The sequence below is a fragment of the Ascaphus truei genome, chromosome 4 (assembly GCF_040206685.1).
Source record: "Ascaphus truei isolate aAscTru1 chromosome 4, aAscTru1.hap1, whole genome shotgun sequence".
Taxonomy (NCBI): domain Eukaryota; kingdom Metazoa; phylum Chordata; class Amphibia; order Anura; family Ascaphidae; genus Ascaphus; species Ascaphus truei.
The window spans coordinates 80,973,356-81,117,534 of record NC_134486.1 but is presented as its reverse complement, the minus strand read 5'-3'; the positions used below and the strand labels follow the sequence as shown (position 1 = coordinate 81,117,534).

The following is a 144,179-nucleotide window of genomic DNA, read 5'->3' as shown; positions in this document are numbered from 1 at the left end:
TGCTTTGATCCCGCCTAGTCAGAGTGAGCATGCTTACCACAACCGTAAGCACTACCATTCCCTGAATGTACAGGTGGTATGCGATGCCACGATGAAGATTATGCATGTGGTAGCCAAATTCCCTGGTTCCAGTCACGATTCCTCTATCCTGAGAAACTCATCAGTCTTCCATGCTTTTAAAGAAGGCTATTTTGGACCTGGTTGGCTGGTGGGTAAGTACATATTATGATGTGTTAAGAAACAACTCTAGTTTTTCTATGAAATGTTGTATGTAATAATGTTAACACAAATTGTATCATACTTGTGCACGATGGATTATAGGTGACTCAGGATACGGAATTAGGCCGTGGCTGTTGACCCCGGTGGCAAACCCTCAATGTGAAGCAGAGGAGAGGTATAATGTGGCACATATATCTACACGATCCGTCATAAAGAGGACATTTGGGCTTCTGAAAACACGATTCAGGTGTTTAGATAGAACTGGTGGGGCACTTCAATATAAGCCTGCTAAAGGGTCAGATATTATATTTGCATGTTGCATTTTGCACAATCTGGCACTCCGCAATAATTTAGAAACCGAAATACGTCAGGGCTTGGAGGAGGAGCATCCCGTAAATTTACCAGCTGACACTGAGCAAACAGCCTGTGGTGTGGAGACACGTCGGAATGTCATAAACACATATTTTTCATGTAAGCAAATACATATATGTTCATAGTACTACATAGATGTATTAATTCATTGTAATGATAAATACATGTGTCCAAATACCATTCACTAAGGAAACAGATGAATATGGTTCTCACTATTATACTTCTTACCACTAAAAGGTGTTGTGTGTACTTGAGGAAATAATGTGTACTAGATCTATATTTTCTGTACATGATATTTTTGGTTATGCATACACAATAAACCTACTATGTCGATAGCCAATAGTTAGTGCAGTATGGTTACATACAATATTTCTATTGCAGTGTGACATGTGTGTCACAATTATGTGTAGACTATTGTGTATTTAAGATCATATTTGACGTATATTCTAGATTTTGTTTCATATCACATACAAAATTGTCACTTCTGTGTGTTGCGTACCTTAATGAACATGTCATGACAATGATTTATATTCATTCATTTTTTCTTTTTCAAGGTATATCACTCCAAGGACTGCTCATGGTATGTATTTGAATTCACATCTGTAATAAGATGTGCAAACCTCGATACAGGTATAGTTACAGGATGTATAAAGAGAACGTAATGAAAAAGATGTGACAATTGAAATATGTCGTTTCTGTATTGTGTCCGTGCATTTATCTACACTTGTGGTTATTGTGCAGTGTGTTTTCAAATCATTACATACATAACATAACATTTAATTTTGGCAACGTAACAACATCCATTCATGCACATGAGCGATGTTAACACTCAATGCATGTTTGTATGAAAAGACCCGAATGTGGTAAACATCATTAACATTGCAAGGTATGTGATTATTTATTCTCTCACTTCATCTTCATGTTGATTACTACATTGTCACATGTGTATGTATAAGTGAAAGATGTGTGTTGATTTGACGTACATCTAACATTTGTCAAAATGTTAACACCATTCCAAAGTATAGTTCTTTGGATTCTCAACTTTTCCTAAATCATTCAACACAATGACAATGTAGTTAATAAAATTTTTATTTCATTCACGTTAGTTATTCATAATGATCATGATCCTTTATAACTACTGTCAACATATGAACATGAATGAAATAGACATTTGCATACGCACACATTTCAGCAACATAGTGTGTGTGTGTTCTAGTTTTTGTGTGATGCATGTATTTCTAGCAGAAATAATATAAACCAACATAATAATGTTGCTTTTATCATCGGCGTCACTTAGCTATGTATGTGTTGAACGTTTACTAATAATATTAAACTATAGTTACTCATGTGAATTAAATGTACACACAAATGTTCATGATTTAATGATCTGTACCTAACATTCATTAGCTCATGCATGTTAGGTTACTACTACAACCTAGGTGATAATATAACATTCACACGACTAAAAAGTTTCTATCACCTTCCTATTGTTATTGTGTACGTTCAGATACAATGTCTACGAGTTGTTATGTAGCATTTACATTCTTTGACAAGTCACACGTGAGATTATAATATATAGTAGATTAATGTGTTTGCTGAGTGATAATGTTGGTTGCATATATCACATGGCAATACATATAACGTTAGTAGAAAATAAAAAAAAAACAATATAATTTCTAACTTCAGTGCTTAGCAACATCATTATGATAATTAAGTGCATAGTAAATATTTGCACAATAGGATAACATTATGTAGTGATGGTTAATCTGCGCACCAATCATTGAAAGCATTGTTACATATTTATTATAATAGTTGTTCGCTAGTCGTCACAATCATCTAATATAACGATTGGCCATTCTGAAATCATACATTGGTCCCATGTATTCATCCTCGACACCTGTGAAATACAGCAAACACATGATGTTCAAAGATGCCACATTGATCTATGTTTCAGCATGACAACGCTTAACACATCTCTATATGATTGTGGATATTCACGCATAAGTTACGTATATGTTTAAACTGCAAGGATAAAACTACAGATACAGAACTATCTCATTTTTCAAATGGCGTTGCTGGCATTACTACTGATATGTTTGTTCCGGTGCCTGTATACATAATAATGTGCGCGCACAACGTCTGTTGCGCGCGCATGTCACAAATGTGTGGACTAAGTCTTAGCGCAATCGCAAAACGATGTGTACGCTGTGCGCTCAATACATGTCCCTCCATGGTGCTGCTAGCAGTACGCATATCATGGCTGAAAGTTATGATATGGAAGCGAAACAAATTCACTTCTACACACTTACATATCTAAACTTTTTAAACGGACGTGTGCCCACGGCCAAAACGGACGATCAGCCATTGAATGAACAAAATACGTGTGACGTCATGTTAAGGCACCGTGAAATGCATGTAAACACCCTTCCCACTGAATGAACATTGGCCTCCAGCGCTGTGCACGCACCGCCCCACCGACACGTGCGCATGACACACTGCACTGACCGTAACAATAAGCTATGGGCACAGCCAATACTGTTTCACGTGTGCACGTCGGTTGGGGGTGGGGCTTGCATCGGTTACCTTTTTAAGGACGCCTTGGGACATGACCACGTTCCCACGTCATATGTGGGCGACACTTTGTTTTTATATGTTGAATGCTAAACAATGAGGTGTGTGAGTGTGTTACAGTTAATGTAACATGTTGAAATGATACTTTAAAAGCGATAATAATCTATGATTTAGAACTCCGTCACCAATGTGTAGTAATGGTTCGTCATGTAGTATATTGTTATAGGAAATAATGTCTTTGTGCATGCTACATGTAAGGCTGTCTGCAATGTTAAGCTGTATCCACTCATTTGGCTAACAAATTGTGTATATTAATAATGTACACATATACAGCTAAACCCCGTTATAACGCGGTCCTTGGGGTCCACAACCCAAAGACCGCGTTACAACCGGGGTCGCGTTAAAATTTCACCGGCATCAGCTCTGGAGCTTCCTCATTACAGATTTTAATCTCCTCCATTTTGCCGCCTTACCAGTGCTCTCCTCTTCCTGCTGTCCACGTGCTCATATCTCTCTGCTCTGCTCATCTCTCTGCTCTCTTGCCGTCGTATGCCATTGTTTTTTTCAAACATTCAATTCAATGCTTTATTGACTACCAGACACAGACACAATTAAACATTAATACATTAATACATTAATACATTAATACATTAATACATTAATACATTTTGTACAAAACATTGTACAAAACATTGAACTCGGGACCTTCTGATACCAATGCCTTGCTTCTTACCTCTACACCATAGGCTTGGTGTGACAAGACAGAACCTATAAATATATTTATCCTCTACATCACAAGGTACATGTCAATGTGAAATCTTAAGTCTATTTCTAGCTGTCTATGACATCACACAGTTCTGTGGTCTAGTGGAAAAACTATTACGTATGAAATGGTATAATTAACTTTTTTAATAAATTATTATTTTAATTATGTTGTATAATTTATAAATATATAATTCTTTATTATTCTTTATTAAGTAATAATTATTCATTAATCAATAATGATGTATTAATAATAATTCATTATTAATCATTCTTTATGATTAATTATGTATTATTAATAAGTATGATGATTAATTATTATTAGCAGTTAATTAACTAATTAATAATTAATTAATAGTTATGTATTAAGTGTTATTAATAATTATTTTTTAATAATGATTAATTAATAATACTATTATTATTAATTATATTATGATTAATAAGTATGATTATTAATTATCATTAACAATTAATAATTTTGACTAATTAATAAGTATTACTAATACCTAATAATTATTAATACCCAATTAGTAATAATAATTATTAATACTTAATTATTAATAAAAATTATTAATACTTAATAACTATTAATAATTAGTAAGTATTAATAATTGTTGTTAATAATTAAGTATTAATAATTATTATTACTAATTGGGTGCTAATAATTATTAAGTAATTATTAATACTTAATTATTAATAACAATTATTAATACTTACTAATTATTAATAATTAGTATGTATTAATACGTTTCATTAATAAGTAAGTATTAATAATTATTATTAAGTATTTAGTAATAATTATTAATTAGTTAATTAACTGTTAATAATAATTAATAATCATACTTATTAATAATACATAATTAATCATAAAGAATGATTAATAATGAATTATTATTAATACATCATTATTGATTAATGAATAATTATTACTTAATAAAGAATAATAAAGAATTATATATTTATAAATTATACAACATAATTAAAATAATAATTTATTAAAAAAGTTAATTATATCATTTCATACAGTAATTGAACCCAGGACCCTTGCATATGTTGGTAAGAGTTCTTCCACTAGACCACAGAACTGTGTGATGTCATAGACAGCTAAAAATAGACTTAAGATTTCAAATTGACATGTACCTTGTGTTGTAGAGGATAAATATATTTATAGGTTCTGTCTTGTCACACCAAGCCTATGGTGTAGAGGTAAGAGGCAAGGCATTGGTATCAGAAGGTCCCGAGTTCAATCCCTGCATGTGTTTTGAACAAAATGTATTAATGTTTATTTGTGTCTGTGTCTGGTAGTCAATAAAGCATTGAATTGAACGTTTGAAATAAAAAAAAACCCCGATGGGGGCAGAGAGATGAGCACGTGGACAGCAGGAAGAGGAGAGAGATATGGGCAGAGAGATGATGCAGGAAGCAGGAAGAGGAGAGAGATGAGCACGTGGACAGGACAGCTGTAAGAGGAGAGTGTAAGGCGGCAAAATGGAAAATTTGAGATGCAGGTAAGCCGGCAAAATGAAGGCTTTCAATTCGGGAGCCATGCTCAGACCGCGTTATAACCGATTCGCGGTATAGCGAGGCGTGTTATAACGGGGTTTAGATGTATAATTTGAGTAAAGGCATAATGAAATTTGGATTTACCATACTTGTAGAAGTCAAAACTGATTTGGCTGCAACAACTCGCTCCAGGAAGGCACAACAGTATCATCCATGGTTGAGGCAACCGTTGAATCCTGAATCAGACACATCTCCGTGAGGCCGTCATATGGATCTGCGGCTTCCTCAAACAAGACGTCCGGAGGTACGTACAGTTGTTCGTTGTTTTCACATCCACATTGTTATTGGCCATATAAGTTTGGATACATATCATAGTAGTTATGTCCATCTTGCACCTGGTCTTGATGAATGGAGGGTGCAGGTATATCAGCAGACGCGACAGTCTGTGCGGCTTCAATGTAACTGGTATTAGGCAAAAATATGCTATTTAACAGAAGATATGTTCCATGTTCCATGGTAAGTTTAAATGATGGCGCAACATGCCAGCATCCATATCGTTGATTTTGCCGATCATGGACACGCTCAAAACAATAATTTGCGGATAAAGTGAATCGAACAGAAGTTTTAAAATTTCGTTGGTTGGCTGGTTCTTGGTAGTATGGATATTTATTTTGGATCAAGTCATAGATTTCCTCCACGGTTGCCTTTTTCTCTGGCATTGACTCGATTGCTTCATAAATCAAAAATTTGTATGATTTACGTGGATGGCTGTGCAATGTGGAAGCTCCTGCCATTTCTTCTCTCTTCAAGTGTACAGTGTCTAAGTTGAACGCATACGGATGTCTGCTGAATGTGTGAATAGTTACATGTTATCTTCGCGGTTTGTTCCAAGGTTATAATACAACCTAACAGTTATACGCTTAGGTTTTCTCCCACAAGAAATTTATTACAATAATTGGCTGAAATTCTTTGTCTAAGATACCCTCTTTTCACAGGAATCGAAACTTTACTTTTGGCTTAGGCAATCAAAATGTGCAAAACAAGTTTACTCTTTTAATTACAAAAACAATGTGTGTGAAATCATCTACAGTGCTATGATGAACAGATTTCTGCTTACACTTAGCTAAAATTAACCATACTCACACATCTCTCTCTTTGTCTCTTTTTCTGTTTTTCTCTCTCTCTCTGCTTCTCTCACTGTTTCTCTCTCTGTTTCTCTCTCTCTCTCTTTGACTCTCTCTGTTTGTCTCTCTTGATATACATACATATATATATATATAAATAAATATATATATAATTATATATATATATTTAGATATATATTTATATATATTGTGATAGGGTCATTGACTCCGTGTATGTGAATAGGAGATGGCAATATGCATGCTATCCAGTAAACGAGGGGTTAACTCAGCTTGTCAAGCAGACCACAGGTGATTTGAATAAAGCTCCTTTACCTGCTTTAAAAACAGGAAGAGGAAATGCCTCTGGGGCGGCATTCTCTCTCTCTGAGGCATAGAGGGAAGACAGAGAAGTGTTAAGACAGACACAAGCTGCCCAAAGCGATCCTGTCCCAAAAGGGAAGAATAAAGCTCCCAGGTAAGGAGCCAACTGCGTTTGCTGTACTTTATTGGGCTGGAATAGGTTAGCTAGCCAGCCAGATAGTTAGCCTGCACTTTTGTTTAGCTAGTACCCCGACCGGGGTTAGATTTTGGTTTCATTTCAATTTTAAAGGGACAGTGTACCAATTGTTTAGTTACCGTTTTTGGACAAATAAACCCAACAGCATTATTTCACCGGAAAAGACGTGTTGTCTCCTCACTTACCACGGCCATCCTGACACAATATCTATATATATTTAACTATATATTGTGTGTGTATATATATAGTATGTATATACTGCACCGACACACTTTATTCGAGCAAATACCCAGTATGTACCTGGCAGATACATGGAATGCGCCGCTCCTCACCTCTGACAAGCCCCGTTGCGTTTGCCTTCCCAGCCTGGGTTCATGCCTGGCTGACGGGGGGCTGATCTGTTAAATGATAATGATTAGGATTTAATAGGCTGCAATGCTTCACGTGTCTACCAGATGGCATAAATTCATGAATTGTAATGCAGTATATATATATATATATATATATATATATATATACTGTGCAGTATTGCAGCCAGCGGGAATAAAATGCTTCAATCCATGCCTGGAAAATACCTCAATGCACTCGGGCAGAAAACAGTCACAAACCTCAATACACCCGGGTATACCCGAATTCGTGGGACTAGCCGAGCTCAAATAAAGTGTGTCGCCAGTGTATATATGTGTGTGTGTATATATAAGACATGCAAATGAACATACAGTAATATTTACAGTTGCTATATATATAGATATATATATAGATATATATAGATCTTGCTACATTGAAGGCCTTGTTGTGTGCAAACAGGCCCTGTTGTAATTATCTTAACAGTTCATTACAGTTTATAACATTACTGGGTGAGTATGTTTGAGGGCCTAATTGAGTCAGCTGTGTAGAAGTTGTATTTAACAGCAAACAAGGCCTCTTTGCAGCCATGAAGGCCTGTACTGTTCATTCTGATTATATATATATATTATATATAGAGTGCTAAACTAAAGGCATTGATGTGTGTAAGCAGGCCTTGTTGTAATCATATTCAAAGTTAAATGCAGCTGAGTGAATTAGGGGCTCACTCATACTGATACCATAATTGTAGCAAGTGTCCTAACATTTATATCTCATTAACACAAGGCCTGTTTGCTGACAACAGTGGCAGAGATGTGTGTGTGTGTGTGTGTGTGTGTGTATATACATATACAGATAGAGATACAGAGAGACTACAGATATATTCATACAGGCTTACAGATCTGTTATTGTAACCAAATATCATACAAGCTTGTCACGGTAGCTTGTGACAAGTTGTAATTTACTGTGAAAAAGAATGAGTGCGGGTGTGCTTTGTGGTTATGCATGTTAACCCATTGTTTGTTCAAAGATTCACACATACATTCAGCTTTCAACTATAGGGCAAAGATGTTGAATGCTTTGTAAGGTAGAAGGTTGCAGTGTGTGTTATTTGGAGAGGATCATTACACATAATCCCTTCATGCAGGTTTACTCATAATGATGTCATCCACGATAGCTGAGCCAATACATGTTTCCAAACACACATAGATATATATATATATATATATATATATATATATATATATATATATATATATATAATATTTTTATTTTTTTAGGACAACTATATATAAATATAAATATATAGATATATATAGAGAGCTATATATATATATATATATATATATATATATAGAGAGAGAGAGAGAGAGAGAGAGAGAGAGAGAGAGAGAGACATATATACAGATATATATGTAGGTATGCTTATATTGGGAAAAACTATAAGTTTCAGCGGAAATATAGGTAAGAACTGTAACATACGACACGTGTAGTACAGTAACATTTGTCACCTGGTGGAAATTGAGCCGAAAAAAATTACGATATCTCTGTCTCCTGGCAAACCCTCCACAACGACAGGAAGAATTTTTTCCCGCATCTGCTCCTCCAATGGAGTTAACATTAGAGCTTGTACTGGCGGCCCACCTCCAGTGGCAGAAGCATGCATCCGTTGTGCTTGGATTTTTTTCTTTAAGTTTGCTCTGATATCATCGAATCTCTTCCGACAATTCGCCCGGTCCCTGACATGATTCCCACACGCAGACACAGCCAATGTTATTTGATCCCACATTTCTTTTTTTGATGCTGAACTTGTCCGCCCTTGAAATACATACAAAATATATGACGTTAATTATTATTAGAAAAACGAGCAGTTTCCTAAACTGAAACCTGTTCCAAGAGATACCAAACATGCTAGTTTAGGTTGAATATGTGTACCACATGAGCATTTACGTGGAAACATACCAATCTAAGGAAGCTTGCATGAATATTGTATGAACTTTGGCAAACTTTTTAGACTGATTGTTATGGTCGTTATAAAGCATGAAGGATTATGTGTGTAACAATTAACTTTAATTGATAGATATTATAGAATAATAGCTTGATATTAAGACATCTCACATGACATAGGATAACATGTCTTTGAACAATCAATGCAAAGATAGGCTTACCTAGTAAATGCCCATACAGAGAGTCATAGTGCTCCAAAATCCCTGTGACAAGAACTCTGTTTTCCTCTTCATTGAAACGAGGATTACGTGGCCGCTCCACACGTTTCCTCCGACCACGTGCAGCCCCAGAGCTTGGCTGCTGCTGACTGGACTCTCCTTCTTCCAATGGAAGAGACTCCAAAAGCGGCCCACCACCAACCACCCCACCACCAGACACCCCAGCAGCACCACCACCAGACACCCCAGCAGCAACACCACCACCAGACACCCCAGCAGCACCAGCAACAGACACCCCATCAGCACCAGCAACAGACACCCCATCAGCACCAGCAACAGACACCACAGCAGCACCAGCAACAGAGCCACAGCAGCACTCGCATTCACAGCAACACCACTCGCACTCCCAGCAATACCATTCGCACTCGCAGCAACAGCACTCCCCTGAATCCTACGTTCACTCAGACGCGTACTCACATGACTACCAGTACCACTCACACCAGCATCGCTCCTCCCACGCCTTTCGGCCATACCTATAGCACTCACAAAGAACAGAAAAGAAATTTAAAGACAATCGCACTGAACACTTACAAAGTGAAAACAGGACAAAGATGTTAACAAAACAACACAGGACAAACCTCTCACAATACACAACTCTCTCAGTCAATATGAAATATGTAAATCGCCCAGCTCTGTGTGTCTCTCTCTCCCAATAACACAGAGAATGAATAAAAATACACGCTGCCTTTAAATGGGCCGCTCAATCAAAAACATGCTTGCTTCGGCAGATTCAGCAAGCAGTTTCATGTGCGAAACTAACACCACCTCGCCATGCACGCCGATACACATGTGTGTGATCGGCAAATCATCGGCAGAGTGGGAACAAATGTTTTCAGCTTGATTCGGAAGGGATTCGGCACTTATTGCATACGGCAAAGGAAAATCGGCAGGATCATGCCTATAAGGAACACTTGGCGAGAGGACTTTTTCGGCGCTTACTGCATAGAGCCCTATGTGTTTTTATGTATTTTCTGTCTTTTGTTGTCTGTTGCCCTAGCAACCAGACGTCATTGGGCATTTACGTCGTTACGTCACGTGCGTCGTGACGTCCCGCCACGTGACGCCGTCAGTCATTGTGGGCAAACATCTTTTGACAGTTTACAGGACACAGCTTTTCTTTCATTCCTCCTGTGGGCCGTCGCTGGGCCAAATGACGTCATCACGTTGTGACGTCACGTGCGTCATGACGCGGCACCGCGTGGTGACGTCAGACGTCGGGGGCATGCACAATCAGATTATAGATTGGCTGCAGCCCTGCACTTTAGGTGTTGCCTGGGGAAGGTAATTATTTTGACCTTTGGGGGTATATATAGATGTTCTACTGTTTGTCACTTTTGAAGTGTTCGGTCTGAGGAAGGGACTTTGGGCCTTATTCAGAGAGGGTTGATAAAAAAAATCGCCAGGGAATGTAAAATGCCGTTTTTTGGGGTGTTGCTATCACGGTATTCAGAAAGGCTCGATTATCAGTGATAGCAAAATGCCCAAAACGGGCGAGTTGCTGCCAGCGATAGCATCAACCCTCTGAAAAGGCCTGAACTGGCAATTCAGTTCTGCTGCAGAGAGAGCTGCTCTGAGAGAGCCGCCTCTCCAAGCTGAAATGTCGCCCGAAAATTATTTATTTAAATATACATTTCTTTACTAGTTTAGAGGTGCAGGGGGTCTCCGGAGCTGAACCACCTTGGTTTTATGTCCGGGGACCCCCTGCTTCCCGAGATACAGGCCTCTTTATGGGGTGCCGGTATCTCCTATGCAAGGAAATGTCCAGGTCACGTGGCGCGGGACATTTCAGTGCATAGGGATACCGGCACCCCATAAAGGGGCCTGTATCTCGGGAAGCAGGGGGTCCCCGGACATAAAACCAATGTGGTTCAGCTCCGGAGACCCCCTGCACCTCTACACTATTAAAGAAATGTATATTAATAAATATTTTAAAAAACATCAATACACGCCCCCCCCCCCTCTGCCCAAACCCATACAGTACAGTAATGGGCAAAATAACTATTATCCAGATATGGATAATAGATTATTTTCCCATTATTAAACACTGCATTAGCATACATAATTAAAATAAATACATAAAGTTATACTTACCACAACAGCAGGTCCCTCTGTCCTCCGTTGCCAGAAAGCATATATACAAAATAAATACATTCTAATGGCCCCTAACCCTTTAATCACCTTAGCGGTTACTAACCGCTATAGTCATTAAGGGGTTAACCCACCCTGACCCGGGAGGCCTAAGCACCCACCCCAGACTGACTATACCCACCCTATACCCATTGAGTAGTATAGTGGTACATCATACCCATATAATAATAATGTGGGCATGATAAGCCTCTATAGCACTCAATGGGCACCCTAATCACAATACAGTAATACACAAGACACACAGTAATAAAACATAACTAAACTCCAAAAAATCACACGTCACTAAATAAAATCAGCCAGCTAATCCAATCAATTGAAGCAATTACATCAACAATAAATTAATTAAACCATTACCCAATCAAACCAATTAATTCCTAAACCAACTCAAAATGAATAGTAGCACTAACCAATCCAAACAATGAATTACTCCAACATTCATGAATGTAACCATTAAAAGACAAAGAAATAAATTAAAACAATCTCTGAAGTAACCATAAAACACATTAGCTAACATAATATAACATTAAGTACAAGCGAACACCAATCGCAAACCTTTTATTACTTTAAGCATGAACAAACAAACAATCACATCCACATAATAAACTGCAATGAAAAATAGCAACAGCAATAACAAGTGAGAAATGCCCCCCAAATATTGGCATAATAATGTATTAATCTGTACCCTAAAGTTGTACAGATTAATATATTATCAGTCAATGTGCCTACCCCAAAAAATCAAAAAACACATCCAAAGATTAAACCTGTAAAAAGAGACATTTACAAACATTCAATATATTACTTACCATTAGAAGCGGTGGCCCTCCGACTCCCGGAGTAACAGGAAGCTCACGTACCTTGAAGGCCACCAACAGCATCCGATGCCATCCACCATGAAGATCCGGCTCAGGTACCCCAATCTTCTTTTTTCTTTCTTTACTCACCTTCTTCTATCTTCATCTGTAACCATTTCTTTATCTTCTATCTTCTTTCTTCATCTGTCAATCCAAAAAAAACACATGTTAAATCCCAACGGATGTTGTCCCATCGTCTTCTTGGGCTCAAATGAGGCGTCATGGCCTTAAATATGGCTTGTGGATGTCACATTTAGCCTCAAAATGGTTAACAGAAGCTCAGTTGGCGAATTTCGGATGGTGATAAAATTTTGCGTCGATACAGGCCGTTATCGAGCACTTATCGAGGCTATCTGAATACGAGTAGCCATTTTGGTCGATAAGTGCTCGATAAGGGCCTTATCGAGGCTTTCTGAATAAGGCCCTTTGTGTCCTGAAACGTTACTACATAACGCTCTGATGCATTAATACATTTGGTAATCTTTTGATACCACTATATTTTGTGTGCTCCTTCTTTTTTCTCCCACCTTGCCAATAATAGAAGCACAAAATATATAAGTAGGAACAATGCAACAATGCAAGTAGCACAAATATTTTTATATGTACATACAAAAGAATGCATTGAGTTGGCAACTCCAGTGCCCAATTGCCTGGAAATAGCGCGATAAGTGTTCAAACGCGGGCCAGAATATATATCTTGTTTTATCTGGAACATTAATGTCTGGTATGTATAGCGATTGTGTCTAGTCTGAATATCGCTACTAATTGCATTCAAATAAAATGTTGCGTGATTTCCAGTGCAATTGAGCACTGGAGTTGCCAACTCAATTAATTATTTTGCATGTTACATCTATATTTAAAAATATTCGTATCACACAACAGTAACCAAGCATTGGCCATCTTAGTGGCTAGTAACACATTTCCATGCAATGCTTAAATAACCACTAAGGTAACCAAGGGGTTACCCCCCCCGGGAGGCCTAACTACCCTCACAACTACTTCCATCACCCATTCCCCTACCCTGCCCCCCCCCCAAATAAACATCAGCCTTTCTCTAGACTAATGACCAATAGCCCAATTAGCAAAATGTGGCTAACAGTGCTTTTGATCATTTAGAGAATAAACACATTAAAAAAAAATACAACACTACATTCAAAATACATTTAAAATCAAACTTAACCATAAAAAATTGATTGCTTAGCAATGCGTTACTAGCTACTAAGTTAGTCAAGAGGAGGTAAGTCATACATTTTAATATTGTTAAAAAAAAGGTTTTTAATACAGTTTACAATTGATTGCCATGTGTCTTATTTAGGCCCCCAATGAGTGGGCATAGGTAGCCACAGTGATAATCAAGGGTTCTATGGTTAACATATTGGCCATTTGTCTAGAGGGGGGGAGTTTGTTTGGGGGAGCAATTTCCCGGGGAGGGTGGTTAGGCCTCCTGGGGGGGTTGAAGGGGTTAATCACTTGGTTACCTTAGCTGTTAGTTACTAGCAACTAAGGTGGCCAAGGGGGGTATGTAATGTATGTTTATGTTAATGTATGTTTATATGAATCCCTTTGAAGGCTTTTGCAGTAAGCTAGTCCCGAAAGCCCATGACTAGATACTAAGGGGTTAACATTTTCTGTAATGTATTTTAAGTTATATTTTATACCCTGTTTCATGTTGGTTTAGCTTGTCTTTGGCAATATATTGGTCAATATGCACATAGGAAAGATAGGGCTAATGCCAACATGGAGAAGGTGATACCATTTATGTGGTATTTCTGCTGTTAATCCCATTCTGATAAATATTGGAACATGATAAATGGCTGTTCATATTTTAAAAAAATGCAGTATTAGGCTTTTTAAAATTGGATCCAATATTTTTAACGGATCCGGGGACGATTGGCTGCACAATGTTGATGTATTGCATGCAAAAAATATGGAATTTTTGGGGGGCGATAATACCGCATTTTTAGATTACTGTACCGCAGCTTGATGTATCTGGCCCAAAATGCACTAAATTGACACAAAGCTCTTTCCTGTGAAACTGATTCAGATTGATATAAACAGACTTATAATAGAACCACATAACCAGAAGGAATAGGAACTGATCTGAAAAAACAATCTGTGTATATTTTAACTTTAAAGCAGAAATCCCAACCAAAATATTTCTTGCTGAAACCAAGATATTTGTAGTTTTTTGTCGTGTTTGACACAAAACAACTACAAATATGGCCGCAGGCTCCCACATATCAAATTATGATGTAATCTCCCGATGATGTTGCAGCTTTCTTTTACCTACTGGAACAAACATGACCCTGTAGCAATTTGTGTACCTGTAGGTCTGGGGACCATCGATCAGCTCCAATGTTCAGGTAAGAAAAAAATATAACACACACATATAGCTCGAACCCTAACACCCAGCACATATTTTATATATATATATATATATATATATATATATATATATATATATATATATATATATATATATATATATATATATATATATATATATATATATATATATATATATATATATATATATATATATATATATATATATATATATATATATATATATATATATATATATATATATATATATATATATATATATATATATATATATATATATACAGTGTTCGACAATTAATGATAACCACTCGCCCGTGGCGAGTGGATTTAGGCCGCTAGCGAGCCGTGCTGCGGCTCTATGAATTCCCCTGCTCAGCCCAAATTTTTTTTTTAAATAAATAATCCCCCTCCCTGATTGGGTTAACGTGGGGAAGAGGGCCAGCAGGCAGCTCTGGGTTAGCCCCTTCCCCGATCTCCTCCCCCTCCTGATCTCCTCCCCCCCCCTGCCCCCGATCCCCGCTTGCTGCCCGGGGTGTCCGCCTCTGAAGGGGGTCCGCTTCGGGGTTGGGGGGATGGGGGGAGGGAGGGGGGGCACGCGGCGTCGGTGTGCCGCCTCTGCGGACAGTCTGCCGATCTGTCACACAAGCACTCAGCTGTTAAGCAAACCCCGAGCCGTACTCTTCTCCTGCTCTGATGGCCAGCTCAGCTGTTAGCAGGGGAAATCCCCTAACCAGTGCTTCTCCCTGCTCGCTCTAAGCAGAGGAAATCCCCTAACCGGTGCTTCTCCCTGCTCGCTCTAAGCAGGGGAAATCCCCTAACTGTGCTTCTCCCTGCTCGCTCTAAGCAGGGGAAATCCCCTAACCGGTGTTTCTCCCTGCTTGCTCTAAGCAGGGGAAATCCCCTAACCGTGCTTCTCCCTGCTCGCTCTAAGCAGGGGAAATCCCCTAACCGGTGCTTCTCGCTGCTCGCTCTAAGCCGGGGAAATCCCCTAACCGGTGCCTCTCCCTGCTCGCTCTAAGCAGGGGAAATCCCCTAACCGTGCTTCTCCCTGCTCGCTCTAAGCAGGGGAAATCCCCTAACCGGTGCTTCTCCCTGCCTGCTCTAAGCAGGGGAAATCCCTTACCCGGTGCTTCTCCCTGCTCGCTCTAAGCAGGGGAAATCCCTTACCCGGTGCTTCTCCCTGCTCGCTCTAAGCAGGGGAAATCCCCTAACCGGTGCTTCTCCATTGCCCGCACTAAGCAGGGGAAATCCCCTACCCGGTGCTTCTCCCTGCCCGCTCTAAGCAGGGGAAATCCCTTACCCGGTGCTTCTCCCTGCCCGCACTAAGCAGGGGAAATCCCCTAACCGGTGCTTCTCCCTGCCCGCACTAAGCAGGGGAAATCCCCTACCCGGTGCTTCTCCCTGCCCGCTCTAAGCAGGGGAAATCCCTTACCCGGTGCTTCTCCCTGCCTGCACTAAGCAGGGGAAATCCCCTACCCGGTGCTTCTCCCTGCCCGCTCTAAGCAGGGGAAATCCCTTACCCGGTGCTTCTCACTGCTTTCCCTCAGCTGTTGGCAGGGGAAATCCCCTACCGGCCCATCTCCATTCTATCAGGGAATACTGAGGCGTCGGTGTCCGTCTCTGGAGGGGGCGCAACCACTTGCAGAGGCCCTCCTGCCGTGCGGAGGCCCCCGCTGCCATGTGCAACCCCCCTGCCTTGCAGAGGCCCTCCTGCATGCGGAGGAATCCGCTGCCATGTGCGATCCCCCCTGCTTTGCAGAGGCCCTCCAGCCATGCGGAGGCCCCCGCTGCCATGTGCGACCCCCTGCCTTGCGGGTGAGTGTTTGTGTGTGTGAGTGACAGACTGTGTGTGTGTGTATGTGTGTCTGTGAGTGTCTGTGAGTGTGAGTGTGTCTGAGTGAGTGTGTCTGAGTTAGAGTGTCTGAGTGAGAGTGAGTGTCTGAGTGTGTGTGTATGAGTGTGTGTGTCTGAGTGAGAGTGTCTGAGTGAGAGTGAGTGTGTGTGTCTGTGAGTGTGTCACCCTCTCTCCCTCTCCTTGTGTCACCCTCTCCCTCTCCCTGTGTCACCCTCTCCCTGTGTCACCCTCCTTCTCCCTGTGTCACCATCTCCCTGTGTATCCCACCCTCTCCCTCTCCCTGTGTCATCCACCCTCTCCCTGTGTCACCCTCTCCCTGTGTCACCCTCCTTCTCCCTGTGTCACCCTCTCCCTGTGTATCCCACCCTCTCCCTCTCCCTGTGTCATCCACCCTCTCCCTGTGTCACTCTCTCCCTCTCCCTGTGTCACCCTCCCTCACCCTGTGTCACCCTCCCTCTCCCTGTGTCACCCTCTCCCTCTCCCTGTGTCACCCTCCCTCTCCCTGTGTCACCCTCCCTCTCCCTGTGTCACCCACTCTCTCCCTGTGTCACCCACCCTCTCCCTGTGTCACCCACCCTCTCCCTTTCCCTGTGTCACCCTCTCCCTGTGTCACCCTCTCCCTGTGTCTCCCTCTCCCTGTGTCACCCTCTCCCTGTCACCCTCTCCCTCTCTCTGTCGCCCTCTCTCTGTCGCCCTCTCCCTCTCTCTGTCGCCCTCTCCCTCTCTCTGTCGCCCTCTCCCTCTCTCTGTCGCCCTCTCCCTCTGTCTGTCGCCCTCTCGCTCTCTCTGTTGCCCTCTCACTCTCTCTGTCGCCCTCTCGCTCTCTCTGTCGCACTCTCTTCTTCGCTCTCTCTGTCGGACTCTCTTCTTCGCTCTCTCTGTCGCACTCTCTTCTTCGCTCTCCGCAACCTCTCCCTTTCCCTGTGTCACCCTCTCCCTGTGTCACCCTCTCCCTGTGTCACCCTCTCCCTGTGTCACCCTCTCCCTGTGTCTCCCTCTCCCTGTGTCACCCTCTCCCTCTCCCTGTCGCCCTCTCCCTCTCTCTGTTGCCCTCTCCCTCTCTCTGTCACCCTCTCCCTCTCTCTGTCGCCCTCTCCCTCTCTCTGTCGCCCTCTCCCTCTCTCTGTCGCCCTCTCCCTCTCTCTGTCGCCCTCTCCCTCTGTCTGTCGCCCTCTCGCTCTCTCTGTCGCCCTCTCGCTCTCTCTGTCGCACTCTCTTCTTCGCTCTCTCTGTCGCACTCTCTTCTTCGCTCTCTCTGTCACACTCTCTTCTTCGCTCTCTCTGTCGCACTCTCTCTGTCGCTCTCTCTTTGTCTCTCATTCTCTCAGTGGATGTGTTCTCTCTCATTCTCTCTCTCTTTCTCTCTCTTTCTCTGTGTCTCTCTTTCTCTCTGTGTCTCTCTTTCTGTGTGTGTGTTTCTCTCTCTTTTTGTGTGTGTGTCTCTCTTTCTCTCTCTCTGTGTGTGTGGGTGTGCCGCTCTCTCTTTGTGTGTGTGTGTGTGTGTGTATCTGTCTGTCTCTCTGTCTGTCTCTCTGTCTCTCTGTCTGTCTGTCTCTCTCTCTCTGTGTCTGTCTCTCTCTCTGTCTGTCTCTCTCTCTGTCATTCTCTCTCTATGTCTGTCTCTCTCTGTCTGTCTCTCTCTCTGTCTGTCTCTCTCTCTGTCTCTCTCTCTCTGTCTGTCTCTCTCTCTCTGTCTCTCTCTGTCTCTCTCTCTCTCGCTCTCTCTGTCTCTGTCTCTCTGTCTGTCTCTCTCTGTCTGTCTCTCTCTGTCTCTCTCTGTCTCTCTCTGTCTCTCTCTGTCTCTCTCTCTCTCTCACCCACACTCTCTCTCCCTCTCGCACTCTGGATCTCTTATTTACCCTATATATCTTAACTGCCCTATACTACACCGAAATAACCTATACTGCTTTCTTCCAGATCTAACTCTCGAGCTTCACACGGAAGACATCGGAATCCCCCCTAACCCAGAAGACAGGTAGAAAACACCTCCCCTTCAACTTATAACATTGTGGGAATGAGGTACCTGGATATTGAGGGACTGCGGGTCAGGTAAGATCCGAGGCGGGATTGCTGCTTTAGATATTGTGAAGCGGGGACAGTCAGACACTGGTTAAGGGGCTCAGGAAACTAGTAATTCACACCTGGCTTTTATTTCTAGATCCGACATTTACACACACACACACACACACACACACACACACACACACACACACACACACACACACACACACACACACACACACACACACACACACACACACACAGACACACACACACACACACACACACACACACACACACACACGTAACAAGGACTAATTGTAGTATAATGTAATACAATAAATACATTTATGTCAAAAACAAATGTTGTTCTGACTAGGAATTTATTAAATGTATTTTATTTATATATTTTATTTTAAAGCGGGGTTGGGGGCAGGACTAGGGGTGGGACTAGGGGCGGGGTTGGGGGTGGGACTAGGGGCGGGGTTAAGGGCAGGACTAGGTGGCGAGTAGATTTTTTGGTTGGGTGAGTAGATTTTTAGGTGATTTGTCGAACACTGTATATATATATACAGTGTTCGACAAATCACCCAAAAATCTACTCGCCCAACAAAAAAATCTACTCGCCACCTTGTCCCGCCCCCTAGTCCCGCCCCCAACCCCGCCCCCTTAAAAAAAAAAGAATAAATTCATAGTAAGAACAACATTCGTTTTTGACATTAGTTTATTTATTGTATTACATTATACTACAATTAGTCCTTGTAACGTGTGTGTGTGTGTGTGTAAATGTTCCTGAATCCCATAACTAGTGCCTGGATGCCCCCGCGTCACAATATTTAAAGCAGCAATCCCGCCTAGGATCTTACCTGATCCGCAGTCCTCAATGTCCAGGTACCTCATTCCCGCAATGTTATACATTGGAGGGGAGGTGTTCCCTACCTGTCTTCTGGGTTAGGGGGGGTTCCGATGTCTTCCGTGTGAAGCTTGAGTCAGATCTGGAATAAAGCAGTGTAGGTTATTTCAGTGTAGGTATAGGGCAGTTAAGATATATAGGGTAAATAAGAGATCCAGAGTGTGAGAGAGAGACAGAGAGAGACACACACACACAGAGAGAGAGACACAGAGAGAGAGACACAGAGAGAGAGACACAGAGAGAGAGAGAGACACAGAGAGAGAGACACAGAGAGAGAGAGAGACGCACAGAGAGAGAGAGACGCACACAGAGAGAGAGACGCACAGAGAGAGAGAGAAACGCACAGAGAAAGAGAGAGACGCACAGAGAAAGAGAGAGACACACAGAGAAAGAGAGACACAGAGAAAGAGAGAGACACACAGAGAAAGAGAGAGACACACAGAGAATGAGAGAGACACACAGAGAATGAGAGAGACACACAGAGAATGAGAGAGACACACAGAGAATGAGAGAGACACACAGAGAATGAGAGAGACACACAGAGAATGAAAGAGACACACAGAGAATGAGAGAGTGCGACAGAGAGAGTGCGACAGAGAGAGTGCGACAGAGAGAGTGCGACAGAGAGAGTGCGACAGAGAGAGTGCGACACGGAGAGGACAACAGGGAAAGGGTGAGGGTGACACAGGGTGAGGGTGACACAGGGTGAGGGTGACACAGAGTGAGGGTGACACAGGGTGAGAGTGAAACAGGGTGACACAGGGAGAGGGAGAGGGTGACACAGGGAGAGGGTGACCGGGTGAGGGTGACACAGGGTGAGGGTGACACAGGGAGAGGGTGACACAGGGAGAGGGTGACACAGGGAGAGGGTGACACAGGGAGAGGGAGAGGGTGACACAGGGAAAGGGTGACACAGGGAGAGGGTGACAGGGTGAGGGTGACAGGGTGAGGGTGACACAGGGAGAGGGTGACACAGGGAGAGGGTGACACAGGGAGAGGGTGACACAGGGAGAGGGTGACACAGGGAGAGGGTGACACAGGGTGAGGGTGACACAGAGTGAGGGTGACACAGGGTGAGAGTGAAACAGGGTGACACAGGGAGAGGGAGAGGGTGACACAGGGAGAGGGTGACAGGGTGAGGGTGACACAGGGTGAGGGTGACACAGGGAGAGGGTGACACAGGGAGAGGGTGACACAGGGAGAGGGTGACACAGGGAGAGGGAGAGGGTGACACAGGGAAAGGGTGACACAGGGAGAGGGTGACAGGGTGAGGGTGACAGGGTGAGGGTGACACAGGGAGAGGGTGACACAGGGAGAGGGTGACACAGGGAGAGGGTGACACAGGGAGAGGGTGACACAGGGAGAGGGAGAGGGTGACACACGGTGACAGGGAGAGGGTGACACAGGGAGAGGGTGACACAGGGAGAGAGTGACACAGGGAGAGGGTGACACAGGGAGAGGGTGACACAGGGAGAGGGTGACACAGGGAGAGGGTGACACAGGGAGAGGGTGACACAGGGAGAGGGTGACACAGGGAGAGGGTGACACAGGGAGAGGGTGACACAGGGAGAGGGTGACACAGGGAGAGGGTGACACAGGGAGAGGGAGATACATGGAGAGGGAGACACAGGGAGAGGGTGACACAGGGAGAGGGAGAGGGTGACACAGGGTGAGGGTGACAGGGTGAGGGTGACACAGGGAGAAGGAGAGGGTGACACAGGGAGAGGGAGAGGGTGACACAGGGAGAGGGAGAGGGAGAGGGTGACACAGCGAGAGGGAGAGGGTGACATGGTGAGGGTGACACAGGGAGAGAGTGACACAGGGAGAGGGTGACACAGGGAGAGAGTGACACAGGGAGAGGGTAACACAGGGAGATGGTGACACAGGGAGAGGGTGACACAGGGAGAGGGTGACACAGGGAGAGGGAGAGGGTGACACAGGGAGAGGGAGAGGGTGACACAGGGTGAGGGTGACACAGAGTGAGGGTGACACAGGGTGAGGGTGACACAGGGAGAGGGAGAGGGTGACACAGGGAGAGGGTGACACAGGGTGAGGGTGACACAGGGTGAGGGTGAAACAGGGTGAGGGTGACACAGGGAGAGGGTGACACCGGGAGAGGGTGACACAGGGAGAGGGTGACACAGGGAGAGGGTGAGAGGGTGACACACTCACAGACACACACACTCACGGACTCTCTCACACACACTTACAGACACACACTCACAGACAGACACAAACACTCAGACACAAACACTCACAGACTCAAACACACACACACACACACACACACATGACACTCACACACACGACACTCACACACAGGACACTCACACACATGACACTCACACACATGACACTCACACACATGACACTCACACACACGACACTCACACACATGACACTCACAGACAGACACTCACAGACAGACACTCACAGACAGACACTCACAGACAGACACTCACAGACAGACACACACAGACAGACATACACACACACACACACACACACACACAGACACTCACACACACAGACACTCACACACACGACACTCACACACATGACACTAACACACATGACACTCACACACATGACACTCACACACATGACACTCACACACATGACACTCACACACATGACACTCACACACACGACACTCACACACATGACACTCACAGACAGACACTCACAGACAGACACCCACACACAAACACTCACAGACAAACACACACTCACAGTCACTCAGACACTCACAGACACCCACCCACTCATACACACAAACACCCACACCCACCCACACTCACAGACACACACATCCACACACAGACACACACTCAAACTCACACACCCAAACTCACACATCCAAACTCACACACCCAAACTCTCAGACACACACACACACTCAGACACACACACACTCAGACACACACACACACACTCAGACACACACACTCACACACAGACACTCACAGACAGACACTCACATCCACCCACACCCACAGACACACACAGATACACACATACACACACAAACACAGACACTCACAGACAAACACACACAAACACACACTCACAGTCACTCAGACACTCACAGATACACACCCACTCATACTCACAAACACACCCACCCACCCACACTCACAGACACCCACACCCACCCACACTCAGACACACACATCCACACACAGACACACACACCCAAACTCACACACCCACACTCTCACACCCACACACTCACAGACACACACACACACACAGACACACACACACACACACACACACACACACACACACACACACACACACACACACACACACACACACACACACACACACACACACACACACACACACACACAGGGCCTGCTTGTCCACCACATGCTGCTCCACATGCCAGGGGATCGGGAGAGGGAGAGGGTGACATGGTGAGGGTGACACAGGGAGAGAGTGACACAGGGAGAGGGTGACACAGGGAGAGAGTGACACAGGGAGAGGGTAACACAGGGAGATGGTGACACAGGGAGAGGGTGACACAGGGAGAGGGTGACACAGGGAGAGGGAGAGGGTGACACAGGGAGAGGGAGAGGGTGACACAGGGTGAGGGTGACACAGGGTGAGGGTGACACAGGGTGAGGGTGACACAGGGTGAGGGTGACACAGGGAGAGGGAGAGGGTGACACAGGGAGAGGGTGACACAGGGTGAGGGTGACACAGGGTGAGGGTGAAACAGGGTGAGGGTGACACAGGGAGAGGGTGACACCGGGAGAGGGTGACACAGGGAGAGGGTGACACAGGGAGAGGGTGAGAGGGTGACACACTCACAGACACACACACTCACGGACTCTCTCACACACACTTACAGACACACACTCACAGACAGACACAAACACTCAGACACAAACACTCACAGACTCAAACACACACACACACACGACACTCACACACACGACACTCACACACAGGACACTCACACACATGACACTCACACACATGACACTCACACACATGACACTCACACACACGACACTCACACACATGACACTCACAGACAGACACTCACAGACAGACACTCACAGACAGACACTCACAGACAGACACTCACAGACAGACACACACAGACAGACACACACACACAGACACTCACACACACAGACACTCACACACACAACACTCACACACATGACACTAACACACATGACACTCACACACATGACACTCACACACATGACACTCACACACATGACACTCACACACATGACACTCACACACACGACACTCACACACATGACACTCACAGACAGACACTCACAGACAGACACCCACACACAAACACTCACAGACAAACACACACTCACAGTCACTCAGACACTCACAGACACCCACCCACTCATACACACAAACACCCACACCCACCCACACTCACAGACACACACATCCACACACAGACACACACACCCAAACTCACACACCCAAACTCACACATCCAAACTCACACACCCAAACTCTCAGACACACACACACTCAGACACACAAACTCAGACACACACACTCAGACACACACACACTCAGACACAACACTCACACACAGACACTCACAGACAGACACTCACATCCACCCACACCCACAGACACACACAGATACACACATACACACACAAACACAGACACTCACAGACAAACACACACAGACAAACACACACTCACAGTCACTCAGACACTCACAGATACACACCCACTCATACTAACAAACACACCCACCCACACTCACAGACACCCACACCCACCCACACTCAGACACACACATCCACACACAGACACACACACCCAAACTCACACACCCACACTCTCACACCCACACACTCACACACACACACACACACACACACACACACACACACACACACACACACACACACACACACACACACACACACACACACACACACACACACACACACACACACACACACACACACACACACACACACACATCCAAACTCACACACCCAAACTCTCAGACACACACACACTCAGACACACACACACTCAGACACACACACACACACACACACACACACTCAGACACACACACTCACACACAGACACTCACAGACAGACACTCACATCCACCCACACCCACAGACACACACAGATACACACATACACACACAAACACAGACACTCACAGACAAACACACACAAACACACACTCACAGTCACTCAGACACTCACAGACACCCACCCACTCATACACACAAACACCCACACCCACCCACACTCACAGACACACACATCCACACACAGACACACACACCCAAACTCACACACCCAAACTCACACACCCAAACTCTCAGACACACACACACTCAGACACACACACACTCAGACACACACACACACACACACACACACACACTCAGACACACACACTCACACACAGACACTCACAGACAGACACTCACATCCACCCACACCCACAGACACACACAGATACACACATACACACACAAACACAGACACTCACAGACAAACACACACAAACACACACTCACAGTCACTCAGACACTCACAGATACACACCCACTCATACTCACAAACACACCCACCCACCCACACTCACAGACACCCACACCCACCCACACTCAGACACACACATCCACACACAGACACACACACCCAAACTCACACACCCACACTCTCACACTCACAGACACACAGACACACACACACACACACACACACACACACACACACACACACACACACACACACACACACACACACACACACACACACACACACACACACACACACACACACAGGGCCTGCTTGTCCACCACATGCTGCTCCACATGCCAGGGGATCGGGAGAGGGAGAGGGTGACATGGTGAGGGTGACACAGGGAGAGAGTGACACAGGGAGAGGGTGACACAGGGAGAGAGTGACACAGGGAGAGGGTAACACAGGGAGATGGTGACACAGGGAGAGGGTGACACAGGGAGAGGGTGACACAGGGAGAGGGAGAGGGTGACACAGGGAGAGGGAGAGGGTGACACAGGGTGAGGGTGACACAGGGTGAGGGTGACACAGGGTGAGGGTGACACAGGGTGAGGGTGACACAGGGAGAGGGAGAGGGTGACACAGGGAGAGGGTGACACAGGGTGAGGGTGACACAGGGTGAGGGTGAAACAGGGTGAGGGTGACACAGGGAGAGGGTGACACCGGGAGAGGGTGACACAGGGAGAGGGTGACACAGGGAGAGGGTGAGAGGGTGACACACTCACAGACACACACACTCACGGACTCTCTCACACACACTTACAGACACACACTCACAGACAGACACAAACACTCAGACACAAACACTCACAGACTCAAACACACACACACACACACACGACACTCACACACACGACACTCACACACAGGACACTCACACACATGACACTCACACACATGACACTCACACACATGACACTCACACACACGACACTCACACACATGACACTCACAGACAGACACTCACAGACAGACACTCACAGACAGACACTCACAGACAGACACTCACAGACAGACACACACAGACAGACACACACACACACACACACACACAGACACTCACACACAGACACTCACACACACGACACTCACACACATGACACTAACACACATGACACTCACACACATGACACTCACACACATGACACTCACACACATGACACTCACACACATGACACTCACACACACGACACTCACACACATGACACTCACAGACAGACACTCACAGACAGACACCCACACACAAACACTCACAGACAAACACACACTCACAGTCACTCAGACACTCACAGACACCCACCCACTCATACACACAAACACCCACACCCACCCAGACTCACAGACACACACATCCACACACAGACACACACACCCAAACTCACACACCCAAACTCACACATCCAAACTCACACACCCAAACTCTCAGACACACACACACTCAGACACACAAACTCAGACACACACACTCAGACACACACACACTCAGACACACACAGACACTCACAGACACTCACAGACAGACACTCACATCCACCCACACCCACAGACACACACAGATACACACATACACACACAAACACAGACACTCACAGACAAACACACACAGACAAACACACACTCACAGTCACTCAGACACTCACAGATACACACCCACTCATACTAACAAACACACCCACCCACCCACACTCACAGACACCCACACCCACCCACACTCAGACACACACATCCACACACAGACACACACACCCAAACTCACACACCCACACTCTCACACCCACACACTCACAGACACACACACACACACACACACACACACACACACACACACACACACACACACACACACACACACACACACACACACACACACACACACACACACACACACACACACACACACACACACATCCAAACTCACACACCCAAACTCTCAGACACACACACACTCAGACACACACACACTCAGACACACACACACACACACACACACACACACTCAGACACACACACTCACACACAGACACTCACAGACAGACACTCACATCCACCCACACCCACAGACACACACAGATACACACATACACACACAAACACAGACACTCACAGACAAACACACACAAACACACACTCACAGTCACTCAGACACTCACAGACACCCACCCACTCATACACACAAACACCCACACCCACCCACACTCACAGACACACACATCCACACACAGACACACACACCCAAACTCACACACCCAAACTAACACACCCAAACTCTCAGACACACACACACTCAGACACACACACACTCAGACACACACACACACACACACACACACACACACACACACACTCACACACAGACACTCACAGACAGACACTCACATCCACCCACACCCACAGACACACACAGATACACACATACACACACAAACACAGACACTCACAGACAAACACACACAAACACACACTCACAGTCACTCAGACACTCACAGATACACACCCACTCATACTCACAAACACACCCACCCACCCACACTCACAGACACCCACACCCACCCACACTCAGACACACACATCCACACACAGACACACACACCCAAACTCACACACCCACACTCTCACACTCACAGACACACAGACACACACACACACACACACACACACACACACACACACACACACACACACACACACACACACACACACACACACACACACACACACACACACACACACACACACAGGGCCTGCTTGTCCACCACATGCTGCTCCACATGCCAGGGGATCGGGAGAGGGAGAGGGTGACATGGTGAGGGTGACACAGGGAGAGAGTGACACAGGGAGAGGGTGACACAGGGAGAGAGTGACACAGGGAGAGGGTAACACAGGGAGATGGTGACACAGGGAGAGGGTGACACAGGGAGAGGGTGACACAGGGAGAGGGAGAGGGTGACACAGGGAGAGGGAGAGGGTGACACAGGGTGAGGGTGACACAGGGTGAGGGTGACACAGGGTGAGGGTGACACAGGGTGAGGGTGACACAGGGAGAGGGAGAGGGTGACACAGGGAGAGGGTGACACAGGGTGAGGGTGACACAGGGTGAGGGTGAAACAGGGTGAGGGTGACACAGGGAGAGGGTGACACCGGGAGAGGGTGACACAGGGAGAGGGTGACACAGGGAGAGGGTGAGAGGGTGACACACTCACAGACACACACACTCACGGACTCTCTCACACAAACTTACAGACACACACTCACAGACAGACACAAACACTCAGACACAAACACTCACAGACTCAAACACACACACACACACACACACACATGACACTCACACACACGACACTCACACACAGGACACTCACACACATGACACTCACACACATGACACTCACACACATGACACTCACACACACGACACTCACACACATGACACTCACAGACAGACACTCACAGACAGACACTCACAGACAGACACTCACAGACAGACACTCACAGACAGACACACACAGACAGACATACACACACACACACACACACACAGACACTCACACACACAGACACTCACACACACGACACTCACACACATGACACTAACACATGACACTCACACACATGACACTCACACACATGACACTCACACACATGACACTCACACACATGACACTCACACACACGACACTCACACACATGACACTCACAGACAGACACTCACAGACAGACACCCACACACAAACACTCACAGACAAACACACACTCACAGTCACTCAGACACTCACAGACACCCACCCACTCATACACACAAACACCCACACCCACCCACACTCACAGACACACACATCCACACACAGACACACACTCAAACTCACACACCCAAACTCACACATCCAAACTCACACACCCAAACTCTCAGACACACACACACACTCAGACACACACACACTCAGACACACACACACACACTCAGACACACACACTCACACACAGACACTCACAGACAGACACTCACATCCACCCACACCCACAGACACACACAGATACACACATACACACACAAACACAGACACTCACAGACAAACACACACAAACACACACTCACAGTCACTCAGACACTCACAGATACACACCCACTCATACTCACAAACACACCCACCCACCCACACTCACAGACACCCACACCCACCCACACTCAGACACACACATCCACACACAGACACACACACCCAAACTCACACACCCACACTCTCACACCCACACACTCACAGACACACACACACACACAGACACACACACACACACACACACACACACACACACACACACACACACACACACACACACACACACACACACACACACACACACACACACACACACAGGGCCTGCTTGTCCACCACATGCTGCTCCACATGCCAGGGGATCGGGAGAGGGAGAGGGTGACATGGTGAGGGTGACACAGGGAGAGAGTGACACAGGGAGAGGGTGACACAGGGAGAGAGTGACACAGGGAGAGGGTAACACAGGGAGATGGTGACACAGGGAGAGGGTGACACAGGGAGAGGGTGACACAGGGAGAGGGAGAGGGTGACACAGGGAGAGGGAGAGGGTGACACAGGGTGAGGGTGACACAGGGTGAGGGTGACACAGGGTGAGGGTGACACAGGGTGAGGGTGACACAGGGAGAGGGAGAGGGTGACACAGGGAGAGGGTGACACAGGGTGAGGGTGACACAGGGTGAGGGTGAAACAGGGTGAGGGTGACACAGGGAGAGGGTGACACCGGGAGAGGGTGACACAGGGAGAGGGTGACACAGGGAGAGGGTGAGAGGGTGACACATTCACAGACACACACACTCACGGACTCTCTCACACACACTTACAGACACACACTCACAGACAGACACAAACACTCAGACACAAACACTCACAGACTCAAACACACACACACACACGACACTCACACACACGACACTCACACACAGGACACTCACACACATGACACTCACACACATGACACTCACACACATGACACTCACACACACGACACTCACACACATGACACTCACAGACAGACACTCACAGACAGACACTCACAGACAGACACTCACAGACAGACACTCACAGACAGACACACACACACAGACACACACACACACACACACACACACACACAGACACTCACACACACAGACACTCACACACACAACACTCACACACATGACACTAACACACATGACACTCACACACATGACACTCACACACATGACACTCACACACATGACACTCACACACATGACACTCACACACACGACACTCACACACATGACACTCACAGACAGACACTCACAGACAGACACCCACACACAAACACTCACAGACAAACACACACTCACAGTCACTCAGACACTCACAGACACCCACCCACTCATACACACAAACACCCACACCCACCCACACTCACAGACACACACATCCACACACAGACACACACACCCAAACTCACACACCCAAACTCACACATCCAAACTCACACACCCAAACTCTCAGACACACACACACTCAGACACACAAACACAGACACACACACTCAGACACACACACACTCAGACACACACACTCACACACAGACACTCACAGACAGACACTCACATCCACCCACACCCACAGACACACACAGATACACACATACACACACAAACACAGACACTCACAGACAAACACACACAGACAAACACACACTCACAGTCACTCAGACACTCACAGATACACACCCACTCATACTAACAAACACACCCACCCACACTCACAGACACCCACACCCACCCACACTCAGACACACACATCCACACACAGACACACACACCCAAACTCACACACCCACACTCTCACACCCACACACTCACAGACACACAGACACACACACACACACACACACACACACACACACACACACACACACACACACACACACACACACACACACACACACACACACACACACACACACACATCCAAACTCACACACCCAAACTCACACACCCAAACTCTCAGACACACACACACTCAGACACACACACACTCAGACACACACACACACACACACACACTCAGACACACACACTCACACACAGACACTCACAGACAGACACTCACATCCACCCACACCCACAGACACACACAGATACACACATACACACACAAACACAGACACTCACAGACAAACACACACAAACACACACTCACAGTCACTCAGACACTCACAGACACCCACCCACTCATACACACAAACACCCACACCCACCCACACTCACAGACACACACATCCACACACAGACACACACACCCAAACTCACACACCCAAACTCACACACCCAAACTCTCAGACACACACACACTCAGACACACACACACTCAGACACACACACACACACACACACTCAGACACACACACTCACACACAGACACTCACAGACAGACACTCACATCCACCCACACCCACAGACACACACAGATACACACATACACACACAAACACAGACACTCACAGACAAACACACACAAACACACACTCACAGTCACTCAGACACTCACAGATACACACCCACTCATACTCACAAACACACCCACCCACCCACACTCACAGACACCCACACCCACCCACACTCAGACACACACATCCACACACAGACACACACACCCAAACTCACACACCCACACTCTCACACTCACAGACACACAGACACACACACACACACACACACACACACACACACACACACACACACACACACACACACACACACACACACACACACACACACACACACACACACACACACAGGGCCTGCTTGTCCACCACATGCTGCTCCACATGCCAGGGGATCGGGAGAGGGAGAGGGTGACATGGTGAGGGTGACACAGGGAGAGAGTGACACAGGGAGAGGGTGACACAGGGAGAGAGTGACACAGGGAGAGGGTAACACAGGGAGATGGTGACACAGGGAGAGGGTGACACAGGGAGAGGGTGACACAGGGAGAGGGAGAGGGTGACACAGGGAGAGGGAGAGGGTGACACAGGGTGAGGGTGACACAGGGTGAGGGTGACACAGGGTGAGGGTGACACAGGGTGAGGGTGACACAGGGAGAGGGAGAGGGTGACACAGGGAGAGGGTGACACAGGGTGAGGGTGACACAGGGTGAGGGTGAAACAGGGTGAGGGTGACACAGGGAGAGGGTGACACCGGGAGAGGGTGACACAGGGAGAGGGTGACACAGGGAGAGGGTGAGAGGGTGACACACTCACAGACACACACACTCACGGACTCTCTCACACACACTTACAGACACACACTCACAGACAGACACAAACACTCAGACACAAACACTCACAGACTCAAACACACACACACACACACACACGACACTCACACACACGACACTCACACACAGGACACTCACACACATGACACTCACACACATGACACTCACACACATGACACTCACACACACGACACTCACACACATGACACTCACAGACAGACACTCACAGACAGACACTCACAGACAGACACTCACAGACAGACACTCACAGACAGACACACACAGACAGACACACACACACACACACACACAGACACTCACACACAGACACTCACACACACGACACTCACACACATGACACTAACACACATGACACTCACACACATGACACTCACACACATGACACTCACACACATGACACTCACACACATGACACTCACACACACGACACTCACACACATGACACTCACAGACAGACACTCACAGACAGACACCCACACACAAACACTCACAGACAAACACACACTCACAGTCACTCAGACACTCACAGACACCCACCCACTCATACACACAAACACCCACACCCACCCAGACTCACAGACACACACATCCACACACAGACACACACACCCAAACTCACACACCCAAACTCACACATCCAAACTCACACACCCAAACTCTCAGACACACACACACTCAGACACACAAACTCAGACACACACACTCAGACACACACACACTCAGACACACACAGACACTCACAGACACTCACAGACAGACACTCACATCCACCCACACCCACAGACACACACAGATACACACATACACACACAAACACAGACACTCACAGACAAACACACACAGACAAACACACACTCACAGTCACTCAGACACTCACACACACACACCCACTCATACTAACAAACACACCCACCCACCCACACTCACAGACACCCACACCCACCCACACTCAGACACACACATCCACACACAGACACACACACCCAAACTCACACACCCACACTCTCACACCCACACACTCACAGACACACACACACACACACACACACACACACACACACACACACACACACACACACACACACACACACACACACACACACACACAGGGCCTGCTTGTCCACCACATGCTGCTCCACATGCCAGGGGATCGGGCAGGAGTTGCAGGAGGATCGGGGGGATGGAGGGGCCAGCGGGAGGATGGGGGGGCCAGCAGGAGGGTGGGGTGACTAGCGGGAGGGTGGGGTGACCAGCGGGAGGATCGAGGGGCCAGCGGGAGGATCGGGGGGCCAGCGGTGGGGTCAAGGAGCCAGCGGGAGGATCGGGGGGCCAGCGGTGGGGTCAAGGAGCCAGCGGGAGGATCGGGGGGCCAGCGGGAGGATCGAGAGGACAGCGGGAGGATTGGGGGGCCAGCGAGGGGGTCGAGGGGCCAGCGGGAGGATCGGGGGGCAGCGGGTCGATCTGGGGGCCAGTGGGAGGATTGGGGGGGGGCAGCAGGTCGATCTGGGGGCCAGAGGGAGGATCGGGGGGGCCAGTGGGAAGATCGGGGGGCCAGCGGGAGGATCGGGGGGCAGCAGGAGGATCAGGGGCCAGCGGGAAGATCGGGGGGGCCAGCGGGAGGATCGGGGGGCAGCAGGAGGATCGGGGGCCAGCGGAGGGGACGGGGGGTAAGCGGGAGGATCGGGGTGGCCAGCCGGACAGACGCACGGCCGCCAACCTCCCCGATGGGAAACGTGGCAAGCCGCGCGTGCGCCCAGGCTGCAGCCAGGAGGGGTGTCAGGGGGAGGTCGGGCATTAGTTGCGACGGTGGGATCGGTGGTGAGCAGGGAACAGCCGCACGGCCACACCAACCTCCCTGATGGGAAACGTGGCCGGGAACTCCACGTGCCACCCCCCCCCCTCCAGCACGTGAGCACGCACCCCCCCAGATGCCCTGCAGGGACCTGAGGCAGACCGGCGTGGAAAGGGCTGGCTGCCGGAAGGGGGAGGAGTAGAAGCGCTGAGGAGGGAAAGTTGCTGAGAGGCGGGGGAGTAGCGAAGGCACTGCTCAGAGAGCCGGATGCGGGGTAATTTCCCCCAACAACATGAACCCGCCTCCGGCTTTTTTTTTTTTCTCCAGCGCGAGCGCGGGAAAAACAGCAGCGCGAGTGGGGGAAAAACAGCAGCGCGAGCGTGGGAAATTTAAAAAACACACGTGTGCTGCTTGGGCCAATATTTACTCACCCGGGGGTTAAATCCACACGCCCCGGGCGTGTAAATGTATATAATTGTCGAACACTATATAGTTGATGGGCACTGCGATGGGGTCCAACATGGCCCCATCGTATGCTAATTTATTCATGGATACATATGAGCAGAAGCATATCATGAATAATAACACATTCAAAAATAATATTACCAAATATTTGCGTTATATAGATGACCTGTTCTTTATCTGGGATGGCACAGAAAGAGATCTATTATTGTTTGTAGACCAACTTAACACAATACCCTCTACCATCCGCTTCACTGTTAATTTCAGCAAAGAAGAGGTGTCTTTCCTCGACACAATTGTCTATAAATCCAATGGATCGCTAGCCACTAAACTTTATAAAAAACCAACAGATAAAAATACCCTCTTATCAGCAACCAGCCATCATCCAGGCGCATTGAAGAGAGGCTTGCCATATTCGCAATTTCTGCGTGCAATACGGATCACAAGTGACCAATCACAGCTGGACGAGGCGCTAATAGAGATGAAAGAAAAGTTCCTGATGCGGGGATATGCATATAATGATGTCTCTCTTGCCTTGGAACAGGCCAAAACTGTGGACAGAAGCAGGTTGCTGACACCCAAAGACCAAAAGACTGACGATAACCGGTTCAACATTAGAAGCACCTTCAGTACGGCATCTGGCTTCATCAAGAGGTGCATACGTAAGCATAGCCACATCTTGAACAATGACAAAGTGATTGGCAACAACTTTATCAAACCACCCAGATTCTGCTATCAAAGGGGCCGAAACCTGGGCGACTACCTTACAAAAGCAGATCCTATCGCCAAGTATGCTGCAAAACCAACGTGGCTATCCAGACCAGCAGGCGTGTATAAATGTCACGGTTGCATCAACTGCCAGTACTTGATATTGGGGAATTCCTATCCACACCCTCACACTGGCATCCGCCAGAAGATCAAGGATACAATGAATTGTGAATCCAAATACGTTGTATATTTTATACAATGCCCATGTGGCCTTTATTACGTGGGAAAGACAATGAGGATGCTTAAAGAGAGATTAGCCCTACATCGTTCTGCCATACGGAAGGCACTGGCTGATACTGAAAACAAGGATGATTTGTCACATCAACCAGTAGCAAGACATTACAAAGAGAAGAGGCATGGGCTCGCCACCTTGCGTTGTATGCCAATTGTCCAGGCACGGACTTCGGGGAGAGGAGGGAATCGCAACAGGACACTACTACAGCTTGAAGCCAGACTCATCTACAGTTTGGGCACATTGAGCCCACGGGGTCTAAATGAGGACTTCAGATTAAGCTGTTTCCTGTAATCTACGCACCTGGCCCATTGAGCTGCCTGCTGATACTAGGATTCATCTTTAACAGCAAAACCAGCGCATACTGCCTTGGGGTGTCAGCCAGTTAGCCACTTTTCCTCCATCATGTCAGGCACCTTAGGTCCCTTGCAGTCAAGATCCACCTGTGGCAATGTTTGCTGAAAGCGAGACACACACAATTTATCACTAGTTTCTCCATGTGACAGTGTCTGCATTATGTGTTTATGTTGGTATTTAAGGTGTCGCTCCCTGAAAGGATACATAGTCATGAATGCATTATCATTTCTTACACTACGCATTATGCGTTCTATGGCTGAGTGCTTTCAGCATTTATATACTGTCTTTTTTGTTTGTGCAAATTATTATGCTTTGATGCACTATTTCACTTTTTATGCATGCTGGTGCATTACAGTGTGTCAGATACCTCAGGTCCCTTTTAGTCAAGAGCCACCTGTAGCAATGTTTGCTGAGAGTGTGACACAGCATGTATTCTAATTATTACCAGTTTCTCTATTTGACATTGTCTGCATTATGTATTTTTGTTGGTTTTTAAGGTGTCGCTTCCTGACATGATGCATAGAGTGATCATTGCATTATCATTTCTTACACTATGCATTAGGCGTTATGTGGCTGAGTGCTTTCAGCATTTATATATTGTCCTAGATTCTAGTCAGCCACGTCATCCACACGTGTGTATATATGTTTTAATCCCTCACATTTTTTTGCACATTTACGGTGAGCACATCAGGTGTTTCACATGTTTCGCTTAACTTGCAGTTACAATGTGTATTTTGCACGTCCCTGAAATAGTTAATCTATCCAGGTATCAGCTCCAGATCAGTTTAGCCCATGCGCACCCTCTCCGGTTATCCAAGATATCGCTGGGTCTGGCAGACTTATGTAGTCTCGCAGCAGTAACATTATGCAATTCCTGAGCCTTTTTGCGCATGCCTAAACACATATCAGGTAAACAAATATAGAGTTAATATATTCAAAATGGACGCTCTTTACCTGCTGATACTGTGGATGCATGTCACATAGGCAGGTGAGGCTAATTAACTGTGATTGGTTTTGTTGAATTGCACTGGGGTTTGGGGTATATATATGTATTGTGCACTGCATTCAATTGCACCACCTTGAGAAAGGTCCCACTGGGGGACCGAAACGTCGGTTTTTGTGTCTTCTATCAAATATAGAACATTTTTGATTTACTTACCTGCGTGCTGTCCCTTGATGTCGTGTTGCAACCGGTATCGTATGGTCTATATATATATATATATATATATATATTTATATGTATATATATATAAAAAGGAGTGCTACTGAGCGTGGCAAATGTATACAACAAAGACAGGTGAGCCCAATGTTACATCTAATTGACAAAAGCAACACAGTGAACCTTCCCTTTGTGCCACGCTCAGTAGCACCTCTTTTTACACAAATATATTGTGATGCCCAGACCACGTTGTAGCATCTTTTAGTACCAGATTAAGGCAGGAAACATAGTATTTCTATATATGGGGTTTATTTACAGGGATAAATAATACACTAACAGGCCCACCGACACTTTAAGTCAAAACAAAATCATAAAATAAACTCCTACTCCTCTTAGGAAACTAACTGCACACAGCTTCAACCCTTTCTACCTGGATGGACAGCTAATCTGGTTACCACCACAAAACAGGTACTTCTATAGCTGAATATATAAAGTCTCTGAACACAGCAATAAAGGGTTTCGTGTATCTGTTATTCCATGGTTTGGAGCAGACGTCCCTGCTTTTGCGTGGTCTTGCGTCCTTCCTTCCTACGGGAGCTCGGCCCCACGAGAGCTCAGAGAATCTCTACTCTGTAAGTCCATTGTTAAGGACAGGACATGCCGCTTCAGCACAGCCTCTGGCCCTTCCTTTTTCCTGGGATTAATGACCGGGCAGTCCCTGCTGGCTCTGCAACCACTGTCCAGTGGGCCTAGGTGGTTGTGCCAGCTTCCACAGCTGGGGAGAACTCTTCTCTGTCCCCTTCTCTAAGACAGCAGTCTCTCTCAGCATGGCAGCACTCAGTCTGTCTTTTAAAACACTCCTGTTTACTCAGAAGTGTGGTGGGTGTTGGGTTTGTGCTAACTGGGAATGTGTGTGTTAATTCAATTTCTAACTGACAACAGTTGTTTGGAGGTAAGTGCCCCCTCCTTCCAGAGCTCACCCTTCCCCACCTTTTTAACTTGGGAGGTTTTACTGTATGAACAGGACCTACTATGGTTGTTCCCCCTCATACAGAGGTAAAAGGGAAGGTTCACAGTGTAGAGTTAGGACCTGTACATTTGGTTATACCTTGATGTTGGTATGCAGGCTTATGACGCTTTGGCCAAAGGGTTTACCTAAATAACCAAGAAAATATTATTATTGAAGTATTTTACTTTATACTTATCACCAGTGGTTGACAAATCACCAAAAAATCTACTCGCCACACAAAAAAATCTAGTCGCCACCTAGTACCAAACGTGTGCTGCTTGGGCCAATATTTACTCGCCCGGGGGTTAAATCCACTCGCCCGGGGCGAGCAAATGTATAGGTTTGTCGAACACTGCTTATTACCATATATGTTTTGTCAATTGAATGTAGCATTAGACTCCCCTGTCTTTTGAAGAAAAAAGAAGAATATATATATATATATATATATATATATATATATATATATATATATATATATATATTGATTGCAAATTACTGCTTTATTACTTTTACAAATATGCAGATTCTTAGCTTGTGATGCCTTTTAACAGACCAGCATAAGAGTTCTTAGATTAAATCAAATTATATAGAGCTCTCAAAACATCACAGGTTTCTTGAAGAAAGACAGGCCGAGAAGTGCGAAGTTTGAGTTTAAGTTGAAGTGAACACCCTTATGCCTTAGGCCGATGGACATGAATACTAATTGTACAACAAAAGTAAGCAATAGACCTTACAGGTAAGAATTTATTTAAGGATGGGCAATTTAAAAAATAAATGTCAGCATATTTATACCCACAGCAATTATTCCAGATTTATTACACTTTAGAAAAATATATACGTGTTTTGAAATTATTCAAAATCTTTTTTTGCTGAATATATGGTTAGAAAGAGAGTGATTTAATAAGAAAACATTTAGATATACTGTATTTTGGCCAAGATCCACATAACGATAAATAAGACAGGTGATAACCGAGGCATCTTCTGCTGCTGCAGTATATTTAACGAGTTAAAAAATCCACCACTACATTTTCCCTCACCTACAGTAGTATCACTTGAAATATAGTAAGTATAATATAAATGTCAGATTCTGGAAGGAAACTATTGTAGCCTCATACACACAACACAAACTAATTGATCTCAGGTCGGAAAATATATGGATTTTCAGGAAAACAAAACTAAGATATGCTTAAGGCGCAAGCAAAAATGTTAAAAAATCAAAGTCAAATAAAATTTGCAAACATACAGTATTACTAAAAGTCACAAGTCCTTCAGATGAATGATGACGGTCTTCTTATGAGTTATTTCATTTACACTCTGAGGTCTATACAATATTTAGATCCACTTTGGGTCTTTTTCTCTGAAGATCTATTTTTGTGTGTTACTCTATACTGTAGGTTGCCCTCTGCTGTGTTTTCCTGTAATATTTTTGGTAACCACTTTGCCTTAATCAATTACCTTTGTTTCATAAGGTGACAATGCTGAATTGTTGATAACACTTGTTTAGAAGAATTTAACAAACATTTACCTTTTCATTTTATATTTGTTACTATATAATTGAATATGCTGAATTCGTGTTTTTTTCCTTTGCATGTAGCATTTAATGACTGTTTATTCACTTGCGTTGGACATAGCATTCCACTAAAGCAGTGGTCCCCATTGCACTTGGATTGGTTCTGTGCGACACTCGACACTGCACAATTATGTATTTATAGGGCAGCGCCGGCTTTATGGCAGTGCCATCTGTGTAACTGCACTGGCTCTGTGCTTGCAGAGGCACCCAGCTCTCTTCCGGGACCCCAGTGTTGGAGCGGTTGCGGTGATGACGATGGAGAGAGTCCACCTATTGTTGTGATCATGGAAGCCAGACCTGATTTCCAGTGGGACCCAACTTCCCTGGTGATCTCCCTCTGGTGTCGCTCCACAGGTGGGGTACCGGGGTAGAGTGCAGTGCCTCTTTTAAGGAGAACAATGTTAAGAGGCAACATGAATCTCGTCAAAAGGACTACTCAATATTTCAAGGATAGGTGCAAACAAACAAGATAAATTCACTTAAAAGACATACTATCCAAGACCCATAGTCAAAATCCTATAGACAATCAATGTCAGAATAAGAGGTTATTATGTGGTAAGACCCCCTAAAGGAAGCAGCTTAACATAAAGTCTTCGTTGAGTCCCCTAGGTGTCATGGTCCTAAGTTCGTGAATAGTTTTGGCCTCCAGTTGCAATAAAAGCTTATTTCTGTCCCCCCCCCCCATGAGAGGAGGCGGCTACCTGCAGGATAGGCATGCACCACATGGTTGCAAGGCTGTGCTTCTGTTTCCTGAAGTGCCGTGCCACTGGTTGGTGCGTGAGGTTGTCATCGTCTTCCTCACTTGCCAGAGCTTTCCGGATCGCACATCTATGAATGCTGATACGTTCCATCAGCATTCTCATCGTTTTCCTGATGTAGTAGAGCTATGCATCTTAACCCAGGCTGTGCTCAAAGCTGTGAAATGCAGCAAGCTTAAGCTTATAGGGGACCATGTTAAATGGTTTTGAAGCAAAAAGTGGCACTGTGTGCTCATTTGTATGTCATTTCCCAGAATCCCTTGCTGCAGTGGAAGCACTGTGTGCTGGTGATAATGGTAAATGGCAGGGTTGCAGACCTGTCTAAGACATGCAAATGAGCATACAGTAATATTTCCATTTGCTCTATAGCTATATATATATATATATATATATATATATATATATATATATATATATATATATATATATATATATATATAAAATACTGTCCTTATATTACAAATACAATTATTACAAGAACATACAGTTACAATAAATGCAAACCAGTTTCTTAAAATAAAACGATAAACATTGCAGAATTCCCTATACGTTACCACAGGTCACTGGCATAGAAAGATTAAAGAAATGTGTCTGATCCCAGACACACCTCTGTTGAATTCTGATTTTCATATTACCTTGCTTAAACATATGTACTATTTTTCTCCCATTGAAACAGCATAAGCCCACCCCTGTCATAAATCACCTACTTGGTTGACATTTACGACTTCAAAGAAAAAAATGTTTCTTTACGTTTAAAATCTCACTCAATATATAAAAGGCCTCGTAACTTTATTTCTCTCATTTTTGGAATAACGTGAGTCATATCCATGGGTTCATGTGAGTTTGCTGAATGTAACAATACAATACATTTGACCGGCTTTCCCTTAAATTTGAGTGACAAATGGATTGCCACCCCATAAACGTGAAGGGTTGCTCTCATTGCATCTGTCTCCTTGCAACAATTACAAATATCTAAACATTATTCTTCAGAATTATGTTATCCCATGATATCTTCATTTTTAATAAAGCCGTCCAGCTAAGTGATGACCTGTTTGTCACTCTCTATGATGCAAAGGGGATATTTCATGATATCAATTTCTAACCAACGTTATTCCATGAAGTACCAGATTGATTAAAATACTTAATATATCATGATATTATCATGACAGTGGTTTTGTCCAAAGGTCAAATGTTTTTGGAAACACCAAGTCCAAGAGATTCAAAATAGTACACAACTAGTGATCCCCATGGAGCTTTAATGTATCCTGTAGGGGTGGTGGACTTAGTATAGTAGAATGTCTAATGATTCGAAAAAATGAATTAACCACATGCTTCTTGAGGCAAATTTTTATTCACAAAAGGATGGATGTCCACCAACCTTCCTACTTTTAATAACTAACTGACATTTGCATATAAAAATAGATATTGGAAATTTGTTACAATTTGGGGACCTCTGACGTAATACATGTAAATGAAAAGGGTGCTGACTAGGATGGTCCAGCGGTTTCTTTTCCCCCACACTCGACAAAATGTTCTTAATTGGTTCTAACGATTTTATTCCAATTTGCTCACAATTGTTTTAACCTGTTTACTATATAGTCTATGATGCCATCCTTTAAAATGGTCTAATGTGCTCCGTAATAAGTTCACAAAATATCATCCATGATGCCTTGGGATATGAATAAGACAAAATGAATCATGGCTCGTCGATACAATAATTGTATTAATGTCTCTGATACAGCCTTTGCAGAGCTCATTGGATATGCAGGTGTAGCATTTTGAAGACTTGATAAGCCGAAATATGAGGAACATAATGAGAGAATAATGTTGTAAGCCTACACTTCTATATGTATATGACGTTTCCAGCATAATGTAAAACTGGATGTTTATTAATTGTTTTTATAATTGTTCTTTTATTTATTTTCTTTCTGTACTGAAACTAATAAAAATAATGATTAAAAAAAAAGAAGTTTCATGGGAAAATAATGGTAAGAAATGTGCCTTGGCAAATTACAGTTATCTGTATCTATGATCACCAGATCTGTTGAAGACATGGGAGAGGAGCTGAATACCACACTGATTAACAAGGCCAAACATATTTTTGTTTGTCACTAGAAGTGAGCAATGAAATATTAGACACAGCTCAACTACTTTTTTATTTATCAGGGGCAGTGATTCTAACTTTGTAATTATGAAGTAGTTCGATGAACTGCAGAGTTTGAAAGACACAACAACTGTTGACAATTTATTTTTGATGGTGTGTGAATATGTAAAAAAGCTTTACCTGAGTTTTGATCAATTGAAGTGTCACACCCAATGGTGCAAGAAATATCTTGGGAAATAAAACTGGTGTAGTTGCAAGAATTAATATTAATATTTAAATTAAAGGCTTCACTTGTCATGCAATTTCACTGCATTATCCACCAGCAGGCTTTGTGCAGTAAGATTCTCCAGTGGGAAAATGTGATGAGTATTGTTTTATTAAGTGTGAATTTTATCAGGTATCATGGGCTGAATTATCACCATTTCAAAAATGTCCTATCTGAGATACTATAGATTCAAACTATAGCGATGTGTTGTACCATGCAGAAGTCAGATGGCTTAGCAATTTCAGTGGCAATGGCTTAGCAGAGCCAAGGTCCTCAAACCATATTTTGCTCTACGTCATGAAATTGATATCTTTCTCACTGAGAAAGGAATAGGTCAAGAATAATTTTCTAATCCTGAATGGATTTGAGGGGTTGACTTTCTTAAGTGATGTAACAGAGCATTTGAACAATTTGAGTCTAAGGTTACAAGGTAATGGACAACTGGTGTCTGACATGTATAATGAGGTGAAAGCTTTTGAGGGAAAGATAAATATTTTTGTGAAACAGGTCAGCGAAGGTAATTTTTCACACTCCTCTTGCTGTAAAGAACTCACATCCGACAAGGACATGGATTCACATTTCCCTGTGGATAGATACACCAAAGCGCTGAACCTCTTGTGGAGAGATTCCAAGAATAGATTCAGGGATTGCCATAAGCATAGAAAGGAAATAAGAATGTTTCAGAATCCATTTGAAGTGTCACCAGAAGACTCAAGTGAAATGTATCAGATGGGACTCATTGGCACTCTCAGAGACAACTACAAGGAAAGTAGTCTGTTGAACTTGTATTAAGGCCTACCTGTCACATTTGTGAACCTAAAGTTTTAAGTATGTTCATAGTCTCCGGCAGCACATATATTTGTAAACAAAGGATGAAAATGGTGTAATCAAAATTAGGTCAAGACTTACTGATGAACATTTAAATAACATTTAAAGATTGTGTCACCAAATTGAACTTGATATTAATGTTCTAACAAAATAAAACCCGAACGATCACACTAAGTGTGCAGTACTTCTGTGTTTATCAGCTGGGTGTGAGCATGTTATTCAAATATTAAATATGAATTAGTGGTTACTAACTGATTTCTGTAATGTAATTGATGCAGTAATTTCCGGTTAAGATTTCTGCATGTAAGCTGTAATATCTCTTTGAATTCTGTTAATTTAAAGTTGAAATATTTGTATTGATTAGTTGGGCATTTTCAAATGTGACCATCATTTTTTTTTTTTAATAATATTGAACCTTATTATTTTTTCATCATAATAGTAATATTTAAGTGAAAAGGTTATGTGTATTACACGTTTATGTTCATCAGCTGGTTATTTTCAATTATGATTTTTCTATCAAAACATACAACTTCATGAGTGTTTCATAATAAAATATGAGTGATTTCTATAAGAGTTGCACTGATTTCGATACCTGCATTTAAGCATGCTATTTCTCATATTTAAGTTTCTTAATTTGTTAATGTAGCCATGTGTAAAATTGGTGTACATATCTCCTTCATACTGGTGTTCAGTCCTGTTGGTGTTCTGACTCTGTTCAGGAGAGTCATGTGGAGGTCTGCAACAGTGTTGCAGTGTCTGATTCAATAGCTGTGAGTCTGTGCAGCTCAAAGCAGAGACAAGCTGGTGAATCTCCCTAAGGGGAGAGGTGGAGAGCAACTCTATTAGAGGAGAAGGAACCTTCCTAATGGAGTGCAGCAGAGAGATGAGCGGCTAAGCACGACCGCTATGAGGGGCAGTCTGCCTGAACGTACAATAAAGATGCCCAAGTTCAACAAACCCTTGCTGTGTGGGAGTGAAGTTCTTGCACAGGAGGAGGCACCACAGAGGAGGTCCTCATCAGACCCGTCTCCCTGTGGACGCAGAGATCCTGATGACGTGGAGGCGCTGCACTGGATATAGGTAGGACTCACGCACACTACCTCTGCTGCCTGTCTGGGTTGACATTCCCCATACCAACATCATGTGGGAGACTCAGGAGTCCTGTTGCCAACAGGTGCACCACCAGAACAACCATGTAATGGGGACTGGTTAGACCACAGGGGGCAATGTGAGATTGGGTGGATCAGGCCAGGCCAGAAAAACTGTTACATTGATTAGGTTAATAACTAGGTTTATTCACTTTTCCGTTTCAAGGTGCAACCCTCTTCAAACACTTGACAATTTGATAAGGCCCACCAATGCAAAAGGGGCCAATGTGAGATTGGGTGGGTCAGGCCAGGCCAGAAAAACCGTTATATTTGGAGGCGCTGCTGAGAGCTGTCAACAGGACAAGCTTATGCTAGGCATACTAGGAAACAGGGAGAGTGTATGCTGCCACTTTGTGCTGTGTTGGGACGGGACCCAGGGGTAGTCAGGTGAGCTGATGGAGCTGTCAGACCGCAGGGACGACCTGGGAACCTGAGAGGAGTTGGGAGTCTGGAGCCAGGCTATAACTGTCCTAGTCACCTTGAGGTAGTGCTAGTGGTAGGATGCCTAAAGGGATAGTCTGTTAACGTGGTCAGGAATTCTGGAGAGGGTCTGCGCTAGGCTGACCAAGAGAGGTAGATGCCCAAGTATTGCATGGAAGAGCCAGAGTACTCTAGCCTACTCCAGACCACTTACCAAAGGGAGCACAGACTGGGAGGGAGGAGATACAGCAGACACAGAAAGAGTGAGCCTAGCCTGAGGTGCAACAGTCAGACATACATCAGGTACACAGGTGTGCATCGGGCAATCTTTATTACATCGGTATGGTAGCTGCCCCGCAGAGAGGAGCTCTATGTGCGATAACAGAAACAAATACAGTGAAAATATGGCGACCGCAAGAATGGAGGATCCGCGCGGTGCGGATAGTCCAAGATGGCGGACGGAGGCAGATGGAGGGAGCGCACGTGGTGTGCATTCCACTGAAGAGCAAGCAGCAGAAGGGACTTTTGCAAGCATGCTGTGGAGTGGCGCAAAGGCCGTGGCCGTGCCGTTTTGGTCCTGCCTGGGACCGAGGGGTGCTACCTGGAGGACAGTACTGAGGACATTGTGCTTATGGGTGGTGGAAACGGAGAACCTGATCGTCAGAGGGCGATTCCTATGCAAGGATCTGCCTCAATTGCAATCGTGAGTGGCCGTGCAAACCAGGATGGCGGCTCCCGCTTCCCTGGGAAACCGCATGGGCCGGATGCAGGAAAATCTGCAAATGCAAAAGTTGCAGACAGTTGGCCAGGATTGGCGCCAAAGAGAGAACCCCAACTTGCTGGGGGGTATGGCACGAAAGCTGTGGCCGCGCCCTCCAGGACTGTGACCGGATCAGAGCCAGTGCTGGGTCACCCAGTGAATCTGTGGGACCCTCCCCAAATATTCACCAGGGGGAGGGGTCTCTATCTCTGCTAATCGAGACCCGAGTTGTCTGAGGGAGGAGCTGGATGTGAGCTTCCTGTCCCTCAGTTGCAAGAAGCTGGTGAATAGGAGAGACCACTGTGCAAAGTGTCTCCCGTAACCAGCACTACAAAGAGCGAGATGGACATTGGGGTATATCCCTATTCATTGCCAGGAGGCTTCCTGGTAGTCAAGGCTGGGGACAAAGAGACATTGCGGGGCCTGTGCATGCAGTGCAGGTTACCTGGCAGAGAAGCTAGCACAACGGCTAGGTGCCCCCAATGTGGCATCCACTACCTATGGGCCGTGCAGCCCTTCGTACCAGGGCAGACCGTGGAGGCGGGAGCGGACACAGGTAAACTGACAGCTGAAGCCTTGCTCTCGGTCAAAGCAGAATCAGTTGATCCCGGAGAATGGGGATCGCTCCTCATGATAAAGATGGAGCCTGAAGAGAGAGGGGTCTACAACCGTGGTGAGAACCCGGAACCTCCCCGTCTGTCCCCTACGGGAGTGGCACTTCCCGAGTCGGAGTTCGGATCCTCGGACGAGGAGCAAGCGACCCCGACGTCGGTGGTGATGCGCCTACCGGCGGACCACTACAGAGGTGCTGCAAAAGAACCAGCACTCACCTGTGTCGTGGCAGAGCGGAGTCTCGAGTTGTTTAGATCACCTGTGCAGAGACAGCCGGAGCGGAGGAGTCCCACGGCTGTGGTGACTTCCAGCGCGGAGGGCAGAGAAGATCCCATCCCAAGCCGACGGAGCGGTGAGACATATCCTTACCCTCCACAGGCGCCGGTGGTGGTGACGGCGAAAGAAGGCCTAGCCCAGGTCCGAGCGGAGCGGAGAGCAGGACCTTCACTTCCAGCGGTGGATGTCGTTCTGGAAGAAGAGGTTCTGGTGGGAAACCCAACCAAAGATGGCAGCGGTGAGTCCAGCGAGATCGACGACGTCACATCCGGCGGACACAGCGGAGCCAGGTGGAAGATGGCCGCATCCTTGCGTCCACACAGCTGCACCAGGTCGCCTGGGTCCGGGAAGAGCTGGCAGGCCCTGCGGAAGCCTGGGAATCGCAAAACGGGTGAACCGGAGTGCCAGTCCGATGGTACCGGTCAAGGTAGCGAGAAGTTGCGGGTCGTAGCCTCGCGTCTGCCGACAGTGTTTTCCTATGCCCAACCCCCGGCCATAGTTAAGACACCTGCCCCTGCCACTTCCTCATCTGGGTCCCAGTCTAGCCAAGGGTTGTCTGGGGAGTCACGGGGCAGCGCCGTTGAATGGACTGAGGAGAAAAGAAAAGAGTCATCTTGTACGAGTAATACTGATTGCAATGCCAATATAAAATGTAGGGAAGAATCATTCAGCAAAGCCGAAGGAATGGCGCTGCACAGCTGCGAACACAGGGTGTAGACAATGGTGGTGACTTAAAAGCAAGTTTATTGAACAGACATAGGTAGCTGATGGGTCCTCTGACGCGTTTCGGCTCGCAGGCCTTCGTCAAAGAGTGATCCATCAGCTGTACAATACAGAGATATATAGGCAAGCATTAACACAAAACACCTGTCCCTGAAACCAATCAGGTAGGGTGGGTAATACGCCTATCATCAATAAAAACTAAAAACAAATTAAAAAACGTGCCAGCAGCAGATGTTTATAAGTCTTAGTATACATGTACAAGAAAAGATACATGTAGACATAGTGACCGTGAGTGCTTAAAATAGCAACCCTTGGTGCCCAGAGCTGGGCCAGTTGCTGAATACCATAGATACTATCACTTACATTGTTCAATGGGGTTTTCTAACTGTTTCTGACGCACCTAATAGGATACATTGTATCTAACTTTACTCTACAATATAAAATGTAGGCCTAAGCGCCTTGCGTCCAATTCTAGGTCCACAGGGACGTCAGGAGTGTCTTCTGGGGATTTGGGTAATATCGCTCCTATTGTGCCTGTTGCCCGGGTAAAACCCTATGTGACTCCAGTGTCAGCAAGAGTTTCCAGGAATCGCCTAAAAGCTTTGCTTTATTTCCACCATCCATGGGAGGGAGAAATTGAGTTTGAGATGGATTCCACTGATGAGGAGAGGGAGTCTAGTTCTGGTGAAGAGACCAGTGATGGGGAGGAGAATTGGGATACTGATAGTTCCATAGAAAATTGGGATCGTGAAGTATCCGATGAGAATTGGAATAATGAGACAGAAAAGATAGTTTACATCTCCAGGAGATGCCTTTAGGAAGTGTATGGGCATGATCCTCTCAGTCCACTAGAATCCAGGCCAGAGTTATGGGCTGATTGTGGGTGTCCAGTATGTCACCCAGAGTGTTATAGCATTGCTGCTCTAAACCCAGTGGACCATGCTGTGCGCAGGCCACCTTAAGAGGGTATGGTAGTACCAGTAATGGATGCTCCATCAGGGAGTAATCCTGGTTGTTACACCATCTAAGTTAGGATGTATCTGTTATTATGTTTATGATGAAGAGATATGTACTGTATAATGTGTGTTGTTGTGTTTTGCAGTGCTACCTTAAGGAAGGTTCCGCAAATTTAGATCCTAGCCGGGTCGTTGGGTTCCACCAGGGGGAGAATGCTGCCATGTGTAAAATTGGTGTACATATCTCCTTCATACTGGCAGCAATCCTGGTAAGTATACAGGGTTGCCAGTAACAATCATGGAGGTTTGCCCTCAAACTCTGGTGAGGTGTCATATGTCCCAAAGGAAGTGACAACATGCTTTGTGTCCACGGTTAGTGACACAGCGGGTGTCTGTTTCTGGAGGTGATATAAGACAGAACTGCCTAAAGTTAGGTGTTCAGTCCTGTTGGTGTTCTGACTCTGTTCAGGAGAGTCATGTGGAGGTCTGCAACAGTGTTGCAGTGTCTGATGCAATAGCTGTGAGTCTGTGTAGTTCAAAGCAGAGAGACAAGCTGGTGAATCTCTAAGGGGAGAGGTGGAGAGCAACTCTATTAGAGGAGAAGGAACCTTCCTAATGGAGTTCAGCAGAGAGATGAGCGGCTAAGCACGACCGCTATGAGGGGCAGTCTGCCTGAACGTACAATAAAGATGCCCAAGTTCAACAAACCCTTGCTGTGTGGGAGTGAAGTTCTTGCACAGGAGCAGACACCACAGAGGAGGTCCTCATCAGACCCATCTCCCTGCGGACGCAGAGATCCTGATGAGGTGGAGGCGCTGCACTGGATATAGGTAGAACTCACGCACAATACCTCAGCTGCCTGTCTGGTTTGACATTCCCCATACCAACATCATGTGGGAGACTCAGGAGTCCTGTTGCCAACAGGTGCACCGAAAGACACAACCATGTAATTGGGACTGGTTAGACCACAGGCGGCAATGTGAGATTGGGTGGATCAGGCCAGGCCAGAAAAACCGTTACATTGATTAGGTTAATAACTAGGTTTATTCACTTTTCCGTTTCAAGGTGCAACCCTCTTCAAACACTTGACAATTTAATATGGCCCACCAATGCAAAAAAGTTGGGTACCACTGTACTAAGTTATCATCCATCGACTCATACTGTCTATAATTGTGCATAGACAAAATGTAAACTTGATTGCTCTCCATCACAGCTACGTAAATAAACACACATACTGTATGCACACACTGTACTTTGTGTGCATCTGTGTGACATTAAACCTCTATTGATAGCTGAATTATAATGTGATCTGAGAGTAAGGTACATTATGCACAATAGAAATTCAGTCTTTATTAGGATTTTACAGTTTACTGCTTTTTAGAAAGGAATTACTTCTCTGTTAGTTATCATTTATTACTTTATCTGAGTTCAAATTAGTTGAGTCTTTCGAGCACACCCTAGAATTAATGTTCTAATAGAAACAAATACTCACAGATCTATATATCAAGGAAATGAAATGTGTGCTCTAGCATACAACAATCCTAACTAATATTCTTCTTGTGGCTGCATCCAATGTAGGAAACAGGTTAATGTTTTTTGTTTTTTTTTACATTTGATGAATCTATGTTTCAGACCCACTAAAAACCTTTTCAATTATTAATCTTTTAATATTTCAAATGTAAAGACCCCATCTTAACAATGCAAGTTCACACATGACCATGTACAACAGGTATAAAAAAAATGATGATAAATAGTGATGTCAATAGTGCATTTCTATTTACATATTTACCAGACTCCAAATGAACATGTGCATACATATATGGAACTAATTTGCATATAAATTAGGCAATTATATTTTTACTGGAGATGACATATTTTATTATCAGTTTATCAGCAGTTTTACTATGCACACATTTGGCACTACTGCTTGATAAAATTAAGTAAAAAATACCTTTACAACAGTGCTAAAATGGTGATAGACATGAATTAGTCTTGTGTTAATTTAATTTATCATTGGTCAAACAACAAAAGGTCCAATGTATGAAACTTTTGGTGTTTTTGCAAAAATGTTCACTTCATTTTATTTGTGAATATGTCATATCCTACTACATTTTAGGCACCTAGAACATATATAAGCTATATAAGACAAGCTCAAGGCGCCTATAAATACACCATAAATTGCTCAGGCACAAATAGTGAACATTTAACACAAAACTCCTTCATATATCAATGCCAAAAGAAGCAATGTGAAATTGATGCTTTGAAAATTACCTTAATAGCAAAACAGCTTTTGATTCATAGGCATAGAGTCATCAAAGTTCATTAGGGGGAAAATGCAGTGTTATCGCAAAAGAAAAGCAATATTTTTATGATCCAAGATATCAACGATGTACTGCAAACATTTACCGTGTCATCTGTTGCAAAATGCATAGGGTTAAACAGCAGAGAATCACCTGAAGGTCCTGTACCAGACATTGAATCCCTGCACAATGGTGTCGGAGAGAAATGGAGGCAGAAACATGTCAACGAGAACTGACTGAGACGCAGAGTCGCAAGGCTTCAGCTGCCCTACAAATTGGAAAACTTCGTGGTGGCAGAGACTTGCGGAAACACCTGGCAGCAGGGTGCAGCACAGTGCACGGTCTAGCAGTGGTTCGGGAGGGACCCTTATTAGATACTTCTGCTTGTATTTCACTTATATCTTGTGAGTAGGATTTCAATTTTATCCATTGATGGTCAGACAAGTTTTTATCAATACATTTTACTCTATTTTTATTACAATTCAAGTCCATTAGACTGATTGTGTACCTCTATAGTAGATACCTCCTTTCGCCAATAGAGATTTGTTCCCAACTGGCGTGGGTTGCGAACAGATTGTGTGGTCTCTATTACCACTGCGCTCTATATCACACAGTATTGCACTTTGTAAATTCTCTTTTTTATTCCACCTGATCCCACCGGTGTACATCATTTGGAACAGAGGACTGACATCCACCTGGTATCCTTAGTGACTGTTTGCGTTTTGGATTTATTATATTTTTAATCTCACATTGGTTGGACAATGTTGACAAATGTATCAATAGCAGCGTTTGATGACCCAGAAAATTTTATGTAAAGTAATTTTTTACCAAAGATTTTGATTGCACTCCATTTCTCCCTTTGCCTTACTTCTTTTCAGAATCATTAACTTTCACCACAGCTTTACTCTGTCATACATAATGATCAACATTTATCCCAGCTTCACTTTCAGAATCCTAACCTTCAGTGCCACCGGTTTCTAAATCAGTATTTTGCATTACTGATTTAATGGGTTATTAAATAAAGTGCATTAGTACTGATTTGGTACTACCACACAGAAACTTCCATCTAAGTCAATGATAATTTTTGTGCGATATCACATGAAAACAGTTTGTCATTGTACTCAATAAAAATGTAGCATTTTCTCTGGTTTCAAAACCTGACTTGCATGCACTATTCACCCAAATCACGTAAAAGTCACCCTTTTTCTCACGGTTTAGACATGGAATAAGGGCATAGGGCAAGCTGCATATCTGTGCAAAACATCTGTTTTCATTCAGAAATGCACTTATTTACTATACACATAAACCTATTTACAGGACTCATGGTGAGGCTTCAGTGTGAACTCTGAGGAACCTGTCCCTAGAACATCGGGTGGAGCTATATATATACCCTTCTATCTCTCTATAGTGACATCACTGGTCACAAGATATATAAAGGAGTGTCTATCCCTATCTGATAGTCATCCTGCAGCACGTGATGGGGGGGGCGGAGAACTCTGAGCGATCCCACACCTATTAAGGCTACTACCCCTTATACTAACTAGTATGGGGAGCTGGGAGGGGGGAGCTGGGAGGGGGGGGCTACAAATACAATATTAAACACCAGTTTTAAAAAATAAGCTAATGTAGTAATATTTCTTTAAAAATCAAAAGCAAGATTTCAGTGAGTCAGTGAGATCTCCTTTATAGAGTATGACTCAATAAAAAAATGTAAGTTGTGTCTAACTAAAAGTCATTGAATGGGATTTAAAAAATTTTTTTTTTACATAATTGAAACTAGGGGCTTCTCGTTGCTGAACCGTACTATTTTCAGTGCCATGGAACACTCTCACCCCCTGATTCATGAGATAATTACTGTGGTAGATGCCGATACTGGGCTCTCTTATGAGGAAACAATTTGGTGGTTAAAATCTTGTAAGACTCCTGCTAATTGGAAGCTGCCACATCCTCTGTTGTGGCTTATTTGTGGTTGGCAGCAGTGGTCTAGTGGGATTCTCCGGAAGGAGCAACATCAATTTTCACAATTAACAATTATCTCTGGAACTGGGGTGTCGCTGGCACAAAAAATAGTGAGGTTCAGCAACAATCTAATACAGATTGTCTGGGATTACAGCATTAAATACGTTTATGCAAACATTTGTCTGCAATACATTTAAGTGTCTGGCATGTCTGGTGATCTGCTTTTACCTAATTTCCCTTGTAATTAAGTCACTTTTACCCTCAATATAACTTGTATCAAAACTATAAAGCTGCCTACACATATACGTCTCTGAGAGAAATTCACATTTTTCCTGCTGCCTTCCTGCAAATGGAAGAGAATTATAAATTGGAGATTGATGTGTAAGTGGTATTGTTAGTTGCTTCGATGCACTAGTAAATGTTGCCTCATAGAGGAAGTCTGCGGGCTTTTCTATTTCAACTTTAATTTTGCCAAGTCTGGAAACATTTGTGCTGTTCATTTTCAATTTGTTGTTATATCACAATTTAAAGAAAGATTAGACAATTAAGTATATTGCATAGAGGCAACAGAATAAATGGCTTGTTTCCTTCCCTTTATCTTTTATCATCAAAATACAAATCGTCTACATACATGTACATTGTAGAAAAGGCTATTTTCCTCTGAAAAAATAGAACATAACAGACAGAATTAGCAGCACATAACAATGCCTAAAAATTGATTTGGAGTATTTCCCTCTTTGTACTGTAAATACAAATATAGGATAAATATCTGTCATCTAAATTCAACATAGGTTGAACTCAATAGACATACTGTACTGTATAACTTTTTTCAAACCTCACCTACCATCTAACTATGTAACTATGGGGTAGGGCCCATTAGCAAAATGACCAAGCGGACATTACCTGGATGAAGGGGGATTACCATAACCCAAAAGAATACACTGAACATGTGCATTGGGAAAAAACATTATTACGGAATGTTAACCCACAAAAAAAAAAAAAGCTCCAGGGTCAGTCAAAGGGTCAGGACAATGCATAGAATTTTAAGACCATCGGCTGTCTCAGACAAACCGGTGGGGGTTCGACCTCATTCTGTAATTTTAGATGGGATGGAGATGGCTGAGACGCGGTCACCATCGCCACCTGGTGTTGGTGGTACATCGTCAACAGCTCAGAGAAGCTCCGGACGCCAGGGGAGATCTTCTACTAGAAGGCAGGGCGAGGAGTTCGCTGGGGCGGAGCCCAAAAATTGGTTTGCATCACCGCTTGGGATGCCGGTGATACCAACAAAGAAGGCAACAAAGGGCAAGCAGCAAAACATGTCACATACAGGTGCAGGGGAAGGATGCGCAACCCCCAAAGGTTTTGCCACCTCAGGTCAGGGATATTGAGGCCAACAATGTCAGAGCACAAATGTTGGAAAAAATAATAAAGGGTGTAAGGCAGGCACTGACACCATTGGCAACACTTTTAACTAAACGCCAGTTAGGAAACACGGCAGTCTCAAGCGAGGCTCAAGGATCAAGCATCAGAGATAGTCAGAGGCTCCCAGAAAGGAGGCGTTGGCAAGGTCAATCAAAAAAGGGGAGGCCAAGACGGAGGATGTTGACAAAATTGGGCAAAAGCTTTCGGAATCATGGCAGGCGTAATGGGGGAAAAGGAACGACACTTGTGTTCAGCACTCTTTATGTAACAAGACATAATTGACAATGCATACAGAAAAACACAGGGCATGGGTTGGTGGAAATATGACGAGCAATTCAGCCAGGGTATGGGGGCTAACAAGGGAAAGGTATCCTGGAACGTTAAAGATGTAGACCTATATCAAGAGCATATTTCTGGAGGTGGGGTGATGCCCTTTCCTGGGGTGAGTGGCGATGGTAGAGGCGCATGGCGATCTACTGTAGCACCCAAAGACACACATCAGGTGGGGGTTATATGCCCAGTAAACGGCCAGGTGTATGTTGGGCATTTAATGAGTCCAAATGTAAATATGATAACTGCCATTTCTGGCATGCCTGCGCCATATGTGGGGGCCAGCATACGAGGACAAAATGCCTTAGGAAAGACACACATGGATTTAAGGGTACAGGTGGAAAGGTTGACCAAGAGGGCAGCGTCTCCAATAAATATCAAAACAATGACACCATGGCTGGCAAGGTACACCAATAAGGAGGCAGCCTTTGCCCAGTTGAAAGGATCTGTTAGTGTCCTGACGTTGGCAATACAGGAGAGCATGGACACATTGCCCAACACCTCTTTCCCAAACACACCAGGTGTACTTTTTACATATGTTTATATGTGTTTCTCATTGTCTGTAATTTATATAGTTTTGTTTGTTTAATATTATACTGCATACGTTACTTTTTTTTATTGTATTTTTAACACAGTGCCTGAACTCTGTGTAATTAAATATTATTTTGGTTACTTCTGTCTCCAAGAAAATCATTTTCTCATATGTAGATTAATTCTGGTAGACTCATACTGTACTTTATACCATACATTTTTTATATACAAACGTATTCTAAATAAACATATCTAATATTCACGTTCATCATTAAACAACATATAGTTATTCCCTTACAAAAATAATTATATTAATGTATTGCTGTGTTTCAGTCATTTATATGTTGCACCATAAATTGTTAGTACAACACATCATGAAAGAGTTATTTATTTATTTATAAAAATATTTTACCAGGAAGTAATACATTGAGAATTACCTCTCGTTTTCAAGTATGTCCTGAGCACAGAGTTAAGACAAATAATACAGGGTTACAAATACAATGATAATTCCTACACTCAGTCCATTCATAAGGGTGCCAATTAAGATCTTCCATTTTCCCATGTACTGTAGGCTATTTGTTGAAATAACGCAATGGTCCTCAGGGTTTAGAAGCGAGTATGGGCAGCTTTCAGCAGGAGCTAAATATCGTTGCGTTATTAGCATACAGTAACTTTATCAGTAACAGAGTTCTCAGGATCTCCGTTGATAGGTAAACTGCTCAGTACCACATGATTTGCATACAATGATGCCTAAGGCCCGTTAAGCACAAAGCTAGCAGCTGGAGTCGGATCCACACCTCTCTACTTCTCGCGGCCACGACTCCACATTGGGATCCTCCTCCGATTGTAGGCTGCTAGTGGTGTGCTCTGTGTACACAAGTTGCGGACAGCACATTGTAATCACACAGCAATATGTGAGTACAATTCATGTGGTTTTGTGTGTTGTAAATACATTTTGTTTGGTACCATACTATGTTCATTTTATGCATTTTATGGGTACTGTAATCTGGAGAGCTTGTGGAAGTTAAAGGATCCGGGGAACTAGTGGCAATCAGTCACTCAGCCTTATAGATAAAGACAAAGATACCTTTCAATGTCCTTTACCACTTACTTGATGTAAGTAGTTAGCTGCAGAGTGAATGAGTTCCAACCCTTAGAGGTTACTGTGCAATGGTCTGTCTGTTTCCCTTTTATGTTTTCAGAATCATCTAATACTGAGGAATTTAAGCAAGCATCTCCAAGCAAATAGACTGACATGACTGTTGTGACCAAGGACTGTTTTGCAACCAAGGACTGGTATTATTCATAATCTATTGCACCAAGGACTATATGTACTCTTGTACTTCTATTTTTTATACAAGTCAGTTGGATAGACTTGTTGTAATGTCCTAAGGCAGCCATCCCTTAACACAATTTATTGTTTTATGTTGGGATTATTTATTTATGTTTTGTTTGTTAGTTTATATTCACTAGTGGCACAAATATAATATATTTTGCACATTATTATATAGTGGTTAATTCACTACACATATTAATACAGTAGGTTGAGCGCTTGTTATATGCACATATAGTTTTAGTTAATTATTTTCTATGCTGTATAAGTGAGGTAATACATCTTTAAAATTATATTTAATACTGATAAAGAAACAAATATTGTATTGTACATAAATGCTATTCAGTATAGTAGATTTCTCTAATTCTGCCATGTAAAATTTTAAATTAAACTAACTTTTATTTCATGAAAAAAGGTAAACCAATGCACAATCTTTAGAAAATCCCCCGAATCTCCAAGCAATCAGAGAAAATAGCCAATGGTTTTATACAGATTGAATGATTAACTAATTTGCTAAGTGAACTGCCACAATCAGATTCGCACTAATTAAGGGCAACGTACAGTATGATGGGGATTTTAAATATTGTCAACCATACAAAACTCAACTTACAATATCCTGTAGATTTCCAATAGAAATTGCAATGTAATTTGCAAAAGGTATGTTAATGCATTGCATATGACTGAGAATGTGAAGATTAACTAGCTCATTTATTATCTTGACATCAAGGATTCTAAAACAGAATATTGAATTACTATTTTTCCCTTAAAAAGAATGCTGTCTCTAAAGTGTCCAAAACTCAGGTAGAGATATTGTAGTCTTCTTCCTGGAAAAAAATGTTTGTGCTTTTTTTTTATGTGGAAATACATATACCAACTTTAAATTGTTTATACTAAAATAATATATGGATTTTAGATGTAGCCTACAGTATTACCATAAAGGTACTGGTGCAGATTTTAATTTTATTTATCAGTGGGCTATGTTTGCAGCTGTGAGAAAGTCTACAAATTAGAAAAACTAGAGGGGCGGTTTAGCATGATATTTGTATGGTACTGTTTTAAAGACAATTGTACCTAATTCACAAGATATTTAATGTGATGGTGGCCCTTCAAATACTTGAAATAAAAAGAAAGGTATTTTAAACATTATTTTTATAGTATTTTTGTAAATATTAACTTTTTAAGAATTAGTCATGATGTTTTTATGAAACACTTTTTTTTATATAAAAATGCAGCAAAATTGTAAGCCTCTGTCTTACTTTGGTGCCTAGGATCCTGATGGGTAAAGGTAACAGAGGGTTTATTTACTGCGAACCAGTACACAACAGTTCTAGACAAAGTAAGACCAATGTTTTATGTAGGTTTTAGGTCAATGAATTTGTGATGGGTCAGTCAGGCACAAGTTATTAATCTACACACAAACAAGCTTCATAACGTATGGATTGCATCTCTCTGTTTTACAGGAACCACAGATGTCACTTACATTTGCACATGACTTGTTGAAAATCCTTGTCACCTCAACAGTAATTTCATTCTGAGATTTTCTGCCTGACTCAGGATAAACTCTAAGGCTTTACTGTCCAGGTTTTTAAGCTCACTTACAGTAAGAACCTGAAAAGAGATGTTCAAGCTAGCACACAATAGATTCAAATATTTGTATTGCATTTCTGTCTCCACTCAGAAGCTTTTTAACATAGGCGTCATTATAGCATAAGTGACTCAACGTTTACTGGTTCACCCTGTATGTCAAATATTGTAGCTGATCTCAGTCCAGCTGGGGAATCAGGAAAGGTGGCATATCCTGGCAGTACCCCATATCTGAATTGGTACATGTGTTAAATGTCGTTTTTTTGGCAGTAAATCATGTTGTGATTGTTAATATATATTTATTTTATAATTATAATAGACACAGTATAATCATTTACGTGAAAGATAATGGAAACACAGCTTTAGTTGACACTTTTCCTAATCACGGTCCTGTCTGAAATTAATTATTAAACAAACTTAGTGCTCTATGTATCAAGGCCATTTGGGGGGAAATGGATGCATTTTCATCCTGTGTCAATACAGGGAGATTCAATTGACTGAACACACTGAGATCCTGCATTAACTAGCATTCAAGTCACTAGGAGTAAGCACAGGATCGCAGTGAGTTAAATCATACTAGTGAATCTCAAGCAATGTATCAAATTACATAGCTCCAATTTTACCCCGTCTGTTCCAGCTTGCGACTTGGGGGCTGTCAGGAGGATGACTTGGGAAGCAGTTGCATATTAACAGTTTAAATTTGAAAAAAATGTATAAAATGTTGAATCCCTGTGGGTCATACTTTTTTCCTTTTTCATATTTTATGCACCAAATATTCTGCTAGATTTAAAGGGGTGTACTGTATGTCTAGTATTCTGCGCAAGATGTCAGAAACTGTCAAACATACTGTATGATGCAAAAGATGTAGGAGTGTGTAAAAAAACACTTTCCTCTGTGTTTGTGCATAGATCCCTTAGTATTGTACATACAACCTTTCTGGAATTGGCACAAGCATCTTTATGCACATTTGGCCTTTTTGGACGTTCTCAGATGGAAAATTCCGTTAATGGAGATTTTTGTCTGAAAATAGTCTGGACAACAACTTCAGACAATATAGAGTAAGGCCCATAGTCCCTAACTACATTCCCAGAACAGCACCACCATTCACAGCATGGGAGTGGCATTTTAAATCTGGCCCCTGGTTAGGTGCAGACTAATGAGAACAGAAGAGGAAGAGGTCTTTCTTTTCAGTGATATTAGTGGGGAGATCCGTGCCAAGGGATCGAATGGCCTTGTTAATAAAATGTTACCCAATGGGTTAAGGAATTCATTGAGTGAGGTTTGAGTCAAGGTGTAATTGCAGAATTAACTTTTAGAATGGATGCCGGAAACTATTGTATGATTCACATATTTTAATGATGCATTATGCTTGGTAAATCGGATAAAAGTTTACTTGAATAGATTCCTGTGTACTACAGATGGCAAACATGGTACGCGTTGTCAACACAAGCAATACAATTTGCCACTTTATCAGACTATTAACAAACAATTATCTATTTTGTAATAGATAGCCAATTCTTTGTCAATCAGATTCCAAAAATGTGAACATCCATGTACTCAGCAATGTTGTGCTACAAAATTAACCTTTTGATCATTATTCTTCCAATGTCATTTTTTTTTATATAAAGAATATTGAAAATGTGATCGCAGGGGATAAATAATTTTGAATTGAGGGTTTAACTGTAATTAATCGAATTAACATAAAATGTCAAGAGATTTTTTATTAAGATGGCAATGATACAAAGACTATAAATCCATTGATTGCTAAGTACTTTTGAACAGAATTGGATGATCCTTTATAGCAGCATTTTGAGTGGCTTTGATCTTTCTTGTGTTCCTGTAATTACTCAAGCTTAACAAGGCTCCCTAGAAGAGCATGAAAAAAAAAGAAATCCTTTTGTTACGGTTATAAACCTTACTGACTGCAATGATGGAACACTCTACCCCGAGTAGCCCTTAACACACAAGACAACATTTCATACTAAAATGAAATTAAATATTTATTAAACATGAAGCCCGCATCCCAGGTGGTAAAGAGAATCCTTGTGGTTTGTTGAAAGGCTTGATCTTTTTTCCCTGAACATCGTGAATGCTGATTTAAATGACTGGGTGAAAGCTGAGGAAGTTTTGGCTGAATTTTGGATAAAGATGACAGCAAAGGGTTTCATGTTGCACAAAGCAGACAGAAGGATTAAACCAACAAAGCCAGCTCAAAACTCTAGAGTTTCAAAAAGGGTAATCTTCAGAATAGTGATTCACACTCTGACAATGGTGACTATTCCTGATTACATTAAGTTCACCATATTTATCTTACTTTACAGATACATGATTTATACCATGTTTAATTAACTGCTAAAAGACTCGTAATAAAAATTGCATCACATTAAGCTCTGTCCTTATGGCAAACACAAATCACATCTCTAGCTCTGCAAAAACAAAATATCATGGGATTCACTGATGACAGGATGTAGGAATCGAAATCAGGTCCCTCCTGTTGTTTGAGAATCCAGAGAGGGTGGCTGCCATATGCTCAGCCCTACAAAAGGGGTAAAAATGACAGCACAAAAGAAAAAACTACTTTAACCTTTCCAATATGTTAAGTTCTCTAATGAAAATATTTGTATCACATTAAATTGAATAACAAAACTCAAACAAAACGCAACACGACAACAGTGCTTTGGTTTAAAAAGCAAAGCCGTTAATGAAGGGCATAACAAGTGCATTTTCAAACCTACAATACAGTATGTAGGCATTTTCTGGGGGAATTTCTGAAGAATCATTGTTCATACAGTAATTGAAATGAGCAATATGCATTGCATTGGCGCAATCTAGAAAGTGGGTATTCAGAATCATATGTAGTACTCTTAAGACAGTGGGGTCTGTTTATAAATGTTGCATTCTGCAAATATGGTGTAAAATTGGGGTAATGGCCATACACATATTTTTTTAAAGAATAAAACAGCCACTAATAACATATAAAATATACATTATTTCTCTGATAAACATTGTGCGGTTTTGAAGCTGGAAAACTTTGCTAAATACCCGCTGATGTGGTATACATATAGTAGTGAGGAAGATTCTGCCTCTGCACAATCCAGAACATTTTAATTTATTGGGACCAATGTAGCCCGTTTTAAAAGAAAAAATAAAATATTGAAAAAATATTTTGTAATATATTTTTTACATGACAGGGAATATGGAATATTTTGTAGGCAGTGTTCTGATGTCTGGAGAAATGTAAATAATGACACAACCTTACCCCCCTAATTTTTTATCTTTCTACTCATATTTTTTTTTACCAACTCAAACTCTTCACATTGTGAAACTCTTTTAAGGCTTGGACAGGTTGCATTTTTATTATCAGAAAGAGTTCAAATCTGAATAATTAATCGTGCAGGTAAGTGAACAGGAGAAAAGGTTTGATGAATTCCATCCTTGCTCTCTCAGGGTTTGGTTAAGGTCTCTGATTTCCGCTAACATTTATTAATTTTATTGTGATTTTCTAAGGTTCATTTTAAGATCAGTTCCTCCCCTCTTATTCCTATTACGAAGCATCAAAATACTTGCAAATGAAAAGAATATTAAAATGGACTACAATATGAAGACAAACTCATTAGAGAGGTCATTACAAACAGGAAGTTATATAAGAAAGTTGACATTAGATTGATGGTAAAGCTTTTGATGCCAGTTTCTTGGTGCATTATTTTCCAAAAATGGTTGTCCTTTGTCCCTGTATCCCAAGGGATTATCACAGATAAAAAATCAAGGGTCTTTTTTTTTTTAATGCATCAACATTTCTAGAAGTTAGAAAAAAAAGTACTTTGATTCAGATACTGAGGCAACAAGTACAAAAGTAAGTGATATAGAGTAAAAAAAAATAACGCTGTTTTCTGAATTTTAAAAATGTAACTTAAATTGTGATGAAGTTAGCTGACAAAGCTCACATACTACAGTTGGTAGCTGTAAGAACTAATGGAGTGATGAAACAATTTCCACTTAATGAATCAGGAAGCTTAAGTTGTTTATAGACAGATCAATCATTCCAGTTGTATTAGAAAACCAGATGGCAGTAAGGGCTGGATAAAGTAAAGTATTTAGAGCACAATACGGTATGGGAGTATATAAAACTTTCACTCTAATTTTTCACTCAGATCAATAGAGTTTTATCAACAGATATACTATTATTTAACATGTAAAATTAAAAAAGCCAGTTTACACAGCAACCTGGGGAACATCATATATTATAAGATAGTTGATTCTGAAAAAAGATATGCAGCATAAACAAACATTTACAATTTCATTTACAGAAGCTTTGCTCCTGTTTTTAAGAATGGTAATTCTAAGCTTTTAATAGCAATACATATATGCAATTAAACTTTTTTTTACCTTACATAGATATCAAAGCAAGAGAGAGATGAATGATGTATTGTGACTTATTGATTCCATTTAATACATGTATTGGATAAAAAAGACCAATAATTCCTTATCCTAAACTATTTTAAAATAAATGTGTTAGTAATAGAAGCACTAGATTTTTTTTCTGCACAGTCTGTCACATTTTACTGCCGTATTTTCAGAATCTGTTCAGTTCAACTTTCTCGAAATGCATTTCGATATGAAATTGCAAATGCAAAGATACACAGAACAATGAACATACTGTATGATAGAAAATAAGATTTTGTTTACTTTGTATTTTAACAATAGCATTCTTTTGGCATTAAATCTATATCTGCCTTTTCTAACCATAATCTATGAATATTTTAACACATGTGTACTCAGTGGGGTGTATTATCATACTGATATAAATAGAATTAATGAGCAGTCAACCTGCCACATGTCATGACATATGACGGGGCAGCTAGAGCATGAGAATATTTTTTTTCTGGTTCACATTAAGGCTTCTTTCTATATCTTTCCAGCTGTAACTCAGCTATTGTTTAAATCTAGAGAGCAGTTATTTCCGTAACTAATTACCAGCATTATTAGTATGTTGAAACACGAACACAAAAGAAAATGTACAATAAAAGATTGTAAATGTAATAAATGCTTCCAATAAACAGAAAAGTCACCTTTCTTTGTGAGAAAAGGGAATAGATGACTTCATAAATGGTATACTGTCTATTTACTTATCTGTGCTTTTCCATAACACACTGTACAGCATCGGAAGTCATCTTACAGATCACTCACCTGAATTGCCTGTAAGGTGTCTTCCTGCACTGGAAGCTGTCATATGGAGTAGCAATGCTTGGTAAGTATGGGCCATAATTAGTTTCTTGTTACTATACCACAAGGCGGATACATCCAACTTCTGATTTAAAACCGATGCCATAAAAGCATACAAATATTTTTTTCTAATGTGATTCTGATCAAAACTTTGTTGTTTAATTGATACATTAAGAACTGTACTTGCCAAAGGTTATTTCATTAGAATATATAGGGAGATCTTGCAAAGTTGGTGTAAGAGATGTGTGCAGAGGTACATGCTCTATAGTGGAGACTGATTTGGGTGAAATTATATCTTGGCTTTATTGAGCCTGTTACTTTATCTAGGCAAAATACAAAAACAACAAAATAACAAACTCCTATTCCTTTGTAAGGGACTGGAGGGATATTCCCATTAGTAGCCTCTCACCCCAAAGTCTTAGGAAGTACCTTAAGCAGGTTGCCCTCTATGTCAGTCTCTGGCAGGTTCCTGGGTCCTCTATATCCAGGAAATATAGGTCTGTGAGTGTCTTGATCTCAGCACACCTTTGTGCTCAAGACAGTGTTTGTGTGCAGGCTTCTCTACTTTCATGTGTCAGCCCTATTGTGAGCTAAGAAATCCCTCTCCTGTGTCTCACATGAGGCTTTTTACAGAGCTCTCATTAGTCCAGGTGGAGACTAGTTAATTGAGAGCCTGCAATCAACTGTCTCTCTTCTGGATTCTCAGAGCTCTGAGGCTGCTTTATTTAAACAGGGATAAGTCCCTGTTATAGTTGGTCTAAGAGTTAATATTACTGGCAAGTTTCTAGAGGGTGTATAAAAAGAGAGAGGGAAGTCATTGCCGATAAAATCAAACATTTGCCATTTAAAAATCTTTAAACCAACTGTATTTTAATATCTGCAATGATCCACATTGTTCTTTATATACTTTGCTCTCCAACCTGTAATTGTATTGTTTATATTTTGGCACATATGCAGGGTTGCCACCTCTCCGGGTTTGACCTGGAGACTCGGGGTTTCGGGCAATTACCTCCGGGCTTCGGGTTTAGCCTGTCAATCTCCGGCTGGCAGCGGGCTGCGGCGGCATCTCCGGCATTCTCCTGCAATTCCTCCTCCAACTGCAGTGAACATAGCTGCGCAATGTCAAATGACGCTGTGTTGCCAAGGTAACGGGTCGCTATGTGATGTCATAGCAATCACGGCATCATGTAGGCATGGCAACGCGACATCGCATAGCGACATGTCCACTGCAGTTGGAGGGGGAATTGCCACAGGATATCGGGGGACGCCGTTGTAAGAGAATTTTTTTTTACATTTTCTCCCGGTTGCCCTTCAGTAGAAGACGGCAACCCAGCTCGTATGTGAAGCATTGGTTTTGCTGCCACTTATTAAATATATTACATGATTCACATCAATTTGACTTTTTTGCATTATTATCTTACATTTAGCTGTATAAAATGACACTTAATGAGGTTGGCATATTTTACAGGGCACAGAAGTTGTAAATTGGGGGGGAACTGGAAAAATGGGAGGGCTTGAAATACAGTATAACTGGTCAGCTTACTACTGTCATAAGGTGGTCAGACATACTGTACATCAGTTACATCTAAGTGAATGAATATATGGCACAAAAGAATAGTATTCAAAGACAAAGGTAAACACAATTTAATACTATTTTTATGTGTTTAATAAGCATATTTTTAATATAATAGAGTGCAGATTTCATTAAGAGTTTTAATAATATAATTTCTGCCCAATTACAGAAGCAAATACAGTGATAGATATGAGAAAAATCATACCGATGCAGTCTTTTCTATCTATCAGCTCCCGCGGGCATGGGAAAGAACATAGTATACAAAAGCAAGGACCCTCTAGGGACAGTCCATAGCAGGCTGTAATGGTCCATCAGGATTAACACATCAGGGGTACCTCCTTCTGAATGGGACTCGTGCGGTGTGAATCCTACCGGGCTGCACCTGTCTGTAAGAGTGAGACTGAATCAGTCACTCCCTGTAGTCCTCTGACAGGTGATTGTGCGGATGTTATCTTTTTAAATAACATAGTATTTGAAGCAGGGGGTTTCCGGAGCTGAATCGCATTAATTTCAGGTCGGGGAACCCCTGCTTCCCGAGTTACAGGCCCCGGTATGGTATCCCCGCCATGTTTAAATTCTCCAGCTTCAGGCCCACGGGACTGGGACATTTAATCAATGGAGACAGTGACTAAATGCATCGAATTTATTCTGACACATAACTACTTCACATTTGGGAAATGACACATACCCCCAGACAACCGGAACTGCTATGGGCACTCGGATGGCGCCACAGTATGCCAATCTGTCCTGCGCAAAACCAGAAAGTTACTTTCTTTCCACCTGTCACTTGAAACCCCTTGCATACCTTTGCTACATCGATGACATCCTCCTGATTTGGACCTCTGGTGAACAGGACTTCCTACAGGTCCATGAGAACTTCAATACAGTATGTTCCACCCAACCATCAACCTCAAACTCACCCATTCCCTAGATGAAGTATATTTCCTAGACACCACCATTACTATAAAGAACAACCAACTACAGATTTCTGTATACCGCAAACCTACAGAAAGAGCCAGCTATTTGAGGGACAACAGCTTCCATCTGACACACACTAAGCATGCAACCATCTACAGCCAAGCCATACGATACAACTGGATATGTTCCGACACAGCAGATTACAGCCTTGAGATCGGATTTCATAAACTGTGGATATAACCACAGAATTGTAGACCAGCAAATCCACAAAGCCACCAGAAAACCAAGATGTGATCTCCTTGAATACAGACAGAAAGAGACAAGTGACAGGGTACCTTTGGTGGTCACATATAACCCACACCTAGAAGCCCTACGCAAGATCACCAGGGAACTCCAACCCATTCTCCAGGAAGATACAAGACTGCAACAGGTCTTCCCTGAAACACACTTATTATCATACAGACAACTTCATAATCTCAAGAAAATGACGATGAGGAGTAAAGTATTCAACAGTACAACTTAATGTGGGACAAGACCATGCCAGGACACAAGATGCAAAACCTGTGCAATGCTCCACACAGCAGGTACAATACAAATACCACACAGGAATCTGGAGTATAAAATCAGAGGAAGGTTCACCTGCTCCTCCAGCAAAATCATGTCCTCATCATGTGCATGAAATGCCCAGGGGGCAGCTACTGCATAGGTGAGACGGGACAGGGGCTAAACAAGAGAATGAATCTGCATCGCCACAGCATCACACACGGAACAAGAGACAGTCCTGTCGGCGAACATTTCTCTGACTGGCCATAAGATGAACGATTTGAAGGTGACCATATTCAAAGGTAATCTTAGAACACCGAAAGAGAGACGTTGCATGAATACAAATTTATGCAACTGTTCGGGACACTTAGCGATGGCCTAAACTGAGACTGACATTTTATGAGTCACTACTGACACGAGAGAACTCTCTTCCCATGAGTGCTACAGGCCATGTTTATACATACTGTGCTATATGTATGCACACACAGCTGTCTCTTACACATACAAATACTCTACGTGATTCCATCCCTATATACAAATAGGAACCACATAGTAGCTACACACACTTTTAGTAAGTCAAAATTATATTAATAAATTGTAAAAGGTAAGTATTCTGCGTACATCAACATAAAAGATAATTCACATTGTATCGGTTATGTTCCAAGTCACTACTAACAATTGATAGTCCTGATAGTCTTGGACTGTCAATTGTTAGTAGTGACTTGTCAATTAAGTTGCCTCATAACCGATGTTCCAGGTATATCCCAATACCCCTGGTAGCAGATCCGGTGAGTCACTTCTCCTCACGTCACTCAATGCGGGGTACTGGTTTCCCGTCAGTAGAGACACGATGGATCGTGACCACTTCCTGTTAGTGTGATTCCTCCCTGCGTACATACTATCATTCTGTTGGGTGTAACTTTGGACTGCGGCGCCTAAAAGGCAAATACACTGTATGCGCGGTGATTACATTATTTGCTGGAACGGACAATTCTTCCCTAACGAGCTGTATACCATGGGACTGTTTGATTGAGCGGTGAGCCATCAGTCGTAAGGAGGACAAACAGCATTCGGAACAGCCTGGGAGATCCAACAGAGTGATTCGATCCTGTCTGCAGTTTCCTGTGTGGCGTGTGGTAAACTCCGTGTTTAAACCATACAATGTGAATTATCTTTTATATTGATGTACGCAGAATACTTACTTTTTACAATTTATTAATTTAATTTTGACTTACTTCACTATTTGCGTCTTTGCGCTGTGTTTTTTTGTTGTTTTCCTAGTGCATTGAGGGTGCTGAGCCACCCTCTAATATCATCAGCTGCAGACGCCTTTACACGGTTACGTATACCTTTCAATTTGTCACTGTGTGTTAAAACACTAATGGTACTGATTGGGTAATTATCACCAATGATTGGTCATATCACTTTATGGTTATAATTGAGTTGAACACTTTTATTTGTTCACTTACACACTTTTTTTGTAATGCTACAGCCTCTTACATTTCCACACCTACCCACACCATTGAAATACACTCCCACTCCACACACACCTTTTGTGAAGCGCTGTACAAACTGTGGGCTCTTTACAAATTTATATTTACATAAATACACACACACTCTCTTACATCCCTAACATTCAGGGACTATTTAACACCTCTATTCATAAATCGCCTACTACACAGGGGATGTGTTAGGTTTCAGTCAAAGATAACATTCCTACAGTATATGCACTGTTTTAAAGTTAAACCTTGCCTGGTTTATTCAATGTACCAACGCCGGAAGAAGAGATCAGTGTATCTCGAAAGCTCGCACAAATTAAAGCATTTCATAGCCACAGAACAGTATTGTCTATTAATTTTATATATATATATATATATATATATATATATATATATATATATATATTGTGACAAACGGCTTACTCCGGGGCTCCGCCGCCTGTCCGGGACTGTTAGAACATGGTCTATTAGGGTAGGTTAAATGATGAGGGTACATAAAAGACTACAATCCCCTCCGGGACGTCCTATCATCTCAGGCAATAGCTGTTTATCTGAGGGGAGCAGTATCTACCTGGACAAAGTCCTAAGGGATTTTGTTATTAGTCTCCCGTCATATGTGCAAGATACAAAGGACACCCTTAAAAACTGAACGGTATAAATATATCCCCAGAGACCATTCTCGTGAGCTTAGATGTTGAATCTCTATACACTTCAATTATTCACGAGAATGGCCTGGGAGCTGTGAATCATTTTCTCAAATCAAGGGACTGCAGATTTAACAAACATAATGATTTTGTTTTGGACCTACTGCGCTTTGTCCTTACCCACAACTATTTTGTGCTCGACGGGATATATTACCACCAGACCCAGGGTACAGCAATGGGAACAGCATGTGCTCCCACATATGCCAATCTGTACCTGGGCTGGTGGGAATTTGTCCATGTATTTAATGAGGAGTTATCTATGTATACTGACAATATCTTACTATGGATAAGATACATAGATGATATCCTATTATTATGGGATGGCCCTCAAAATCTTCTACTTCGGTTCGTGAAACATCTTAATAATAATACACTGAACCTGAGACTAACAACTGTTTTTAGCACCACATCCATTACCTTCCTGGATCTGAACATCTATGTGGATAGCGACCGCAATATTCAAACTAAAGTATACAGGAAGAGTACCGCTACTAACAGTTTGTTATTGCCACAAAGCCAACATCCGCCTAGTCTCATCTCTGGCATCCCCACTGGGCAATATCTCCGCTTATGCAGGAATTGCTCTACAATTCAGCAATTCATCACTCAATCTAAGGAACTACGAGAACGTTTCTTGAATAGTGGGTATAAAATCAAAACACTAAATAGGGCCTATCACAGAGCACTTCATAGTGATAGAGACTCTCTCCTATCCTCCAATACATCTAATAGCAAAGATAACATTATCAGATGCATCGGCACATATAACAAACGGTGGTGGGCTATATAAAGAATTTTTGCCCGACACTGGCACCTGCTTTCATCAGATGTTGATCTAGTGAAGGTGATTGGCCAGAGACCTACAATCACCAGCAGGAGATCTAAAAATTTACATGATAGATTGGTGCATAGTCACCATCAGCGTGACAGAGTGGAAACATGGCTTAGCCCCATCAAAGGGATGCATCGATGTCTGGGCTGTAAGGCTTGCAAATATGTGACTCTAGCCAAGACTTTTGAGAATAATGATAGCACACAGCAGTATAACATAGACAGTTTTATTAATTGTCGTACCACTAATGTTATATATCTTCTCACATGTAAATGTGGGAAGAGGTACGTCGGTAAGACCACAAGACAACTACGCAGACGTATACTTGAGCATGTAAATTCTGTGAAACACTCGGCCGAAACGCCAGTGGCGAGACACGTTACACAGTTCCATGATGGAGATGTTGACTGCTTAAAATTCATGGGCATTTATCAGCTTAAGTGCCCAGCACGAGGGGGTAATGTTGATCAGATACTCTTGAGAATTGAAGTTGAGTGGATCTACAAACTGAGGACAAGGAGTCCTTACGGACTTAATGAAGGATTTACCTTTACCCCTTTTATCTGACCATCTGTATACGTCTGCCGCGTGGTACTTTACAAACTAACATGATTAATGTTCATTTATTCACCCAAACTAGTGACTATATTACCTAATTATGCACCCAGCATATTTATTTATTGCACTGGGTTCATAATAAATGTGCTATGGATCCACACACATAATTCAGTATGATAAATTTGATCTTTTCAAAAAGTGTGTGTTTCTGTTTAATTTATTTATTATTAAAATTAATACTGTATTTTATGATGTCTCTGCACTTAAATTAGGGATAACTACTGTACATATTTCATGATCAACTCTGGGGTGCCATTATTGCCTCTACTCTCTATATATCTGGCACTGAGGATGCTGAGCAATTAGGCTAATTATTTATCTTTGTCTGTACATGCGCATCAACATGTGGGCATGAGACCTATAACAACTCTGCCCACACATGCGCATTGATACCGCAAAAAAGCCATCTCGAGTCCTTTATTGCTCCATCAGTGTTAGAGTGTAAATGTCTATGTAGTCACGCATCCGTGCTAGCTTTAATTAGCTGCCTATATTACGCAAGCGTCCCCTGACAGTCTCAGTGGGTAAGCACGGCACTCTGCGCATGCGCATCAGTCCCGTGTGCTACGCTCTGACAAGTGAGCAATATTAGACATATGTAAGAGTCCGGGTAACCCTTCCGCTACAGCTGGGGAGGTTTAACAATAAGCACCCTGCCAATCAGTGCTGAAAGGTTGGTTTGTTATGTTTTTCAGTACTTGCGCTTACGCTCTATTGCGCATGCGTAGTAGCTGGACGCCAATTACGTTACTATGGGGACCACAGGGTTTAAATAGCGTTCGGTTCATCCCTCATGCAAATTTTGTCCCTAAGGAAGCTCCGTAGTAGGAGGGAAATGCGCGTTGGACGCGTGTTGATGATGTCAGCCCCCTTCATGGGGCTATTTTAATACAGTACTTGTCAGCCGTTCACTAGGTTAGCCATATATAAAAATTAGGGTAGTGGTGAGGCAAAGCTTCCTGGAGCGGTCTAAGACCTGATTAGGAGGTTATACTGCCACTATTAAGTGGTAACAAACGATACTAATAGCCACTACGATATACACTACTCTATCAAGCTAACCTGTGAAGTGGTGGGCTTAATCGCTCACTCCGGCTGTTTGCATCCCAGCAGCCTCCTATTCTCCAGTTTTAATGATATACTGGAGCATTTAAGCACATGAGACTGCTTGTTTGTACGAGTTATCTTATTTAATTTATTTTTAAACATTGTCACATTTTTTCTGTTGCTAATATATGTTTTAAGGACTTTATATTAAAGGTTACATTTTAAATATAGGTAGTGTGCATTTAAGTGAATTCCCTTTGGAGTACAGATCCCTGTACCCCCCACTTTTTCTGATTCACTTCAGTTCACAGTTGCACCTACACTTTATTATCAATTGAATTTATCACTATTATTACATATTCTACACAATTAGTATGGTTTAGTCGATCACTCCCTCATCCCTCCCTTTTTGTTTATCTCGAAAGCTCGCACAAATAAAAGCATTTCGTTAGCCACAGAACGGTATCATCTATTTATTTTTTGATTATTGAAGCTCGGCTAACACGGTACTGATACCTCTACATATATATATATATATATATATATATCAGGTAATAAAGAACCATAGGCACTCTCCGTCTGAATAGAAAAATTGGGTGCAAATCCTGTACAAATAAATAGGCAATACGATACCGCACGTGGACGAATATCAGAGGCAGCACTCCAAATGAATATCAAAAATCCTGTATTATTCAACAAAACATCATATCCAACGTTTCGGTCCTCAAACGGGACCTTTGTCAAGGTGATGATTAACAGAGTGAACTAAGAACACATATGAATACCCCCAGAAACCCCAAAATCAACAGGTGCAGCATATAAATTGATTAAAACAAAAATCACATCCATAATGTTAAACCCCTGTGTCCTGTCAGTGTATCAGCCTTCTCTGAAGCTCCTGTTTACTTCCTGATATATAAAACGCATGTGCTGCACATACACCAGTAAATGGTTAATTAGCAGTGCTGCTAGTCTAAGAAACAAGTCAAATAACACTACACATCTAAAGACTACATATATGAAATGACAATGGTCTCTAGCTATAAGGAGCAAGCAGGACACACCAACTAATGAAATAAATAACTATATCAAATTAATGAATAACATTATGGGAGTCTAAATAGATTACCATATGCAGCACTTAAAATTAAAACACCCAATATCAAAGTGAGAAAACATACTAAATGTGAACATATATAATGATGTGTACTTACCAAAAGATTTATAATAAATAACTAAAATAACACACATCATTACTGCAACTTATACTAACCATCAAAATAAATCATACGTTTGTCTATAATTTGTCATATTGGAAATAGGTATTTTGTTATCAAACTAAAACACATAGAACTAAGAGTGCATCGAACAATAACAGCTGTAGCATGACCACACACCGCAATGGCAGTCATTAGCTGTCACTCAATACACATAGATAAAGTCAGTATATAACAATGAATTTCCAAAAATACCGACTTGACGTACTGCTGCGGCCAAGTTTATTCGAGCATTTGCCCGTTCTTGGCCGCAGCAGTAGCCTGGCGCGCGCCCGAGTGTGACGGGCGCGCGCCGAAGCAGCGGAAGAGCGCCCTCCGATCGGGGCGCTCTCCCTACCGCTACCGGGTCCGCCGGGTCCCCCGGAACCCCCTGCCGCCGTCCCGCAGATCGCGGGACACCAGGGCTCCCTCGAGGAGCCCTGGACGCGCGTGCAGGGGGCGCAGGCTCCCGAAGACGCGTGACCGCGCGTCTATGACGCGCGGCACGACGAGGGGCAGCCACAAGCAAGCCGGGAAATATCCCGGCTTGCGGTACCGGCCACACTTTAATAAAGTGTGTCGGTAGTGTATAAAAAGTATTTCAGGTCTATCTGGTAGAACTTAATGGACATGCTGAATCATTAATAAACATAGAACATGTTATGTCATGAACTGATAATCAGAAAACCTGTAGTGTGGAATCAAAAACATGAATGGTAGATGGCATAAAGAGTGCGTCCGCCAGTACTAGAAACATATCCATCAGATCATCAAGGATAATCAGTAAGAAACTTATTGGTGGTAAGCAAACGAATTGTATGCACAGACATAGTCCGGATAGCAGATGAGATAGACTCCAATCCTGGGGACGAAAAGTCACCTATTACAGATGAGAACTATCTGGACAAATTTGTTATAAAAAGCAACTCAATTGAAATTCCTCGTTTAACCCACGAGGACTTAATGTGTCCAAATTATAGATTGTTCTTGCTTCAAGTTGCAATAGGGATCTCTTGCGATCTCCTCCTCTGGATGGTGCCTTGACCTGTGCAATTGGCATACACCTCAAGGTCGCGAGGCTGTGTTTCATCTCCTTAAAGTGACGAGCCACTGGTTGCTGTGTTAAATCTTCCTTGTTATCCGCATCTGCTAAAGTATTCCTGATTGCTGAACGATGAAGACTCAGCCGTTCCTTCAGCATACGTATCGTCTTGCCAATGTAATATAGGCCACATGGACACCTAATAAAATATATCACATATTTTGAGTCACAGTTCAAAAATGTTTTGATCTTAATCCGATGTCCTTGATGAGGATGTGGAAAAGTTTTTCCCAACACCATGTATTGGCAATTAACACAGCCACGACATTTAAACACACCAATAGGTTTATTTAACCAGGACAGGTTTTTAGCATATTTTGAACTTGGATCCGCACGGACAAAAATATCTCCCAAGTTACGACCTCTCCGATAACAAAAACGGATGGATGAAATGAAAGATTGTTTTCTGGCACGAGGGTATAGCACTAAGGATGTGACCTCAGCTTTAGAAAAAGCAAAAAACATACAAAGATCAACATTATTGATACCACAACAGAAACAGGCATGCGATAATCGCTTTAACATCAAAAGCACATACACGACAGCATCCAGCTTCATTAGAAAGAGTATTTTACAACACACCCATATTTTATCCAAGGACAAACATATTGTACAATTTTTCAAAGAACCACCCCGTTTTTTGCTAAATTGTTCTGCTCCAGGCGTGAATTAGTTAATTGTTTCATTGTTCGGGATGGACTGTCAATTGTTTAGGGATGTAAATAATGATTGCTAATTGATTTTTGTTTACTTGATTGGTTAAAATAGTTTACTTGTTTGGAGGTATTTGTATTTTGCTTGCAATGATATTGTTAGCATTCATTTGCAGAATGTATATGGTGCATAGATTTTATGCATCATTTATACAATGTAAATGCAATGTATTGATTGGAATGTGAGGTTTTTCATTGGCATTTGATGATTTAGATTGTAAAATCAGTTAGGATTATTAAAGGAAATTCATTGTAATGTAGTGTGTCTGTATGGAGAAGTGTTATTTGTAGTACAGTATGGTTTTGATAACCCTTCTACATTTATTTGTATATTGGTTCATCATGTGTGTGTATATACTATATATATATATCTATATATATATATATATATATATATATATATATCTCTGTGTATATATATATATATATATATATATATATATATATATCTCTGTGTATATATATATATACTGTATGTACCCTTCAACCATGAATTTGTACAGTGGCTTCATCATGCAACTATATATTCAGTGTGTATATATATATATAGATATATATATATATATATATATATATATATATATATATATCTATATATATATATATAGATATATATATATATAGATAGATAGATAGATAACAGCAGGCACTTCAAAGGCTCCAAAGAAATAGGTGCTTGTTCAACAAAAATAACAGGAAACCAGGTGTCCCACCAAGGAGACAAAAAACAGCACTCAAGGTATATTGCAAACGTGTATTTGAAAAAAAGCAGGCACATATAAATTTATATGTGCCTGCTTTTTTTCAAATACACTTTTGCAATATACCTTAAGTGCTGTTTTTTGTCTCCTTGGTGGGACACCTGGTTTTATATATATATATATATATATATATATATATATATATATATATATATACTGTATATATAGTTGCATGATGAAGCCACTGTACAAATTCATGGGTGAAAGGTGGGTATCGGGCCAGTGTGGCTTAACCCTTTAATTACCTTTGCGGTTATTATCTGATAAGGTGTTTAAGGGGTTAATTGATATCTGAATGTACTTGCAATTTATTGGCTTTGTATTTGCTATGTATTTTGTGGGCAAGACAAGGATGTCGCTGGCGACGGAGACTTCTTATTGATGAGGTCAGTAGTACTTTATTTATTTGAATATGCTAGTTAATTTTTTTGATAATGGGCAATTAATCTATTATCCATATCTGGATAATAGTTATTTTTCACATTATTGTACTGTAGGTGTTGGGGGGGGGGGTGTATGTATTGAATGTATAGGCCAGGTTTATTTTTTTTACATTCAGGGTTTGTTCCGTGGTTCCGCGTGAGACCTCTGGAGACCACCTGTGGTTTTCTCGGGTATCTCACGGGTATCAGGCTGGTGGTTCCACGAGTGACACATGCGGGGATGAAGCGGTGGCCTCACATCTGTGGGGGCACCGCGGACCTGTAGTCTGCGGGGATGAAGCTGTGTGGTCCCACTTTTGTGGGGGCACCGTGGACCCGTAGTGAGCACCCGTGAGTTCCCCAGACCCCCGTGGGAACCACCCGAGGCCCCGCAGACACCTGTGGGTCTGACCCGGGGCTCCCAGACATCCGCGGGCCTACCGTGGGGACCCAACTATGGCCCACGGTGACCCAAGGAGACCACCTGGGGGCCATGGTGCTGGCAGGACCCAAAAGCAGGCCTCCAGAACCTGTTTGAAAAGGGCTGCTGGTACCCTGTAGGTCTGTCAGGTGCCGCGCCAGCCCACCGGGGACTCGCGTGGGGCTGAGTTATGAACCCTGTTTGTAAAAGGATAAATCTTGTATTTATGGGGGGGCACAGGGGGTGGGTAATGTATTTAATAAATATAATGATGTTTATTGTGGGTCACTGTATTGTTTTTATCGTGGGTACTGGGGGGGGGGTTCCCCAACGGTATGTGGGTAGGCCTCCCTTGTGGGTGGTTGGTGAGGGTGGTTAGGCCTCACGGGGTGGGGGGTTAGTGTGGGAGGGTATGTAGGCATCCCGAGTGGTGGGTGAGGGTGGATTAACCCCTTAATGACTGTAGCGGTTAAAAACCGCTATGGTGATTGAGGGGTTAGGGGACATTACTTTGGATGTTTTAATTTTTGTCTCTGTTTTGCAGCAGCAGAGGGGCCATGGGAAGGTGGGTAGTGGGTAGTGGGTGTGGGTGGTTAGGCCTCACGGGGTGGGCCATTGGCAGTGAGGCGCTGCATTATATTTACACGGGATCCCCCTCCCCACATTTACATACACTGCACTCACAGAAACACAGGCCAGGGAGATTAAACAGACACATTAGGGGGAGGATGTTTACACAGATTACAGTCACGGCAGGGAAGTTGAACAGACACATTAGGGGGAGGGGGGCTTAAACTTTCCTGCCTTGACTGTAATCTGTGTAACAGACACATTAGGGGGAGGGGGCCTTACATAGATTACAGTCAAGGCAGGGAGGTTAAACAGACACATTAAAAATATGTATTTAATGTATTTATTGTTGTTTATGTATTTTAAATACACAGGGGTGTACTGTACTGTATGTTGTTTATTGCAATGTTTATTGGGGGCAAATGTCCCCAATAAACATGCTATTCTGCCTTAACCCTTCATTGCCTAAGCGGCTATCAGCTATGGTAATGAAGCAGCATTTCTGTATTTTAATAATATTGTGCAGTAGCAGGGGGGGGCCCTTGAGCTTTGATTTCTGGCTCAGGGAACCCCCTGCTCACTGTACAATATTATTAAAAATACATTCATGCTGCTTCGTTACCATAGCACATAGCCGCAAAGGTAAGGAACGATTCTTTATTGATGTGTGTGTTTTATTCATACTGTAGGTGTGCAGAGGGTCTCCGGAGCTGAACCGCTGTGGTTTCAGGTCCGGGGACCCCCTGCTTCCCGAGATACAGGCCCCTTTATGGGGTGCCGGTATCCCTCTGCTTGGTTTACATGCCGTGGTCACGTGATCGGGACCTTTAAATTCAGAGGGATACCGGCACCTCATAAAGAGGGCTGTATCTCGGAAAGCAGAGGGTCCCCGGACCTGAAACCAATGCGGTTCAGCTCCGGAGACCCCCTGCACATCTACACTATGAATAAAAATGTATTTTAAATAATTTTTAATGTGCCGATGTTTGCGCAGAGAGAGCAGCGGATCTCTCTCTGCTGCAAACACATCTCGCCCCCGCCGGCCTATAGTATCATTGATGTGCATATACAGTACTGTATGTGTATCTTAGGGGTTATAGGGGTTGTTGTAATACAGTATATATACTGTATATATATACTGCATTACAATTCATGAATTTATGCCATCTGGCGGACACGCGAAGCATTGCAGCCTATTAAATCCTGAACCATTATCAATTAACACATCAACCGCGCATCAGCCGGGCATGACCCGTGGCTGGGAAAGCAAAAGGAATGCAGCATGCTCCGGGTGAACAGCGTGGCATTCCAGGAACAAGCCAGGGACAAAACGGTGATTTGTTAGAATAAAATCTGCCGCAACAGTATACTAATGAAGAATAGATAACTGACTTTAAACAGTGATAGTGTGAGGTTGCGGATACTGCTGATGAACAGACCTCACTCAACCTCTTTGGGCAAGTTCAAGACCAGGACATGTATGTAGGATTGAGAACCACCGGTCCCCTGACTGCTCCTAATCTATATCCATATCTGAAGGTCAGGAGGAGTCATTATTCCATATGCCTGGATACCACTACCAGATTAAATACAATGGGGAGAAGGCTGAACACAACATCTAATCAAAAGGGTGGCCTTTAACAATGGATAATGGATATTGTATTCTAGTGAAAAAACTCTTTAGTCTTTAAAAAAGTAGAGGTATCAGTACCGTGTTAGCCGAGCTTCAATAATCAAAAAATAAATAGATGATACCGTTCTGTGGCTAACGAAATGCTTTTATTTGTGCGAGCTTTCGAGATACACTGATCTCTTCTTCCGGCGATGTTACAATGAATGAAGCAAGCAAAAGCTATACTATAAACAGTGTCTATTGGAATGTTATCTGTGCTGGTCCTTCCCCCGGTGTGGATGTGTTTTATGGCTGGAGGTGTCAAAAGGTTCCTGAAAGCAAGTGATGAAAGAGTGTGTATGTGTATCAGTGTGAATAAAAATTAATGGAGAGCCCACAGTATATACAGTGCTTTACAAAAGTTGTGTGTGGAGTGGGAGTGGATATAAATGGGGTGGGTGGGTGTGGAAATGTGAGAGTTAGTAGCACAACTAAAAGTGTGTGTGGATACTATGTGGTCCCTATTGGTGTATAGGGAAGGAAAAACAAGGAGTATAAGTATGTGTGAGAGACAGCTGTGTGTGCATACATATAGCACAGTATGTACAGACGTGGCCTATAGCGCTCATGGGAAGAGAGTTCACTTGTGTCAGTAATGACTCATAAAATTTCGATCTTTGTTTAGGCCACTGCTAAGTGTCCCGAACAGTTGCATAAATTTGTATTCATGCAACCATCTCTCTTTCGGTGTGTTAAGATTACCTTTGAGTATGGCAACCCTCAGATCGTTCATCTTATGGCCAGAGTCAGAGAAATGTTCGCCAACAGGACTGTCACTTGTTCCGCGTGTGATGCTGTGGCGGTGCAGGTTCATTCTCTTGTTTAGCCCCTGCCCTGTCTCACCTATGTAGTAGCAGCCCCCTGGGCATTTCATGCACATGATGAGGTACACGACATTGCTGGAGGAACAGGTGAACCTTCCTCTGATTTTGTATTCCCGATTCCTGTGTGGTATTTGTATTGTGTCCGCTGTGTAGAGCATTGCGCAGGTTTTGCATCTTGGGTCCTGGCATGGTTTTGTCCCACATTCAGTTGTACTACTGAATACTTTACTCCTCACCATAATATTCTTGAGATTATGGGGTTGTCTGTATGATAATAAGGGTGCTTCAGGGAAGACCTGTTGCAGTCTTGTATCTTCATGGAGGATGGGTTGTAGTTTCCTGGTGATCTTGCGTAGGGCTCCTAGGTGTGGGTTATATGTGACCACCAAAGGTACCCTGTCACTTGTCTCCTGTTTGTATTCAAGGAGATCACTTCTTGGTATTCTGGTGGCTTTGTGAATTTGCTGGTCTACAATTCTGTGGTTATATCCACGGTTTATAAAGTCTGATCTCAAGGCTTTAATCCGCTGGTCTCTGTCTGCTGTGTCGGAGCATATCCGGTTGTATCGTATTGCTTGACTGTAGATGGTTGCATGTTTGGTGTGTGTCGGGTGGAAGCTGTTGTCCCTCAAATAGCTGGCTCTGTCTGTAGGTTTGCAGTATACAGAAGTCTGTAGTTGGTTGTTCTTTATAGTAATGGTGGTGTCTAGGAAATGTACTTCATCCGGGGAATGGGTGAGTTTGAGGTTGATGGTCGGGTGGAACATATTGAAGTTGTCATAGAACTGTAGGAGGTCCTGTTCGCCAGAGGTCCAAATCAGGAGGATGTCATCAATGTAGCGAAGGTATGTAAGGGGTTTCAAGTGACAGGTGGAAAGAAAGTCACTTTCCAGTTTTGCGCAGATCAGATTGGCATACTGTGGCGCCATCCGAGTACCCATAGCGGTCCCGGGTGTATGGAGGTATGTTTCATTTCCATATGTGAAGTAGTTATGGGTTAGAATAAATTCGAGGCATTTAGTCACTGTCTCTGTGAGTGGCTCCTGCGGTCCCAGAAAGTATCTGCAGGCTGAAATCCCATGTTTGTATAAAGTGACTCTACATCCATAGTTGCTAGTAGTGTTCCTGTTGGGAGGGGGCCAATGGCATTCAGTTTGTTTAGCAGGTCGGTGGTATCCTGGATATAGCTGGGTGTGTTCCTGACAAGTGGTTTTAGAATGCCCTCCACCCAGCCAGAAATATTCTCGGTAAGTGTGCCAGATCCAGAGATAATAGGGCGCCCAGGGTTACTCTCTTTGTGAATTTTAGGGAGCATGTAGAATGTGCCAGGTTTTGGGTTTGGTGACCAGGCAAACAAGATCTTATCTTGCATCAAACAGGCAATGGATGGAAGGGAAGTAAAAATAATTATGCTCCTTTACAAAGCATTAGTAAGACCACACCATGAATATGGAGTACAATTTTGGGCACCAATCCTAAGAAAAGACATTATGGAACTAGAGAGAGTGCAGAGAAGAGCCACCAAATTAATAAAGGGGATGGACAATCTAACTTTTAAGGAGAGGCTAGCTAAATTAGATTTATTTACATTAGAAAATCTAAGAGGGGATATGATAACTATATACAAATATATTCGGGGACAATACAAGGAGCTTTCAAAAGAACTACTGCACCGACACACTTTATCCGAGCAAATACCCGGTATGTACCTGGCAGATACCTGGAATGCGCCGCTCCTCACCTCTGACAAGCCCCGTTGCATTTGCCTTCCCAGCCTGGGTTCATGCCTGGCTGATGGGCGGCTGATCTGTTAAATGATAATGATTAGGATTTAATAGGCTGCAATGCTTCGCGTGTCTACCAGATGGCATAAATTCATGAATTGTAATGCAGTATATATATATATATACTGTGCAGTATTGCAGCCAGCTGGAATAAAATGCTTCAATCCTGGCTTGGAAAATAACTCAATGCACTCGGGCAGAAAACAGTCACAAACCTCAATACACCCGGGTATACCCGAATTCGTGGGACTAGCCGAGCTCGAATAAAGTGTGTCGCCAGTGTATTCATCCCACAGGCAGTACAAAGGACTCGGGCCATCCCTTAAGGATGGAGAAAAGGAGATTTCACCAGCAACAAAGGAAAGGGTTCTTTACAGTAAGGGCAGTTAAAATGTGGAATTCATTACCCATGGAGACTGTGATGGCAGATACAATAGATTTGATCAAGAAAAGGTTGGACATCTTTTTAGATGGGAAAGGTATACAAGGATATACCAAATAAGTATACATGGGAAGGATGTTGATCTAGGGATTAATCCGATTGCCAATTCTTGGAGTCAGGAAGGAATTTATTTTTCCCCTTATGAGATATCATTTGATGATATGTCACTGGTTTTTTTTTTGTTTGCCTTCCTCTGGATCAATAAGTAAGAATAGATATAGGATAAAGTATCTGTTGTCTAAATTTAGCATAGGTTGAACTTGATGGATCTACGTCTTTTTTCAACCTCATCTACAATGTAACTATGTAACAAATACACACACATTAAATTGCCAAAGACCAGCATAATCAATGATGTTTCTATGAAAACTACTTCATAAAACCAAGTTGCAAAGTATAACAAAGTTTCAGAAATACAGCATTAACTATACAGATGTAGCCAGGTACCCTCCGGCCTCCCGCGCTCCCGGTTTCCCCCCCCCCCTTACCCTGAGTGTAATGCAAGGTAAGATAGAGTGCCGTTGGTTCTCGCCCAGGGCGCCGCTATGTTAGGTGTGCGCACGCACGAGCGCATATTAGGGCATGCGCAGAAGCGGCAAAGTCCGGGAAGAGCTCTAGAAGGTTGCGCATGAGCGGGGCAAAGTCGCGGCGGCCATTAGAATCGCGCAGGCGCAGTGGCCTATGCACATGCGGTCGCACTGTTAATCAGGCAGCTCAAGGACTACAACTCCCATGATGCTCAGGGAGGAAGCTGCCGGGTGACTTACGAGAGCCAATAGGATGGCTGGATTGCTTCTGGAAGAAGGAAAGACAGGAAGTGACAGGAAGTGCCAGGGAAGACCAGGAGCCTGAAGTTGGAGGTTGGTCCACGGAGCAGTGCTCCAGGGACTTGGCCAGAGGTCAATCCCCCAGGGCCCAGTTAGTTCCCTGAGTCACTGTATATGTGTTCTGAGTGCTTGCTATAGGGAAGGACTTAATGTAGGGACCCTTTCATATAGCATTAGAGAGAGATTTGCTGCAGGACATTGACTGAGAGCCAGTGCAGCCTGAGTGCAAAACAGATGCTGATTCTTAAAGAGACAGTCAGTCAAGGATCACCCGGCTGGAAATCCCTCCCCTGGGGAGACAGACAAGGGATTCATCTCTGCCAGAGCAGCCCATTGCGGCGTGGGATCATTGTGCGGTGTTGCTGATTCACCAAGGATTCTCCTGGTTAGGACCATAACCAGGGAGGTAGTATATTAAAGTGCACCAACGGGCCCCAACACAGGGAAGCGTTGTCCCTTACACACATACTAACTTCATAGCTGGTGGACACTGAGAGGTTAAGTGCCCTGGCACATTGGTACACTAAGGACAGAAGCTGGTGCAAGGATGGACACGTGGGCTGGTGAGATGTTATGCAATGTTATGTGATGCTGTGCTATTGATATGCCAAGGATAGTAAGCTGATTAGTAAATACTGTTTCATACAGCCGTGTGTGTATTTACTGTATGGTTGTCTGGTGGGGGCACACTCCCACCATGTTGGATCCCTCATCAGTGGAGGCGCTGAACTGAGTGTAAGTACACCCCAGGCTCCCAGTGGCAGAGGCTCAGGCCTCTTGTTAGCCTCACAGGTGACAGCAGTACCAGTAGTTATAGTAACCTAGGGGTACACCCGCTACATTTGGCGGCGCTGCTGATATTCAGACCTGGGGTGCCTAAAGTAAGTGTGTATATTCTATCCAAATTTGGTCATCATGTTCTATCCGTCCAGTCCGGAGGTCCACACCTGGGCCTTTAAGGTCAGAGAACTACCCAGTCATGTCGTAGCTGTGGGAAACGTTCCGGCCTTAGTGCCCAAGAGTGAAGTACGAGACTCATTAGGGAAACTCCTGGGTCTTGACCCTTTGAGGCCCAGAGGACGGTAATATGACCCCACTTATAAATGGAGTACCATGCTATTTACGGCAGGGCGGGAAATATGCCAGGAAACTGCTCCCCAGACCTTAAAAGCCCCTGAGGCCCCACCCAAGGGCTATCCGTTAGTATTCTCAGACCTACCCGAAATCAGAGAGGTATTTACCTCCCCAAGCTCTCCAACCACTGAACCGCTCTCGGACGGGTCCTCTACCAGTGACTGGCAGGCGATGACACCCAACTCAAGTACCCCTGCCAGTACTTCCCGTCCACCCAGAGTGACCTTTTCTCCAAGTGCATTAGAAGGAGCCACTAGCTGGGCCGGAAGCCAATCTCAGTCCCCTGTCACTGATAGTGGCCTCATCAATGGAGGGTTTCCGGTGAATATGACGGTGCCCCAATTTATGGAAACTATAACTCTCGCCTCTCAATCTCAAAGTTACAGGAAGCTAAAGCCCTTTTCTGGGACTCTGCTGACGCCTACCAGAGAAGAAGGTTTTGAAACCTGGAGGGAACATACCATCCACATGCTAGCCGAATGGTCGTGCCCAGAGTCGGTCAAGCGGCAAAGACTAGTGGAGAGTCTCCGACCCCCAGCTACACAACTGGTGCGAATGCATCGTGAGGTAGATGTGACGGCTTATGACGGCTTATGAGTTGTTAGAAATGCTCACCCAGTCCTATGCGTATGAAGACAATGAGGATGAGCTGATGGCAAAATTCAAGGCTCTCCGACAAAAGGAAAGAGAAGACTTGTCCGCGTTCGTCCGCAAACTCCAGCTTTCCTTTGGGAATCCCCTTTCAAAGAAAATTGTGGTGGCCACTGAAGTGAATCGGCATCGATTCAAGCAGCTACTGAAAGGTTCGTTGCCTAGTCACCCTATAGCTATAGCGATGCCGGCCGCCCCGATCACTGCAACACCACCTAGCTACATGGAATTAATGCAGCATATCCGGAGGCATATGAGCTGCATATTCACACCCCAAGAAAGGGAAAGATGGCCGCAAAGAGGATACCAAAGAAGCACCAATACCCAAAGGAAAAGGGAACAAGAAGGAGAAAGATACAGAGGCTACTGAAGTGCCCCGGTCTCCAGGCCGCTCAAGAGCTCGCCCGGACTTATGCTGCTACAACTGCGGCAAACTAGGACATATCGTAAGGGTTTGTCCAAACCCTGGACAACACCATACAGAAGCCAAGTCCTACACTGTACAGGTACAGCAGTCCCTCACGTTTTTCCCGGTACTACCCGAGGAGGCTGACAAAGAATCTGGCAAGCCTCCTCCAGAGGCGTGTCCCCAAATAGATGCCTCTTCTCGAGTAGGGCCCACTGCTATCATAAGAGTCATCGTAGAGGGGATCTATTCTTCAGCACTGTTGGACACTGGGTCACAGGTGACCATCATTTATCGTCCATTTTATGATCAGCACCTCAGTCATCTCCCATTACAGCCGAGAAGATGAAGCTATGGGGACTGAGTAAAGATTATTACCCCATAGATGGAATAGTGGCGGTCAAGTTGGATATCTTGCAATTGAACACTAACAAGTCACATCCTATGATGGTGGAAGCTCTGGTCTGCCTGGAGGCTCGAGAGCATCCCATTGCCCCCCATCATATTGGGCACGAATGCCGATATAGTGAGATCAGTGATTCGTTCCTTCCTGCAAGAAGCTGGTGAACTACCATTGTCATCCCTGAACATCGCCCCTGGCCTACGGGAAAAATGCTATAGAGTGGCGTATGAAGAAGAGTATGGTGAGATCTTTAATCTGTAGCGAGGGTTATAAGAGATTCCACCAGGGGGAGTGAGGCGTGTGACGCCGCTGGTTCTTTACCCCCGTCGGCATGAAAATGACAAGTGCTTTTCACTAGAGACTCTTCCTGAGTCTGAGCTTCAGTGGGGCTATCGGATGATACCTGTAGTACGTGAGTGGAAATCTAACGTTCCTAGGAAGATTAGAGTGTCCATCCAGAACATGTCTCTACATACAGTGCCGATTGAAGAAGGACAAAGACTAGGTAGAATTTATCCTGTGGAATCTGTGGACGACACCGTGACCATCCACACTGCCTGCGTGGGAGGAGAGTCCGAAGCACTACAATTCGACTTCGGAGATTCTCCTCTGGAGGAAGAATGAAAAGAGAGATTACGTGCACAGTTGAGAGAGAGACGGGAAGTGTTCTCTGCTAGTGAGATGTACGTGGGATGCAGCAGAAGCGCTCAGCACACGATTCGTCTGAATGATGACACTCCGTTTAGGGAAAGGTCTCGCCGTATAGCTCCCCGAGACGTGGACGATGTGCGAGGGGTTCTGAATGAGATGGAGACAGCCGGTATAGTGACCGTATCTAGAAGTCCCTATGCCTCGCCGATTGTGGTGGTACGGAAGAAAAATGGGTCTGTTCAATTATGCGTGGACTACAGAACACTGAACAAACGTATGTGCCTGACCAATACATGCTACCACGCATAGAAGAGATCTTCAGTGCATTATCCGGAAGTCAGTGGTTTAGCGTGTTGGATCTTCGATCTGGATATTACCAGGTTCCCATGAGTCTGGCTGACCAAGAAAATACAGCGTTCGTCTGTCCTTTGGGCTTCTATCAGTTCACCCGGATGCCCCAAGGTATCTGCGGTGCTCCAGCTACCTTCCAACGGCTTATGGAGAAGACGATTGGAGACGTGTCCTCGTGAGTGTCTGGTCTACTTAGACGACATAATTGTATTCGGAACAACTCTCGAAGAACATGAGACTCGGCTGATGAAGGTGCTGGATTGATTAGGTCAAGAAGGATTCAAGCTCTACTTAGACAAGTGCCGTTTCTGTCGGACATCGGTCACTTTTGTGGGCCATATAGTATCTGCGGATGGAGTGGCCACTGACCCGGCTAAGGTAGAGGCGGTGGTGAATTGGCCGAGACCTGAGAATGTGATGGAGCTGAAGTCCTTTCTCGGGTTTTGCGGGTACTACCGGCGATTTTTGGATGGATACTCCAAGAAGGCGGCTGTGCTGAACAACTTGCTGAAGGTCTACCCAGAGGAACCCAAGCAGAAGACCACTCCGAGAACACACTTCGGGGATAGGTGGACACCAGCCTGTGAAGAAGCGTTTAAAGGGCTAAAGAAGAGTCTAAAGGAAGCCCCCGTCCTGGCCTATGCTGACCCGGAGAAGCCTTACATCCGGCACGTGGATGCAAGCCTTAACGGATTGGGAGCAGTACTACATCAGAAGTACCCCACTGGGCTGCGACCTGTGGCCTATGCAAGTAGAAGTCTGACCCCTAGTGAAAAGAACTATCCTGTCCACACGTTGGAGTTTCTTGCCCTCAAATGGGCCATATCTGATAAACTACATGACTATCTATACGGATTACCTTCGAAGTCCAAACGGATAACAATCCACTGACCTATGTACAAACTACTGCCAAATTAGATGCGATCGGTCATAGATGGATGGCCACCTTCGACAATTAACGGTTTTCTCTGAAATATAAGCCTGGACCTCTCAATATAGGAGCTGATACTCTATCTAGAAGATCAGGACTGGATGAGACTTCTGACGATGGTCCGTGGGAAGAAATTCCAGGGCCAGGGATGAGAGCTATGTGTTCCACTGCTGCTATTGTAAACGATCGAGTGGCATTTTCAGAGCTAAGAGTCGCGGATTCTTTAGGGTGTCGACCTCAAGGCCTTCCAGAAGCTTACTGTCACCCTGATGGCATGGGTCTAACCCAAAACGTTATCTTCACTTTGAAAGAACTGGTAATAGCACAGACACGTGATTCTGCGGCTAAGGCTGTCCGAGAGGCTCTACACAAAAATGATTCTTCCCTAGTGAAACGGGCTCCTCCCGATGATGTGAGCCTCCTCATGCGAGAATGGGACAAGTTTGAGATGGATAACGGACTACTCTATAGGATTGTTCAATTCCACAATCATCCTGACCGTCGACAACTTTTTCTACCCCGGCAAATGCAAGGCCTCATTTTAAGATCACTACAAGATGATCATGGACATTTGGGGGTGGATAAGACTCTGGGTTTAGTGCGAGACCGTTTTTTCTGTCCAAGAATGAGGGAGTCAATTGAACAACACTGCCGGAAATGTTTACGGTGCATTCATAGGAAGACACTTCCCACTCGTGCTGCCCCAATGGGCCATCTCAAGAGCTCCGGGCCTATGGATGTAGTATGTATGGACTTTCTGTGCTTAGAGCCAGACTCAAAGGGTATAGGGAATGTGCTAGTAGTGACAGATCATTACACTCGATACGCGCAAGCCTTTCCCACGAAAGATCAGAAAGATACCACTGTGGCTAAAGTGCTGTGGGAGAAGTGTTTTGTGCATTATGGTCTGCCCAACCGGATGCATTCAAACCAAGGATGAGATTTTGAGAGCATGCTGATCAAAGAGTTGCTAACACTGTTGAAAATCCAGAAAGCAAGAACTACTCCTTACCATCCCGAGGGAGATGCGCTCCCTAAAAGGTTTAATCGAACATTGCTGGATATGCTAGGTACCCTGAAAGATTCTCAGAAGGAGAATGGAGTAGACATTTGGAGGCCAGGCACGAGTCCACATGGTACACGCCATACTTCATGATGTTCGGAAGAGAAGCCCGATTGCCGATCGACATCTGCCTGTGGGTATCTACCGATGGGGTACCCAACATGGCTCATTATCGATATGTGAAGAGACTCCAGGATAGTCTGCACCGTGCCTATCAATTAGCCGAAAGAGCTACCGCTAGACTGAACGCCAATAACAAAAGGAGGTACGACCACAAAGTACGATATCGAGAGCTCCAGCCGGGAGATGCAGTACTCCTACGCAACTTAGGGATTCCCGGCAAGCACAAGCTAGCTGATCGCTGGAGAGAGGGCCCTTTCCAAGTAGAGTCCCAAATGCCAGGCCTTCCTGTCTATCGCATATGTGACGTGAATGGCAGGGTAAAGGTCTGGCACCGAAATAACTTGTTACCTATCCCACAACTGGGAGAGAGAGATCCAGAAACAGACACAGTAGTAAACGACAGTGAGCCGGAAGAGTCTACCAAGAATTCAGGGTCCACAGATGAAACGATTCAAGATCCTTTGGAGGGAACATCCAACAGAGATTGGTGGGCACCTCCCGAAGGAGCAACGGGTAATGGGCCTGTGATTCCGGCACCATCATCAGGAAATTCCCCAAGTAGCCAACCATTAGACCCTAACAGTCTGAGTTTTGTGCCCAAGAGAGACAATGTTCAGCCACAAAGAGACTTTTCCCATACTAGTTCACATACTGATAGAGAGTCCAGGCCCCAAGCCTACGATGACTTCTCCCAAAATGAAGAAATGGAGAATGAGACTCGCAGGAGTCAGCGAGTGAGACGGTCTCCCACTAGAGCGGCTTACGATTCACATGGGGCACTGCACTATGAGTCTCAGCAGCAAGCTAAAGCCAAGCTAGCCTCAGTGATCAATATGTTTGTTGAGATGTACAATCTTGTTTAAAGTGATCGTAAGTTGTACCCTGAAACCTGCATTTCTATTATATAACGTTGTATGCCTGTTTTGGTTCAAGCGGGGCCGTTGATGTTTTCACCAGGGGGAGGATGTAGCCAGGTACCCTCCGGTCTCCCCGCGCTCCAATTTCCCCCCCCCCCTTACCCTCAGTGTAATGCAAGGTAAAATAGAGTGCCGGTGGTTCTCGCCCAGGGCGCCGCCATGTTAGGTGTGCGCGCACGAGCGCATATTTGGGCATGCGCAGAAGCAGCAAAGGCCGGAAAGAGCTCTGGAAGGTTGCGCATGAGCAGGGCAAGCTCACGGCGGCCATTAGAATCGCCCAGGCGCAGTGCCCTATGCGCACACGGTCGCAATGTTAGTCAGGCAGCTCAAGGACTACTACTCCCATGATGCTCAGGGAGGAAAACTGCCGGGTGACTTACGAGAGCCAATAGAATGGCTGGATTGCTTCTGGAAGAAGGAAAGACTATTGCCTACTGGGACAGGAAGTGCCAGGGAAGACCAGGAGCCTGAAGTTGCAGGTTAGTCCACAGAGCAGTGCTCCAGGGACTTGCCAGAGGTCAATCCCCCAGGGCCCAGTTAGTTCCCTGAGTCACTGTATATGTGTTCTGAGTGCTTGCTATAGGGAAGGCCTTAATGTAGATACCCTTTCATATAGCATTAGAGAGAGATTTGCTGCAGGACATTGACTGAGAGCCAGTGCAGCCTGAGTGCGAAACAGATGCTGATTCCTTAAAGAGACAGTCAGTCAAGGATCACCCGGCTGGAAATCCCTCCCCTGGGGAGACAGACAAGGGATTCATCTCTGCCAGAGCAGCCCATTGCGGCGTGGGATCATTGTGCGGTGTTGCTGATTCACCAAGGATTCTCCTGGTTAGGACCATAACCAGGGAGGTAGTATATTAAAGTGCACCAACGGGCCCAAACACAGGGAAGCGCTGTCCCTTACACACATACTAACTTCATAGCTGGTGGACACTGAGAGGTTAAGTGCCCTGGCACATTGGTACACTAAGGACAGAAGGTGGTGCAAGGATGGACACGTGGGCTGGTGGGATGTTATGCAATGTTATGCAATGTTATGTGATGCTGTGCTATTGATATGCCAAGGATAGTAAGCTGATTAGTAAATACTGTTTCATACAGCCGTGTGTGTATTTACTGTATGGTTGTCTGGTGGGGGCACACTCCCACCACGTTGGGATCCCTCATCAGTGGAGGAGCTGCACTGAGTGTAAGTACACCCCAGGCTCCCAGTGGCGGAGGCTCAGGCCTCTTGTTAGCCTCACAGGTGACAGCAGTACCAGTAGTTATAGTACCCTAGGGGTACACCCGCTACACATATTTATTTATATGGTCTACCACAACCAGTAAAAAAGATTTGTTATAAACTTCTACCTGATCACAAGTCCCACATCGAAATTGCAAAATGACAACGTTTGCCAACATATTGTTGTCCCTGTTGAGATGCATTGTAGGCAACAGACTAAAACAGTAAATAATCACTGAGTTACGAAAAACATGGATTTTAAAATGTAAATGTAATTTCTGAATGCAGAAAAGAGAACGCATTTGTTTAGCTGCCAATTATTGTGGGTAATTTGCAATTTTCTTCCAGGATCAAAATTGGACATGGGAGCTGAACTGCTGTATTCAAATTTTTATTTTACAGTATCTACTCTCAGTGCAAAGTTAAAACAAGTGTAAAGCATGTGGATATGAAATGTTATTGAGCATTAAATATGGAAATTGTTGCTGAAGATAGAGACAGCATATGTAGAAATTTCGTTTAAATAGGATTTATCTAAAACTGGCTTTTTCATTGTAATATACATTTCTGGCAAAATAATTATATTCCATTTTTATAGAAACATCACACCTTCAAAATGTAATTATCATACATATTTGTAGATTTGCCTCTAAACATTCCAAAGAATTTATAGGTCATTTATATTTTATGAACGCTTCAGTTTGTTATTTTTTTCACACAAAAATCAATAATTATACTTTCTATTTGATACCAAATATGCTTTCAAAATATCCTGAGCTTTTAAACTCTTGGTTTCACATGAACAGCATAACTCTCCTAATTTCACTTGCAATGACAGCACTGTAGAGATAATGTATGTTCTTACTTTCCCGTCAAGTATGTCATTTGGTCCAGAAATCTGTGCCAACTTGGTGGTAGTAAAAAAATATTCTCACATTTTCCAGACATATTAAAATGGTTTGAAAGGGCTCTTGGCCAACATGACAGATTTTTTTTTTAACTGACAAAGAAAATTAGTTTTTACAGGTGATAAAATTTTAAAAGATAAGTTGTTTGACAGTGATAAAATATGCCCATTACCTTGGAAACTCCTTTTGTTGCAATATTTACATATATGCTTTTTAGATGGTGCATTTACTGTAACTGCAATGACAACAATTCCAAGCTTGTAACTTCATTAAAAATAAGAAGGATGCTCAAACACACCAATGAGTGGTGTCAGGGCCACCGTCAGATTTCCCAGGGCCCAGGACTAGAGTTTCGACCGTCCCACCCCTCCTCCCAGCACTCCACCCCCCATTTAACACCTAGCGAGCCGCTCCCCATGTATTTCAATCCCCCATCGCACTCTTACCCCTCTCTCTTCCTCACTCACTCTTCCCACTCACCCCTCTTTCTCTCTTCCTCGCTCCTATTTATACCCCTCTCACTCTTCCCCCTCCGCTATCACTCAATTATTTCCCTCACACTCAATCTTGCTCCCTCAATTCCCCCCTGCTAACACTCATTCCCTCCTCCTCTGGCCACACACACAATTCCCCCCAAAACCCATAGATAACCCCCACAATAATTACCCCTCCACAATACCCACACACCCCCCACTAAATACATACAACACTACCCTCTCACAAATACATATGTAAACACTACCCCCGAAATACATAAGCAGAACACTACATTGATTGTGCCATACTAAACTTATTGTTTCTTTGTGGAGGTAAGTAGGAATTTAGACCAGGATAATGCAGTCAATGCAGTCTACTTAGAGTTTGCAAAAGTATTTGATATGGTTCCATACAAAAGATTAGTGTACAAAATAAATAAATTTAGTCTCTGTAAAAATATTTGCACTTGCATTGAAAACTGGTTGAAGGACAGACAACAGAGAGTTGTCATAAATTGAAACTTTTCAGGTTGGGCTAATGTTGTGAGTGTAGAACCTCAAGTATCGGTACTGACTTGAGGTTGGCATAGAGAGTCTCCATCTTTGCTGATGACACTAAATTCTGTAAGGTAGTAAAATTAGAACATGGTTTCCTTTCTCTCCAGAAAGACTTGGATAGACTGAAAACTTGGGCAGGTACATGGCAGATGATGTTTAATACAGATAAATGCAAGGATATGCATTTGGCAAACATGAATAAACATGTCACAGAGTCACTATCTCTATGCTGGAGCAGTGCAATATGTGTGCTTTCCAGCATGCAGGCAATTACATTTCTCCTGGAGAGGCTAGGTGCTGGTGCAACCAATTAAGACAGAACTCCAGAGTGAACAGGGGTTTTAAAAGGCAGGAAGCTGCACTGAGAGTGAGATTGACTTTCCCCAACCAGGGGTAGAGAGACTTCTCCCCAGCCAGGAGGATACTGGTTGGTCTGGTCCCCAGGTCTGCAGGGAGCAGGGTCTTAGGACCATCTGGGAACTATACCCAGGAAACCAAATTGCCACGGGCATAACCAAACTGCTGGACACAGGTGAAAAGAGGGATTGCCTGGACTCACATGGGACACAGTTCCCCATCTAACAGATAAGGACTTTTATATTGTTTACTGATATTGATGTTTTGGGGCTGGTAACTGGCTTAGCTGGCCAGCCAGGTTGATAGGGCCTATGCAGTCTAGTAAGTCTCCCAAGGGGAATACGCTTTTATTTAATGGTTTGGGTTTTGCCTTATTAAAGGGTCAGGGTGCCTATGTATTTGTGTAGAATAAACCACTGAAGCTTAAAGCCCAACCCAGTGTTTGACTCTTACTGACCACTGCTGCAAAGCAGTCCTGCCACACAGGCTACATAAAAATGAAATCGGGAAACTTTAGGTCAATTTTTGATAGAGGGGTGAAAAAACAGTGCTTGACAGGTTAATTGTATCCATATAATGTTGTGAACATTCCACAGTAGGACTCCATATAGAATATGGAAGGTATCCGCATCCCATAACTAGGGAATGGGGAACTAGTACGTAGTGCTGTCAATGGCCCAACACAATAATAAAAGGTACAATATATGTTCCCACACTGACCAATAAATCATGAATAAGAAAACAGGGCTGAGGTAACTTATTAAGTGGGTATCCATATGTCCTGTACGTCCATGGAGTCCATGGCATTGGTCAAACGGTGTGCAAAATCTGCCACAGCAAGGGTAAGCAAAACAAAAATAAGAACAATGCAGAGCACTGCAAAAATTATTAGGAGGAAACTCACATTTATTAAAATAGAAAAGTTTATTAGATCATATTAGACCTTTGATACACAATTAACGCACCTACGTGTTTCGGACCGTACGCCCTTCAGCAATCCTTGATGGAGAAGGATTTAGGAGTGCTATTAGAAAGCAGGCTTAGCAATAGTGCTCAATGTCATGCAGTAGCTGCAATGGCAAATAAGAATTTATCTTTGATTAAACGGGGAATTAATGGAAGATAAGCATAATAATGTCAATGTATAAAGTATTAGCAAGACCACACCTTGAATATGGACAACAGTTTTGGGCACACATTCAAAACGTATCTAAAACTTGTCGCTTTTTCCTCCGCAATATTATAAAGATACGTCCTTTCCTCTGTTGCTCGACTGCTAAAACTCTTACTCAGGCCCTCATTCTCTCCTGTCTCGATTACTATAACCTCCTGCTCTCCTGCCTTCCAGCCTCTAACCTGTCTCCCCTACAATCTATCCTAAACACTGCTGCCAGAATCACTCTACTCTTTCCTAAATCTGTCTCAGCGTCTCCCCTGCTGAAATCACTCTCCTGACTTCCTATCAAATCCCCCATCTCACACTCAATTCTCCTCCTCACTTTTAAAGATTTACACTCTTCTGCGCCTCCTTACATGTCAGCCCTAATTTCTCACTATGCACCATCCCGACTCTTGCGTTCTGCTCAAAGATGTCTTCTCTCTACCCCCTTTGTATCTAAAGTCCTCTCCCACCTTAAACCTTTCTCAATGACTGCCCCACACTTCTGGAATGCCCTTCCCATCAATACCCGACTAGCGCCCTCTCTATCCACCTTTAAGACCCACCTTAAGACCCACGCTTAAAGAAGCAAATGAGTAGCACCGTGGCTAATACTATACACATGATACATAAGACAGAAAAATAAGTGCGCAACCCAAAAAACAAGTCAATTGTGTATAAGACTATGTCTAATAGTGAAACAGCAGTTAAACAAATAATTCCCCTATAAATCGTTATTACACTGAACACACGATATAAGGCACAACCCTACAGTGGAAGTGAAAAAGATTTAAACCATACAAAACCATTGGTGTTGGCGTCTGCTGCTATAATTAAAGAGTGGCTCGTCACTCCCGCGAACTAAAGATAGGAAACAAGAAAAAAGCGCAAAACGCAAATGGTGAAGTATATCAAAAGTATTTTTAGTTAAAAAAAGGTAAGTATTCTGCGTACATCAAAGATATAGAACATTCGCATTTATGTGTATCAATACACGAAATTACCACACAGCTGACATCAGGGTGGATATTAGGAGGATGTATCACTGGAAAGTTGTCTCCCGCAATTTCCAGATGTCATCTGGGTCTTCCACGGTAACTGCAACCTGCATCCAGCATCCAGATCGTCTGAGGAGTGTGAGTGGTAAGCACCACGTTGTCATCTGTGTCACTTGCGTGACATTGGTGGGAAAGAGTTCTCAGTCCCGTAATACATACTATGTGTGTAATCCAAGGAGAGATCCTGTGGCCGTCAGCCAGTTAGTTAGTAACACAAGAACACAGTGAAGTGTTCACATCACGGTCAAAACGACAAGCACTTGGCAATGACGGTTCACCTCAGTGTCCGCACATCAGTATGACGTCACACGGAAGAGCGCAGCTTAAACAGTACACACCGAGCGGTGTAGCTAAGGGAAATTGCACAGGAGAAAAATGCCCGACTTCTACCTTGTACACAATACTGTTAAGGAGGGTATTAAAAGGTACCAAAATAAAACAAAAATTAATCCTATGCGTTTCGTAGATGAAGAATGCTACTTCATCAGGGATCCATAAAGCTTGGCCCCCTGCAGACGCACTTACTTGAATGCCCACCTACTGTCTCTGTACGTTCTTCCTACCTACCAATTAGATTGTAAGCTCTTCAGAGCAGGGACTCCTCTTCCAAAATGTTACTTTTATGTCTGAAGCACGTATTCTCATGATCTGTTATTAGTATTATTTGTTATTTATACGATTGTCACTTGTATTACTACTGTGAAGCGCTATGCACATTAACGGCGCTATATAAATAAAGACATACATACATACAGTAAGGGTAGTTAAAATGTGTAATTCATTACCCATGGATACTGTGATGGCAGATAAAATATAGCTTTCAAAAAATTGGACATCTTTTAGAACGGAAAAGTGTACAAGGATATACCAAATAAGTAAACATGAGAAGGATGTTGATCCAGGGAGAAATCTGATTGCCATTTTTTGGAGTCAGGAAGGAATTAAAATTTCCTTTGATTATCATTGGATGATGTTTTACTGGGGTGTTTTGTATGTCTTCTTCTGGATCTAAATATTGTTAATACAAATAAAGGCTAAGTATCTGTCTTTTAAATTTAGCATCGGTGGAACTTGATGGACAAATGTCTTTTTTTAACCTAATCTACTATGTAACTACAGTATATGTAAGTTAGGGCATGGTTATATTTGCATATTGGCCCAGGTCTATGTATTAAGGGATGTGCAGCTTGCAACTTTTTTTTAATGGTTTTCAGTTTTTGTTTAATCTGTAATCTTAAAGGTGATGTGTCATTATTTTTTTTAAGGTATTGTTTAGTATAGGAGATGGTGCTCAGAACCACATGTGACTCTATTATCAAAACTTGTTATTTTGTATCTAGAAAGCTTCATGAATATCCGGATACTGTAGTGAGTGTCCAATGTAACATATCTATATATATAAAAGTCAAAAATGGTTTGTTTGTGGGTTTGCGGCTTGGCAAAGCATTGGCGTATGGGAGCGTTGGCGTATGGGAAACAAGCTTCTTCAAATAATCTGTGAAGGTACTTTCCCCACTCAGTCGGCATCAGAAATGGGAGCGCCGGGGACCGGGGGGGGATGGGGGGGAAGGAACATGGCAGCCAGCCACGGGGACTGGGGGGGGGAGGAACACCCCTCGCTACCACCTCCTGCCCCACGTGGGCAGACAGCCTCGGGAACAAGGAGGGGACACACACCGTACAAGCAGGAGTAGCAGCAACACACACACATATCCATTACTTACCCATGCAGGTTTGAAGTCCTGGCAGCTCCATTCTGCATCACGACTGGGTCAGTACACGTGGACATGAAATCCTGGGCAACGCCGGGTATATAAGCTAGTATAATATAAGCAAGAGAGGGGTATGTCTCAGGTGGTGTCCACTTGACAAACACAACATAAGGCACACTAATCTTCCCAGTCTGGTATAGCAGTATCAATTCAATTGGTAACAAGGTAGTGCAGGGAAGTATAGCCCATTACCTGCCAGCTTCTTAGGACAGTCCAGTAATATCCAGGGCAAGCAGTCCATAGTTGAGAAGATCCAAAGGTTGTAGTTAAATGCAGAGCACAGCTAAAAAGTAGCCAAATTAGCCAGAAAATGAAGAATCCAGGGCAACTCAATTATATAGATCAATTTATTGCAAGCTCAGAAATAGATGGACAAAATTAAATGCACCTATGTGTTTCGTGCCTGAGCACTTTATCAAGGTGTAAGATGCAACAAACAACATACATTTTTATACATACCAGTTTGCGCCATTACAATGCTGAGGATGACGTCATCGGTGCGCAACCCCAAAGTAAGTCGCGGTGATGCGATTTCTATCCTCATTGGCCGAAAAAGTCAGGTGTTTAGGGTATTCAATAAAACAAACTTTAATCAGCTAAAAAATAATGAACAACAGCAAGTATACCTATACCTGTATAAAAAATATACAAATCCCTGTCAAATCACCAAGAAAAGACTAATACCCAAATACAGTATTTTCCTTTATAGAGGTAATTCCAAGTATAAACATATATATTAGCTTCTCCTTAGAAAATGTGATATAAAGCCTGCAGACTCTCTTAAATATCAATTGATAATATGATGGGAGGAGTGGCACAGTGAGTAAAGGCACCGAGTTTGAAGCAGGGGAAACTGGTTCAATTCCTGGTGTCGGCTCCTTGTTATCTGGGGCAAGTCACTTTGTCTCCCTGTGCCCCAGGCACCAAAAACCTAGATTGCAAGCACCCCCTTCCCCCTAAAATACAGTACAGTAAAGGGTAAAATTACTATTATCCAGCTTCTTGCCATCAAATAAAGCTGCACAGGCTTTTATAGGCCTGTGACGTCACATTTGAGTGCAAATGGTTCACACGCCTCTGATTGGCTGTGAAAACCATGTGGATTTTTTTGGGTGACGTCATGTAAAGGAAGGGAAGCCAACCAATCAGAATTGCTGTGCTTCCTTTCCCTTTAATAGGACGTCACAAAAAGCAACATGGCTGCCGTCACATGGTACTTCAGCCAATCAGATTGTGGGAACTATATCCCCAATCTGATTGGTTGTTGTATACCATGTGACTCTTTTTGGGTGACGTCACATCCTTTCCCAAAAAACTCTTGCACATGGTCTACACCAACTAATCAGATTGGGGATATAGTTCCCACAATATGATTGGCTGAAGTAGCATGTGACCATGTATTCATGTTCAATTCCCACATGGTGTAGGGGTGTGTGTATGTGTCTGTTAGCAATAAAGTATTGAATGAAAGGGAAAATTCCATGTGGTGTAGAGGGATGTGTGTGGGTCATGTGAACCTCCTCTGCACTTGAAAGTCTATGGCAGGGAGAGAAGAGAGCAGGGAGAGGAGAGAGCGAACCTCCCGTTAAAAAAATGGTGGTGTTTTTAAATCGGGAGCAACGTTTAGACCACGTTATAAGCATGAAAAAATATACCCAACTCAAGTGGGTAAGATATTTGTCAATATGCAGTTGTGAACAGCATGGCAAGAAATGTCGCAACCCCCCAAATATGAAAGAAACTGAAAAGTGATGGCCCTCATTCATCAGAAACCAAATTGTACCTAGTCTTGACAACGTTCAGGAAGAACGTGTGAAGGCAGAGGGCGCTAAGAATCTTTTGAGTGTAACACCCCTACCCCCACCAGGCTGCAGATGATAGGATGCACACGCAATTAGTCTCTCTCTTACACTGCAAACTGGATTTCTACCTGCTTCAGAGTAGTGTATCTGCCAGTTTCGCCTTTGTCTCAGGGCTTCTCCATTGGATCCAGGCCAAGGCTGTAGTGAGGAATAGAATAAGTAGAAAAGGGCGCCAGGAACTTTTCAAACAGGATGCTTGCTTTTAATGTCAGCCTGATCAACATACCACACAGCATAGACAGCATAGGTTTTCAGCATGTCTCTCTTGCATATGGTCCCCCTCTGCCTGAAGTTCCTCCCAGGACCCACCCTGACCCTGGCTAAGGATGAAGCAGGCTCAGCCCCAGATCCCTACATAAATCTGGACTACTACTGGCTCTGAGTCATGCCTCATGTGCCTGGGATCTGCAAAAATGTATCCTATCTCTGAGCCAGCTCACATGCAGGACCCTGTGTAATGGATTTAAAGTCTACACTGCCAGAGTGCTGCCCTAGCCTGCTTGGGCCTGGTTTTAGCAGGGGGCTACACTCTCCCCTGTGAAAATTTCTCACCGTAGCATCACAAAACATACCAACAGGGCACAATTATATAATAAAATTACAGTTACCATAATACAAAGTAAAAAAATTATATTCCGGCGCCTAAAATCAAATCCAAACAGTAGATAGTTTAATCTGACCAAACAGAATGTCCAGTCCTGATGTCCTGGAAGCCTTCAGATGCATCTTGAAAGGCCGTCTCACAATATGTGGAGATAAACACAGAAATAGATCATAGTGTGTATCTGTAACAACTGTTGATAAGACACTACAAACACCGACAGACAAAAATAATAAAATGAAAACACTGACAAACAATTTAAATACACTGACTAATACTAACATCAAATTGAACACCTAATGAATAGCTGAAAAACTAATCTCTGTCCCTCCCACAGCCGCTAATACGGGGGCACAGTATCTCGCCTCTTGCTTTTCCTAAGTTCTTCACATTATGTCTAAGCACAACCTCAATTGGTACACCCTCATCAATGCATTTCTGAGTCACTAATTCTATGGATGGCACTGACAGTATGGGACTTAAAGGTTTGCACATCTCACCTAACTCAGGGGAAGCAGTTATGTCTTCATTCACTGCAGCAGGTTTACAGTCATTATAGTTGTCTGGCTCAACACTACCCTGACTCTGGGGTTGCAGCTCTGTCTTCCCCACACTCATTGTACCTTTGCCGCCTGACAGCTGCAGCCCTGTCAGGTGTAAATTTACCTTTCTCCCACCAAAGTTCTACTCTATCTCCCCGCCTTACTATGAATCTAGTCCTGTTGAAAAAGGGAACATAACTCTGGAGCTGGGAATCCCACCATTTAAGTGCTAGCCCTGTTTCAATAGCGTCAGACATAGAATCAGCAGACATGTTTTTAACCATACATTGTTGGGATACATTGGGGAACACATTTTCATCAGCATGCTTACTTTTCTGGGACACATTAGGGGACACATTTACTTTATCAGGCTTACATTTACCCAGACTGTCCAGCTTACCAATGTCCTGGTTCTCCATGGGTGCGGTTACCTCCAGCACCGGAGTAACCAAAGAGTCCTGGCACACAGTCCCAGCAGCCGCAGAAAGCAATAACTTTCCCACTGCCATACACACTTGCGATCTGTCCCCTGGGATCGCAGACACCAGCGCAGTTTCCGCAGCGCAAGGCTCACGGGCCTTCTTGAGCTCTCTGCACTGCAACAAAAACGGATCAGTATCAGCGCCGCTCACCACCAAGGACAGGGTCCTCACTGGAACAAAAACAGGTGATGCCTTGAACGACACCTTCACCACAGGTAGACTGCCCTCTGCGACGGACGACTCCAGAATAGAAGCAGCAGTCTCTGCAAGGGAAAGAACAGGAACCTTGATCAGATGATGTGCCCACGGCGGCACGGTGGCCTCCTCTGTGCGGCACTCTGCGACGGACTAATCCAGCACAGCAACTGGTCTTTACTGGGGGACATAGGATGGGTAGTAACCTTGTCCTCCCCAAGGTTCTGTGGGGCGCAGTCAGTGGAGGTAGCAGGGCATCTTCCCCTTGGGGTACAGGAATCTCAGGATATATGAGGGGACATCCTCCAGGCATAGCTCCATCAAAATACAGAGCCAAAGGGCATTCCTCTTCCCCTAAGTCAAAGCCTCTGTTGATTAGTGCCACAATCCATTTAGATCCCCAGATCACTTTGTGGAGCCTGATTTTGGATAAACTTGGGAACCTGCAGCACATATCCAAGTGGCACATTATAAGTGGCAAGACTACTGAACAACTGAAGTTTAAAAGGAAGGACCCCTTACCCTAACAAAAATCATCTTCTCTCCTCAGGTAATATCCCATATCTGAATCTTGTCTGCTTCAACTCTTTGATGTGTGTATGTCAGTATATGCAACTGAAACAATCTTAGGTAATATCCCATATCTGAATCCTGTCTGCTTCAACTCTTTGCTGTGTGTATGTCAGTATATGCAACTGAAACAATCTTAGGTAATATCCCATATCTGAATTCTGTCTGCTTCAACTCTTTGCTGTGTGTATGTCAGTATATGCAACTGATAAAGGGGAAGGGCAGTGGGAACAGCGCTAATGCAATTAATATAAAAAATTAGTGACAATTAAGCAACTAACATAATAGGAATACACACTCAAATATTGGAGTGGAGGCAGCCAGGAAAAAAATAGGTCACACAAACCAATATACACAGTAAAAACACATAAACCGGCGCCTCAAAGAAATAAAAATAATAGTCTGACCGAATATAGTCCAATAAAGCTGGGATGAGTTCCAAGGAAGTATCTTCAATGTAGTCTCAAACAAACAAACAAACATAAAAGACAACAACATAGAAGAAAAAAAGAGAAAAAGATCATAGTGCAACTAAAAACAAAAGATCACTGATAAGGTATGCAAGAAATGATAGCAGTTTAATACAATGAATAAAAATAAATATAAAAACAACAAACACTTGATTGTTGGGCAAGAGACACTTATAAAGCAATGGCATCCAGTGGGGCTAAAATTAAAACCCTACTTACAGCAAGGCTGATAAACGTGAGCCTGTAGCACAATGTCACTTTTCACTCTGAATCCTGGGAGAGAGATGGCACAGCTCTACCTCTGGAAGCTCCACACCGCTGGGAAGCACCGCTCTTGAAGCTCCACATCGCCGAAAAACACCGCTGTCCACACACCCACGAGTCAGCACATGAGCAGGAAGCAAAACAGGCAACAGCCTGAACTCAGTGCTGCCGGGGGACTCACTGAAGCAAACCACGCGTGGCACATTATAAGTGGCAAGACTACTGAACAACTGAAGTTTAAAAGGAAGTTCAAAAGAAGTGAAGAATAAGTGGACACCCCAACTGGCCCGGATTCCTGCATTTTGAACTCAATGGAAAGGAGGATATCATCAATACCAGACTGCATCATTACTGCTGTGATGCTGCCTTTACCATTTATATTTGCTGTGACTTCCCTTATCTCAAATTATGCACTTCTTTTTACCAGCTTCAGTATGTCTCAAACTCTATTCATATATCTCCATCTCTCCTTCCTTCACCACTCCTCAGTTCACATGAACTTCTTTCTTACCTGCGTCCTCTGACACCACACAGCTATATCCGCTGCACTAAAAAACACCCCTACAAATCATCCTCACACATCCTCTTTCTGTCCATGCTTCTCCTCCTTGCTTCTGGGGATATCTCTCCCAATCCTGGTCCCTGTCTTATTTCAACTTGCTCTCGTCCTCGCCTCCCACATGTAACTTCTACTCCTTCTGGTGTCAACCCCTCCAACCTCATACCCATCCCCTGCCACCCTCCCTCCTCTCTCCCTTTCTCCTGTGCCCTTTGGAATGCTCTCTCCCTCTCTAACAAGTTCCTCTCTGTACATGACTTCTTTCTCTCTCACTCCCTGCTTCTCTTTGCTGTAACTGAGACCTGGCTCACTCAGTCTGACTCTGCTCTGGAAGCTGCCCTCTCCTACGGTGGCTTTTCCTTCTCCCACACTCTGCGCCCTGATGGCAGGGGTGGAGGCGTGGGGCTCCTGCTCTCCTCTCTCTGCCGTTACCGAACCCTTCCTATTCCCCCTCTCTTGCTTTTCCCTCCTTTGAGGTTCACACTGTCCAGATCTTCTCTCCTCTCCCTGTCCATGTGGCTCATCCCCCTTCTGCCTTTCTCTCTCACTTTGAATCCTGGCTCTCTTTCTTTCTCTCCTCAGACTCCCCTGTTCTTCTCCTTGGGGACTTCAATTGCCACATAGATGACCCCTCTCTCCCTTGGGCTTCCCGCTTTCTTTCTCTAACCTCTTCTTTTGGCCTTCAACAGTGGACTGCAGCCAGCAGCCACAAGGATGGCAACTACTTAGACCTGGTTTTCACTAAAAACTTCTCTCTCTCTGATTTCTCCATTTCCCCTTTTCCTCTCTCTGACCATCACCTCATCTCATTCTCTCTATCTCACTTCTCCCTTCTCCATCTCCATCTACCCCCCGGTTCTGCAGAAACCTGCGCTCTATTCACTTACCTAACTTTGAATCCACTTTACACTCCTCCCTCTCCTCTCTCAGCTCTGCTACAGACCCTGACAACCTGGTCAGGAACTACAACTCTGCCTTGTCCTCGTCTCTTGATCTACATGCCCCGCTTTCTCTCTGCCGCACTCGCCCTTCTAACCCTAGACCCTGGCTAAATTCCCACACGCACATGCTGCGTTCCTCCACTCGTTCCTCTGAACGCCTCTGGAGGAAGTCTCACACTCTCGCTGACTTCCTTCACTACAAATTTATGCTATCCTGTTTCAACTCTGCCCTCTCGCAAGCTAAACAAGCCTTCTTTTCTTCACTAATCAACATGCACAAGTCTAACCCACGCCGACTGTTCTCTGTCTTTGATACTCTACTCAAACCACCCTCAGCTGCCTTTCCTTCCTCCATCTCCGCTCAGGACTTTGCTGACTATTTTAAGGAAAAGGTGGAATCCATACGGCAGAAAATTCCCTCTGTTTCTTCCTCCCATCCTACACCTCTTCCTAACTCTCCTCCTGCATTCCTTGACTCTTTTTCCACTGTCTCAGAGGATGTGTCGCTGTTGATCGCCTCTTCTCCCTCTACCACTTGCCCTCTCTACCCCATTCCCTCCCATCTCCTAAAACCTCTTGCTCCTACTATAATTCCTACGCTCACACACATTTTTAACTCCTCCCTCTGCTCTGGAACTTTTCCATCCTCCTTCAAACATGCAACAGTCATACCATTACTCAAAAACAGCAAGCTTGACCCTACCTGTCTTTCTAACTATCGACCTGTCTCCCTCCTGCCTTTTGCCTCTAAACTCCTTGAACGTCTTGTATTCTCTCGCTTGCTCCATTTTCTCAACACATACTCTCTCCTAGACCCTCTACAATCTGGCTTCCGCACTGCTTACAATAACTGACGACATCCATGCTGCCAAAGACAGAGGTCATTACACCCTGCTCATATTACTCGACCTCTCTGCAGCATTTGACACAGTGGACCACCCTCTTCTCCTCCACATTCTCCATACTCTAGGTATTCGGAACAAAGCTCTATCCTGGATCTCATCCTACCTCTCCCATCGTACTTTCAGTGTCTCTTCTGCTAACACCTCCTCCTCCTCTATTGATCTCTCTGTGGGGGTACCCCAGGGCTCTGTCCTGGGACCTCTTCTCTTTTCTCTGTACACACTCTCTCTAGGTGACCTAATAACATCTTTTGGTTTTAATTATCACCTCTATGCCGACGACACACAAATATACTTTTCAACACCTGACCTTACACCTGCTGTACAAACCAAAGTTTCTGAATGTCTCTCTGCTATATCATCCTGGATGGCCCTCCGACGCCTTAAACTCAACATGGCTAAAACAGAGCTCCTCATACTTCCTCCCAAACCTGGCCCTACTACCTCCTTCCACATTACTGTTGGAACTACAATCATTCACCCAGTAGCCCAAGCACGCTGCCTAGGGATCATACTCGACTCCTCTCTCACATTCGCCCCTCACATTCAAAACATTTCTAAAACTTGTCGCTTTTTCCTCCGCAATATAACAAAGATACACCCTTTCCTCTGTTACTCGACTGCTAAAACTCTGACTCAGGCCCTCATTCTCTCACGTCTTGATTACTGTAACCTCCTGCTGTCCGGCCTTCCTGCCTCTAACCTGTCTCCCCTACAATCTATCGTAAATGCTGCTGCCAGAACCACTCTACTCTTTCCTAGATCTGTCTCAGCATCTCCCCTCATGAAATCCCTCTCCTGGCTTCCGATCAAATCCCGCATCTCACACTCCATTCTTCTCCTCACTTTTAAAGCTTTACATTCTTCTGCCCCTCCTTACATCTCATCCCTAATTTCTCGTTATGTACCATCCAGAAACTTGCGTTCTTCTCAAGGATGTCTTCTTTCTACCCCCTTTGTATCTAAAGCCCTCTCCCGTCTTAAACCCTTTTCACTGACTGCCCCACACCTCTGGAATGCCCTTCCCCTCAGTACCTGACTAGCACCCTCTCTATCCACCTTTAATACTCACCTTAAGACACACTTGCTTAAAGAAGCATATGAATAGCACTGTGGATATTCTGAACACGATACATAAAGCTAGGCCCCCTGCAGACGCACTTACCAGAACTCCCTCCTACTGTCTCTGTACGTTCTACCTACCAATTAGATTGTAAGCTCCTCGGGGCAGGGACTCCTCTTCCGAAATGTTACTTTTATGTCTAAAGCACTTATTCCCATGATCTGTTATTTATATTATCTGTTATTTATTTGATTACCACATGTATTACTACTGTGAAGCGCTATGTACATTAATGGCGCTATATAAATAAAGACATACAATACAATACAATACAACTGCTTCAGGGCTATGCGTATGTCATTTTCCTCTGTACTTCGCAGAATTTGACCTATGACTAAGCCGTGGCTGACAAGTAGCTTGCTTCCAGTGCCCAATGATAAACTTGCTGTCTGGATGGTAGCTGCAGCTCCATGTTACTTGCCATTGTGACAAAACAGTTATTGGGTCCCAAAAGATCCAAACGTGGACCCCACACAGTTTCGTCACTCCTCTGGCCAGGGCACAAAAGGTAATCCACTCCTCAAGCCCCACGTTGGCAGCGCTAATGTAACACCCCTACCCCTACCCTGCTGCAGATGGCTGGTGTACACATAATTAGTCTCTCTTTTACACTGCAAACTGGATTTCTACCTGCTTCAGCGTAGTGTAGCTCAGACAGTTTTACCTTTGTCTCAAGGCTTCTCCAGTGGATCCAGACCAAAGCTGTAGTGAGGAGCAGAATAAGTAGAAAAGGGTGCCAGGAACTTTTCAAACAGGATGCTTGCTTTTATTGTCAGCAGGATCTGCACATCACACAGCATAGACAGGATAGGTTATCAGCATGTATCTCTTGCAGAAGTTCCCCCCTCTGCCTGCAGTTCCTCCAAGGACCCACCCTGACCCTGGCTTAGGATGAAGCAGGCTCAGTCCCAGATCCCTACATAAATCTGGACTACAGCCCTGCAACCTGCCGCATGGGAATCTCTGTCTGCACCGGGTACCTAGCACAGTCTGCCCCAGCACACTCCTTGTCTCTAGGGTGGGTCCCCACCTCTTATACCCACGGGGTGTCAACCTTTTCCCTTCTCTGTTTCTGGGAAAAATATGCTGTAGCAATCTGTCACCCCACCGGTCACATGGCCTTCTAGAACTTCCCTAGCTCTGAGTCATGCCTCATGTGCCTGGGATCTGCAACATTGTATCCTATCTCTGAGCCAGCTCACATGCAGGACCATGTGTAATGGTTTTAACCCCTACACTGCCAGTGCTGCCCTAGCCTGCAGGGTAAAATGGGCCTGGTTTTAGCAGGGGGCAACAGGAGTTTCCAAATGTATACCCCAACATCATATCACACAGACAATGAAGTGGAAAACGTCTACCATGAAATCAACTAACAACACCAAAAGGAAATAGTACCTAAAGATCAATAAGAGAGATTTCAATGCTAATACTGGTGCCCAGCAGAAAGAGGAAGCATCAGTGGGTAAGCATGTTGATTGAATCAGGAATGAACACAAACAGAATGGTAAGGTGTAAAAACTTCTATATCATGAAAAGAAAATGTGCATGGAATGAACCCAATGAAGTCAAGACTTAAATTGACCATATCCTAGCTAACATGAAAAATGTGATTGAAGACTACATCATCTTTAACCTTTTTGACACAAGGAGTGATCACAATTTGGTATGCTACAAATGGCATCTTAATTACAAAATAGAAAAAAAAGAAAAAAAATGATTAGAAAGAAGACAAAAACAGCCAACATAAAGAATCTGGCAAATAACAACAGAGAATTATAGCAACAGCTGAAAAACTTGAGATGTATACTTTAACTAACAATTATGAATATTATACCTAAAATCTCAGAGAAAATGGGAGAATTTTAACACAAAAAAAAGATAAGAAAATAGTAGATGAGTCGGAGAAGTTACTGAGGAAACGACAAGTAATTAAATAATCTGTCAAATTGTGACAATGAACAGAAAAAAATAATATAAACCTCATACCTATGATAACCCAGAATTAGAAGAGAAAGATTACACCATAAAAAATCAAAAGTGGCTACATTTACTGAGTGACCAACATTTCATTATTCTTTCTACAAATAGATTTGGCTCAAAATGAAGGGAAAAAACAGTGTTTAAAACACTTTATACAGCTAAACCCCGTTATAACGCGCCTCGTTATACCGCGATTCGGTTATAACGCGGTTTTCCCGTGGCTCCCGTTTTTAAAAAAAAAAAAAAAAAAAAAAAAAATTTAAAATTTTTTTTTAAATTTTTTTTTTTTTTTTTGCACACTGCACACACTGCACACACTCACTGCACACACACTGCTCATTGCTCACACTGCCACACTGCACACACACTGCTCATTGCTCACACTGCACACACTGACACTGCACACACACTGCACACACACTGCTCATTGCTCACACTGCACACACTGACACACTGCACACACACTGCACACTGCACACACACTGCTCATTGCTCACACTGACACACTGCACACACACTGCACACTGCACACACACTGCTCATTGCTCACACGGCACACACTGCACACACTGCACACACACTGCACACTGCACACACTGACACACTGCACACACACTGCACACTGCACACACACTGCTCATTCTGACACACTGCACACACACTGCACACTGCTCATTGCTCACACGGCACACACTGACACACTGCACACACACTGCACACACGGACACACTGCACACACACTGCACACTGCACACACACTGCTCATTGCTCACACGGCACACACTGACACACTGCACACACACTGCACACTGCACACACTGACACACTGCACACACACTGCACACTGCACACACTGACACACTGCACACACACTGACACACTGCACACACACTGCACACTGCACACACTGACACACTGCACACACACTGCACACTGCACACACACTGATCATTGCTCACACTGCCACACTGCACACACACTGCACACTGCACACACACTGCTCATTGCTCACACTGCACACACTGACACACTGCACACACACTGCACACTGCACACACACTGCACACTTACACACACTCACAGACACTCACACACACTCTCACACATTCAGACACTTACACACACTTAGACACTCACAGACACTCACACACACTTACACACACTCACAGACTGCACACACACTGTACACTGCACACACACTCCTCATTGCTCAAACTGCACACACTGACACACTGCACACACACTGCACACTGCACACACACTGCTCATTGCTCACACTGCACACACTGACACACTGCACACACACTGCACACACTTACACACACTCACAGACACTCACAGACACTCACACACACTCACAGACACTCACAGACACTCACAGACACTCACAGACACTTACACACACTTACACACACACTCAGACACTTACACACACTTAGACACTCACAGACACTCACACACACTTACACACACTTACACACACTCACAGACACTTACACACATACTCAGACACTTACACACACTCACACCCACATACACACACTTTCTCTCCCATATATACATACACACACACACTCTCACTCTACACAGACGGGGGTGGGGTCGGAGCAGAGGAAAGGCCGCGACCAGCACCACCACCCGCTCCCCCCCCTCCTCCCGCGCAGGCAGTGGGAGCGCCAGGGACAGCGGTGGGGAGAAGAAACCCCCCGCTACCACCTCCATGCAGGCAGCGGGATCTGAGGTAAGCGGCGACCTGAGGGACATCCCCGCTCCCATCTCCTTCCCCGCGGGCTGTCCTGCGGTGACAGGGGGAAGCGGGGAGCGGAGGGACATGCCCGCTCCCATCTCCTGCCCCGCGGCCTGTCACGCGGTGACAGGGGGAAGCGGGGACCGGAGGGACATCCCCGCTCCCATCTCCTGCCCCGCGGGCTGTCCCGCGGTGACAGGGGGAAGCGGGGAGCGGAGGGACATGCCCACTCCCATCTCCTGTCCCGCGGGATGAATCTGCATTAAAGCGGCGGCCATTTTTTTTCCGCGACCCCGTTAGTAACGCGGTGGTCTCGGGGTGGACCCCGAGACCCGCGTTATAACGGGGTTTAGCTGTACTACTAAATACTGAAGCTCTAAATATAGCAGCTTCAATCCTTTAGTATTTGTCAACAACATTTCAATCATAAGATGTGCAAATACATTGTAAAAGCCACCTTATCTAGTTATTCAACAGCTATATCAGCATTTCAGAGATTTATAACATATCCTTAGGCCCAACATAAACACCTCAAAGATTTAATCTATGTGGAAGAAATGCACAAAAGGAATAGAATGTTGGCTTTATATGTCAGGTAGCTTTATTACTGTTTTTTTAACGCCATAATCGCTCTTTGCTTTCTTATGTTAGCACTCGCTGTAATCCCTTCTATTTATACAGATGGAGTATCATTTACTTCAATTTGGCAATGCAAGGAAACTGCAGCTGAACGGAGCCTGACTGCAGCCCGATCGCGGCTTCCCTACGGCCAAAAACTCAGTAGACTAATTTACCATAAGGATTAACACACCGGGGTCCCTGCTGCTGAATGGGACTCCCACTGCGTTAATCCTACCGGACGGCACCGGAGTGCAGAGACAAGCGGTCACTTTCTTTGCATCTTCCTGCACAACTCTGACAGGCGATTGCGCTGTTTTCATTTTTATTTTCAGTACCTAGGATTGAAGCAGTGGGTTTCTGGAGCTGAAACACATTCATTTCAGGTCCGGAGACCCCCTGCTTTCCGAGGTACAGGCCTCCATTTCGGGTGACGGTATCTCCCGCGTCACGTGACCAGGACGTTTAAACCTGCAGGAGATACCGGCACCCCATACTGGGGCCTGTACCTCGGGAAGCAGGGGGTCTCCGGACCTGAAACGATTGTTGTTCAGCTTCAGAGACCCCCTGCTTCAATCGTATGTACTAAATATAAAACAAACAGTGTGATCAACTATAAGAACTGTGCAGGGAGACGTGGAGAGAGGGATCGCTTCACTCTGCTCTCTCTGTGCAGGCCTTCTAGACCAGTGTGGCCAGGTAAGACTCATGCAGTGGGAATCCCATTTAGAAACAGGGACCCCTGCTGTGTTAATCCTTATAGGAAATTCACCCTACGGTGGAGAGAAAAAAGGAGCAACGAGACTGGGTTGGGACTCGAGGTAAACATGATGTAAAATTAGCTACTGTGTTCGGGAAGGGACAGAGGTAGGGTAAGGAGAGACTTTCAGTAATAAGTCTGCCGGAACTAACACTCCCTGATTTCAGGTCAAGACAGAGGGAGGACCCAGTTCAGATTAAACAGTACAAAGGTGGTAATATATAATGACCAAATAATTGACGAGGTTGGACTAAAAGTTTTTCCTCATTTTATGCTAAAAGAGGATATCTTGTTCCAAGTTGACCAAGGATTCACAAACAGGGAAAGTCACCCAACAAATTTTGGCCCCCAAAGTGTTCATAAAAACGGTATTCAAATTAACCTTTACTGTTCCATGGGGAAGACACTTCTGTCCCTGTTTTTTTGGCCTGTGGTACACACAGATATTTCTAAATTCTGTGGAAACTGCTGAGAGTGCCAATTGACCAACCAGAAGAATCATAAACTGGCCCTGTTGATAAACGTCCCATGTGAGATGGTGGGAATGGATCTTGTATGTCCATTAGAGCCCTCAACGAAGGGACATAGATTTATCCTGGTAGTTATGGATTATGTCCAATATCAGGAGGCTTTCCCTTAATCCCGCGAGGGCCAATAATGTGGCCAAAAATGTGGTCAATAAGTTAGGAGAGCTGTTTCTAGGGTAGGGTTTCCCAAACTGATCTTGATGGATCCAGGATCTAAATGCATATCCAAACTGATGCAGGATGTCTTGAAGTTATTGGAAGTGAAGTCGGTAAGAACTTCGGTGTACCATCCGCGAATTGATGGATTAGTGGAGATATTCAACCGATTCTTGAATTCTATGATTTGGAAGTTTCTTACTTCGGAAAAAATAGATTGGGATAAACTGCTTCCCTTTCTGCTTTTTGCAGTGCAGGAAGTTCCCTAATCCTCTACATGGATGTACACATTTGAACTATTGCATGGTCGTCTACCTCGAAGCATCTTAGATCTCTTTAAAGGGTTCTGGGAGAAACAGCCATTTCCTTCTAAAAATGGGGTCAATGCTCCTGTTCTGAGTCGCAGTGTTCCCCTCAGAATAATGTTCCCTTATTCTGAGGGGAACACTGCAACTCAGAACGGGAGCAGACTGAGGCAAGAGCAGGGAAGACATCGTGCCAACCAGGGAAGGAAGATCGCCATATCAGCAGAATAAAGGAACAACAAAAGACACCTTGATGCAATAGCACTTGCACAGGGCTGTGTAAGTGGAATTTATTCAAATTTTAACACCTCATCCCCTTTTTTCTCATAGCCAAGATTAGCAGCTTGGATATTGATGCATTTGCACTCAACACTTGGTTGAGAATACTAACACCCTCCACTATCCCTTAACCTGTGCTCCCCTTTCTTTATATGTTCCAACAATCAGCTGCATGCAAGACCTGCTCACTTTGAAAGTGGGGAGGAGTGAGCTTAAACCCTGGGAGAGAGGGGCCACTGATGTTAGGTAAAAACATCTCAAATTGTCTGTCTGTCCCGCAATCATCATACCCTGCTGTCTATTTAGTTCAATTTAGGTAAAAACATCTCAAATTGTCTGTCTGTAAATCATCCCCCTATTGTCTTAATTTAATTCATCTTTCACACTTGTTCAAGACAACACCCACCTTTGAAAAACCATTTGCTTTAACTACCCTCACATGTGCTAATTAAGTTTGTTGTACCAACCAGGTGACTTTCTAAATGTTTATAAGTAAACTCACAACAGCCATTGCTGCCTGCAGCCTTTGCTCTTAAGCAGAAATGCTTTTAAGTAGAAATCTTTAAAGTAGTATGGAGGTTTAAAAAAGGAAGTTCAAAAAAGAAGTGGAAAAAGTGGACACAATCTACTGCTTCTGATTCCTGCATTTGATCTACGCTGGAAAGGAGGATATCATCCCAGACTGCACATCTCAACACATTACTACTGTATTGCTGTGATGCCGCCTTTACTTTTTATATTTGCTGTAACCTCACTTATTTTCAAATTATGCACTTCCTTCCACCAGCCTCATCATGTCTCTAACTCAATTTATATTTCGCCTTCTCTCTTTACTTCACCACTTCTCAGTTCACATGAACTCCTCTCTTATCTGCGCCCTCTGACACCCCACAGCTATACCTCCTGCACTAAAACACACCCCTACAAATCATCCTCACACATTCTCTTTCTGTCCATGCTTCTCCTCCTTGCTTCTGGGGATATCTCTCCCAATCCTGGTCCCTGCCTTATTTCTACTTGCTCTCGTCCTCGCCTTCCACATGCAACTTCTACTCCTTCTGGTGTTAACCCCTCCAACCTCATACCCATCCCCTGCCACCCTCCCTCCTCTCTCCCTTTCTCCTGTGCCCTTTGGAATGCTCGCTCCCTCTCTAACAAGTTCCTCTCTGTACATGACTTTTTTCTCTCTCACTCCTTGCTCCTATTTGCCATAACTGAGACCTGGCTCACTCAGACTGACTCTGCTCTGGAAGCTGCCCTCTCCTACGGTGGCCTTTCCTTCTCCCACACTCCGCACCCTGGTGGCAGGGGTGGAGGCGTGGGGCTCCTGCTCTCCTCTCTCTGCCGCTACCGAACAGTTTCTATTCCCCCTCTCTTGCTTTTCCCTCCTTTGAGGTTCACACAGTCCAGATCTTCTCTCCTCTCCCGGTCCATGTGGCGGTCATCTATCGCCCACCTTCCTCTACTCATCCCCCTTCTGCCTTTCTCTCTCACTTTGAATCCTGGCTCTCTTTCTTTCTCTCCTCAGACTCCCCTGTTCTTCTCCTTGGGGACTTCAATTGCCACATTGATGACCCCTCTCTCCCTTGGGCTTCCCGCTTTCTTTCTCTAACCTCTTCTTTTGGCCTTCAACAGTGGACTGAAGCCAGCACCCACAAGGATGGACACTACCTAGACCTGGTTTTCACTAAAAACTTCTCTCTCTCCGACTTCTCCATTTTCCCTTTTCCTCTCTCTGACCATCACCTCATCTCATTTTCTCTCTCTCGCTTCTCTCCATCTCCATCTCCATCTCGCCCTCGTTTTTGCAGAAACCTGCGCTCTATTAACCAACCAGCTCTTGATTCCACTTTACGCTCCTCCCTCTCCTCTCTCAGTTCTGCTTCCGACCTTGACAACCTGGTCAGGAACTACAACTCTGCCTTTTCTTCCTCTCTTGATCTTCATGCCCCGCTTTCTCTCTGCCGTCCTCGCCCTTCTAACCCCAGACCCTGGATAAACTCCCACACACGCATGCTCTGAACGCCTCTGGAGGAAATCTCATACGTTCGCAGACTTCATTCACTACAAATTTATGCTATCCTGTTTCAACTCTGCCCTCTCTCAGGCTTAACAAACCTACTTTTCATCACTAATCAACACACACAAGTCTAACCCACGCCGTCTCTTTTCTGTCTTTGACTCTCTACTCAGACCACCCTCAGCTGCCTCCCCTTCTTCCTCCATCTCACCTCAGGACTTTGCTGACTTTTTTAAGGAAAAGGCGGAGTCCATACGGCAGAACATCCCATCTGTTGCCTCCTCCCATCCCACAATGCTTCCCAACTCTCCTCCTGCCTTTCTTGACTCTTTTTCCGCTATCTCAGAGGAGGATGTGTCACTGCTGATCTCCTCTTCTCCCTCTACCACTTGCCCTCTTGATCCCATTCCCTCCCATCTCCTAAAACCTCTTGCTCCTTCTATAATCCCTATGCTCACACAGATCTTTAACTCTTCCCTCTACTCTGGTACCTTTCCATCATCCTTCAAGCATGTAACCGTTATACCATTACTCAAAAACAGCAAGCTTGACCCTACCTGTCCTTCTAACTATCGACCTGTCTCCCTCCTGCCTTTTGCCTCCAAACTCCTTGAACGTCTTGTATTCTCTAGATTGCTACACTTTCTCAACACCTATTCTGTCCTAGACCCTCTACAATCTGGCTTCCGCACGGCTGACTCTACTGAAATAGCCCTCACTAAAATAACTGACGACCTCCACGCTGCCAAAGACAGAGGTCATTACACTCTGCTCATATTACTCCACCTCTCTGCAGCATTCGACACCGTGGACCACCCTCTTCTCCTTCACATTCTCCATACTCTTGGTATTCGGAACAAAGCTTTATCCTGGATCTCCTCTTACCTCTCCCATCGTACCTTCAGTGTCTCTTTTGCTAACACCTCCTCCTCCTCTATTGATCTCTCTGTGGGGGTACCCCAGGGCTCTGTCCTGGGACCCCTTCTCTTTTCTCTCTACACACTCTCTCTAGGTGACCTAATCACATCTTTTGGGTTTAAATATCACCTCTATGCTGACGACACACAAATTTACCTTTCAACCCCTGACCTTACACCTGCTATACAGACCAAAGTTTCTGAATGCCTCTCTGGAATATCATCCTGGATGGCCATCCGCCGACTGAAACTTAACATGGCAAAAACAGAGCTCCTTATACTTCCTCCCAAACCTGGCCCTACTACCTCCTTCCACATTGCTATTGGAAATACGATCATTCACCCAGTAGCCCACGCACACTGCCTAGGGGTTACACTTGATTCCTCTCTCTCATTCTCCTCTCATATTCAAAACGTTTCTAAAACTTGTCGCTTTTTCCTCCGCAATATCACAAAGATACGCCCTTTCCTCTTTTACTCAACTGCTAAAACTCTGACTCAGGCCCTCATTCTCTCACGTCTTGATTACTGCAAGCTCCTGCTGTTCGGCCTTCCTGCCTCTCACCTGTCTCCCCTACAATCTATCCTAAACGCTGCTGCCAGAATCACTCTACTCTTTCCTAAATCTGTCTCCGCATCTCCCCTCCTGAAATCCCTCTCCTGGCTTCCGATTAAATCACGTATCTCACACTCAATTCTCCTGCTCACTTTTAAAGCTTTACACTCTTCTGCCCCTCCTTACATCTCAGCCCTAATTTCTCGCTATGCACCATCCCGACTCTTGCGTTCTTCTCAAGGATGTCTTCTTTCTACCCCCTAAAGCTCTCTCCCGCCTTAAACCTTTCTCACTTTCTGCCCCGCACCTCTGGAATGCCCTTCCCCTCAATACCCGACTAGCCCCCTCGCTATCCACCTTTAAGACTCACCTTAAGACACATCTGCTTAAAGAAGCATATGAGTAGCACTGGATAATCATGGACACATGATACATAAAGCTTGGCCCCCTGCAGACGCACTTACTAGAATTCCCTCCTACTGTCTCTGTACGTTCTCCCTACCTACCAATTATATTGTAAGCTCCTCGGAGCAGGGACTCCTTCCTTAATGTTACTTTTACAGTATGTCTGAAGCACTTATTCCCATGATCTGTTATTTATATTATTTGTTATTTATATGATATGTATTACTACTGTGAAGCGCTATGTACATTTATGGCGCTATATAAATAAAGACATACAATACAATACCTACAAAACAGCTGAGACCAGCTGAACATTTAGCCATGCCCACTAGCACTCCATTTGATACTTATATACATATATATATTATGTGGTAATTTTTGGGGTTCCTTAGAGCTTGCTTGGTATCTGTGTGTTTATTGTCATAGAAGAGTCCCATAGTAACTGGTGCAGTCCCCTAGTTCTAGTACCCAAACCAGATGGGAAAGTACGGTTCTGTATAGACCAAAGAAAAGTCAATGCTGTCTCACAGTTTGATGCATACCCAATGTCCAAAGTAGATGACTTGCCTGGCTCCTTAGTAGAGGTGGACTACATAAGCACTCTGAATTTGATGAAAGTGTATTGGCAAATTCCTTTGGAAAAAGAGTCCAGGCCCACAACCGCTTCCGTCACTTATATGGTGCTGTTTCAATTTGTAAATATGCCGAATTGGGTTGCACGGGCACCGGCAACTTTCAGAGGTTGATGGACAGGGTGTTACATTACCAGAGGGTACAGTTGTGTATCTTGATGATGTCACATGCATCAAGCACAGGGGATCCCCTAAGAACTGGCTGAAGTAATTAAGTCCGACCACAAACCCAAAGAAATGCGCATTGGGAAAGGCAGAAACAAAATACTTTGGTTATTCTGTGGGAAGGGGTAGAATAATATCATTAGCTGGCAAGGTAAATTAACTGAGAAAAGCTCCCACTCCGCAGAAACAGGTGTTCTCACGTTTGAGATTAGCAGGGTATTATCGGAGATTTATCCCGTACAACTCCATGATTATGGGGGCCCTGGCAAACGTCACAACCCAGGTCGTCTGGACTGAAAAATTCCAATGGGCATTTTCTGAGATAAAAAAATGCTTGTCAGAAGCCCCCGCTCTTAAAAGTCCTGATTTTAAAAGATCCTTTATTGTACAGACGGATGCCACAAATATAGGCTTGGGGGAAATCTTGTCATAGGACTTTGATGGGGTAGAATACCCAATTCTCTTCTTAAGGCAGAAATTGTTTTTAGAGGGAAACAAAATATGCAGCCATAGAAAAAGAGGAGTTAGTGGGCGATAGAGGCCTTAAGGTATTACTAGCCAGGGTTCACCTTACCCTGGTGATGGACCACACCCCATTAAAATGGTTAAACACTGCGAGAGGATCTTTTCCCTGGCTAAAGACTTTATAAGAAAAGCCTATTTCTGGCTACTGTCCAGTGGGGAGCTGGTTAATCTCAGCATGAGGCAATTAACTAGCTTCCACCTGGCTCATTAACACAATTTAAAAGCCTGCTTGACAGCAGTCTCAGGGAGATCTCTAGTCCAGGGAGACACCCTGACTGTTGAAGAGATCACACGGGGACTACGTCACTCTGATCCAGGAAAGTACTGGACCCTGGACCACTCTAACAGAAACCTAGGTCTCTACTCACCTGCTCCCTCCCCACCCCCCAGCCAGATTGGAGGAAGCTAGGGCCCATGGGACCCAAAGGTAAAACTTACCTTCCATTGAACCCTTATATTTTGTTGGTGAAAAGGGGCTTAGGATCCTAACCTTCAGATAGGGACTAACATTGGAGTTAGTCAGAGCTCCCTACAGGTATCTTTATTTTGCTGCTCCCATTTTGCTGAAACATAAGCAGAGTTGTTGTTGTTTAAAACCACCGGCTACAAAGAGCATATTTTGATTTTCCCTTAAAAAGTCGACTGTGCTACAAACCTCTGCGCACATCTCCTACAAACAGCAAAAAGGAGTCTAATCTCTGGTTGACCAGATGGTAGCTGCCCCTCCAACCATTCTCCTTCGTGAATTAGCACAAACTAGGCAATGAAAATGCCAACTTTGTCTGGAGAGGTAGTGTAGGGACGGGCTTCAGCTGCGGGTAGCCCTAGCTACACACAAACAGGCGAACACTGTAACAGGAATTGTTACCAACTGTTGGGTGTCAGCAAGCAAGGGGTTCATCTCTGCCTGTACTAGACGTTTAAAAGGCAATCAGCCTACAACTCACTGTTGCCTGCTCCTGGTCTGCAGAGGGACACTAGGTCTGATGTTTCAAAAGGATATAAGGAGTAGACAGCACACAATGTGAATCTAGGAAACTAGAATGAGTATAATTGGTGCAAAGGGAACAAGAGGGAGGGGCTCAACCTTCCCAAATATAACTAACAAAACAGTAGTTCCCAGCACTCAAAAATGAAATAATCAAGTGATCTGCAAATAGAGAAATGTAATAAGAAAGTATATCAAAACATGAGAATAAACAACATGGTGGATGTGGGAGTAATAATAAAGGGGAGGTTTCAAATCAAGAACTTTTACACTTCTTTGTCCCAGAATGTCATTTATCTCATTAAGTATATATGGGGGAGACCACCCAACGTATTAAGGCTCTGATTAGACAACATAAAGCTGCCATTTGGAAGGGTGATGAAGAAGCTCCGGTGGCAAACCACTTCACACGAGCTGGGCACACAGTGAGCCAACTGCAGTTTCAAATCATTGATGGAGTGGAAAAGAGATACAGGGGTGGGAACATGACCATGTTCCTATTACAAAAGGAGCCCAGATGGATGAAGAAACTGGGCACCATGATCCCAGATGGAATCAATAAAGAATTAGATCTGAGTTGCTTTTGAGTTGTTTCCTGTGATTGGACTATAGAGATGTTGTATTTGTTACTTTCTACAATGTCACACCTCTAACATAGTAATACTATGCACTCACACTTTCCGCAGACCTGACGCACCATCTTGTTGGTCCGTTATCCGTGGTTTCTGAAGGGTGTACCCTTGTCATCGTCTTGGCTTATCGCATCATACTCTTGTCCTACCGTTAGTGATCTGTCCTCTAATACTTTGGTCTCTCCCCACCTCTTCCCTGCAGGCAATCAGACACATGTTGGGTTCTGTATGTGTCTCATCTGTAGCTATGCAGCATTGCCACACTGATCACCACAGCTACATGATTGTTACATAGTCTAATGTTCCACTAGCATTAGGTTGTTTTTTACTCTGATAGTGTTCCCTTCAGGTTTGTCCCTGTAGTTTGAGCTATGTCATTATAAGCATGATTATATTGCATTTTGCCTGTCTGCTTTGTGTTACACTGATGATCTCCTTGTGTTTACTTTACATATACTATGCACTTCGTCTGGGCTGTACCATTTTTATGGAGCACCTTAATCAAATGCTCCGGTATACACAGAGGGTCAGCTAATGGAGGCAGTCTCATGCTGGCATCTGGTGACGTCACGAAGTAGATGGTCATTTATCTGAACTATAGGAGCGGTTCCCAATCATCCATTGGATCATCACGTTCAGCCAATAGGGAGTAAGCTTGATGGACCATGGCCACACCCCTTGGCAGTGCGGACGCGGCAGTAAATTGGTTTAAATACACCTTCGTGGAGGTGAACATGTAGCAGACTCACCGCAGCTGACAGCATCATTCCAGTGGTCTAGTCTAAGCGTGATTATATAACAACTTGTTGTATGAGGTACAGCTCTCACACTAGATCCCTCTAGATTGACTCAAAGTACACATTAGTGTTAATTAAATATGATGAAATCATCAGGAATCAATTATTCCTATAGAACAAGATGTTCAATACACATTATATGTACCACTGACTGGAACAAGAAATATTTAAAAAATAATAAAGTGTTATTCTTCTAAACAACGACACGTGGAATGTATTTACACTGATGGTTAAAATAAAATTAAAATCCCCAGAAGGAGGAGCATCTCAAAACTGCTGACCATTAGTATTAATCCCAAACGTAATTGGTATAAGTCAAGCAATTAAGAGTGGTATCTATCATTATTACAGCAGAATCTCTATTGTATTTAGCAATTAATGCTATAATAGTCATTTGTTCTGACAAGTGAGTGGTAAGGTGGTGGTTATTGATATTTCCAACCAATACTGATGGATAACCAGTCAAAACCTTTAATCTAGATCCAAAAAACAGTTGTGATTATTAACTGCTGAATCTCCCAATGAATAGGATAAAGGCACACCCTACATTAATCAGTAGGTGACCACTGCTATTATACACCTCTCTAGTGTTATTAATGTTTGGCAAAGTAGTAATACGTGGTTTATGTTTATCAATAGTTTCATAATACCATCAGTAAGTTGAATGTGGTCCACTATATTCATAAGTAGCACAGTGAACTCATGCAGATCAATCTTATTATGCCATTGGTGCTCTCAATAAACACTCTAACCTAGAGAGGCATATTGGATTGTCAGAATAATAATACAGTGACCAGATTAACCCTGGTATGCCTTAATGACTCTAAATAAACATTAGCACTTGAGCAGTAAAGTATAGTTGTCAAGATGGTAATAAAGTAACCAATCACAGAAGATCAATGAGAAAATGCCAAGACATAAGTGGATAAAGTTATCGGCAAGGTTTTGAAATTGCCATGTTTTTGCCGAGCTGCTCTCATGGTATGCAGAAAGGCCCAAATACCAGTGATAGCAACATTTCCAAACATGGCGTGTTGCCGGTGCCGATAGGACCTTTTTTTTTATACACAGGATAAGCCTATGTCGCCTCATTTTACACCAAGAAGCCGAGGAGGAAGGACCTCCTCTAGCAAAAATAGGACATGGGCGTGCCGGAAGAAGATACAGATGAAAAATAAGATACATATGAAGACCCAGAAGACCCCAGAAACTGAGAAATTGGATTACAAATTTACAGAAGAAGAAAAAGAAAGACGATAAAGACTTGGGATTTTTTTTTACCTGGTTCCTGTTCGTGGAATTTTTTCGAGAGAATGTGGTGTCCCCGGGATTCGGAGGGTGAAGTCATCTAAAAGTAAGTAAAACAATTAAATGTATGTTATTTTTATTTTACAGATTTTTGATTATTTGTTTTATGTGATTGAATTATTTTTGGATGCCCATACATTGCCTTTGTTTTTATGTATGTCTATCTATGGATAGACAGACATACAGGGACAATCAATGGTTCTTTTCGCAAATGCTTGTTTTTATGTATTTTGAATGTACAGCTCAACCCCCTTATAATGCTGTGCTTGGGGACCAAAGAATCACATCGCATTATAAGCGGATCGCGTTAGAAATAATGTACAATTGTATGCATTGTACAATAAAGTATTTAAGATAGCAATAATAGTGTTGTAAAGTACGTAAGTACGAAAATTGGGAACGGATCGCATTATAACAGGGTTGAGCTATGTTTTGCTTCCTTGTTTAGAAATGCTCGTGCAATTTAATTTTTATTTTGTAAGATGTATTTTGTAGTGGTGTTTTCAATAGTTTATTTCAGAGGGGGCTTTCTTTGTAATAGTAGCTTCTTTTTGTTAGTTAAATTTTGGCTGATGGTGGTTACTTTGAGCTTTCATTTATTTCATAATGGTTTAGTTTTGTTGTTTTAATTGTAAATTGTGGAATTTATTTTGGATTGGCTTAATTGTTGTTAATTTATTTTTGTTTATTTCTCGATTTGCTTTTATTTTCTTATTGTTTGGATGGCATTTGTACTGTAATTGTTTCTTTTAGCTTGAGCATTGACTGGCATAGTGTTAAATGATGCACATATTATTTGCATCATGTACACACTGTGGAATTCAATTGTTTGATTGGCATGTGTTATATATTTATTTTGCTATGTGTTGTATTTGATTTTGAGATGTGCTGTGTTTTATTTTGATATGTGCTGTGTTTTATTTTTGAGATGTGCTATGTTTGTTTTTAATATGTGCTGTATTTGATTTTGCAATCTGCTATGTTTTATTTAGCTATATTATGTTTTAATTTGGGCCTGTTTTTGGAATCGCTACCCATTTCTTTGTATATTGGTTAATCATGCCAATATTATATGGGCATTATGTACCCACTGTACAAATGAATGGGTGAAGGGTGGGGGTAGTTGCCTGGGGAGGGTGGTTTGGCCTCCCGGGTGGGTAGCGGGGCAGGGCGGGTTAACCCCTTAATTACTTTTGCGATTTTAAACCGCTAAGGTGATTAAGGGCTAGGGGACGTTAGAATATATTTTTGCTATGTATTTTTCTGGCAACAGAGGACAGGGACTTGCAGTATCCGCTAATAATTATTAGCTTTATTATGCTGATAGACACAGATCTCATAGGGGATAATTTACAGGAATGGCGAGAATAAAAAGCCTTAGTTTTTATTCTTGTCATTCCTGTAAATTATCCCCTATGAGATCTGTGTCTATTAGAATTATGGTAGTAATATGTATGTTCTAGTACCACCGTACAGATATCTTTGATGATTATATGGGCAAGATGGGATCCAGGTATACAGCATAATAAAGCTAATAATTATTAGAGGACCGTTTTGACCCTTTGGACAGCCCGACTGAGAACAGTCCATTCCTACATATCAATATGGTTTATAACATACTATTTTGGTTTAACGTTGATATCTGTATCATTTTCTACTTACCTTTATACTTTAGACGGTGAGAACTCTTAATTATTACTAGCATATAAGGAGGCAGCTCAATCTCCTTAATGTGCATTTAACATAGATCGCAAACCATCTAGAGATGTTAAATGTTTTATTGAGTTAGTAGGCTTATGGTAACTATTCTCATATGGGCTACAACTTAGGTACTAATAAACATCTTAATAGAAACAGGCAAGCACACACAAATAACTTTGTTAAAGTCTGGAGGGATACAATAACTGTCTTTAATGTTTAGAACAAGTGTCAAGCTTCTTACTTTCAGCATTTAAATACCAATGTCTTTGTTTACATTCATTAGCTGTTGCGCTATTGGTTATTAACCGTAGCGTCATCAGCATGCATTGACCAATCCACGGTGAGGGAGATGCAGCTCCACTGACACTCCCATACGGCTGTGGAATAAAAGGAAGACGTAGTTACTTTATTTTACACTCCTCCTCCCCCGACAAAGTGAACATCAGCTTCACGAAATGTGCGTAGGGACTTTCTGGTGACGTCATGTCGGTGGCGCCACAACGGAGGTAGCGGTATCATGCGGAGCTAGGAGATCAGGTCATATGGCAATATCATTGTATACCATGTAACCCATGTTCCCCCCCCCCGGTCGCAGACTGGACCCCTAGGGTGTAGTGAGGGCTGGCTACGTGTCTTTTGGTGGTGCGTACCTGTGAGGAACAGGAGGGCCTGAGTCTCCCGCGATGGTATAGGGGACAACAGGGACAGGCTTCTGGGGTATATGCCTTCATCTTTAACTGCAACGGTGCAGCACCTCCATCTCTGGTAAGCCCTTAGGATGTAGGGTGAAATCCTTCTAGAGAGCCCTTTGCCTAAGGGCGAGAGATTTCAGTCTCACACACACAAGTCTTTGGTAAAAGCAGCAATGTCTCTTTATTCTCCAGCAGCAGCACACAGATACAGTGTACAGGGCCTTCCTCCTCTCCTTCTCCTCCAGGCTGTACCCCTTCAGGATGGGCTGTATGGAGCTCCAATACTCCCGACACCCACCCCAAGGTGCAGACCTCGAGGTGAGGCTAGCTTTCCCCCCCCCCCTCACCCCCAGAGCAGGGTGAGGGGCATTGGTCCACCGCACTATAGTGCTATCAGCTCTAATCAGGCTGGGCCTTAACTTCTCCTCCTAGCACAGGTATCACTCTAATCCTGACTGTCCAGTCAGGCACTCCAACACCAACTCCTTCCCTCTGGCAGGAGCAGGCAACTAAATTTAGTCAGCCCCACCCCTCATGATGTCAGCAGGCCCCTCCCCTGTGTCTCTTGCCTTCCACACAGAGTCAGGGGGCCTACCTCCACCTATCAAGGCAGGGTTTGAAGCAGGGGAAACCCATGATAACTACTGGCGGCCTGCCCTTATAGGACTTACACCAGTAGGAGAAAGATATATAGCCCAAAATCTTACCAGGGCTACAACCATATGATAGCTTATACAGAGAACCTCAATAGTAGCGTTTTTTTAGAGCAGTATTCGTTCAAATGTGATTGAACTTGCCTTGTTAACACTAAGCGAATATATGCCAATTTGCAAAGCTAGTGATACAGTGCTATATGTATCCACTTATGTCTTGGCATTTTCACATTGATCTACTGTGATTGGTTACTTTATTACCATCTTGACAACTATACTATACTGCTCAAGTGTTAATGTTTATTTAAAGTCATTAAGGCATAACAGGGTTAATCTGGTCACTGTATTATTATTCTGACAATCCAATATGCCTCTCTAGTTTAGATTATTGATTGAGAGCACCAATGGCATGATAAGATTAATCTGCATGAGTTCACTGTGCTACTTATGAATATAGTGGACCATATTCAACTTACTGATGGTATTATGAAACTATTGATAAACATAAACCACGTATTACTACTTTGCCAAACATTAATAACACTAGAGAGGTGTATAATAGCAGTGGTCACCTATTGATTGATGTAGGGTGTGCCTTTATCCCATTCATTGGGAGATTCAGCAGTTAATAATCACAACTGTTTTTTTATATCTAGATTAAAGATTTTGACTGGTTATACATCAGTATTGGTTGGAACTATAAATAAGCACCACCTTACCACTCACTTGTCAGAGCAAATTACTATTATAGCAATAACTGCAAAATACAATAGAGATTCTGTTGTAATAATAACAGATATCACGCTTAATTGCTTGACCTATACCAATTACGTTTGGGATTTATACAAATGGTCAGCAGTTTTGTGATGCTCCTCCTTCTGGGGATTTTAATCATCACTGTTAATACATTACACACGTCGTTGTTTAGAAGAATAAAACTTTATTATTTTTTAAATATTTCTTGTTACAGTCAGGGGTACATGTAAGGTGTATTGAACATCTTGTTCTATAGAAATAATTGATTCCTGATGATTTCATCATATTTAATTAACACTAATGTGTACTTTGAGTACAATCTAGAGGGACTTAGTGTGAGAGCTGTACAACTCATACAACAAGTTGTTATATAATTAGTCTTTTTTCTCCCTATGCACCTAAGTATTGAAGTATAAATTATTATCTAAAATATCTAAGTGTGCGCGGACGGTTATTTTCAGTTATTCATCTAAGCGTGAGCAGGTTACTTTATAGCCTGGATTAATTGCCTTTTACTGACTATTTGGCCAGCAGCCTTGTCTTGGATCGCATTTCTGGTAGCCTGACTTTGTTTATTTACTCATGTGTGTAGACTTGGGCACACTCCCTTAGCTGCGCAGATCGTAGGGAACGGGTCAGAAGAAGGGTTTACGTCCGAAACGTTGCCCCCCTCTACTTACCTTTAATTTTTTGCACCCTCCATTTTTTTGCCTTTTATCCCCCCCCCCATTTTCCCCTTCCCCTCCTCCCTATATTTTGTTTTCCCTCCCCTTGTTTTCCCCATTCCTTATTATCCGAGGTACCCTTTCCCCTTAGGTGTCTTTTTACACCTGGAGTAATCATTACCTCCCCTTTATTATTAATTTATTATTACTCCCACATCCACCATTTTGTTTATTCTCATGTTTTGATATACTTTCATACAGTATTACATTTCTATATTTGCAAATCACTTGATTATTTCATTTTTGTGTGCTGGGAACTACTGTTTTGTTAGGTCTGATGTGTGTTCCTGTATTATATTATGTATATGGACTTTTATGTTCTGAAGCTGTTTATTGTGTTGCTGAACTTTGGCTGAAGAAAAACTGTATTTGTGTTGCTGATCTTTGACTGAGGAAAAGCCTATATTTACTTGTCTCCTGTCATTACTTCTGCATGTATCGCCTAGAACATCAATAAAACCAATACATATATTTTTAAGCTGTAACTTGTAACTCAAATTAACTGTTTGTGTGCCCGTTTATTAAAATACTGAATATTTTCATGGCCTTATCATGACACATATCATATTAGCACCAATTATCTTCTGATGAGCATGATTATTTTTCAATGTTTGTGAGTGGCATTTTATACAAACATATCTTTATGTTAATAAAATGGGTGCACTATTATGGTGTCTTTGCTGTGTGTTCTTTTTTTTGTATGCATTTACATGGAGAACTTAAAGCACCATTCCTCGCGGAACATTTTTTATTTTAATTTAAATATGTGCAGCATTTTATTAACTTTAATGAAAATGAATTACCTAAACTACTGATCGATCTCATGAATAGCCTGCTCTCTGGGTTCACATAATGGCTGCTGTATAATCAATCCTTCAGTAAGTGTTACTCAGCAGCTACAATGTAACCTTATATTACTAAGGTAACATTGGCTATTGTTGCAGATAACAACTCAGCCAGGATGCTGGGAACACTGCAACACTTCCCTGTTTGTGATAGTTTGTTGGCAAAACTCTTGCACAGCTGGGGAGGTGTGAAAACCTGCTATAGCAACCAAAGGATGCTCAGTATATTAAAACTCATTAAAAATATAATTGAGTCAGATTTTGTTTTAAATATGGTAAGTATTATCGAATACTACAGAAATTATTAAAAATCAAAACACGTGGGATAATGAATGTGTTGTTGCTTATTAAAGTTGCTGTTCCATGTAGCTAAACAAAAAACACCATTTTGAAAACAATGTAACCAATCGAATTGGCTTGCTTTAACTAATTTAATTATGCTACAAGAAAGGATTTGGATTCCTTTGTTTCTAACTTGTATTTATATGGAGACATTTTTCAACCAAATGTTTTCTTTACCCTTAATCCACCTTGTCCTTATCACATAGAGAGCAAACAAAGATAAGGAGGGGGAGGAAGGGGGCTCAGGCTGTACAATCACTTGCTAAATACACAGTGGCATAAAATAAAAGTGAGTGGCCAGAGAAAGCCTCTTCAAGTCTCAGCTCATCAATTTTTGAAACTAACTTTAAAAAATGATACAATAGTTATACAGTAGGTGTCAGAATTTAGTTTAAAAAGGCATCATGGCATCACCCACGTGTAACTCCTAGTCCTTACACGCGTCATGGCCATTAGTACAATTTGATTTTAAAGCAGCAGGGAACGCCCCCTGAGGCCGAGCTCACACTGCCTGCTACGTGCTTCCGTGCGCGCCTCAGCCGTGCACTCCTGCATCCCAGCGATCTGTGTGCTAGCTGCAGGAGTGCCACGTGCGAACGTGTCACGAGGCGGGTTGGCCTTTATTGGCTGAACCAGCTCACGTGTCTCGACTGCAGCCCGAAATTTCAATTTGGGTTGTGGCGGCAAAATGTTGCAGCGTCAACGCTGTACTTTGCCGCCACAAGCAGTTTCTAGTGTGACAACTCTCATGCACTAGCCTCAAAGAGTGCCGAACGTACGTGCGCGCGCACGTAAGCGCGTGCACGTCGCGTAGCAGCCAGTGTGAGCTAGCCCTTAAGGGGGTCTTAAGGGAGCTGCTCTTCTTGAATACTAACCACTTCTAAGACTTGGAGGACTAATCCCACAGTTTGATGTACGGTATAAAGACATTCGGATGATGAAACTAACCAAACAATTCCTTATCCTACTACAAATACCTATATTTATCTGTTTTATCTTTGATATTGATTTTTATCTATTCAATGATACCTTTTTCATTTTCTACATTACATAATTCTGTACACATATTCATAGATATTTATGTTATATTGTATATATTTTCATTTTGTACTTGGGGAAGTAAGATTAGTGCATAGTGCACAATCTTTTTTCCCTTTGTTTTAGTACCCCAGATGGACACATTACAGTATTTAATAGAAGGAAGTTTTGACCTTTCATTCATCACTAGTAGCAGCACTGACCATTTCTGATCTCAGATATTGCTGTGGCAACTTTTGCACCAACAGTTCTAATTTTTTACTGAAGTCTCTAAAACCACAATATTCCAAGCGCTAGGGTTTATTTAATTTTTTTAAATATATATATTTTATTTTTCATAAGTACTATGGAGAGATTTGAGCCTCTTCATTAGGTCATGTTCCTGTAGATGGAGCTTCCGGAGGCTGATGAAAGCACAACAAATTGGGCGTGATTTTTCAAAGTGAAATTGGTGCAAATTGTGTCATTTTCATCCTGTGTGTCTTTGTGTCACTGAATCGAGTTCCTTGAGATTTGGGGAGTGTCAGTAGGATGTTTTAGGGAGGCGTTACATGATGTACAGATTTTAATCTGATGCATTAAACTCGGCATCTCACTGTGTCACTTTATATCTTGCATTTCAGCAAAATAAATCCGCCAGGCATAAGGTTGCGTAAACTTTTCTGGATAACAATTTGTGTTGTATGTAAGAAACCCTTTCTTACATTCAACTCAAATACAAACAGGGAGTAATAAAAAAATGTAAGAAGGGATATTTTTTATTTAATCACCCTTATGTCCCTGATACGTCTTTAATACCATGCTGACCAACTATTCTATAAAGATTAAACATTATAATTGTCAGTGTTTTCCTAACTTAATTGATATCATCCCAATCCAGATATCCATAAAAGAAGGTTTCACATTTTAGCCCATGTGGCTAATACAACTTTAATACCTTTACTCCCACATCGTGTTGAACCCCCACAATATGATTAGATTTTATCAATTAACTTGAAGAAGAAACCTAAGAGATTTTGAAAGCTCTGTACATTATCCTTTCATCTATGAAGGACTCTAATGTTATTCCACTAAAAGGTATCACAACCTGCAATAGCTTGTCAGCAAATTGTGTTTGTTTACAGGAAAGCAAATAAAAATAACACTTGTGAGCACATTCACATGTCCAGACAGGTCTACAACCCTACTTTTCACCATTATCTCTTAGATTACAGTGCTTCCACTGCAGCAAGGGATTCTGGGTAATGACATACAAATGAGCACACAGTTTGTCACATTTTGCTTCTTGCCCATTCTAACATGGATCCCTATAAACTTAGAGAGCTTTTCTCCCTTTTTGTACTTACCATAACTTATTTTGCATCTGTTTACAGCAAAGAAAATTCACCTACTTTCTTGACTAGTTAGTAGACATAAAAAAAGAACAGGATAGACTGCTTATTATAATTGGTTTGCAAATTTACTTACATTTAATGATACAGTCTCAAGTTGCATCTGACTGTCTCAGAAATTGACAGATGAAATATGAAGTAATTACAGGCAAGAAGGAGACAGGAGGATGTTGAAGGCAGAAAGACTGAGGTTACAGCAAGATAACAGTTAGGAGAATGAAAATAAGAATTTGGTATTGATTTTTTTGTAAGGTGGAAACATTTTCAGAAAATAAAGATGTTAAGGAAAGTGAGCTCTGGGGTGAAAAGAGCTCAGCAATGAGGGCAAATAATACTAATAAAGATCAAATGATGAAAAATGATGTTGATTTTGTGTGCATGTCAAATATTTTAACCCACAATTGGTTAGATACAATGCTAAAAAAAAAACAATGGTTGTTTAAATAAGTATTTGTGCACTACTGTACCTTGACATTTTTGTAACACAAGAAAAAAAAACAGATGTGTGAAATGCATACAGTATTTTATGTGTATCTTCTTAGCTGGGCAAGCCAATAGGAGAGTTAGTTAGAGCTTTTTATTAAGGTTTGCCATGCTTTTTTTCATCTTAATAAAAATATTCCGATGTCAGGTAAGACTTGATAAGAAAGAAAAATTCTAAATAAGCAGTTGTGGCTAATTTTCTCTTTAAGGTCACAAACAAGGTGCTGAGATAAGAGTGATGCATACAAAAGTGTAATACTAGGGGGCTTATTATAGTAGCTCCAAAGTTGTCATTGCCAAACCGTGCGGTTCGACAGCGGAATGAAAGGTGAGAAAACGGTATTCTCTATTGCAAATCACTTCTTCTAAGGCTAAGGCCCCCGCTGCACGCGCCCGCATGGCCGCCTTGCTTGTCGGCGGTGCGTGCAAGTCACTGCAACGCAATCTGCAGTCTGCTGTTAACTTTTCTCGGGGCGGGGGGCGCGGCCAAAACGGGTCGGGTGGGCGCAGCCATGATGTGGGGGGGGCGGGGCCATCAAAATATGTGCTCCCATTGGTTCACACTACCTGTCTTCAGATTGGCTGCTGGGATCCAATCTGTGATTGGTTCCCTTGCGTACCACGTGACGCGTCACCGCTTCGCATCACCAGAGGCTTGTAGCTTCGGCCAGCTGATGCATCACCACACGTAGTCAGCTACAGAGGGAGGAGGCAGCAGGGACCACCAGAGTGCAGGTAAGGGGCTGGTGGCCCCAGCGGGTCCTCAGCCTAAATAATTTCTTAAAAAAGTGACAAACCGCCTGGTTTAACAGCCAATCCGCATGGTGAGTACCTGCTTTAGAATGGGAATGACCAGAGGTGTGCTAACTCAATCCCCAGTCTGACTTATGAGTTTTTCTCTCTCATCACAACCCATATTTCATGGTTTGGATGGAACTTGCAATACCAATCCCGCCACCCTTTAAGCGGTGTTAAAATAAATTGACTTTTTATAAGCGGTTTGCATAACGGAGCTACTAGAATAGCAGTTGTGGGCAAAAAATGCAAGTTTGAAGGTTTTTTGACAAGCCAATCGGATTGTCAGAACAAGAGTGAAACCGCTTCTAAAAAAGCCATTTAGACGCGGTTTGTACATGCGAGAAGGGCTTACAGAATAGCAAAGCATACAAATTCACTTCTAAAATGCACCTTAGTTGTGATTTGTCACACTTTGGAGCATGTAGAATAGGCCTCTAGGACTAACAAACATACTGTAGGACTGACTTGGGAGACACTATTTATGCAGCTGTAGAATATTTGCTTAGATAAAACCTGTATACTGGGTGAGGGTAAATTTATTTCTGCCATATTAAATGCACATTGTATCCCTTCACACAAGGCTTCCGAAAGGGTTTGCATCAAATGGAAAACATACTCATGAGAAAACAATTATTAATTTTATATGGTCTCCATCATGTATGTTTTCATTTATAAAAATATGATGTCACATTATTAAAAAAAAAATGTAAGCCATCACATGGTACATCCACCAATCGAATAGGTGGATGTACCATTTGTCAGTCAAGTGTGATGTCACAGCGCTTATATAAGGTCTGTCACATCTTCTCTGACCCCAAGAAGTCAGCAGGTCAACATCTCCTGGACCTGTTTGAGAAGAAAGAAGAAACGGATGAAGATAAGAAGAAAAGAAAGAAGAAAGTACTAGTCACCGGGGCCTCCTCTGCAATCAACTGAGGATTATGGACTTATTCGCATCATGCTGATGAGGATCATTGTGTTGTGGTGCAAGAGTTGGTGCTGCTGTTGGATGGAGGATGAATCTTCATCTCAGCAAAGGTAACAAACACATTGATTGTATTTAATGTAATTGTGTATTTTTTTAGCATGCCCATTGACTGAAAATGTGTTTATCTATGCCCCTTTTGAGGGTATAGATAAGCACATAGACAATCAATGGGTTTATTGGAGGGAGGGCGTGAGGGAGGCAGTGCTGCAGTTTGCTGGGCGACATGTGTTTATCCCCCAGCAGACTTTTCAGCATTGGGGAGGGGGCGGGATTACACACAGCAGGGTAAGTATCCAAGTTGCAGTCATGAAATCATTCTGAAGAATGATTTCATTGGCTGCCTTGGTCCCTGTGACGCTGCTGCAGCTCCAAAAAACTAAATTTTCGTTTATTGAAACTGTAGTCAGCTTCAACTCCTGGCTTCAGAGACAGGGCAGTTGCTACCCTGAAAACCAGTATTCAAATTGAATACTTTGTTTCTCACGGCAGCACGCACGGCAGCACGCCCTCCCTCCGAAGCCAGCACCCTGAACGAGGCCTTAGAGGCACGTACTGATAGTGACTGATTCTGTCTACTCTTACTGCGCGTCTCTTACAAACTGATGCTGTTCCAAGAAGGGACACCCGCTGTGTTAATCCTGATCAGCCATTCCCCCTTCCAAGTACTGTGTCATGAACGCTCGACTCTTGGTCCGCGGTTCACCAGCACATGTCCTGCGGCTGCTGATAGATAGAAGATGCTACATCTGTACTGACTTAAAGAGCTGAATACTTATGCAACCAGTCACTTTAATTGTATACATTTCCTTTGCTGACATTTAACCTTCTCATATAACAGTGTTCAAGTTTAACTACTACAGCTTTGTAGCTTAGAATAAAAAAAGTTTGTTTGACAAACTGTGCATAGATTATTTGTGAATTCAACAAAATGTGACATTATTGGTAGTACATGTGTATTTGTTGAGTGCAATCTCAAATATACAGTATATGGCAAAAAAAAAACAGGAAGGCTCTATTTTTTTTATTTTACGTTTAGTTCCTTTATCACTATTGACGTACATGACTTCAGGCTGCCAGCGCCTACGTTCCATTCACCACTTGACCATCAATGTTTGGCAAATTTAGTTTGGTTTTGATCCTTGGGTTGGTGACTCAAGAGAGTGGTCCTGCAAAGAGCATATGTAAAGAATTACTCTTTGGAGCGATGCACTTTGGAGCTGTTATTAATCATTAACTCTATCACTGAAACACATCTGTACAGCTTCAAAAAGTAAAGCTTTTTCTACTCTTCTCTATTTATTTATTTATTTTTTTCAGTGCAATGTTATGCTAGCCTATTTTCTTTATCCAATAGATGGCTCATTATTTGCCTCCTCATTTTTTAACCCATTTTTGTAATGTTACCATAATTTTTCTCCATTGCTTTCAATTTAAGTTCTCCTTTGGCCATATGATAACATTTCTACTTTCTCCCTCTGCTTACCTTTTTCTGTTTTTTTTTTTTTTTTCAACAGCACATTAAAGCATGAAGAAAACATAAACCAGGAAAAGGGCACATATTTACTAATTGAGAGTGGGGGAAACAGTAAAAACATATAGAAACATTAATGTCTATGGTGCCTTTGTGAGAACAGAACAATCTACCTTATTGTGCTGTTTCCAGAAAGACACAATTTTCTGACGTTCTTGAAGTTACAGTAATCCCATATAAAGGTCTTGAAGAAAGCCCATATATGATCTGAACAAACCAATTCAGTAATGGGAGGGAACCATGGCTATATGATCAACATACAAGTGCCAGTACAATCTGGTAATCAAAGAATTTACAGTTTCCCCCCTCAGGATCTGTAATTTCCAGAGAAAGCCCATTCAGCAATGTGATTCTAACACCATTACAGGAAAAGATAAGGAGGTGTTATCCAAATACAGTTTTAGTTATCAGCTCTACTAAACTGCACAACTAGAAGGCATACTGTTAACACGTTGGGTGCCTTATGACACAGAGGGTTTTGGTATAGTCACAAAAATAGCATTGTCAAAAAGAAGATACAGTAGCACTGCTCTATCACCATTTCAGAATGTAGACCATGATTTAAAGCAGGGGTATGCAAATTGGGAAGTGGGCCCCTAATGGGGGGGCACAAGATTTTTTTGTGGGGGTGACAGTTGCAGACACTGTGTACGTCATTTGACGCTTCAAACCAGGTAAGGGGGGCGCGAGCAGGTGGGGACAGCCGGTAAGGGGGCACAAGGCAAGAAGTTTGCGCACCCCTGATTTAGAGTTTGACATAACAGAGTCACAACCGTTCTTCAAATATTATAAAAAGGTCTTAGATTAACGCCATTGGCTATGCATCATATTTACATCTTGCGCAAACAATATGTGTGTAAATATTGCGTTTGTACCAAATAATTACATCAGCATTAATAAAAAGCTTTAGGAAATAAGCACATGTCTATAAAATTTTACTTTTGGGTGCCTCCCTTCAGTCTACAACAACTCTGCATAGCAGAAGCGACCTCTGCAACATAATGATTGAGGAAACAATCAGTCAACACACTGAGAGCAAAATAAAGCACACATTTAACAGAGAGGGTGTCAAAGTACCAATTGAGTACATCAAGCATGCCAAATACATTAACTCTACCTCTATAAATTCTCTCTTCTTATGCGGGGTCTATGTCTATTCTCCTGAAAATCAAGCATTGGCAGGTACCCCTTCTCCCTCACAAAAAAACTGCTGGACATGGTGGGTTCTTATACTGTAGCAATCTTTGCACCTGGTCCATGTTGGAGCATAAATAAGAAGCGTTTCTACTTTAAACTAATCCAATTTTAAATTGATCGCTAATATAACTCAGTTTCAATTTAACGTGTGAACGTCCACGTTGAGTTAATTAAAATAAATGAAGCATAGACATGCCTCTGCTCCACACAATCAAAGTTTTGCTCCTATTTTTAGCCAACTGTAAATTGGGGTCTTATTTTGACAAGGAGCAAACCACTATTTTACTCTTGCACAGTGAGTTGGCACTGCAACTCCACGCTGATTAACCAAGTCTAGATTGGCAACAGAGCTCATCGCAAAGCTGGCACACTGGTGTCCTTTATGATGTTTCCAGGATCTCATACATTTTTGCTCAAGTCTATATTTCCTTCAGAGCCATGACCATGATGAAAACTGAAGAGTAGGACTGTCTTCTCTGTTTTTGAGGACAGGAAGCTGGAAAAAATGCCATGTGATTGGAAAACTATTTTTGACCAAGTTTAACAAATCATGTGAATTTGGCCCTTTTTAAGGGGAAAAAATAGCAAAAATGTTTTTGATTTGTCAGACTGAGAAACCCTGTCTCTGAATTAGGGAGGGAGAGGAGATAAATAGAGAGATTATTATTTCATATAGTACCCATTGACTTATACTGTATACCTCCCTTATATTTCACATGGAGCAATAACTATGAATACACCTGAGATACCAGCAAAATAAGCCTATTTACATATTTAAATTAGCTTATTTCCCAGGTATCGCTCCATGTGGATTTAAGTGACTATTTTAGGAGATGTATAAGGCAATAGGTACTCTACTAAGTAAGATTCACCACTATGTCTTTCTCCTCGATAAACCCTATTTCAGGATCTGGATTTCAGAGTCTTGTGAAACTTTACTAATTTCTGCAGCATGTCAATCTAATTCAGCAAAACATTTTTGCCATATGAGTCTTAACAATAATTTGTGAAAATGTAATAATAGAAAAAAAATATTTAGCAAAGACAGTTGAGACAACTTTAATCACATGACCATGGTGATAGTAAATTGCCATTGATATTACAGAAATCAAGAGATTAAACACATTGCCAGTGGGTAGAATAGAGATTTGATCGGGTACAAATAAGGGAACTATGTATTTCTATTGAATGTTTACTGTTGTAGTGAGTACAGAATGTCTGTTTTTGTGCTTAATGTGTTTCCTGATACTTCGTTAATTTAGGATATCTGTGAATAATTTCTCAACACTTATGTATTCCTCAATCAATACAGTGAGTCATATAAACAAGCGTGTTGGTCATTTAATCATTCGTGTTAAATAACCAAAAATGAATGGAAGATTCAAATAGTAAAATTAGAGATATATTTGATCTTTTATTACCAAAAATCAAAATTTGTATGACTTCGTGTTTTAAAAGCACAATTTAAACATTTCTAAGTTAATAACGTGTATTCAGGTAAAGATGGGAAACATGCCATGGTCTTGGATGCAATAATATGAGTTCACTGAAAGGTCTGCTCTTAAAAAGGTCAAAGGGAGCATTTCCTTCAAGGTTTCATGTCATCACCTAATGAATTGTACTGTGACAAACACTATAAAAATGCTATGCAATAATACACATGGAAAAAAAGAAGAATGCAAGTAAATAGATGGTCACATTTGGTTTCCCTACTTACTTTCTACTGGAAAGAGGAAGGAAAATTGCCTTGGCATGAATTTCTTGGGAGCAATTCAATGAGTTTGGGTATAACTCTGGCAATGTGTTACCAAGGATGTTGCCAGTTTCATGTCAAGAAGAAAAATAAAAGTTTACTTGTAAAAATATTTAGCAACAGTAATGCAGTTTTTGCTCAAACATTCATGAGTTCTCTTATGCACAATTTCCACATTTATTTACTGCAAAAAAAAAATAATCTGTCATCCATAATGGTTTGCATGATAGCTTTGGCTTTTGTGGGAATTCCACTATTTCCTGGTCAAGCTACATGAATTATTCACCTTTTTTCATGGGTCAAGCACAAATGCATTAATTAATGCATGCTGTCGCCCATATCTAAACGTTAAATTTCACTGACCATAATTATTAATATGAGAGAAAGAAACTCGGTAATCAATGTCAAACACAGTCTGGCACCTCTTATGACCACCTCATAAATTATTCTGCACAATTCCCCAGCCTTTTAACAATGAACACAAACCACAACATTTCTACAAAATCTAAGCCCAATAATGTGGTTATTTGAATGGCAAACAAATTTGTCTTTTGATTATTGCATGGGCAGTATGGTTATGTATGCAAGCAGTGTACTGTACTTTATATGCACAGAAAGGAAATTGTATGGGAATAATTATGTGAAGGAGAGATTATGTCCTACTCCCCCTGAGTGTGGTTGCTGTACCACAAAGCCACTTTATTCATATAGGAAAAGTTTAGCACAATTTCGCAAAAAGATATATGATGAGTTTTACATACCATGAGTGACCACTTTGTACATAGCATGCATTTATTCAAAATATGTTACGCAAGCGTTTGAGAAAAAGTACAAATGAAAAAGTGTTGATGATGAACAGCAATTAAATGAATTGTGCATTCATTTATGCCATTTTAAATGAATCCTTTCTCCATAACATTTGCTACAGTTGACAAATTAGTTAGGCTGTGTCTTACCAAATTAACATTATCAGGACAAGATCTGAAAATTCTTCATTTCACCTGTGCCATTTGTTGGTTTTGGCACATTTTCATATAGGTGTGTTATACAAATGACAAGGTGCCAGTCATCCAAGCTGTGAGATACCAGCTTAGTCTGTTCTTGGCTGCAGTAATTTACACTTGGCTGAACACCTCTCAACAAGTAATCACTTAAATACCTGCAGATTCCAGAGAACTGTAGTGAATAAGTAAGACATATTGCGAGCTGATTCTTTGCACTATCAGGAAAAACTCAAACTGTCGTGAATTCATGCAGTTACAGCTTTTTTTGTAATATTATATTGTATTGCGATGCTTGTCTTGAAGATTAACTCTGTGTATGCTACATCTGGAGAGAAAACATTGTCAGGGGAGTCAGACTTGATCTGTGTTAGACATTGTACGGTACTTAGGCCCAGATTTACAAATCTCCATAAACTCAGGGCAAATAACATGATGTTAAAAAAAATAGAGGTAATGCTGTATTCACTAAGCTAATTGCAGCATATACAAAAACAATTATCGTAATTCCGTAATTGTGCATAGAGTTAACATCACGTCATTCCATATAACATTGCATTTTCTTCAAATAACATGATACACTGTTTTACTGTACTCTGACCAGACACTGAAATAGGGCTTTTACAGGACAGACGGTTATTCTAAATGAGTTTATTGTAGCCTATATGATATTACTCGCGTATTCACTAAGCTCTGTTAAGGTTAATGTTATTTAAGTCATACCAAACGGTGGCGTTAGTCCAACCCAGAAACTAAAATAGGGGTTTTGCTACAATTTTTTTTTAATAATTTGAATATATTCTGCATATTTAAATTAGCATATTTCCCAGGTATCTCAGGTATCATTCACAGGTGCAGTATATCCCCTGTGGAGAATAGGTTAAGTTTACCACAAATACAAATAGATTTAATTACAAGACACTTTTACATCTTAAACCTTTCTTGTGTGTAGCGCACTTTCCCCCACCCTCTGAGAGATAAGATGTCTATGTTGTGTGTGGTGCTTTACCTGTGGCTCACAGGAGGCCTGAACCTCCGCCACTGGGAGCCTGGGGTGTACCGGGTTCGATAGGTAATAACGCCTCCCCCTGTACGGGATAACCCTGTGCAGGAACAAATAATAATAGCATGCAGATTATAATGATAACCTTTATTATAACACATAGATAAGCAACAGATAATGGAAATAGTAATGCTACTGGTTACAGCTATACCTTCACCACACCGGCCTTATCCCACCACCGTGTAACCCACACCATATCCACAGTACCTGATGAGGACCTGGGGCACTTTACCATTAAGTGGCCCCAAATTATAGCCCCCACCCCTTAGGCGTGATCTGCGCCATCACTGTACAGTGTGTTGGTGGACACAATCTACTGCTTCTGATTCCTGCATTTGAACTACGCTGGAAAGGAGGTTATCATCCCACACTGCACATCTCAACACATTACTATTGCTGTGATGCCGCCTTTACTTTTTATATTTGCTATAACCTCACTTATTATCAAATTATGCACTTCCTTCCACCAGCCTCATCATGTCTCTAACTCTATTCATATATCTCCATCTCTCCTTACTTCACCACTTCTCAGTTCACATGAACTACTCTCTTACCTGCGCCCTCTGTCACCATACAGCTATACCTCCTGCACTAAAACACACACCAACAAATCATCCTCACACATTCTCTTTCTGTCCATGCTTCTCCTCCTTGCTTCTGGGGATATCTCTCCCAATCCTGGTCCCTGCCTTATTTCTACTTGCTCTCGTCCTCGCCTTCCACATGCAACTTCTACTCCTTCTGGTGTAAACCCCTCCAACCTCATACCCATCCCCTGCCACCCTCCCTCCTCTCTCCCTTTCTCCTGTGCCCTTTGGAATGCTCGCTCCCTCTCTAACAAGTTCCTCTCTGTGCATGACTTCTTTCTCTCTCACTCCCTGCTTCTCTTTGCTATAACTGAGACCTGGCTCACTCAGTCTGACTCTGCTCTGGAAGCTGCCCTCTCCTATGGTGGCCTTTCCTTCTCCCACACTCCACGCCCTGGTGGCAGGGGTGGAGGCGTGGGGCTCCTGCTCTCCTCTCTCTGCCGTTACAGAACAGTTTCTATTCCCCCCTCTCTTGCTTTTCCCTCCTTCGAGGCTCACACTGTCCAGATCTTCTCTCCTTTCCCGGTCCATGTGGCGGTCATCTATCGCCCGCCTACCTCTACTCATCCCCCTTCTGCCTTTCTCTCTCACTTTGAATCCTGGCTCTCTTTCTTTCTCTCCTCAGACTCCCCTGTTCTTCTCCTTGGGGACTTCAATTGCCACATTGATGACCCCTCTCTCTCTTGGGCTTCCCGCTTTCTTTCTCTAACCTCTTCTTTTGGCCTTCAACAGTGGACTGCAGCCTGCACCCACAAGGATGGCCACTACTTAGACCTGGTTTTCACTAAAAACTTCTCTCTCTCCGACTTCTCCATTTCCCCTTTTCCTCTCTACGACCATCACCTCATCTCATTTTCTCTCTCTCGCTTCTCTCCATATCCATCTCCATCTCGCCCTCGTTTTTCCAGAAACCTGCGCTCTATTAACCTACCAGCTCTTGATTCCACTTTACGCTCCTCCCTCTCCTCTCTCAGTTCTGCTTCAGACCCTGACAACCTGGTCAGGAACTACAACTCTGCCTTATCTTCCTCTCTTGATCTTCATGCCCCACTTTCTCTCTGCCGTCCTCGCCCTTCTAACCCCAGACCCTGGCTAAATTCCCACACGCGCATGCTGCGTTCCTCCACTCGTTCCTCTGAACGCCTCTGGAGGAAATCTCATACGCTCGCAGACTTCATTCACTACAAATTTATGCTATCCTGTTTCAACTCTGCCCTCTTTCAGGCTAAACAAACCTACTTTTCATCACTAATCAACATACACAAGTCTAACCCACGCCGTCTCTTTTCTGTCTTTGACTCTCTACTCAGACCACCCTCAGCTGCCTCCTCTTCTTCCTCCATCTCACCTCAGGACTTTGCTGACTTTTTTAAGAAAAAGGTGGAGTCCATACGGCAGAACATCCCATCTGTTGCCTCCTCCCATCCCACAATGCTTCCCAACTCTCCTCCGGTCTTTCTTGACTCTTTTTCTGCTATCTCGGAGGAGGATGTATCACTGCTGATCTCCTCTTCTCCCTCTACACTTGCCCTCTTGATCCCATTCCCTCCCATCTCCTAAAACCTCTTGCTCCTTCTATAATCCCTATGCTCACACAGATCTTTAACTCTTCCCTCTACTCTGGTACCTTTCCTTCATCCTTCAAGCATGCAACCGTTATACCATTACTCAAAAACAGCAAGCTTGACCCTACCTGTCCTTCTAACTATCGACCTGTCTCCCTCCTGCCTTTTGCCTCCAAACTCCTTGAACGTCTTGTATTCTCTCGATTGCTACACTTTCTCAACACCCATTCTGTACTAGACCCTCTACAATCTGGCTTCCGCACTGCTCACTCTACTGAAACAGCCCTCACTAAAATAACTGACGACCTCCACGCTGCCAAAGACAGAGGTAATTACACTCTGCTCATATTACTCGACCTCTCTGCAGCATTCGACACCATGGACCACCCTCTTCTCCTTCACATTCTCCATACTCTTGGTATTCGGAACAAAGCTCTATCCTGGATCTCCTCTTACCTCTCCCATCCTACTTTCAGTGTCTCTTCTGCTAATACCACCTCCTCTTCTATTGATTTCTCTGTGGGTTTACCCAGGGCTCTGTCCTGGGACCTCTTCTCTTTTCTCTGTACACACTCTCTCTAGGTGACCTAATAAAATCTCTTGGGTTTAAATATCACCTCTATGCTGATGACACACAAATTTACTTTTTTACACCCGACCTTACACCTGCTGTACAACCAAAAATGCTGAATGTCTCTCTGCTATATCATCCTGGATTGCCCTCCGTCGCCTTAAACTCATCATGGCAAAAACAGAACTCCTCATACTTCCTCCCAAATCTGGCCCTACTACCTCCTTCCACATTACTGTTGGAAGTACGATCATTCACCCAGTAGCCCAAGCACGCTGCTTAGGGGTCACACTGGACTCCTCTCTCACATTCTCCTCTCACATCCAGAACGTTTCTAAAACCTGTCGCTTTTTCCTCCGCAATATCACTAGGATACGTCCGTTCCTCTGTTGCTTGACTGCTAAAACTCAGACTCAGGCCCTCATTCTCTCCCGTCTTGATTACTGTAACCTCCTGCTGTCCAGCCTTCCTGCCTCTCACCTGTCTCCACTACAATCTATCCTAAATGCTGCTGCCAGAATCGCTCTGCTCTTTCCTAAATCTGTCTTCGCGTCTCACCTCCTGAAATCCCTCTCCTGACTTCCGATCAAATCTTGCATCTCACACTCAATTCTCGTCCTCATTTTTAAAGCTTTACACTCTTCTGCCCCGCCTTACATCTCAGCCCTAATTTCTCGTTATACAGCATCCTGACTCTTGCGTTCTTCTCAAGGATGTCTTCTTTCTACCCCCTTTGTATCTAAAGCCTTCTCCCGCCTTAAACCGTTTTCACTGACCGTCTCGCACCTCTGGAATGCTCTTCCCCTCAATACCCAACTAGCACCCACTCTATCCACCTTTAAGACCCACCTTAAGACACACTTGCTTAAACAAGCATATGAATAGCACTGTGGATAATACTGGACACATGATATAAAGCTTAGCCCCCTGCAGACGCACTCACCAGAACTCCCTCTTACTGTCTATGTACGTTCTCCCTACCTACCAATTAGACTATGTAAAGCAGGGGAAGGGGGGAGAGAAGGGAAGAGCTCCCGCATCAGCTAGAAGTAATGAGATGGTAATAAATGTAGTAAAAGATCCCGTCCGGTGCAAAAAGTGATACAAAGCTAAGTATATTGTTTCCCAGCTTCCCCCTGACGCAATACAATGTTACTATGCGTTCTAAGGGGGTATCCAGGAGCGCTTCTGTCTCTGTGTTACGGTGGTAGTTGATACTCATTAAGATTACTGCTGTCTGTACTTTTTCTATTCTCACTACGAGTGCGACTTTATTGCAATATTCTCACACTGTCAGCATGTGTTCCTACACTATAATACACATAACTATCAAGTGTTTGATTTTGTTTTAGGACTACAATATGATACTTATTACCTTTAGTATCTACTTGTTATGATCTGTGATGACCCTACAATAGTATCTTATATACATTTACTTTTCATACATTTGTGAATGCTTAGGATATCTATGGGTTTAGAGGCTATAACTGGATACGGTCATTGAACCGTGCCTCTGGGCTTTATATAAGCATATTTTATGCTAGCCCTATTTAGGGTTCCTTTTCTTCATCAGATTGTCCTCGTATATTCACTATGCTGATCATGTGTTTGAGGGTAACCATCATTTACCAACGTGTGCTTGTATTGTGACTACACGCCTGTCATACATCTACACCGTTATATAACACTAGCCTTGCACTTTATTTTGCCCATTTCTTGGTATTTACTCTGTGCTATTTGGATTATATTCCTTTAGATTCAGTACCGGTAGATATTTTATTATACTGCTGGTTTTTAAGATAATAGTACTGCTTCATTGTATGCAGGTACTTTTTTTCTGACGGAATTAACCCTTACACACTATAGCCTATATACCATTTGACCATATATAGTGTATTCTTAGGTCTTCTCCCCTACTGACTTGAAGTGGAAGTTCTTTTGGTATGTCATTAGGGGGTGGTCTTGGACCTTCTTACCACACCCCTCTGTATAAATATATTTTTATTATTCATTAAATTGATTTTAATTATATTTCATCAATTTCATTAGGTCTATCTGAGTGCAGTCATGAGGGAACCTTTTATAAGCAAAGAGACAAATTGTGGTGGGAGGTGTCCAGCTTAGAAAACTATTTATCTACAGATCTTATTCCAAGAGGTTTGCGAGTTGGCCTCCCTCCCTCCACACCACATACTGACCCTGATTTTCTACTCCAATGGAACAAAATATTAGGCATTTGCTCAGCATCGCTGATGAAATTACTTATCGAGTCAGGTAATGCTAAACTACAGAATACAGATTTGGCAGTTCAACGCAGTGATGCGGATAAATGGAGAACTAACTCCGAATTGATCAATTTAGAGAACAAATTGGAAGAAACCATAGGTAAATTTACGCGTGAACTTAAGGAGCGTAAACAACGTAAATATATACGCGACAGTAAGGACTTCAAAGAGGGGAAAGTATACAGACAGAAACAAGAGACTAAGAAAGTCCGTTTCCACCATCCAGAGTCCTCAACAGATTGGGATACCTCCAATGAGGAGAGTGACGGTGGTGATAGAAGGGAATTGGGACGAGTTGAACCTTTAAGGGTCGTTTTTTTAGACCAAGATCCCCGTTATCCACCACCCCAAGACAGGGTAAGACCAAAGAAGAAAGGTGGGGTGGATTGCGAGACTGAGACACCTGGGGCTACAGGGGGAGACCAAGGAGATGGGCACGTCGACGCATACAGTAGATACCATTACTGATTGTGGGCATATTGTGAACTTATCCAGCTTAGTCCTCAGTGACAGTCAAATGGCGGTCCTGAAGAAAGGACTGTCTTTTTCACCCACTGAGGATTTTAGTAAATTTGACTGGATCAAAGACACCTATCTTTTCGGACGAAAACGTTTATTGCATAAATTTTTTAAAAGGAGAGCACAAAATCAAGGCAGTAGGGCAAGAGGATTTTGACGATATGTACCTCGAGAACATCAGCAATTTAGCAGCCCTAGAAGAGGAGAGCCAAAAACCCCAGGAGAAGGCCCCTTTTCAACCCTAAAACCTAAATCACGGTTTACACCCGCTTTCGAGACATGTTCGAATGTAGCTACCTTTATTAGGTTAGTTACGGCTGATCTCAAGCACCTTAGACCTAGGTCATCCTTGACTAATATCAGTCTTTCTGAAAGGCAGGCCCTGTCAGAATTGCAAAAGAACACTCTTATCACGATAAAGCCCTCCGATAAAGGTGGTAATATCGTGGTAATGAACATCACCGATTATGTTAAGGAAAACATACGTTTGCTTTCTGACAGGAACTGTTATGCACTCCTGAAAACTGATCCCACCACTACCTACATGCGAGACCTGAAATTGATCTTGGATCAAGGAGTTTATACTAAGGTCCTCTCTAAGAAAGAGAGTGAAGCACTCCTTAATAAAACACCTAGGATTGCCACCTTCTGTTCCCTTCCCAAAATTTATAAGGGTCTTAAAGCTCCCCCAGGACGCCCCATCGTCTCAGGAATTTCCAACCTGACTGAGCAGTGTAGCATATATGTGGATCAGGTCCTTCGTCCCTTTGTCACCTCCTTACCCTCATACTTGAGGGATACAAAGGACGCCCTGAACAGACTCAATGATGTGTCGATAGATGATGATACATTGCTCGTCAGCTTGGATGTGGAATCCTTATATAATAATAATAATAATAATAGCATGTTCTTGTATAGCGCTGCTAGTTTTACGCAGCGCTTTACAGAGACATTTTGCAGGCACAGGTCCCTGCCCCATGGAGCTTACAATCTATTTGTTGGTGCCTGAGGCACAGGGAGATAGTGACTTGCCCAAGGTCACAAGGAGCCGACACCAGGAATTGAACCAGGCTCCCCTGCTTCAAACTCTCAGTGCCAGTCAGTGTCTTTACTCACTGAGCCACTCCCTCAATAATACAATATAAGGGCATCCAAGCGATTGAGTACTATCTGCAGACACGAAGTTGTGATTTTAGCAACCACAACATTTTAGTTGTGGATCTGTTACGGTTCATCCTCACTCATAACTTCTTTATTTTTGACGAAAAAATGTATCATCAGCTCCGAGGCACAGCCATGGGGACCACCTGCGCCCCCACCTATGCGAATCTCTATCTCGGCTGGTGGGAGGCGGAGGTGGTCTTCCAGGAGCGATATCATCTGTATACCTCACACATTATATTGTGGATGAGGTATATAGATAATATCTTTATCTTGTGGAAGGGTACTCGGTTACTCTTTAACGAGTTCATTGGACAGCTGAATACGACTACCCTAACCTCAGACTCACATCTGAGATTGGTCAAACATGTATTACATTCTTAGACCTTACCATCACGAGATCCTTACGGGGCGTCCTGGAAACATCCCTTCATCACAAAGCTACCGCCACCAACAGCCTCCTTAGAGTTGACAGCCACCATCCTAGACACCAAATTACGGGTTCC

General features: G+C 43.2%; 1 long non-coding RNA gene across 5 annotated transcripts; it reads right to left on the bottom strand.

The window, feature by feature from the left end:
* Positions 1-60,290: 60,290 nt before the first annotated feature.
* Positions 60,291-105,766, bottom strand: LOC142492894 (uncharacterized). 5 transcript variants are annotated; one of them, XR_012800931.1, is made up of 8 exons: positions 105,376-105,766; positions 98,131-101,285; positions 96,660-96,734; positions 96,393-96,483; positions 96,153-96,246; positions 94,177-94,231; positions 93,177-93,281; positions 60,291-60,839 (listed from the first exon to the last, which is right to left on the bottom strand). It is a non-coding gene; the product is annotated as an uncharacterized LOC142492894 (long non-coding RNA). The 5 variants fall into 5 exon arrangements; XR_012800930.1 differs by having other exon boundaries at positions 94,177-96,246; XR_012800929.1 differs by having other exon boundaries at positions 93,177-94,231.
* Positions 105,767-144,179: the final 38,413 nt, after the last annotated feature.